A 118,054-nucleotide genomic window follows, 5' to 3' on the forward strand; every position below is an offset into this window, starting at 1 on the left:
GTCTTCCTTGCAGGAAAATGAAAATTTAGATGACCCATTAATAACCAGAAGAATAGTCTGTGTGTCATTTCAGTGCCTACTGTTTTGCTGGTATCTTCCTGGGCACTTTATGGAAGGCTTTTCATTTAAACCTCACAATAACCCTGCAAGAGAGACCACAGTCTCCTCACTTACCAGTTACGGAAACTGAGGCTCAGAGAGGTGAGGTTACACATCTAAAGTCACATCACTTGTAGGTGGCAGACCCCATGGTGGGTCCCGGTTTTCTGGATCAGAAGTTCTTTTCTTTAGACTGTGTATTTGATGAGAGTGCCTCAGAGGAGACCCCCCATGCCGGGGCATCTGCCCATCCACCCTTAGCCCAAGCTCTGCCTCCTAAACCAGTCTTCGGTAGACGTCCGGCCTGAGTCAGCACTACACTCCTAACATTACCTTTTATACCTGTGTGGCAGCTACTGTTTATGAAGCACTTTCACTTCAGTTTCTTATTTGTATCTTTACATTAGCCTGTGATATAAACCAGGCAGTTATCGTCATCCCTATTTCAGAAAACTGATGCTTGGAGAAGAAAAGTATTTGCCTAAGCAGAAGAGCGACAGAGCTTTATTCTTTTTTGTGATAAAATGCTACTTCCATCTTAGTATAGAAGGTGGTGGTCATTGTAGGATAAAGACTAGAAAGGGCTCACAGTTTTCTCTTCGGAACTAGACTGGGAGCGCCCAGGTATCCCCTCCTCACTTCTTCCCCAACCCCTGCAAGGTCAGTGTGGTACAGGAAGAGAATACAAGGGAAATGTTCTCTAGCTGTGTGAGATGTTCCATCATAAAGCTCTGGGAGACATGGGAGGCTCCATTTCCTCAGTCTGGGCACTAGCTCATCCTTTTCGTTCATTGAACATTTAATGAACTCCGACTATGTGCCAGGTACTATGTGCTGCACTGGAGATTCAAGGACCAGTAAGCCACAGAGCCTGTCTGCGCAGAGTGTAATGGAGGGAGACTGGTGTGTAATATAGTAAGTGCGGGTGTGCACGGGAAACAGCAGGAGCATAAAAGAGAGGGTGGTCATTTCCACCCAAGGGAGCCTGAGGCACGAGGCTCTGTGGAGGAGGTGATGCCCGAGCTGAACGTGGGCACGTGCAGGGGCTTTGCAGGAAGACCGGAAGGAGCGTGTCGTAGCAGACGCTGGTACTTGAAGCTGCTCTTAGGCTCGAGTCCAGTTAGGCAGGAGCCGGGCTGCGTGGGGAAGAGCAGCAGGCGGTGAGCCTGGAGCTCAGAAGGGAGTTTGTAGGTTGCGATAGGGCCCTCTCGTGGGCAGTGGGGAACCCACAGGGGTTTAGCAAGATCACTCTGGCAGTGGTATGAGGTCCAGTGGGGGTGCCTGAGACTGCGGGAAGGGCAGTTAGGTAGCTGTGGCTGGAGGCCAGGCGAGAGATCATGAGGGCTGAGCTGAGGCCACGGGAGAGGAAGGAATGGGCAGGGGCCGAGTCAGAGCAGTGGGTGGGGCAGATTTGGTGACTGGCTGCTGGAGGTCAGGGAGAGGAAGGCCCTGCAGACTCTGTGTTTTTAACTTAGGTGGTGACTTTAAGCCTTCAGACAGCGCTTCCCAGGTGGGATCCCAGGGTCCTTGAGGCGAGGCGGTGAGATGGAGCCTAGGCAGGTGCCAGGGCCTGAGCTGACCACCTCCAGACACTATCAGCCTCCTTCAGACAGCCGAGAATGGCAGACAGACTGTCATTTTCTACACCTCTTGTATTGTGAGAAAGGTTGAGAGGCACAGCTGTGTTCCTCCCTTCACTGGACAGTGGGAAAGTACCAGGTCCCAGCTATATAACTGGTGGATAATAAAGAAGGGGCTAATAAGCATATCTTGACCTTCCTGAAATATAAATGTTGCATAAACTTAAAGATTCTGGCTGTATCTTGTGGTGCTTAGAACATGTGTCATAAAATAGAACATGCTTAAATTAATCAATTTAGACTCTTGTTGGTAATTTGCAGTGCACAGAAGCACCCAGAATGTCTGCCTTTGGTTCAGGGGCTGTTTACAGCCGTGATCACTGTGTGCCCGGCTGTGTCCACGCTGTCTGCAGAGACACCAGGCCCTTGGCTCTGTACTGAGTTACTCTCAAAAGTGACCAGCCTCAGCTGTTGCCTTTGTCATGTTTGGTTTTCAGATGAAAACAGCAACCAGAGTTCCGTGTCTGATGTCTATCAGCTCAAGGTGGACAGCAGCACCAACTCGAGCCCCAGCCCCCAGCAGAGCGAGTCCCTGAGCCCAGCGCACACGTCCGACTTCCGCACAGATGACTCCCAGCCCCCCACCCTGGGCCAGGAGATCCTGGAGGGTGAGTCTCTGCTGGCCACGATGCGCGTCTTGGAGGGCCTTGCTCTTGCTCTCGGTGTCTCTCTTCCTCAGAGTCACAGGTTAGGGAGGCTGCCAGCCTCAGGCCGTTTGTCAATTGTTGGGGGCCATTTTGGGGAATGGTTGTGTTTTCCCCTTTCACAGAATGAAGAAAGAAAACAGCAACACAGCTGAGCGCCAGGCTCTCGGTAAGGAAGGCACTTTTCATATTTGATGCCTGGTATGATTCTCTCAAAAACCCCATGAAATGGCAGCTGTTATCTCCATTTTACAGATGAGGAAGTAGTCTTAGAAAAGTTCAGTTGCTTGGCCATGATCACACAGCTCGTAACTTGTGGAACTGTGTGTCTCATTTCATTCCTTCTAAGCTCAGAGCTCGTGCTCTTTGCACTAGATCCTGCGAATTTCTTCCTATAATGTATATTGATTCTGCGGCCTGTGTTGCCTCTTCACCAAGGCGTCTCCACATAGCTCCCAGGAACACTCCCCCAGCTTGGGGCAGAGATTCCACAGGAGTCTCCCGCCTCAGGAGGCCCTGCAGTTACGCTGACCTTGCTTTTTCAGAGCCCTCCCTGCCTGCCTCAGAAGTTGCTGATGAACCTCCCACCCTCACGAAGGAAGAACCGGTTCCATTAGAGACACAGGTAAGGAGGTGCTTTGGGTTTCCCAGTTTCTAAGAAAAAAGTAAGGGCTCTGTTAATGTGCACTGGCTCTATAGCATGGGATGTGCTGTAGTTGGGAAGGCAGCACGGACGCTGGGCTCCAGGTTATAAGGTAGGGGAAGAGGTTTGGTCATCTGTGAGACAGTGGGGGGTGGACTTCTGGGTTGTAATTAGGGTGGAAGGGGAGGTCTGGTTCAGAGGGATGGCCCTATGATTCCATGCTCTGGCTGCTTCTAGATTGCTGAGGAAGAGGAAGACTCAGGTGCGCCTCCCCTGAAACGCTTCTGTGTGGACCAACCTGCAGTGCCGCAGACAGCGTCGGAAAGCTAGCACCACCCTGGCACCCTTCGCCTCCTGGCCCCAGGCCTCTCTTGCATCCTGGTTCTGGCTGTGCTGTGCTGCTGGGCTAAGGGCAAGCACTGGGCTCCAGAGCCTGCACACAGGAGCCTTCTGGGCTGCAAGGCTGGCATAGGACTGGGGGTTGTAACGTCATCTTCCCGTCCCTGGCACCTGTGTCTGCTTGATCCTGAGAAGAGGAGCACTCCTGTCCTTTTTGCACCCCAAGTAGGCTGGAGCGTCGGCCACTCCAGGGTTCATCTGTCACCTCCAGGCAGCAGTCTCTGCTCCGGAACCTCTGGACTGAGCCGCTGGTGCTTCGACAAGAGGAAAGAGATGTGGAAGGCGTCCTCTAGAGAAGAGAGTGCCTAGGGCTTACTTGAATTGAATGGAGACTGTAGATTCGTGGACTCTCCCATAGGGCTAGGGGCCCTGTAGGCTGCTGTTGGAGAATGCCTGAGTAGACTCCGGAGGCAAGGGAAGGGCTTCGCTCCATGAGAGGGCGGAGAAGTCCATATAGATTTCTTGCTGTCCTGGCACTTCTGCCCATTCCTGAGGTTATCCTGCCTCTCATGGGCTCTCTGGCTGCTGACAGTCCTTTGTCCCCCACTGTAACCATCCCCTTCCCCCAACACACGCGCGCGCGTGCACACATGCACACACACACACGCACGTGCAGCTTTTGCTGTTTCCACCTGGACATTTCATTCCAGCATCCCCTGCCTCCCGCCACGGTCCCCAGCACTCCTGCCACAAACTCTGCCCCAGCGAGAATTTGAGGTTCTGACAACAGCACCCATTCCCACAGTACTCCTTCAGCTCAGACTGTCTAGAAAGTTCCCTTTTCTTTGAAATCTGCATGTTTAATTGAACCTCGTGATTTTATTTTTTGTTTCAAAAAAGTTTAAGAAAATGGAAATGGGCAACAGTGAGTGAAGACATATTTTAGCACCGAATAGAATATTTTTAAAATTAAACTATTTGAAATATGTCTTGTTGGTAGCTGAGTGCTTCATTCTTGCAGGTTGTGGAGGGCAGGGGCTGGGGGGCGTGGTGGCTGAGTGCTAGCGACGGCACTGTGGGCTGGGCCCTGCCAGTTGTCTTCACTCCCACAGAGTGACTTTCCGATGAAGATGATTTGGAGACTCCATTTGAAGTTGTCATGTACTTGGAATTCTACTTCTGTCCCTGCCTACACCAAATGAAAACCTGTGTACACAGTACAGCTCCAGGTCCTTAGGAGGCTGACTTTTGTTCTTTAACTTTTTTTTTATTATGGTAAAATACACAACTGTAAAACGTACCATTTTAACCATTTTAAAGTGCACAGTTCAGTGGCACTAAGTACATTCACAGCATTGCGCAGTCATCACCTCTGTCTAGCTCCAAACATTTTCATCACCTCAAACAGAAACCCATACCCTTTTTAAGCCCTCACTCCCCATTTGCCCCTCCCCCAAAGGCCCTGGCTATCATAAATCTGCTTTTTGTCCATGGGTTCCTTTTTGCTCCCGATTCCAAACGAAAACAGTAGAGTCATGGTGGAAAAGAATTCTACATTCTATATCTCCAAGAATTTCATATTCTGGACTTCCCTGGTGACACAGTGGTTAGGACGCCACGCTCCCAATGCAGGGGGCCCGGGTTCGGTCCCTGGTCAGGGAACTAGATCCCACATACCGCAGCTAAGAGTTCACATGCCACAACTAAAGAGCCCACATGCCGCAACTTAGGGAGCTGGCGCAACCAAATAAATATTAAAAAAAAAATTTCATTTCCATATTCCCTAAAGCGATTCCTCTCATTTCTCTTAGGGGCTCCAGGTGTCATGGATGAAACTAGAATCCTAGTTAATTCTGTTGCCTTTTTTTTGTCATCTCTAGTTGGTTTTTTCATCATCTTTAGTTGGTTTTTTCTTAAAAATTTAACAGGTACTAAAAAACTGTTTAATGTCACAGATACTAGAATCATATGTGGTACATGAAGTATGTCTTAATTTGTTTAAACAAAGGAAGCTATTGAAAGTATAATGACCAAGAGACCAAAAAAAATGACCAGGCAGATTTTGGAAAAGAATCAAATAGAGGATCCTTTTAGTGGGGAATAGTATTTAGAAACCTAGATAAACCTAGTTTTGCTAAAGAGGAAGGAGTCTGAGGGAAGAAATAGAAACACAGGACAGATTGTGGAGGGCCTTGAAGGTCACGTCAGAGTTTGGTTTTACTCTGTTGGCTTTAGGGAGCCAACCATTAGAAGCCAAGAACAGGGGAGTGACATAGCAAGATGCCATGGAGAGGAAAGAGAGGGAGGCAGGGGGACAAGTTGGAAGGACCCTGCCAACCTTATCCAGATATATTTGCACTTATCAACAGGAGACTTAGAGTTCTGTGAGTTTGAGGATAGAACAGTGATAGGTACATGGAAAACAGTAAAATTACACGAGGCAAACCAGGGGAAACAAAAGAAGAAAGGAAATGCAATCAGTTCACCATGTGGATCATTTGTGAATAATTCATAATCATAAGTTATACACTGACTATTGATTTGAACTATTGCAACATAATTATATATGCTTGTATACGTGTATGGTGTTTCTGGGGGATATAAGAGGGCTAAGTTCTCATCTTCCACTGACGAAAGTCAACAGCTAATATTAAAACTGGAAAACTAAAAACAACAGCAATATATATGTTATTTAGAAATAGGGAGGTAAATACCAGAGGAAACAGCTTAACGTATTGAAAATGGATGCCTGGGGGAAGGGAAGCAGGAAGTGGATGGGGGAGAGCACTGCAGGGCTGCTTTTTGTAGAACTATTTGTTTTCTTAACTCCGTTTATGTGTTTCCTTTTTGGAACCATGTCCATTTTACCATGAAAAAATACATAATTTTAATGTAGTTTAAAACGTTTTTAAAGAAGAAAGTCATTACAGTAGCAGTTTTGGCCAGAAATAATTGAAGTAGGATGCAGTGGGGATGGCAGGAAGGGGATGGTTCACGATTTTAGGCAGGCAGAATTGCTGTCATCTGATTGACCCTATGGCTGTGGAGCTCAAGAGAGGTCAAGGCTGAGCCTGTGAGGTCGTGAGGAAGGTGGGGCCATTAATAGAAATAAAAAACACCCACACAGAGCAGGTGATGGAGGGAACAGAGATCATAGACTGCAGATTTGGGATGTTTTGAGGTTTAGGAACCAACAGGACAGGCCGAAAAATACCAGCCAGAAACAAACTGTAGGGACTTCCCTGGCTGTCCAGCGGTTAAGACTCCACGCTTCCACTGCAGGGGGCAAGGGTTAGATCCCTGGTCAGGGAACTAAGATCCCCGCTAGCCACATGGTGCAGTCAAAAAAAAAAAAAAAAAAAAATGACAAGCTGAAACTGTCTAATCAAGGGTTTCAGTCTGCATCAGTGAAAGAGGGGTGTTAAAAAATCTTGTGTTGGGGGCTTCCCTGGTGGCGCAGTGGTTGAGAGTCTGCCTGCCAATGCAGGGGACACGGGTTCGAGCCCTGGTCTGGGAAGATCCCACATGCCACGGAGCAGCTGGGCCCGTGAGCCACAACTACTGAGCCTGCGCGTCTGGAGCCTGTGCTCCGAAACAAGAGAGGCCGCGATAGTGAGAGGCCCGCGCACCGCGATGAAGAGTGGCCCCCCGCTTGCCGCAACTAGAGAAAGCCCTCGCACAGAAACGAAGACCCAACACAGCCATAAATAAATAAATAAATAAATTTAAAAAAAAAAAAAAAAAAAAAAAAATCTTGTGTTAATTAGCTCCATTGTTTGTAAATTGGAGGCATAGAAAGAAATGGAGGACAACCATCAAGCAATAGTCACATTAAAGTTTATTACTTTTTTCTATTTTAAAATGAAAATATAATCACTATAGAAAAACAAATGGAAAAATATACAAAAAGATAACGAAGAAAATAAAACCAACCATAACTCCATCTCTCCAAGGTAAACACTATTCTTCGTTTGGAGAGACACTTCTCAGCTCCTTTTCTTGGGACTCCAGCTAATAGGCTGTATTCACAAAGCCCCACCTCTAGCTTCCACTTCGGTCTGCAGGATTTCCAACTGTGTTCTGGATGGCTCTCCAGGGTACCTCCGGTTCTTATGGCTGAAACTGAGCCCATCGATGAGTCTCCCATTTTAAATCTCTGCTTTACCACCACCAGGGCTGGATTCCAGTCCACAGCAGCCCCAAGCACTGAAATGACTACGGTGACCATTCTCATGTGCAATTAGATGCATTTTTTGAAATATCAAAAGTTTCCAAAATTTGTTTTTTGTATGTTTTTGGAGTTCTTATTCTGTGTGTAGTCTGCCGTTAGTTATCTAGTTCTGCAAGTGTCCATCCCATTAGCCACTTAGTCTGTGCCTCAAATCTGGCCACCTGTCTCCACTGATCTTTTTTTTTTTTTTTTTAACTACCCTTTACTGCTTCTGCCTCCATTAGATTTCCTAAGCACTAGTGTTTTTTTAAATTTTTTAAAAAATTTTTATTTATTTATTTTTGGCTGCATTGGGTCTTCGCTGCTGTGTGTGGCCTTTCCCTAGTTGCAGTGAGCAGGGGCCACCCCTCGCTGCGGTGCGCGGGCCTCATTGCGCTGGCCTCTCCTGTTGCGGAGCACCGGCTCTAGGCGTGCAAGCTTCAGTAGTTGTGGCACGCAGGCTCAGCAGTTGTGGCCCACGGGCTCTAGAGCACAGGCTCAGCAGTTGTGGTGCACAGGCTCAGTTGCTCTGCAGCATGTGGGATCCTCCCGGGTCAGGGCTCAAACCCGTGTCCCCTGCATTGGCAGGCGGACTCCCAACCACTGCGCCACCGGGGAAGCCCCTCCACTGATCTTGCTACAAATTTGAGGCCCTTGCCACCAGTGCCACAAACTACTGCAGTTCCCTTCTATAGGGTCGCTCCAATTCAACCCTCACACGCTTTGGCCAGGATGATGACTTCCTCTGCCACTCTCATCTCTTGACACTTTCTGCCTGAAAAATCCCTCTGTTTTAGGCACATTGTCCTGAATTTACCAAGTCTGCTCTGCTGCTCCCTCTGCCTAGAAAGTTCGTCCCTCATTTCCTCTGCTTAGTGGAGTGTGCTACTTACCTCTTCACAATCAACTCAGATGCCACATCCTCTGAGGTTTCTCCTAATCCTCTTAGAAGAAATGGCTACTGAAGGAAGATGAGCTCCCTTCTCTGCTAGGTGATCAGAAGGAGCTTCATAGAGATGGCGTCTGACCTACATCAATGGAAAAAAAAAAATGTTGCCTGCCATATCAGTAAACAAAGGATGTTGCAGGCAACAAGCCATCACCTTACAGCTGAGCCATGAGGGAACTCAGGATAGAAACAGGATGCCCGCCATCTAGCAGTGCCCCCCTCCCCAACCCCCAAACTCAGGAAGAGAAAGCACAGGATACTGGCCCCAGATAGCTGAGGTGTATATCAAAGGAATGATTTCGGTGAGCCCTGACTTTTGCATCTTCCCATACATAGAAAAGCACTAAATTTCTTAACTTGAGATATCCTGTTTTCTTTAACAGTAATCTTTCGATGTTCTGACTACTACCTGGTCTTTGTTGCAAAAACTCCTGTGTATCCTGGCTCCTCCCCTACCTCTTCCAAGCAGTCTCTCAGAGCGATCTGAGATGTTGGGTCCTGGACTTAAATCCTCGGTTTTGTCTGCCAAATAAAACATAATTCTCAACTTCTAAGCTGTGCTTTTTTTTTTTTCCAGTTGACACCTAGAACTTACCTTTTACCGGGGGGTATCCTTCTCACTTCAAGGTGAGAAGAAAAGGAGAAAAAGGTCTGGCATTGGCATGCTGCCATTCAGGGACATCTAGCAGTCTAGCCCTGTCGAAGACCAGGCTGGGAAGGTATGTTCTGGGCACTGAAGATTTCTGAACCAAGGGAGACAATTTAACCAGGGATGAATGATTAATAAGTGTGTTTCTGACTGTACTGGATAGCCAAGCAGATTTTGGACTATGTGGGTGTAGTGTGCTTGGAAAAGTAGCTCAAATGTTCTCACTCTCCAGGCACAATTATTGCTGTTTTCTTACTGCGCACTTTGTACAGCATTCATCACACAGAACTGTGATTATTTGTCTCTCATTTTTTCAAGTCTCATTTTTTCCCCTGTAGCACCCAACGCAGGGCCCTGAACATTGTAGGTGCTAGTAAAGACTATTTGAATGAAGGTATGTATTTTTAATAGACATGTTTAATATATTTTTCCAAAGAAGCTTCTGTATTATCCTTTCCAGCAAACCCCTAGAAGCAAGCATTATACTAAATATCCAGATCTCAACCACACTCTAGTCTAGAAGCAGGTAACTTTGGGGGACCAAGGTTGGGGCTCAAGTTATCCCTCGTAGAACCTTTGCTGAGGTAAGGTCGGGAGGTTACTTCCCGCCAAGCCCTCCTCCCATCCGCCCCACCCGCGCATCTCCGGGCGTGGCCGAGAGCGGCGCCTTTAAGAAGGGGGCGGAGCCCAAGTGAAAAGACAAAGCCCCTGGCCGCGCGCTCCCCCTCCCCCCTCCGGCGCACCACACGGACAGTGGTGCCCGGATGTCGGTGTCGCCTTCGGTGACAGATGGCGCAGTGTCTGTATATGTTAGAGGGCTTCTCTGGCCTGACCTCTTTGAATTCCCGGCCTTTCGGTCCCCCGCTGTCCCCCACTTTCAACTCCGCCGCTGGAGGCCCGCTCCTGTCACTGGCGCTTACATAACGTGACCTTTCACCTCTTCATACTGCCCTCTAGTGCGCTGCAACCCAACTAGGCGGCCCGGGAAGGGGGAGGGACCTAATCACAGAGCGGCAGCTCCTCTGAGCCAATAAACTCTGGGTGCTGACCAGCTCTCCGCCTATTGGAGCATTCGCCACCGGCGCCACAGGGGAGCATGTTAGTGTGTGCGCTGGCCGGACCGGGGGGAGGAGGGGAATCTCCCGCCATTTTTCAATAATTTCCTCCGGTGCAGCTGAGGACGAGTCGTGACTGCCGAACGCGGGGACCCGTAGCAAAGGTTGGCCGGAGGCTTCGGGGCGGCGCGGCAGTGTGCGTGGGAGTTCTGTGCCCTTGCGTCCCTTTCCATGGCCTTAGCGCGGCGGCGCCAGCAGTGAAGGAGCTGAGTTCGCGCCGCCCTCTCACCCCTCCCCTCCCCCACCCCACCCCCGGGAGCCAGGCGCTCGCTCCGGGCCGCGGGGCCTAGTGTTGCGCCGCGGGCTCGCCGAGGAGCAGCCGCCTTCCCCGCCGCTGCCGCCGCCGCGATGGCGCCGCTCCTGGGCCGCAAGCCCTTCCCGCTGGTGAAGCCGCTTCCCGGCGAGGAGCCGCTCTTCACCATCGCGCACACTCAGGAGGCCTTCCGCACCCGGGAGTATCCTTTTCCAGTCGCGCCGGCCAGGCCGCCCGCGGGGTGGGGTAGGGCGGGGTGGGCCGCGCAGCCCCGCGCCGGTGGCAGCTGTCAGCGCGCCCGGCGCTGGCGGGCCAGCACCCCGAGCCCGAGCCCCAGGCCCGCCGTTCCGGGGGGGGTGGGCGGGCGGGCCGGCCCGGCTCAGGCCGCCCCGGAGCCCTGCGCCCTCCATCCTTTCCTCGGCCCCGCACTTTGTCACCGGGCCTCGCTGTCGATGAACGACCCTCTATCCCGCCCCCCCCCCCGCAGGGGGTTGGCTTTAGGCCCTAAGTACCGAGGGGTGAGCGGGGTTTCCTTTGCTGCTGCTTTTTCCTTTTTAAATTAAGCCTTCCACTTAAGTTTTGGAAATTGTACTTGAGCGGCCTCGTGATCTGGGTTGTACAAGTCGCGACTGCGTCTTTCCGGATCTCTGCGGGGACATTTGTGTTTTTCTCCTCCCGAGTGGACTTAAGGCTGGTGATGAACTGACAGGATTGTGAGGCACAAAACCAAGAATAAATGTCCAGACTTAGAGAAGAGGCAGTAAAAAAGTTACCTTGGAGGAGCGGATCCCTTCCTTCCCTGGGCATGCACAGATTTGGAATTTTGACGATGTACAGGAGATCGCTATTTGTCTTTTAACAATGTTTCAAAAAGACACGCTTAAAGTTTTTATGTTGTATTTTAGAAACACGAGGCTGATGTTTTAAATAAGAAGCATCCTTTCTTCTAATCATTGCTTAAGGTTTCTTGCACAAGCTTATTAGTCTTTTAGTTGAAAGTTGTACGACTCTTATTTACTTTTTTTATGGATGCCAGATGCGTCCTTTTTGAAGCTTAAGTGTAAAAAAGTTTTCTGAATCAAGCTTTCTTTAGTGTACAGAAAGCTTCAAGAGTGAAGGGTAATGTATTCTTTAGTTTTATCACCCCTTTCCCTTTGGAAAGACTTGATTTCTTAGTAGTTTCAGTTTGCTTGCTTCAGTATGGAAGGAAGTGCCAGTGTGAGCTATATCATTTGATTTCATTTCTCTTTGATCCTCCCTTTAATGTAATGCTTTATGGGATAACCTCATTCTTGTTTGAGTGCAGTTTGTGGGTGTTAGGTGTTTACATACAAAGGGATTTGGCAAGTGAGTCCATGCTGTAGGAGGGCTCTTGAAGAAGTGCAGCTAGAGCATCTCAGAGCTGAAATGGATCTTGGAGATGGTGGGGTTCTCCTGCCTGGGTATGCCAAGTGGGCCCACACAGTTGAGGTTGACTTGCTAAAGGTCACACACTCTGTAAATGATGAGAATCAGGAGTAGAATTCAGTGCTCTTCATACCTCATCCCTGAAAGAAAATCAAGAGAGGAACATGGAATGCTATTCCTTCACTTTTAATAATGTTAGTCCACTGTTTGTGTCAGTTTGTGGTATGATAAGGTGCATTTAAGGGAGGGGTCGGAGTGGTAATCTGGTTCTTTTTCTTGTCCTGTTAGGACTTTTGGATTGTTTTGGAGAAGTGCTCTAGCTCTACCAAATACTTTATTCTAAAAGTGCCCAATTTTTTTTTTTTTTTATAACATTCCAAAACATCAGTGAAGTAAAAAATTACTTTTGGGAATCTGCCATATCCTTTTCAGATGTCATCTTTTGAGCAGTTGATGGTTATTCACACTAATATTACTGGATGTTGATTTTTCAGGTCTGGTTCTAGTGGAGTATCAGAAACTGCGATAGGGAGGAGACAAATTCTAAGTCTGTACTTGGTACTGAGCTCTGTAAAAAATGGCTGTAGATAGCTAATTTAGAACTGGCAGCCTCGGCTTTTTCATATCATTTACTGAAATCACTGAAATACAGTGATACGTATGAGGAGTTTCTTTTAATGATGACAGTTGAAAACTGATAGGTGGAACTTTTTAACTGTTATGTATTTAATAAAAATTCTTCATCTTTAAAATTTCCCATACCGGTATTTAGAACCCTTTTAACAAAGGAGTTCTTAAATTGTGTTGCATATTGGGGGGAAATTGCTCCCTTGGTAATTTCTGCAAGTGGAAGCACTTTGAGGATGGTTTTTAAACAATTGTACTGTGTGGTTGGCAGGTTGGCATATCTCTTTATTAGGCTATTAGTGATTTCATAGAGGAGAACAAGTATGTGGTTGGGTAACGGCTGCATTTGAAGTATTGTTATTTCCAGTTCTTAATTTTTAGTTACAATTATGTTTTAATAGGACTTCATACTTTAATTTTCTCTGAATACCTACCTTTTGGTTGCATGTATATTCTGTGGCAAATTTGTATGGTGTTTTATTGACTTAAAGCTGTGAGCATTGTGTTCTTGAAGGTATTATTGTACATCTTCATTAAACTTACAGTGGTTGTGGATGATGCACACATTTAATGATTGGGTTATATATTGATGTTTATTGTACTGTAGCTTTAAATCTATGGTACATTGCTTCCTAGGATAGTACTACTGCAGGCAAGACAGTAGATCTTGGTTGGAAAAATTAACTTTATCGGAATCACTTCTTGATGTGATTGATTATTTGACAATAGAATTCTACACTGACTGTGTTTATAAGTCAAGATAGATTTTAAGGAGGAACTGAACCTACAAGTAGCCTGCTGTAGATTAATATTTTTTTTGTATTGCTTTATCCTAGTTTCTAAAGCCTGGAAACTAGTTCATAACCTTAGCATCAATATGAGAACTTGTAGATGGTGTAGTAAGGAGGGGGTATTAGAATATACAGTTATTCTGGCTCTAGGCAAGAATAACTTGATTTGCCTAGAGTGTTTTAAGAGCTGGGGTTAAATTGTAGTTGCAAGACTGGATTTTATTGGGCAGTTGGAATACTGAGCTCTTATGTCGATTTTTATAATTTAATTTCTTTAAAGTAACAAGTTATTATCAGATTAGAGTTATTTTTAACTTAATGACAGACTGGTCCAAAGAGAGAAAATAGGATAAAAAGCAGACCTTGAGTTGGTGCTTTGTCTTCTCACTTAGAACTCTTAGCATTATAGTTATGCTTATTTAACCTCCATACTTTTATGGGCCACTTCCTTTCAGGCTATCAGGTACTTTATTGAAAGAAACAATACTTGCAAGGCTAAAGAGAACAAAGAAGTGCAGCATATGGTGGTAAGGAAGTAGCTCTTGAACTCTTGAAAAAGTAGATGCATAATGAGATAGTCCAGGATTTGAACTTATCATTTATAGCTTACACAACCTTTGGAGAATTGCTTTGACATTTTGTCTGCAATTATAAGTGCAGCAGTCGCTGGAACATAAAAACCACAATTGGCATTTGCTTTGAGCGGTTATTTGAGAGTGAGTGACTTATTTTGGTAACCTAAAATCTGAAATAGGATTTAGAGGCAGCTGACTCAACATCCTTCTTTTTGTAAAAAATTAATTAATTATTATTATTTTTGGGGGGCTGCGTTGGGTCTTAGTTGTGGTGTGTGGGCTTCTCATTGCAGTGGCTTCTGTTGTTGTGGAGCACGGGCTCTAGGTGTGCGTGCTTCAGTAGTTGCAGCCCGCGGGCTCAGGAGTTGTGGCGCATGGGCTTAGTTGCTCCGTGGCCTGTGGGATCTTTCCAGCCCAGGGCTCGAACCCGTGTCCCCTGCATTGGCAGACGGGTTCTTAACCACTGTGCCACCAGGGAAGTCCCTGAATATCCTTCTCATGGGCTTTTTTTTTCCTCCTTTCATTTTCATTTTTTCTTTAACTTTTCTCTTAGCATAAGTCAAAGTAATAACCAGAACAGAGTTACATAAACTTAATACTACCTAATGTTAGGGGTGGTTGTAGAAATTTCAGTTTTAGACTTTTGAAATTAATCTAATTTGAATGACTAGTCAATTAAAAATTGTGTTGTCAGAGGACATTCATTCCTAGACGTAATCATTAGGTTTATAGTGCTGTCCAACAGAAATGTGATGTGAGCCACATGTAATTAAAATTTTTCTAGGGCCACATTTGAAAAAAAGGAAACAGGTGAAAAAAAAGGAAAGGCACATTTTTCTTATTCCAAGTTTCAGGCTGAAGGAGCAGTCCCTGTCTGCAGCGTCCTTTTCTAGTGGCAGAAAGATCAGGAGGAAACCATGACAGCTTTTTAAGCTTCTTCCTGGAAGTGGCGTCTATCACATCTATTGGTCAAAGCAAGTTATGTGGCAGGGCCCAACATCTGTGGGGAGGGGATGTGCTTTCCTCTTCCCAGGAGGCATTGCAAGCCACATGGCAGTGGGTGGAGGTGTAGAATCCTCTTAGGGAAGAGAGGTGGATGTTTGGAAAGAATAGTACAGTCTGCCACATTTTAGGGTTAAGGGAATGTTTTCTGGGGAAGTTTGCTTTTTAAGTTGAGATCCAAAGGATGGTTAGAATTTAGTTTATTTTGCCAGTTATATCTCAGTGAGCTGTTTTTGTTTGTTTTTTTGCTTGTTTTGGCTGCCCTCGGCAGCTTGTGGGATCTTAGTTCCCTGACCAGGGATCTAACCCGGGCCCCTGGCACCCTGGCCGTGAGAGTCCTAATCACTGGACCACCAGGGAATTCCCGATTTTGAAAACCTGAAAGAAGTTTCATATGGCTGGAGTGAAGAAGTGGGAATGGAGATGCAGTGATGAGAGATACAGAAAAGGGCTGCATCACAGGTCCTTGTGAGATAGGCTGAGGAGTTTGGACTTTGCCTTAAATTTAGTGGAGGCTGTTGAAAAATTTGAACAGGAGAGAAGCAGGCTTTTAGGTTAGGAAGATCACTGTGACTGCAGCGTTGAGAATGGATCTGCAGCCTTGAGACTAGTGGCAACTAGATGGTGATTAAATAATTAAATAATCTAGGCAATAGATAATGGTGGTCTGAATAAATTTACTAGGCTTTGAGGTGGAGAGAAGTACAGTTGATGGATTTCTGAAATTAAGTAGATTTGACAGGGTTTGGTGATTGATTGGGGAGGAATCAAGAGTTATGTTTTGGTTATCTCTTGGTTAGTGGTGTTCTCTGATATAGAGGACCCTGTGAGACAGGAGGGAAGGGGGCAGGGCACAACCTTAAAAGAATGACATAGCCCCTGAGGACATAAAGTGGTTAGAACCGATTAGGCCCAAGTTGGCGGAAGAATCTACTTCCAGTAGACCTTGAGCCTCATTATACGCTCTTTGCCATACATTAGAATATGCTAAATAACACCCGCAGGCGCCCTGACTGTTCGAGGCCAACCATAAAAGGGCAGAAAGTGGGCAGTGGCCCAATTCCTGGAAATCCCTGCCCCTTCCCCAAAAAAGTTGGAGTAATCTTCCTATTGCTTAGCCTGTGAAATTACCCAGCCCATAAAAACTAACCATCCCATATTCCAGGGCCTATCACCTTCTGAGAGGGCCCACACTCTGTCTGTGGAGTGTGTATCTCCCTAAATAAACCTGCTTTCCCACTTAGGTCTTGGGGAAAACTCCCTTGCCTGACTGCTTGCATCCTTCACAAGCATCCTATATTAATAAATCTATTTCTTGCCTATGGCTTTGCCTCTCGCTGCATTCCTTCTGCACTGAGGCATAAAGGACCTGAGCTTCATTAAGTCCTGAGACCAGGTGTGTGGTTTCAGCAGGGAGATTGTGGGTTCAAGTCCCATCTGAGATGTGATTGGGTTTGAGTCCCAATCTGAGGTGTGGGGTTTCACCTGGAAGAGGATCAAGTGTTTCTTTTGTTTTGACTGTCAAGGGTGGTGGGGGACGGATAGGAAGTGAAGTGTTTAGTTATGGAGGTTCTTATATTGAATTGCTGAGTATATCCAAATGGAGATGTATATGTTGCTAGTATATATATGGGCCTGGAGTTCAGAGAGAGGAGACTGAGCTGGTGATAGAAGTTATTAGCATATATAGATAGTAGTTGAAGTTACGGGCATGGATGAGGTCACCCAGAATGAGAATGCTATACTGATAATGATTTTCAGAGGGTACGAAAGATCTGTATTAGGGTAGAAGAGACTGTCATTATTTGAAAAACCACACTCAATCAATCAGTATTAGGTATTTAAATACATATTGTTTGAAAAAAGTAGGAAAAAAAAAGGTTCCTCCTTTTTTTTCCTTAAAATAATAAAAATCATAGAAAATAAAACAATAAAATCTTGATGGGTGGAGTGATTTTCAGTACTGTGGGGGCCAGAGGATTTTTCCCTTTGCAACAACATATTTGTATTTTAGGAGGCCTGAGGCCAAGTGAGATTTTTAAATCAGAAGAAATGGGTTTAAAAACAAGACTGAGAAAAAAGGTTGTGAGTGTGAGAAGCACAAAGGACCAGAGAAGAAGAGGATTACCACCAGTAAGGCCAATTAACATGTTTTAAAATGTTATGACTGGATGAGAAATGAGGATCAAAAGCTGGATTTGGATAATGGTTCTTTTATTGGAGAGAAAGGACTTAATTGAGAAACACATAAGTGGTTACAGTTAGGGACTGCAGAGGTTAGGATGATTCCCTGATTTCTGACTTGGACACTAGGGCCATTCGGTGAGATTGGGAGTATCTGTTAAAGAGCAAGTTTGGGAGGGAGTGGAGGAGTAGTGAGAGTTTAGTTTTAGAGGAAGTTGGATTTGAGGGATTACTGAGGCATCCAGGTGACAGCAGTCTTGTGTGTTATTGGCCATATGGGTCTTGATCTAAGGAGAATGGACTGGGCACATTATTCCTACTTTTTTTTTTTTTTTTTTCCCAGGCAGAGCCTCGTGACTCGCAGGATTTTAGTTCCCCGACCCGGGATTGAACCCGTGCTCTCGGCCACTGGACCACCAGGAAATTCCCACATTATTCCTACTTTTTTTTTTTTTAAATGGGATTTATTTATTTATTTATTTATTTATGGCTGTGTTGGGTCTTTGTTTCTGTGCGAGGGCTTTCTCTAGTTGCGGCAAGTGGGGGCCACTCTTCATCGCGCTGCGCGGGCCTCTCACTATCGCGGCCTCTCTTGTTGCGGAGCACAGGCTCCAGATGCGCAGGCTCAGCAATTGTGGCTCACGGGCCTAGTTGCTCTGTGGCATGTGGGATCTTCCCAGACCAGGGCTCGAACCCGTGTCCCCTGCGTTGGCAGGCAGACTCCCAACCACTGCGCCACCAGGGAAGCCCCCTACTTTTTAAAATAACAACTAATAATAAAAACTTAATGTTTTCTCTTTAGGACATATTTGTTAGTCTTACATTCTCTCTGATTACACAGTGAATTTCTTCAGTGTAGCTGAATGATATATTAGAAGGTTACTAAGCTTTTTTTTTTTAAAAGATTCTATACTTTATATTTTATTTATTTATTTTTGGCTTTGTTGGGTCTTCATTGCTGCACGCGAGCTTTCTCTAGTTGTGGCGAGCGGGGGCTACTCTTTGTTGTGGTGCGTGGGCTTCTCATTGCGGTGGCGTCTCTTGTTGCGGAGCATGGACTCTAGGCATGCAGGGTTCAGTAGTTGTGGCACGTGGGCTCAGTAGTTGTGGCTCGCAGGCTCCAGAGCACAGGCTCAGTAGTTGTGGCACACGGGCTTTGTTGCTCCGCGGCATGTGGGATCTTCCCCCACGAGGGCTCGAACCCGTGTCCCCTGCATTAGCAGGTGGATTCTTAACCACTGCGCCATCAGGGAAGCCCTTACTAAGCTTTTTGAATGTTTAAATAAATCCATGTACTGATTCTTTATTTTACCTCCCCTCCCCAGGTGCAAACAGGCAAACAGAAAACAAATCCATTTTGTTGATAAGTTAGTTATGATAATGTCCCTGTGGAAACCATGCTATTTCCTTTTTTCTATGGGATTTTATAAGTTTTTAGTGATTGGATTTGCATAGCTTTCTATGGAAGTCTGACTCCTGATTTTTACTGGTGCTCTATTTTGTTTAATCACTTAAATATTAACAACAGCCCAGTGAGGAAAAGAGACATATTGCTTTGTTTTTGGCAGATCCAGAGAATGATATGGTGAGAGAAGGTGCTTATACTATTGACCAAAACTACAGTTTTGGATTATTTATGGATTTATCCCTGTCATTTGTCTTTTAACTGATCTAACCCTAGAAAACCAAGAATCTCTTTTATATTAAAAATGAATTATTTAGTTGTGAGGTAATATTACAAGGGGAGCTGTTTAAATACTTTTTATTTCAACCATTATATATAAAAACTGTCACTTGCAAAGTACAGAGATCGGCAGCTAATTCTCTAGTTGTGGTGTAAGTTTATTTTCCTGGATAGCATCTTTTGCTGTGCATAAAAGTAAATTAGTTACTTGTCATTTGAATTTGAATATGGCTGGGTGATAATGAATTACAATTAGGATGGTATGGAAAGTTATCATATACATGGCACTAGTTATAGGATCTCTTCCTCCACCTCCCTCACAAAGACGGAATAATGACTGGTGAACAACTTGTGGACGTGGTATTATTGGAGATAACATAAACTCTGGATAAATATTACTATATCAGAATTATTTTTAGTACTTTTTGGAATTTATTTTTTAAACCTTAGAGAATCAACAAGTGTTTCCAAGGTAGACTGGAAGGCTGTTAGTAAATGGATCATTAGCGTATGCACAGGGTTATTCCAAACTGCCTGTGAGACTGCTGGAGCCATCTCATCTTACTGTGCAACTGATTCTTAAACTTGCTGACCATCTGAATTGTGTAACAGTTTCACATACCTTAAATTCTTATTCCTTATGTCTTGTATTTTATTTTGCCTTTATTTTTTCTTACTAATTTTTAGTACTGTGTGAGTCTTGTGAAATGAAACTTGGGTGAATTGAAGAAAGCACAGTTGTAGATGGTCCTAACCATACTTTAGTGTTAATCATCTTGTTTGGATTTGCCAATTGAAAACTCTGATTTCAATTTTATCTTACGCTGTACATTATAGAAAGGATACTATAGTTTTTTCCCATATATGATAAGTATTTTGTGGATTAGTTGTCTCTGTTGCTTGAATATTGTGTTCCTGAGCCAGTGCTAACAGAGAGTATGAAGCCCGCTTGGAAAGATACAGTGAGCGCATTTGGACGTGTAAGAGTACCGGAAGCAGTCAGCTAACACACAAAGAGGCCTGGGAGGAGGAACAGGAAGTTGCTGAACTGTAAGTAGTAGAAGCACTGCCCTTCTAGCGCTATCTTCACATTATTAGGAAAGAGGGAATATTAACCATAAAACAATATTTATATTTAAATTTATGGGGCATAAATTGGAATACATTACGTTAGTATAATGTACTGGTGTCTTGCCTATTGTCGTTTTGCAAGTAACAAAGTATGTGGAATATATAGTTGTGTGTATACTTACTTAGGTATTTACTAGGCTTTTGAGTGTTCTTGCTGTATATTTTTACCTTGTAAATACTCTGGAAATGTGGTTCTAAGCAAAGGAAGCTGATATAATCTAGAAGTAATATGGAGGCAGCAAATTAGCAGAAAGTTTTCTTTATTTTGTGGTCATTTGAAATTTAAGACAGTATTTAAAGCAGCTATCAAAAGTAAGTACACAGTTTGAAGACAGTTTATCTGAGTGGGGTGGTTGAATGAGGTGTCTTAAAATTCCTGTCTGTTTTCAAAGGGCCTATTTGTCTGGGTAGTCTCTCAAAGAAAACACTCAGAATTTAGGCAGTAGAAGCATGCAGAAGATAAGTAGAAACTAGGGATGATAAAACAGTACTCTTTTTTTTTTTTTTTTTTTTAGTGGTTTTTTTTTTTTTAATTGAAGTATATTTGATATACAGTATTATATGTTACAGGAGTACAATATAGTGATTCACAAATTTTAAAGGTTATACTCCATTTCTAGTTACTATTAAAAAAACAGTACTCTTTTAGAAATTTGGAGTAGAAACTTTTTCTGTGGACTTCTCATTGACTTCTCTTGATAGTATATAAGCAGAGAGCATACAGTTTAGTAATTAATACCATTCTGCTCTTTTGCCTGTGTAACAGAGCACAACCTTCAGTTGAGACCTGGGGTCTAGTAATGGCTCCATCACTGATTAATAATTAGTGAAGTCTGTTAACCTGGTGCCTGTTTCTTCTTTGCTTGGGTCACTGACATAGTTCTGTTTTGGATTATTGTTATTTATGTATATGCCCCGTTTAGTATCCTAGACTCGGGGTTGGCCTACCTTTTCTGTAAAGTGCCAGTTAGTAAATATTTTAGGGTTTGTGGGCCACGTGGTCTCTGTCTCAGCTATTCAACTTTAAGGTTGTACAGTGAAAACAGCCAGTGATAATACGTAAATGAATGGGAGTGACTAGGTTCCAGTAAAATTTTATTTACAAAAACTGGGAGCAGGGTGGATTTGGCTCATGGGCTGTTGCTGACCCCCTGCAGTAGCCTGTAAACTTGAGGGCAGGTCTCATGTTTGACTTATTCTTGAATTGGTCACAGTGCCTAGGCACAATCCTCTGTACTGTATAAGCACTTACTGTTTGCTCTTTGCAAAACAAATGAAAATAAGTTGCTTCCCTGTACACGAAGAGAAGAGAAGTACAGTGGGAATTTAGAGGTTAGAGAAACTAACCTAGAGTTGCTAGGGAAAACTCCATGAGACTTAATGAAGACAGTAACAGTTGAAGGATAGTTTGTGCCCAGTTGCAGAGGACAAGATGAGACGTTTGTATTTACTTCAGTGAACAATGTGAGGACAGCAATGCTTTTTGAACAGCAGAGGCACATATGATGGTTTTGATGATTGGGGTTGTGCTTTGAGAAGATTAATCTGGAAGCGGTGTGCGAGATGAGTTAGAGAGGGAAGAGGCAGGTGGGAAGTCTGTGTAGGGTAGCTAAAAGTATTCGGGTCGGGAATCATGGCATTATTGGGAATAGAAAGAATGAGATGGATTTACATTCTGAAAAAGGGGGTTTGGTCATAATTTTGGAAAACCACTACAAACTTTGTTCTTGAAAAGTCATAATATACATTAAAGATTTTCAGAAGACTGTAGTAAAGAAACTCTAGCTTGGTTTAATCTTATGGGTTTTAAACTTATTCGACCTTAGAACCCATTACAACAGAGGGAAGTTCTGAAGAACACACTTGGGGAATGTTTTATGTGATTTGATAGCTAATAGAATATAAGGGGTGATGGGAGAAATTGTTGAAAAAGACGGTGAGGTTTTATAATTTTTATTCAAAGTAGAAATACTTTTTTCTGATTATAAAAGAAATGCATACTTGTTATAAGAATGTAAACAATACAGAGTTAGTAAAGAATCTGAACATCATTGTCCAACTTCACTCCCCAGAAATAACCACAGACAATGAAGCTTTAAGCCTGAGTGACTGGGAGGCTTAATGGAAAGAGACAGTGAATTTATAGGGGCCAGGAAAGGCCTCATGGAATTAAGGAAGTCTGAGGACATCTTGGAAGGATGATTAAGCTGGGAGGGAGGACAGTGGGGAGAGGACAAAGGTAACAGTCTTAACAAAGGCAGGGAGACTTGAAGGTTATTGATCATGAGGGGAATAGCAGATAACTTGGTAGGTTAATTAATTGTGAACGGAGTATGATAAGAGCTTTTAAGTCTAGCAGTTGGAGGAACATTTGTTATGAACAGCACAGAGAGTGATTGAGAATATTGTAGTATGATAATAAACCTACTACTTGGATCTGTATGAATGTTCTCATGCCTGATCCTCCCTTTTGCCCTGTAACACATATGTTAAACTATCTGGTCAGAATTGGATATCTTAACAACTCTCCATTTAGGTTGCTTCCCATTTTCTGCTGTCATCAAGAATCCAGCAGTGAATATCTTTGTGTACCTATGACAGTTCTCCTAACTGTTGTCAAACTGCTTTCCAAAAGAGTTGAAACATGGGCTTTTGGCAGAGTGTGTGTGCTATTTTGCACCATTCACTTGCTCCTATCAGGGTGTGATAATTAAAGTTCTTTTTTGCTAGTTTAATAAATGAAAAGTGGTACATCATTGTTTCACTTTGCAAGGAGTTCAAATCATGGTTCCAACATATTAACCATTCATGATTTATTTTTCTTATCCGTAAAATGAAAATTCTAGACCCCTCACAAGGGATTGTGAGAACTAAATGAAGGAGTGCATTTTTATTGATTGAGACATAATAATTAAGTTATGGTCTCCCAACCAAAAATTGGGCAAAGGATATGTATAAAGAATTCATACCTGAAAAGGGAAGTCAACTGCAAAAACAAACGAATGGGAAAATGTTCAACCTTACTAATGATGTGCTTATTATTTTCATTTTATAGATGAGAAAATTAACATGGATAGGTCAGTCAGACAAAGCTATTTAAAAGTTCTTTCTTTTTCCTGTGTACCACATAGGTTTTAATCTTTGCATTCTCCAGTGCCTTGTATGTATTTGCTAAAGAGCTTTTTGAATTGATCTGAATAACTCTCTGGATAGGCTCTCCTGCATTTTCTTGGTAACTGTTGACATGTTTGTTTAGTTTGAAGGAGGAGTTCCCTGCCTGGTATGAGAAACTTGTTCTGGAAATGGTTCACCATAACACAGCCTCCTTAGAGAAGTTAGTAGATACTGCTTGGTTGGAGATCATGACCAAATATGCTGTGGGAGAAGAGTGTGATTTTGAGGTGAGTGCCTATTTTTATTTATTTTTTTAATGTGATTTGACACCCAAATGTCAGGATTGGAGCTTCCAACATAGATTATATATTTCTATGTGAGTAAAATTGTTTTACATTTGAAGTCCACTTTACTTAATATCAAATATTTTAATCACCAATTTAATTTTTTTTTTTTTTTTTTTTTAAATGTGTTGGGTTTTTGTTGCTGCGGGCGGGGGCTACTCTTCGTTGCGGTGCGAGGGCTTCTCATTGCGGTGGCTTCTCTTGCTGTGGAGCATGGGCTCTAGGTGCACGGGCTTCAGTAGTTGTGGCTCGTGGGCTCTAGAGCACAGGCTCAGTAGTTGTGGCGCACGGGCTCAGCTGCTCCATGGTGTGTGGGATCCTCCCAGACTAGGGCTCGAACCCATGTCCTCTGTGTTGACAGGTGGATTCCCAACCACTGCGCCACCAAGGAAGTCCCTAATCACCAAATTTTAGAACCATGTTTGTTATTGGGAATGTTGACTATTACAGTAATTGTTAGACTGTGTATCATTGCAACCTTGTTTTCCCTGTTTTGTCCCTTTTTGATAACTCGATGCTGTATTGGCTTTTTTTGTTTTGTCATTTTTTTTCATACTTTGTTTAAAAGACCTTTAGATATTTTTAGTCCAAATCTATGGAATCTATAGGCAAAAGATTTCATTTCCCTACAACAGTGATTGAGTTGACTGTTTTCTTTTTCTATTTAAATTTTTAAATTTTCCAGCCCATTACTAAAGGATAACTATTACTGAAGTAAATAGGTAGGATAGCTGTTACTATTACTAAAGGATTTACTAAAGTAGATAGGTAAACTGTTTACGTAACACTAAAGCAATCCCTGTATAATCCTTTGAAAACTTAAAGTAAGATTCAGGCGGAAGTGAACTAACATTTGTTGAATTTCTGTATGTACTGGATACTGGGCTAGTTGCTTTACGTAATGTCTTACAGAACCTGCACAGAAAGGTGAGGTGGTAAACAGGCACAGATGTTTAAGTAGCTTGTTCAGGTTGATATAATGTACTAGTTAGTACTAGTGATTTCATCTGTATGTAATGAAATAGCTGACTGATAGTGGCCTGGACTTCTCAAACTTTAGCTTAAATAAAATCACTTAGAGGATTACTGAATGTACATTCCTGGACCACATCCCCTGAGAACTTGATTCAAAAGGTCTAGGATAGGGCCTGAAAGTTTGCAGTTCTAACAAGCTCCAGGATGTGATGATACGAACACTCTGGGGACAACATTTTGAGTAGCATCAGCTTAACCAATGAAGACATTTGATTATCTCACATAAGTCTTCGAGGCAGGCAATTCCACGTTTGGTATAGAGGCTGAATAATATTGTCAAGGACTTAAACTCTGTCTCTCTGCCTTTCTGCTCTGCTTTACTTGGTGTGTTTGGTTTTGTCCTTAGCTTTGTTGCCTCTTGGTTGTGAAATTGTGACTGTGAGCACAATTGTTTGCTCACTCGCAATTCAGAGTGAGCAAATATCTAAGCACAGTAAGAAAATCTTTACCAGAAGCATATTCCTCCTGTCCCCTTTTATCTTTACATGTTATTGCCTAGACCATGGCTTACATAACCATCCTTAGCTGCAGTGGGGCTGAGAAAGTGAATACTCCCTTTTTTTTAAAGCCTCAAAAGAGACAGGCTGGCAAGAGAAGAGGAGGAGGGGAATGGCTTAGGTAACCCAACAATAGCCAGTAAGTCTGTGTCTATCTGGTTCCAAAGTCCTTGTTCTTTCCTTAATTTACTTTGACTCCTTGTATCTCCTAGCTACTTTTTTAAATTTTGTAATTGTCTGTGGAATCATCATTGGGTTTTAATCACACACACTGTATCATTCAGTGTCCTGGCAGGAAACAGATGGCATATTCATATTGTGTAATCGAATTGAGTTTAATAAAGGAACTACAGACAGCAGACAACAGTCTGATCTAGGTCAAGGAAAACTAACAAGGTTAAAGTACCTCATGGCTGTCAATAGTGGAGAGGCTTTACTACTTCTAAACCCCAAGTAAATGAGGGGAGGGAGTGGATACAGGAACTAGGAGAGAGTAATGTAATTGTAGAAAAGTACTTCGGTAGTGAGAAGTAACCAACCTGCTAGGGAGACAGGGGAATGAATATACCATATGATTTTCTGCTCATGCTTCCCATGGGCAGAACTCACCAAAATCTAGAGGGCAAGGGAGCCCTTTGATGTAGTTCATAAAGGTCAGCCTGTTTAAGCACAGAGCAAGGCAGAGAAGACTGGAGACAGATATGGAGTGGCAAAAGGAAGATACTCTGCACACATCTGCAAGGTGGAAGAGGAGGAGTTCCAGGAAGAGGGAGAGAGAGATTAGGGAGATAGGCCTGTCCATAAACATATGAAAAGATGTTTAAATTCATTAGTAATCTAGGAAATCAAATTGAAACCATAGTGAGATCATTTTATAGTCATCAGATTAGTAAATAAGAAAAAGTCAAAATAATGCCAAGTTTTGACAAGAATCTGGAGCTGCTCATTCACTGCTAACTATTTTGGTAAATGCTTTGGCATTATTGAATACAGTGGACCATGCCCTTTGACTAGGGTTTTTATTCTTGAGTATTTACTCTTTTTAAAAAAAATTTATGTTTGTTTGTTTGTTTATTTATGGCTGCGTTGGGTCTTCGTTTCTGTGCGAGGGCTTTCTCTAGTTGTGGCAAGCAGGGGCCACTCCTCATCGTGGTGCGCGGGCCTCTCATTATTGCGGCCTCTCTTGTTGCGGAGCACAGGCTCCAGATGCGCAGGCTCAGTAGTTGTGGCACATGGGCTTAGTTGCTCCGCGGCATGTGGGATCTTCCCAGACCAGGGCTCGCACCCGTGTCCCCTGCATTGGCAGGCAGATTCTCAACCACTGCGCCACCAGGGAAGCCCTGAGTATTCTCTTTTGGTAACTAATAATGTTGGGCACCTTATGTGCTTGTTGCTATCCTTTTATTTGTATTTTCTTTGGTGAAGTGTCTGTTCAGATCTTTGTCCATTTTAAAATTTAGTTTAAATTTAAATTGTTTATTTTCTTGTTTTTAAGTTGTGAGACTTATTATATATTCTGCATACAAATCCTTTATTAGATATGTGCTTTTGCTTTTTCTCCCAATCTAGTGCTTGTGTTTTTATTCTCTTAACAGTGTTTTTGAAGAGCACAAGTTTTTAGTTTTGATAAGCCAAATAGAAAGTACCTAACCATATCTGTAATTATGTGTAATATAAATGTTCTAAAAACTTCACTTAAAAGGTAGAGATTGTCAGATTGGATAAGAAAGCAACATGTGACTATCTGCTGCCTATAAGAAAGATACAAATAGAATAATATTAAAAGGGTGGAAAAAAGATACCATCCTAACATTAGTCAAAAGAAATCTGGTGTGGCTATATAAGTATCAGACAAAGTAGGTTTCAGGACAAAGAATCTTACCATGAATAAAGAAGCATTTTGTAATGACAGAGGGATCAGTTTATTAAGAGGGCATAGCAGTCCTTAATGTTTATGTATTTACTAATGAGAGCTTCAGAGTACATGAAGCAAAAATAGAACTACCAAAAGAAATAGACAAGTCAAAATTATAGATGGAGATTTCAGGCCCCTCCCCCTTTCTCAATAACTGGTAAAAAGAGTAGACAAAAAATCAGCCAGAATATAGAAAACCTGAATAATATTATCAACCAACTTGACCTAATTGTCATTTATAAAACATTCCACCTAATAACTGCAGAATACACATTCCTTGCAAGTGCATAGTTTATGATGGTAGACCATAGTCTGGGCCATAAAGAAAGTCAGTAAACTTACAAGGGTTCAAATCATACAAAGTATATACTCTGACCAGAATGGAATTAAATTAGAAATCAATAACAGATATCTGGAAACTCTGCAAATGATTGGAAACTAAAGAACACACCTTTAACTTACTCAGAGATTAAAGAAGAAATCAAAAGGGAAATTAGATAATATTTTAAACTGAATGAAAATGAAAATACAGTATATTAGAATTTGTGCAATACTGCTTACAGTAGTGTTTAGGAGAAATGTATAGCACTAAATATCTGTTAGAAAAAAAAAGAAAGGTCTCAAATCATTGACCTTGGCTTTTACCTTGAGAAATAAGAAAAAGAACCCAAAGGAAACAGAAGAAGAAAGGAATTAGTAAAAATCAGAGCAAAATCAATAAAATAGAAAACAGGAAAACCACAGAGGAAATCAGTGAAACCAAAAGTTGGTAATTTGAGAAGATCAATAAAGTTAATAAACCTGTAGGCAAACTCAGGTAAAAAAGAGAGACAACACGAATTAACCAATATGAAGAATTAGGTAATATCCCAACAGAGCCTACAGATATTGACAGAATAATAAGGGAAATTATTAACACCTTTATGCCAATAAATCTTACAACTTAAATGAAAACATTCCTTGAAAGACACAAACTACCAAAACTGACTGAAGAAGAAATAGAAACCTTTAATGGCCCTGTATCTATTAAATAAATTGAATTTGTCATTAAAATCATCCCACAAAGAAAACTTCAGGCCCAGATGTTAGTCACTGGTGAATTCTACCAAACATTTAAGGAAGAAATAATACCAATTCTATATGTTATTTCAGAAAATAGAAGAGGAGGGAATTCTTCACAAATCATTTTATGAGGTCAGCATTACCCTGATACGAAAACCCTATAAGCACAAGAAAAAGCCACAGACTAAGAAAAAAAGTATGTTCACAAAGCTGTCTTGTGAACCTAGATGTAAAAGTGCTAATAAAAATTTTAGCAAGTGAAATCCAGCATTATGTTAAAAGGATAATACATCATGACTAAGTGGGGTTTATCCTAAGAATGCAAGGTTTTAAATTTCTAGTTCTCCTTACTGATAAACCATATGATCATCTCCATTTACACACAAAATGCATTGGACAAAATCCAAATTCCTAATAAAAACTCCCAGAAAACTGCAAATAGAAAGAAACTTCTTCAACCTGATAATATTTACAGAATAACAACCTACAGCTAACATCATACCTAATGATAAAAGACTGAATGTCTGCTTTCCTACTCTATTTAATATTGTACTGGGGGTTCTAGTCAGAAAAAGAAGTAAAAGGCATCCAAATTGGAAAGGAAGAAGTAAAATTGCAGACAACACGATTGTCTATGTAGAAAATCTCATGGAATCTACCATATAAGGTACTAGAACTAATAAGTTGAGTTTAGCAAGGTAGCAGGATACAAGATAAATACAGTCATCCCTTGGTATCTATGGAGGATTGGTTCCAGGACCCTATGGATACCAAAATCTGCAGATGCTCAAGGCCCTTATATAAAGTGGTGTAGTGTTTGCATTTAACCTATGCACATCCTGCAGTATACTTTAAATCACCTGTAGATTACTTATAATACCTAATATACATGTAAATGCTGTGTAAATAGTTGCCAGTGTGCAGCAAATTCATATTTCGCTTTTTGGAATTTCTTTTTCTTTTCTTTCTTTCTTTTTTCTTTTTTTTTTGTTTTTAATGTTTTCGATACATGGTTGGTTAAATCCACAGATGTGGAACCCGTGGAAATGAAGGGCCCACTATACAAAAAACCAATTTGTATTTCTATGTGTTAGCAGCAAACAGTTGGAAATCGAAATTTAAAAATTCAATACCATTTATAGTAACATCAAGAAATATGGAATACTCTGGGAGTAAATCTGACAAAAGATGTGTAAGACCTATACACAAAACTATAAAACATTGCTTAGGGAAGTTAAAGAAGGCCTTAAATGATGGAGAGGTAGACTTTGTTCATTGGTCAGAAAACTAAATATTGTTAAGATGTCAGTTCTTCCCAAATTGACGTATAGATTCAACACAATAGTAAAATCCCAGCAGCTTGTTTGTAGGGATTGCCAAGCTGATTGTAATGCAAAAAACCTAGCCAGAACAACTTTGAAAAAGAACAGCAGAGTTAGAGTCCTAATGCTATCTGATTTTGAGCCTTATTGTAAAGTATTAAGACGGTGTGAAATTGGTATAAAGATAGACCAGTAGATCAGTGGAACAGAATAGCATCCGGAAATAGATGTGAGCGCACACACACACACACACACACACACACACTCTCTCTCTCTGCTGATTTTTGATAGAGGTGGAAAGGTAATTAAGTGAAGAAAAGATAGTCTTTTCAACAGATGGTTCTGGAGAATTGGATATCCATATATATAATTTATTTTTTAGAAAATGGAAATTCTTGAACTTTATTTACACATTTCTCGGGTTTGTGCAGTAGTTGCCCTTTGGCATTAGTACATTGGTACGTGAATTATGAACTAGATTGTGATCATTTTATTTTTTAAGATGTCATATTTCAACCTGGAGATCTGAGAAATAAAGTTGGAAAAAATCACTGTGCTTGACTACTTTAGAGTTTCAGTGACTTTTGTCAGGTGAGGTGGAATGTGTATTGGATAATATATTCTAAATGTTACCTTTAGGTTTCTAGTTCTTAATATCTTTTTTTTTCTTAATATTTATTTATTTATTTGGCTGCGCTGGGTCTTAGTTGTGACGTGCAGGATCTTTAGTTGCGGCGTGTGGGATCTAGTTCCCTGACCAGGGGTTGAACCTAGGCCCCCTGCATTGGGAGCGTGGAGTCTTAGCCACTGGATCACCGGGGAAGTCCCCTTAATTATTATTATTATTATTATTATTTTTAATATTTATTTATTTATGGCTGTGTTGGGTCTTCGTTTCTGTGCAAGGGCTTTCTCTAGTTGTGGCAAGTGGGGTCCACTCTTCATCGCAGTGCGCGGGCCTCTCACTGTCGCGGCCTCTCTTGTTGCGGAGCACAGGCTCCAGACGCGCAGGCTCAGTAATTGTGGCTCACGGGCCCAGCCGCTCCGCGGCATGTGGGATCTTCTCAGACCAGGGCTCGAACCCGTGTCCCCTGCATTGGCAGGCAGACTCTCAACCACTGCGCCACCAGGGAAGCCCAAGTCCCCTTAATTATTATCTTTGATTCTTTCTCCTATCTCCCTTATAGGTTGGGAAGGAAAAAATGCTAAAGGTGAGAATTGTGAAGATTCATCCTTTGGAGAAAGTGGATGAAGAGGCCACTGAGAAGAAATCTGATGGTGCCTGTGATTCTCCCTCAAGTGACAAAGAGAATTCTAGCCAAATCGCTCAGGACCATCAGAAGGAGGCAATTGTGAAAGAGGATGAAGGAAGGAGAGAGAGTATTAGTATGTATGATAGTAGCTTTCCTTAATGAGTTATGCAACTCATATTATGTGCAAATCTTTTTGAGTTCTCTAGCAATTAAATTTGTAATTGGGTTTTGTTGATATATAGACATGATTTTGTCTATTTATGATTCAGAAAACAACTAAAATACCTACAAAGTGAATCAAGATTTAAATCTCCCTACACAATTAAGACAGTTGGGAAGTCATTTCCTCTAGTTGCTTGGAAATCTATGTGCACATGCCTAGCTACTCAAGATGGGAAAGAAAGTTTGCCTTCCTTTTCTCTTTAAGTTGGAATTATGTATATGTGTGGAAGGGGGGTGATCAGAGTAGGAGGGATAAATTCTAATCCCTGTTTCTCTTCACTTTGCAAGCCAGTGTGACGGTTTTGAGATACTTCCTTTTATCTATATTCCATAACTCAAATTCCTCTCAGATGGGAGCTGCCAGAATTCTGAAACACTATGATATCTGAAAGTAATTTTTAGGGACCTGGAGACCTAACGTAATGTTTTGAAAGTTGAAGAACTGAGACATTGCCCATTGGAAAAATAAATTGTCCTCTGAGGTCGTCTTTTTTTTTTTTTAAATCTGTGTCAATAAGGAATTTGACTGGGATAGATATCTTCTGTCTCCAAAAATATGAGTACTCAAAGGGTTCATGTATATTGATCCCCCTCCCCAAGATTGTTAGAGGATCAAATTTTACCTCATTATTTAACTATTACAAAGTTTGAATTAGAACATTTCATTAGAATGTTATGCTGTATGTCTTCCATTCTATTCTTTGTCTCTCCAGATGTTTTGGATATGTGCAGATGGTTTTAAAGGAATGTTCTTATCTAGTCCCGAGGAAACTTCTGAGACTCGTCTGCCCCAGTTGTTGATGCTTCAGTTTTGTTTTCCACTCTGCATTTTGAATGCTAATGTCTATGTTTTTCAGTTTCTCTTTTCCTTCTTTTTGATACTGAAGTTTTCTAACATGTATATTACTTACAATTCCCAAGACTTGAGGTTGATAAGTGTTTTGGTTAGGTGTTGACTGATGATATGTCTTCTAACACTTCTTCTAGAATCAGATCATTGGAATACCAATGATGTGTTACAGTTGTTAGTTTTATGCCTTAAACATTGTGTACTAGGAACCCCTAGTTTTAGGCTTTGGCTTCTTTTTTAGGGTGTTATATGCCTTAGTTTAGGTTTTAATTTTGGGATATGATGTTATTGCTAGTATGTGGAAAGAATGGTAGGCAGGCTAAAGAATGTTATGATGTACTCTGAATGTTTTCAGGGGGAAAACTGATTAGAATTTCCATAGAAATATGAGAGACAAATTCCAGTATACAAAATGTTTTCTCACAAGGTAACCTTCTGCTTTATGGGGGGAAAAATGTATTAGGCAGGAACTTTTCAGTTTTGTGTTTTTAACCTCACTGTTACGAATGTCTGTGTTCTTCCTTCATCTCAGAAGAGAGCTGTCTGTCCTTCCTCTTGGTCAAGATACTTGTGCTTTGAATTCCATTCCTTCCTGCTTTCTCAAGGATTGGGTTAACTGTTATTATTCTACTCTACAGTGCTTTTAACCTTCTCTCTAATGGTTCTTCTCAACTTATAAACGAAGTCCCATTTTCTAAAAACAAAAACATACCCTCCCTTGATCCTGTTGTTCTATTTCTGTCTTACTCATTCAAGCCAAAGTTCTTGAGAATGTTGTCTCCACTTTCTGACCATCAGTTTATTCCTTATGCTATTATAGTCTAACTTCTGCCTCTTTACTCCTAAAAGTGTTCCTAATAAGGTTATGGGTGACCCCTAATTGCCAAATCCACTGATTTCTTCTTAGTCCATTTTACTTTTCTTTTACATTTAACACTGTTGGTCACTCTCAGATCTTTTAGTTTATTTGATAACCACAGTCTCCTATTTCTCTAACTACTTTTCTTTTTTTATTTCCTTTTTCCCCACTGCCATTCCTTAGATTTTTTTCATATGGTTTTGTTCTGCCTTTTTATTTTTCAATACATCATCATCTACTTGATTTCTAAGGCAGAAAACTTGGAAACCTTTAACATTCCCACATCTAGTTGGTTACCAAGTCTGTCTTCTTGACTGTTTCCTTCACCATTCTGATACATTAATCCAGGTGTTTAAGATTATATCTTCTGATTCCCTTTCTTCAGTCTCACCTTCCCATTTTATTCATTTTCTAACTGCTGAAAGTGCTTTTTCTTTTTCTTCATTTTTTCACACTAGTGCTCTTTCCAAAATGTACATCTAGTTAGATCAAAAATCCTTTGTTTCCCTAGTGTCCATAAGACAAATTCCAGCCTATATGAATGGTATACAAGGTTCGTTATAATTTATAAGCCCCTACTTACCTCTGTAGTCTGATTTTTTTAATTGTACTGTAGATCATATTCACCTGTATCTCATTATTTGCAGTCTCTGAATAAGTCATATTCTTTCTTGGTCTTCCCTGCCTATCTTCCAGACTAAATTAGACATTGCTTCTCTCTTTTTGAGTATTTTTCTCTCTAATCTAGTATTTTTCTATACCAACCTCTATTATAGTATTTACCACATTGTACTGTAATTATGTTGACCTCCTCCATAGACTTTAGCTACTTGAGGCAAGGACTTTATGATTTACCTTTGGGCCCCATCACTCAGTGCTTGGTTGCAGAGTAGGTGTTCAGTAAGATTACTGAGTGGATAAAATTAAAAGAATTATTTTTTTCACTAATTTTCTATTGATTTGACTAGATGACAGAGCACGTAGATCTCCACGAAAACTTCCTACTTCATTAAAGAAAGGAGAGAGGAAATGGGCACCTCCAAAATTTCTGCCTCACAAATATGATGTGAAACTACAAAATGAAGATAAGGTTAGTTGGCAGTTTATATTAAACCTCTTACATGTAGTAGATGTTGTTTAAGAAAATATCAAAGGTCTAGTTTTCTCGTAGAAAATGTGCTAAAGAAAAATGTAAATAAATATGTTTCTACAAACAAACTCTGAGTGGTTTCTGGTCTTTGGTAATTATGACTTTAAACTAAATTGTATTGTCTTTCCTAGGAGATAGCATGCTTTTTCCTTTTTAATAGGAATTATTAGGGTGTAAGAATAGTTTACATTTGAGCTTCAAACTTAGTTATTTGAAAAAATAAGACTCTGTTTCCAGTGGTTATGGACTTCCTGAGGAAATAGCTCTTCCCAGTTAAAAGCAGAGCAATTTGTAATATAATTAAACTCAGAAAGTGAGTTAACTCTAACCAGTGCTTTTTCAAGGAATCTGAAGCTAATAATCTAAAATGGTAAATACCCTTTAAATAAACTTAGTACTATGTTTATTGATTCTAAGATGGTCAACTTTCATATTTTTACATTTCCAGAATCAGGATATGTATCTTTTTTTTAAAAATTGAAGTATAGTTGATTTACAATGTTGTGTTAGTTTCTGGTGTACAGCAGAGTGATTCAGTTATACATATATATATGTATATTCTTTTTCATATTCATTTCCATTATAGTTTATTACAAGATATTGAATATAATTCCCTTTTTTATACAGTAGGATCTTGTTGTTTATCTTATTTTATATATAGTAGTTTGTATCTACTGGAATCAGGATATATCTCAATATCAATTGGCAAGAATTCTTTTCTTTGTGGTACATAATGTGTCTTTCATTAATACCATCTTAGATTTCATGAAATATGCCGTGTTGCTTTTGGGTACTCTTATTCCTGTATGTGTAAAATCTCATCATTAGAAAGAAGCGGGAGGGCGGCTAGGTGTGGAAGGCAGCTGCACATTTGTCTTCGTGTCTAACTGTTTTATAGAAGAAACAGCTATGGCCTGAGAAATTAAATAATTCTATCAAAGTTCCTAATTTAGTAAATGAGATTAAGAAGGATTATAACCTGGATCTCTTGCCTCTTTAGAGTGTTGTTTCTTTCCCACGTCAGAATGCTGACAAGTTTTATTTCATTTTGTCTCATTTGTTTTATAGTTAGTGACCTGAAGACATTACTGGATTGTTAGGATTTCTTTATATTTGAAAATTGGGTGTTAAATACAGTTTTTCACTAAGTTTCTTAGCTCCCGTTCAGCAAGGTGACTAGTTAAAACATTATTGCTGAGACCTCCTTGGTGGCGCAGTGGTTAAGAATCCACCTGCCAATGGCAGGGGACACAGGTTTGAGCCCTGGTACGGGAAGATCCCACATGCCGCAGAGCAACTAAGCCCGTGCGTCACAACTGCTGAGCCTGCACTCTAGAGCCTGCAAGCCACAACTACTGAAGCCTCCGCGCCTAGAGCCTGTACTCCGCAAGAGAAGCCACCGCAATGAGAAGCCCGCGCACTGCAATGAAGAGTAGACCCCGCTCGCCGCAACTAGAGAAAGCCCGCGCGCAGCAAAGAAGACCCAGTGCAGCCAAAAATAAACAACAAATAAATAAATAAAAGAAAAATGAATCCCTTATTGATGTACCTTTATGTAGTATTCCCTTCCTTTTCCCCCCTCCTTTTATAAACAATTGATGACTTTCCATTTACTTCTTTTTTTAAAAAAAAATATTTATTTATTTACTTATTTAGCTGCACCGGGTCTTAGTTGCAGCATGCAGGGTCTTCGTTGCCTCGTGTGGGATCTTTAGCTGCGGCATGCAGGCTCTTAGTTACAGCAGGCGGGATCTAGTTCCCTGACCAGGGATCAAACCTGAGCCCCCTGCATTGTCAGCATGGAGTCTTAACTGCTAGACCACCAGGAAAGTCCCTCCATTTACTTCTAAATTCTTAACAAGAGGAACTGTTGGTTCAACAGATATACCCATTTTTAGGACTTTGATACATATTGACACATTGCCTACAGATATCTTTAACGTTCTGTCTCTGAAAATTATTCTCCTTCTATCTAGTATATAAGCTATTTTATAGGTGTAATGATGAGTTTTCTGGAGAGAATATAAATGTTTGTTCTCATTGGTTAATTGCTTTTTACCCCAGTAGTGAGTTATTTTTATTTGTTAACCTAGATCATCAGTAACGTGCCAGCAGACAGCTTGATTCGTACAGAACGCCCACCAAATAAGGAGATACTTCGATACTTTATACGGCATAACGCATTACGGGCTGGTACTGGTGAAAATGCACCTTGGGTGGTAGAAGATGAATTAGTGAAGAAGTATTCCCTGCCTAGCAAGTTCAGTGACTTTCTACTTGATCCATACAAGGTAAGGTCACTTAATTTTTGGACAGCAGGATGGAACACTATTGAATGAATTTATTTTCTCTGATGGTTACAGTAGATTTTGAACTGTAACTTCAGATAATGAATTCAAATTTTTCACGTATATCTATTTCATATAGGTTGTGATTATGGGGTTGGTACGGAAGAGGCCACACTGAATATCTCCTCTTCTAATTTGACTTATATTACTATGGTTGCATAATTAAAACAAAGAAACAAATTACATGCATGTGCTTTTTTGTCTCAGATCTTTCTTGGACTGAGGTATGGTATTAAAAAAAATTATTTTTGCAAATTGATTCCTAAAAATGAAAACTGATTTTGTATGTCAGATAAGAAGATTAAATATACTGCCAGCCTTGAAAAGGACTAGGTATTGCTTTGTATGACAGATTAGTAGAAAATCTAGCACTTCTCTCTATTATTTTTCCTTTAGTTATCTCATTTGATTTTCAGAATATTCTTATAAAGTTGTATGGTATATATACATTAATTTTCATCTCTTTCTTGTAATTATGAAAAACTAAGGCTATCTTACAACTGAGTCATACAACTAAATTACTTCAATTATCTTACGTTGATATTGTTAACAAAAGTATATTGAGAAATAATTTTATTTCTTCAAACATTGGTAAAGACCTCCAATCGTAGTTTAGCATTAGCATGTTTTCTTATTCTAGACCAGCACGATCAAGCATTATCTTCCATTATGCTCTTTAAATTTTTAACATTTGTGTAAAAAGAAAAATTTAGGGATTAGTTGACTTTTTCTAGATCAGGACTAAAATTTCCATGGAACACTATTTAGTAAACCTAAACTTTTTCTTTTTATTATTATTTTTTTCATTGGCGTATAATTGCTTTACAGTGTTTTGTTAGTTTCTGCTGTACAATGAAGTGAATCAGCTATATGTATACCTATATCCCTTCCCTCTTGGACCTTCCTGCCACCCGCCATCCCACCTATCTAGGTTGTCACAGAGTACCAGGCTGAGCTCCCTGTGCTATACAGCAGGTTCCCACTAGCTATTTTACACATGGTAGAGTATTTATGTCAAACCTAATCTCCCAGTTCATCCCACCCTCCTCTTCCCCCCGTGTCCACATGTCCATTCTCTACGTCTATATCTCTATTCCTGCCCTGCAAATAGGTTCATCTGTAGATGAACCTAGAATTTTTCTAGATTCCACATATATACGTTAGTATACAATATTTGTTTTTCTCTTTCTGGCTTACTTCACTCTGTATGACAGACTCTAGGTCCATCCACATCTCTACAAATGACCCAATTTCGTTCCTTTTTATGGCTGAGTAATATTCCATTGTATATATGTACCCACGTCTTCTGTATCCATTCATCTGTTGTTGGACATTTAGGTTGTTCCCATGTCCTGGCTATTGTAAATAGTGCTGTAATGAACATTGGGGTACATGTGTCCTTTTGAATTATGGTTTTCTCAGGGTATATGCCCAGTAGTGGGATTGCTGGGTCATATGGTAGTTCTGTTTTTAGTTTTTTTAAGGAACCTCCATACTGTTTTCCACAGTGGCTGTATCAATTTACATTTCCACCAACAGTGCAAAAGTGTTCCGTTTTCTCCACACCCTCTCCAACGTTTATTGTTCGTAGATTTTTTGGTGATGGCCGTTGTGACTAGTGTGAAGTGATACCTCATTGTAGTTTTGTTTTTTTTTTTTAAACTTTTTTGGTTTTTATTTTATTTTATTTATTTATTTATGGTTGTGTTGGGTCTTCGTTTCTGTGAGAGGGCTTTCTCTAGTAGCGGCAAGTGGGGGCCACTCTTCGTCGCAGTACGCGGGCCTCTCACTATCGCGGCCTCTCTTGTTGCGGAGCACAGGCTCCAGACGCGCAGGCTCAGTAGTTGTGGCTCATGGGCCTAGTTGCTCCGCGGCATGTGGGATCTTCCCAGACCAGGGCTCGCACCCGTGTCCCCTGCATTGGCAGGCAGATTCTCAACCACTGTGCCACCAGGGAAGCCCCGCATTGTAGTTTTGATTTGCATTTCTCTAATAGTCAGTGATGTTGAGCATCTTTTCATGTGCCTCTTTGCCATCTGTATGTCTTCTTTGGTGAAATGTCTATTTAGGTCTTCCACCCATTTTTTAATTGGGTTGTTTGTTTTTTGGATATTGAGCTCCATGAGCTGTTTGTATATTTTGGAGATTAATCCTTTGTCTGTTGCTTCGTTTGCAAATATTTTCTCCCATTCTGAGGGTTGTCTTTTCGTCTTGTTTATGGTTTCCTTTGCTGTGCAAAGCTTTTAAGTTTAATTAGGTCCCATTTGTTTATTTTTGGTTTTGTTTTTATTTTCATTACTCTAGGAGGTGGGTCAAAAAAGATCTTGCTGTGATTTATGTTACAGCGTTATCTTCCATTAGGCTCTTTAAATTTTTATCATTTGTGTAAAAAGAAAAATTTAGGGATTAGTTGACTTTTTCTAGATCAGGACTAAAATTTCCATAGAACACTATTTAGTAAACCTAAACTTTTTCTTAAATATTTTTATATACTGAGCGGAAATTTTAATTTGTTTTCATTTCATTGCTGTAGAGTTTTGGAACTGTGATACAGCTTTCGGTGGTTATAACAGGAACTTACTATCTTTACTGTATGAAAATTGTATATAAAATCATCTCTAAATGGGTTTTAGACTCTTGGATCATTTGAGTCCTAAATATTTTCTTCTTTTTAAATTTTACAGTTGTCTTTTATGTATTTTAGTTCAGTGATTCAAATATGTGAATAACATGAAAGAAAGACTGAGTATAATTTATGGGTAAAAGGTCTTTGGGTTTTATTAGAACAAAAAAGCTGATCCACACTTTTTGTAGGAGCCAGAGACTTAGAATTCCAGGAATTTATATCTTTTTTGTTTGTTTGTTTTGTTTTAGGAATTTATTATATCTTGAAAAGCAATTTCTGAAGAAATTGGCTACTCTGAAATTTTCTAATGAGGGCTTAAAATATTAACTTAATGAATTTTGGCTGTAATTCTGATTGAGACTAGAAGTGCAAGCTTGTTTACACTAAACTGCTGTAAGAAGGCAGCAGTGAGAGAAATTCTGCTTAGTGAGAGAAATTGAGTCATGTAAGATACCAGTCTATAAATTCAGAGCATATACTTATCTTTTAATGTATTTTGCATACCTTAAACAATAATTTCTTATTGCCCAATACTATTTGACATTTCACTGATTTTATCTTTTTGAGTTTATGTATGTTTATTTTTCCTTTTTATAAAATTGGTTTTCTCAAAGAACTTTTGGCATCTCAGCCAGGACAGAATATAGTAAAGGTACGGATAAGTAGGCCATAAAAGAGTGCTTTGGATTCTTTCCTGATCTAAAGGAAATTTAAAATAATGCAGTGGGGACTTCCTGGCGGTCCACTGGGTTAAGACTTCGCCTTCCAGTGCAGGGGGTGCAGGTTCAATCCCTAGTCAGGGGGCTAAGATCCCACATGCCTCAGAGCCAAAAAACCGAAACATATAGCAGAAGCAATATTGTAACAAATTCAATAAAGACTTTAAAAATGGTCCGCATCAAAAAAAAAAATCTTAAAAAAGATAAATAAATAAAATAAAATAATGCATTGAACATCAAAGTTGATCACATGTGATCTGCCTGTCCCAGAGGCAGTGGTTTTGAGCTTACTTTGGCAGCAGGTACATTGAAATGGGAACCAAAAGCAATAGGTTAAAATTTTTTTCTTTGGTTTTTGTAGAATTTAACGTTCTGCTAGGCTGCTGAATACAACTGCTATAGAGAGAGATGAGGTCTGGAGAGAGGAAGCAAGTTGTGAGTAATAGTTTTAGGAAAGGACCAACTGGGAGAGCTTAGGTGGGAAAGAGGAAAATTATCTAGAAATGTAGAATTTTGGAGTGTTATCTGAGTAGGGCCTAGTGTGATGCTGGGGGTGTGCTTATGGTCTTGTAAAGCCTTAGAATATAAATGACTTGAGATTAAAAGCTATCTTACTCATTTTATATCCTGTGATGTTTAGCATAGGTATAATATGTACATGGCTAGTGAATTCATTTCTTTAAGAAGTTCCATTCTGTTCATTGAGGAGAAAAATGCAACTGACAGTTGAGTTTAGGGGTAAATACTTTATAGGCCTAATGACTTGGAGGAATGATTTACAAGGCACTTGGATGATAAAATAACTGTCATCTAAGATGAAATCAGCCATCTTAGCTCGTTTCCGTATTCTAATACATTGCAGCTCTAGTGTTTTGTTAGTCTGTCCATAATGTTTTTCTTTTTTTTTTTTTTTTTGTAGCTGTGCTGCGTGGCATGCAGGATCTTAGTTCCCCAGTCAGGGATCGAACCCATGCCCCCAGCACTGGAAGCTCAGAGTCCTAACCACTGGACTGCTAGGGAATTCCCTGTCCATGTTTTGAACTCTTATTTTGGAGTGGTATATCCTAGTAAGGAAGCATTTGGTTAGAGATGTAACAAGAAAAATAACACTTTTTAAGACATTTGGATTGATTTAATATGATTATGAATACATTTTAAAACATTTTATTTTGAAATAATTTCATATAGAAAAGGTGACAAATACTATGAAGAATTTCTCTGTACTCTTTAAGTAGATTCCTCAAATTTTAACATTTACCACATATGTTTTATTTTTTCTTTTTTTTTTTTTTTTTTTTTTTTTTTAACTTGTTTTGATTTGACTCTTTGGTCATTTCAATTTATTATTTACTGCCCTCCAAGTTCTGGATTAGGAGCTATTGAGCAGATGATTTTTTAAAAAATTAATTAATTAATTAATTTGGCTGCATTGGGTCTTAGTTGGGGGATCTTTGTTGCGGTATGCGGGATCTTTTGTTGAGGCGTGTGGGCTCTTTGTTGTGGTGTGCGGGCTTCTCTCTAGTTGTGGTGTGTGAGCTCCAGAGCGCAGGCCCAGTAGTTACAGTGCACAGGGTTCTCTAGTTGCGGTGTGTGAGCTCAGTAGTTGTGGCATGCAAGCTCTCTAATTGTGGCGCAGGCTTAGTTGCCCTACGGCATGTGGGATCTTAGTTCCCCGACCAGAGATCAATCCCACGTCCCCTGAATTGGAAGGCAGATTCTTAACCACTGGACCACCAGGGGAGTCCCTATTATTTTTTTCTCTTTATACACATTATTTTTTTCTGAGCTGATGGTAGTAGGTTATAAGACAGGATGCCCTTTTACAAAATACTTGAATATGTGTTTCCTAAAAGGCAAGGATATTTTCTATAATAACTATTAGTACAGTGACCAAAATCAAGAAATTAACATGAAAATGATATTGTTATCTGATCTATAGTTTTTTTTAAAGTAAACATAATCTCAAGATTTTATTATCTTCATAATAAAACAAAATGTGAAGCTTAGAACTGGATCACTTGGCTCGTTCTCTTCTTACATCCTCCCAGCTCAAAATGCTTGCTTCTCTTAATAGCCAGCATTCTCTTAGATCTGCAGTTGGCTCAATGCATTCAAGCCTCAGCAAAATCTTCTTTGTGGTTTTATTTAGCCTTTTTCTGGAAAACCAGCTTAGTCTGTCCACCATAGCCACTCTCCTTCCTGTCATAATGTTCCTTTCCTTGGAGAATACAGAGAATCCTTGCGCTTCTTGTACTGTATCACTTTGTGGGCAGGTTTGCGACACTAATTACAGAAAGTCCAGCAGGTTTTAGAAATGGTTACCATGTATGCGAGAGCACTGTCGGTGTGGAAAGAAGTGATTTACAGTTTTTACTCAAATTTTGCCAGTTGTCCCATTAACATCCTTTTAGCCAAACATATTTTGTTTTGGCCCTAATAGGATCCAGGGTAGTATCATGTATTGCATTTACTTGTTATGTCTCTGTAGTCTTCTCTAATCTGGATTAGTCCCTCAGTTTTCCTTTGTCTTTTAAAAACCTTGGTAATTTTAAGAATACAAACCAATTATTTAGTATAATGCTCCTCAATTTAAGTTTATTTCCTCATGCTTAGTAATACCACAGAACTGATGTTGTATTCTTCTCAGTGAATCATATCAGAAGGCACATGGTTTAATTTTGTCTCATTACTAGTGATACTAATTATTATACATTTTAAAAGATGTTTCTTATCTCTCCTAATAACTGATGTTTCAAGTAAGTGTTTATAGTCTTAAGACTTTTCTTTGAATAAATTTTGGTGCTTCAAGTTTGTTTATGAATTAGACACTAGAGCAACAGTACTTTTTCCAAAAAAATTATTTATTTATTTTATTATTAATTTTTTTTTGCTCGTGTCGGGTCTTAGTTGCAGCACGCAGCATCTTCGTTGAGGCATACGGGATCTTTTGTTGCGGCGCGGGTTCTTCATTGTGGTTTGTGGGCTTCTCTCTAGTTGTGGCGTGCAGGTTTTTTCTCTTCTCTAGTTGTGGTGCATGGGTTCCAGAGTGCGTGGGCTCTAGTTGAGGCACGCAAGCTCAGTAGTTGAGGCACACGAGCTTAGTTGCCCCATGACATGTGGGATCTTAGTTCCCTGATCAGGGATCGAACTCGCATTCCCTGCACTGTAAGGTGGATTCTTTACCACTGGACCACCAGGGAAGTCCCGTAGAGCAGTAGTACTTTTAAAAATAAATTACATTAATTTCAAAGCACTTAAAAATATTCCATAGTAATACATTTCACAGATTTGCTGATAAAGGCATCTAGAGATTGAGACAAGCGCACTATTTGAATGTTGCCTTGAAACTCCTAACATCGTTTCTGGGGTGAATGAGAAGAGTGAAATAAGAATCAGAATATAGATCGCCAAAGTTTTCTAATTTAGGGTTCTGACTGCTTACTATTAAGTTAAATTTAGCATCTGAATGAGCTGCTGTAAATATTAAGTTTCTTCATTTTTATCTTATTTATTAGATTTCCTTATTTGTGGTGGTGGTTCGTTCCAGGTGACAGGGAACAAGTATGGAATTGTATACACTATTTTTCTTATAGCCTCTCATGTTGCTGATACATACGTAAATATTTTTCCCTGTTTAGCAGTTAAGAAGGGCCTTTTCCAAAAAACTATAATGCTGCTAATCCAGATGCCCATTCTTTTCTCCTTCTCTGTGCACTACTCTGGTAGATTACTTATGTTGAATGGGGGACAGGGGAGACCCTTAGCACATAAGTGGTTTTATACTTTTTCAGATTCCCCCTGAGTCCAGCCATGCCGGCTCCCATTGGCTGAGACTGCCCAGCATGCCCTATGCTGAGATGATCCAGTTACTGAAGGACTGCTCACGCGGGGAGCCGGCCTTTTGGGAGGGGGTTGGGTGAGTTAATTTCTTTCATTTTTAAGAAAAAAAGATTATGTGGTGTGGCTTGGCAAAAAAACACACCTTATAGATAAAAATGGGCTGCTGGACCATCTCATGGCTAAGCCATCCCAGCTCTTTCTTGCATTATTTCTGCATAATAGAGTGCTTCTAAGTAGAAGAAATTTATGCTAAATTTGAGTGACTTTTTAAATAGAAAGAAATATAATCAGTAAATTAAGAAGTGGCCCAATTATAATAGACCCTATAATAGACCCTATTAGATATTTATTTAAAATGGTAAAAATGAAACATAGTCTCACACTAAGCTCCTTTTTAGTGATAAATTTTATTTTAGAATGACTTTAGAGATAATCTCTTATCCTGCTCACTAGAAAGAGTATCAATCTATTATGTCTGTACTCTGAAGATTTTCCAAGGGTAGCTGAAGTGGATGATTAACTTTTGGAAGGCACATATTTGTCTTTAATTCCTGCCAGGGTAGTTTTGGGTCTTATTCGTGATTTGTAGGGTGGTCTCTGAAATATTGTTCTCTCTGGAGTTTTGGTAATATTACTGCCAACAAGAAGAATGGAATCATACATAAGCTATCTTTGCTTATCTTTTTAACATTTTAAAATACAGTTCTGGGCAACTAGAACTGAGAAATTCTTGCCTCTGGGGAAAGTGTCCCCTGAGTCACAGATAATGTTTATGTTCCATAAACTATGAAACCTCTTTGTCAGCCCATACTGAGGATGATAATTGGGGAACAAAACATCCAGTTTTGGTCAGGGAACAAAAACAGCCAGCTGGAGGAACAGTAACCTGCAATTGCCTATAGTTCTTAAAAGGCAGATTGGCCTTTAAAGTTAGAGAACTTAGCCAGAAGAAGGATTTGTTAAGTATAGCCACTCATTCATTGCAGACCATATTTCTACCTCTTGTGCTGCTTAGGTTCTATGAGTTTGTTTATCTGATGATTATATCCTTAATGTTTAAATCTTATTTGGCATTGTAGTACAACTTATTAAATTTTACTGTACCTGTTTTGTTTACTTCAACAGGAGCATAGGTGTTCTTCTGCAGCATCTCTGAGATTTATTTCACCATAACCGTTTCTCTGTTGCCTTTTTAAAGGGGTCCTAATTTCATATTCGATAGTCTTCAGCTGTTTCCTGGCCTGTAGTCTCATCTCACACTAGCCTGTCTTATCCACTGCCTCCAGACTGCTTCTTTACAAGTTAGTCCTTTCCACTCAGAAACTTAAACTCAGTAGTCTCTGAGTGCCTTTTATGTGCTTAGCTGCTTTTGGTAATGGAAGTCAAGTATTCTAGGGGTTATCTAGTCTTTCTCCTAATCACTTGAAACAAAATTTTTTTTTTTGAATTGGCTATACTTTTTCATTGCTTGGCTATTATTTCATGTAGTATGTGTTTTAACTGCCAGGCTTTTTTTCTTTGTAATTATATTTTAAAGCATCAAAATCAGCAGTGTTTTTGGTTTTGTTTTAATGCACATTTAAACAGAAACAATGGCAGGCTGATGGGTTCTAACCTATTAACTAATTCTGTATAATGGGGATAAGGTGGAGATTTTAGGAGATAGGAAAAGACGTATATCCAGGAGAGTGAGAAGGTAAATGGACTAAGGGAATGTATTGTGATTACTGAGTGGCATTCAGGATCCATTTGAGGCACCTGATTATGAATTTAAAATAAGTCCACACACTGTCATTGTCTTTTATTCTAGTCATGTTTAAGCTGAACAAGTGCAGGCTAGGAGTAACTTGATATAATAGAGCAAGAGAGACAAGGGAACCGTAGGTTTATGCAAGATTGATTGGAATGACTGACTGTGGAACTTAACCTGAGTTAAGAAGGACAAAGAAGTGAGATTGGTGAAAATGTGATAGAATTAACTGATTTAAGGGTCCTGCTGGGATTGAAGGATTGCAGAGTTGGGGTACTAAAGGGAGTGGATTTGAAAGATGTGAGGGGATGATCAAGAGAGAATTGTGTGAGTTTGAGAACTTACAGGGCTTGTAGTTTTTTTTTTTTAAATAAATAAATAAATTTATTTATTTATTTATTTTTGGCTGCGTTGGGTCTTCATTGCTGCACGCGGGCTTTCTCTAGTTGCACCGTACGGGGGCTACTCTTCATTGCAGTGTACGGGCTTCTCATTGCAGTGGCTTCTCTTGGTGTGGAACGCGGGCTCTAGGCGCGCGGGTTTTAGTAGTTGTGGCGCGTGGGCTCAGTAGTTGTGGCTCGCGGGCTCTAGAGCCCAGGCTCAGTAGTTGTGGCGCACGGGCTTAGTTGCTTTGCGGCATGTGGGATCTTCCTGGATCAGGGCTCGCACCCGTGTCCCCTGCATTGGCAGGTGGATTCTTAACCACTGCGCCACCAGGGAAGTCCCATGGGGCCTGTAGTTAGTAATGTATTCGTGGGAAAGAGTTCTTGAGGTGTGGGGCGAGGACAGAGAGGAGGTTAAGGAGCCAGGATCAGCAGGGCTCCTTATTTGTGAGCAGAGTTTTGTTGTCGTTAGTATACTTACTGATACTCTTAATAAGAAAATATGCTTCTGAATTTAAACAAAAATACTTAAGTGGTATGCTTTCTACCATTCTAAACATAGACTACCCCTAGTTGTACCAAAGGTTTAAAGGATAAAAATACAATCCTGTCTCAAAAGCAATAATTTTAAAATTCCTCAGATGTTGATATTGTCTAGATCAAGTATCCTTAGTCTGGGACCCATGGACTCTGAAATTGTATGCATGATTTTTGTATGTTTCTGGGGAAAGAGTTTATAGATTTCATTAAGGTATTTAAGAACTGCTAATCTATATATAAGCAGAAAACTAGTTATATAGCAAAAAATGCCTAATATCAGAGTATAGATGTTTTTTTTCGCCACATCGCACGACATGCGGGATCTTAGTTCCCTGACCAGGGATTGAACCCATGCCCCCTGCAGTGGAAGCATGGAGTCATAACCACTGGACCACCATGGAAGTCCCGGAGTATAGATTTTTAAGTCTGAGTATCAAGAGAATTTTGTGTTGATATGGCTAAAACATTAGCTAACATTCATGGCTTTGTTTTTTTCAGGGACAGAGTGTCTATGAAGAGAAATGAATATGTAGCTTTACCTGAATAGATGGGGAAGAGGGCCTTTAGGATGCTTAAATATTGCTTCTTTAAATTAGTTTTTAAAATTATTTTTGCTCCTGTTCTTAAATTCTAGTACATGACTCTCAACCCCTCTACTAAGAGGAAGAATACTGGATCTCCAGACAGGAAGCCCTCAAAGAAATCCAAGACAGACAACTCTTCTCTCAGTTCACCACTAAATCCTAAGTTATGGTGTCATGTACACTTGAAGAAATCCTTGAATGGCTCACCACTCAAAGTGAAGAACTCAAAGAATTCCAAATCTCCAGAAGAGCATCTGGAAGAAGTGATGAAGATGATGTCGCCCAACAAGCTACATGCTAACTTTCACATTCCTAAGAAAGGCCCACCTGGCAAGAAATCAGGGAAGCATAGTGACAAACCTTTGAAAGCAAAGGGCAGAAGCAAAGGCATCCTGAATGGACAGAAATCCACAGGGAATTCCAAATCTCCCAAAAAGGGCTTGAAGACTCCTAAAACCAAAATGAAGCAGATGACTTTGTTGGACATGGCCAAAGGCACTCAGAAGGTGACACGAGCCCCGAGGAATTCTGGGGGCACACCTAGGTCCTCTAGTAAACCTCATAAACATCTGCCTCCTGCTGCCCTCCACCTTATCGCCTACTACAAAGAAAACAAAGACAGGGAGGACAAGAAGAGCGCCCTGTCCTGTGTTATCTCCAAAACAGCTCGTCTCCTCTCTAGTGAGGATAGAGCTCGTCTCCCAGAAGAATTGCGAAGTATTGTTCAAAAACGCTTTGAGCTTCTAGAGCACAAAAAGAGATGGGCTTCTATGTCTGAAGAGCAGCGCAAAGAATATTTGAAAAAGAAACGAGAGGAACTGAAAGAAAAGTTGAAGGAGAAAGCCAAGGAACGGAGAGAGAAAGAAATGCTCGAGAAACTAGAGAAACAGAAGCGGTACGAGGACCAAGAGTTAACTGGCAAAAACCTTCCAACATTTAAATTGGTGGATACCCCTGAAGGGCTGCCCAATACACTCTTTGGGGATGTGGCCATGGTGGTGGAGTTCTTGAGCTGTTATTCTGGGTTACTCTTACCAGATGCTCAGTATCCTATTACTGCTGTGTCCCTTATGGAAGCCTTGAGTGCAGAAAAGGGTGGCTTTTTATACCTGAATAGAGTGTTGGTCATCCTCTTACAGACCTTGTTACAAGATGAAATAGCAGAAGACTATGGTGAATTGGGAATGAAGCTGTCAGAAATCCCTCTGACTCTGCATTCTGTTTCAGAGCTGGTTCGGCTCTGCTTGCGCAAATCTGACATTCAGGAAGAAAGTGAGGGCTCAGACACGGATGACAACAAAGATTCAGCACCATTTGAGGACAATGAGGTACAAGATGAGTTCCTAGAAAAGCTGGAGACCTCTGAATTTTTTGAGCTAACATCGGAAGAGAAACTGCAGATCTTGACAGCACTCTGCCACCGGATTCTCATGACATACTCAGTGCAGGACCACATGGAAACCAGGCAGCAGATGTCTGCAGAGTTATGGAAGGAACGGCTTGCTGTATTGAAGGAAGAAAATGATAAGAAGAGAGCAGAGAAACAGAAACGGAAAGAAATGGAAGCCAGAAATAAAGAAAATGGAAAAGAGGAGAATGGGTTAGGCAAAGCTGATAGGAAAAAAGAAGTCGTGAAGTTTGAGCCCCAGGTAGATATGGAAGCTGAAGACATGATCAGTGCCGTGAAGAGCAGACGGCTGCTTGCCATTCAGGCTAAGAAGGAGCGGGAAATTCAGGAGAGAGAAATGAAAGGTAAAATCTTGTGTTGAGAGAAAAGAGGAAGCCCTTTAGAAGATAGTAGAAGGAAGGAAATTACTGAGGTAATGGTAGCATCTTCGTTTGTCACAACTATTTAGTTATTTCTGTGTGTAATAACCTGACCCTTTTAGGTATGTAAGATTCTAGCAGGAGTGTTCAGCCTGGCATTCTGCAGTTAATGATAGTTTGACTTGGATTAGTGTGATGTTGGCATCTTTTCTGGCTTAGTAAAGGACCAAATCCACAAACAGACATAGTGGAGATAACATATGACCTGGGAATGGGCTGACCTGGGTACCTGCGACTTAGCTATAGTTCTTTGAGCAAGTTGCTTATCCATGCCTCAGTTTCCTCATATGCTTAAGATTGTCGTAACAAATGAATGACAAGGTATTTGAAGCCCTCAGCACAGTTGCCAACTCAGATATTAATCTTTTCCTTATTAAGATGTAAGGAAATAAAAATTTGGGGCTTTCATAGCACCATTAAGTCTGAACTTTTTAAAAAACAGCTTTAAGAAATAATTCACATACTATACTATTCATCCACGTTTATTGTACAGTTCATTGTTTTTTAATATATTCACAGATATGTGCAGCCTTTATCATAGTCAATTTTAGAACATTTTCATCACCTCAAAAAGAAACCCCATGCCCTTTAGCTATACCCATTCTCCCCAGACCTAAGCAATCACCGTCCACTGCTGTATCTCTATATTTGCCTATTCTGATACATCATATCAGTGGAGCTGTATAATAAGTATGTAGTCTTTTGTGACTGGCTTCTTTCACTTACCATGTTTTCAAGGTTCAGGCTGTAGCATGTCTCAGTACTTAATTCCTTTTTATGGCTGAATATTATTCCATTGTTTGGGTATGTCACATTTTGTTTATCCATTTATCAGTTGATGAACGTTTGGTTTGTTTTAATCATTTTTGGCTATTACGAATAATGCTGCTACAAGCACTGGTGTACAAGTTTTTGTGTGGACATATGTTTTCATTTCTCATGGGTGTATATACCTAGGGATGGATCTGCTGGATCATATGGTAGCTCTGTTTAACTGAGGAAGTCCTAGACTGTTTTTCAAAGTGGCTGCACAATTTTACATTCCTACCAGTAGTAAATGAGGGTTGTAATTTCTCCACTTGTCTGCATCTTTGCCAAAGCTTGTTATTCTATGATTCTTATTATAGCTATTCTAGTGATTGTGAATTGGTATCTCATTGTGGGTTTTTTTTTTTTAATTAATTATTTATTTATTTTTGGCTGCATTGGGTCTTCATCGCTGCGCGCGGGTTTTCTCTAGTTGGGGCGAGCGGGGGCCAGTCTTTGCTGTGGTGTGCAGGCTTCTCATTGCGGTGGCTTCTCTTGTTGTGGAGCACGGGCTCTAGGCGCGTGGGCTTCAGTAGTTGTGGCTCATGGGCTCTAGAGCGCGGGCTCAGTAGTTGTGGCGCACAGGCCTAGTTGCTCCATGGAATGTGGGATCTTCCCGGACCAGGGCTCGAACCCGTGTCCCCTGCATTGGCAGGCGGACTTCCAACCACTGAGCCACCAGGGAAGCCCTCATTGTGATTTTGATATGCATTTCCTTGATGACTAATGATGTCATCTTCTCTTGTGCCTATTTGTCTTTTGTATATCTTCTTTGGACAATATTAATTCAGATCTTTTGCCCATTTTCAAATTGGGTTATTTGTCTTTTTATTATTGAATTACAAGGGGTCTTTATATAGTCTAGATACAAATCCCTTAAGATACATGATCCACAAACATTTTCGCCCATTTTGTGTGTTTGTTCTCTTTTTACTTTCTTGATAGTGTCCATTGAAGCACAAATTTTTAAAATTTTGATGACATCCAATTTATTTATTTTTTTCTTTGGTTGGTTGTGGTTTTGGTGTCAAATCCAAGAATCTGCTGCCAAATCCAAGGTCATGAAGATTTACTCCTATGTATTCTTCTAAAAGTCTTAAGAGTTTTAGCTCTTACATTTAGGTCTTTGATTCATTTTGAGTTAATTTGACTATAGACACATCAACTTATTTCTGGCTATGTGTGTCTTTATACCAATACCACCGTGTCTTGAGTAGAATTGAGAAGCCAGAAATAAGTTGATTATTGATATAGAGAAACAAACAGAACATTTTAAATATATAATATAATTATATATATATATATATTTAAATTTTATTTATTTATTTGGCTGCGTCGGGTCTTAGTTGTGGTACGTGGGATCTTCGTTGTGTCGCGCTGGCTTCTCTAGTCGTGGCACTTGGGCTTTTCTCTAATTGTGGCACGTGGGCTCTAGAACGCATGGGCTCAGTAGTTGTGGCGCGCAGGTTTAGTTGCCCTGTGGCATGTGGGATCTTAGTTCCCCAACCAGCGATTGAACCTGCGTCCCCTGCATTGGAAGGTGGATTCTTAACCACTGGACCACCAGGGAGTCCCTGTAATGTAATTATAAAATATGTAATAAATATCAGTACTTTGCCAAGGACAGTATTTGAATTAGAGTTCAGGTCTTTTGATGTCTAGCTCAGTGCTGTAACCTCTGGAACTAAATTTGGTCTTTTTTTTTGACGACTTTCCCTAGATTGTTTTTTGTTTGTTTGTACCTGCAAGAGAAGGAGCTTTTCCTTTATTGTGATTTGGCCATTACTCTTTTTGTCATTTACCTTTGTACTGATTTCTACTGTAATCATTGTTGCAAATGTACAGCTCTATTCAGGCTAGAAAGCCATTTATTAAAAGTAACAAATACCATACCGTTCTGTTTTGGTTTTTGTCCGCACTGTGCAGCTTGCGGGATCATAGTTCCCTGACCAGGGATTGAACCTGGGCCCACGGCAGTGAAAGCACTGAGTCCTAACCACTGAACTGTCAGGGAATTCCCCCATATTGGTTTTAAATAGATGAAATTTGTCTTAAAATTTTAAGTAACATCTTTAGACTGATGCATTTTCCAGATTCTCGCTACATTGTGGATGTTGTCATCAGTAGAGTACCAGCAGTAAAATTGCTGACATTGTGAATAGCAGTGCCCTTTACTTACAGTATCAAAATTTGTGACAGTTGTGGAAAAACTTGAAAGATTCCTGGGTGTCTTTTGTTATTGAGGGAAATTTCTATCTGGATAGAATAAACTTATAAAATGAATGATCAGAAATAAATTGATTAAAACTTTTTTTTCATCATTAACAGAAGCAACTTGCTGAATAACTCAAAAAATAGTATTAAAGAGGCAATAATTACTATTATCTGCTGATGCTTCCGTGCCCTTGCTTTCTCAATTCTTTTTCTGAATTCCTCAGGACTGAAATATGTTTTATTTTGAAATAGCTATTTTGGTTTTATTCATCCTGATCATTTTGAGGATCCTGTGGCTGGTCCTGTCAGAAAATGTTTCAGTTAATTCTGTTTAAGGACTATTTTAACTTTACATTGAAAATTATCAATAAAATAAAATTAATTTATTATAAAACTAATAAGTTATTATTAATAGTTAAACTAATAATAATAATAATAATATAATAATTATTATTATTAGTTAAACTAATAATAAATTTTGGAGAGAAAAGATTTTGCACTGAGTTGATGGCTGAGACATCACCAAAATTCAAAGAACATAGAAGGAACAGATAGAAATTGCTGCCTTACACATTATTTCTTATAACAGATTAGAATTAGGAGAAGGAAACTAAGATTTCTACTTAATACCAGGCACGTCTCACTCCATATCTTATTTAAATTTGTAAGAGTAGAATTTACTAGGAAAAAACTTAATCGATTCATTTTATCTTTAACAGTGAAACTAGAACGTGAAGCTGAAGAAGAACGAATACGAAAGCACAAAGCAGCTGCTGAGAAGGCTTTCCAGGAGGGAATTGCCAAGGCAAAACTAGTCATGCGTAGGACTCCAATTGGTACAGATCGAAACCATAATAGGTGAGTTGTTAAACTTAATTTTTATCATCTTTTAGGGCTGCTATATTGTTGCTAGTTAGTACTAAGACTAGACAGGCTTCCCTGTGTGTGGATATTGGAAACAGAGTTGCTCATCACACATTTATTTGAATATTTACTGAGCCAAATGCTAGGGTTATGAAGTTAGATAAGACATGACCCTGTCCTCAAAGATACCACAGATATGAAGCTTAAATTATGGTGATAGGAGAAATGTAATCCTAATAGAAGTCTTTAAAAATGGTAAGATATTTTAAATGCATACATTGTGTGGAACCTAAAGTAGTGAAATATTAGAAGTTATAAAAATTACAGATATTAAGTGAATCTCAAATTCCCAAAATTTTAGTATTCTGTGCTTTACTTTAGGATTTGTATCTGCTGAATGTTCAGTGATATTCTGTAATCATCTTCCTCAACAATGAAGTCATCCTGTGCTCATGATCTTTCACTAACACATTAATATGTGGTTGTGATTTGTAGATACTGGCTCTTCTCAGATGAAGTTCCAGGTTTGTTCATTGAGAAAGGCTGGGTACATGACAGCATTGACTACCGATTCATCCATCACCGAAAAGACCGTGCAGACTCTGCTGATGAGGATTACTGTCCCCGTAGTATGTATATCTATTAGTTAGTTTACCCTGCTCAAGTAGGGTCAGTATTAAGACTGTCTTTCCTCTGTCACTTTTTTTCACTTGCTAAATTTCTTTATTGCCTTCTTAGGTAGATTTATTTGAGTGAGGTGGGAAGATGTGAAATGCATAGCAGAAGGAAGGAAACTTAACATTTGATTATCGACTTTGTTCCAGGCATAGCGTGAAAAGATAAAGAACTTGAATATTAGGATATTTGGGTATTAGATTTATACAAGTAGTTTTCAAACTTTGTTCCTTGGAAGTCTCTTTGTAGGTACTTCAAGGGCTGGAATTGAGGTAAGGGGCCAAGAAGGCAGTTATGTGTCTTTTTCCTCCACTTTAAAAATTCATTTATTTAATATTTATGGAGCATCTCTTTATTTGCCAACCAATTTTTCATGTGCTGTGATACAAGATAGCAAACAAGACATAAAAGGTCCTGAATGTCAATTAACTAAAATTCTAGTGAGGAGAAACACAGCAAATATGTAACTAGAAATAAGTGACTGAGAAGGGTCATGAGGGGCACTGATAATGTTTTTTTTCTTGACTTGGGTTCTGGTTACATGAGTATGTTCAGTTTGTGAAATAGAAAAGTGTACTTTTCTAAATATATATATATATGTGTGTATATATTCTTTCTTGACCTATACATAGATATGTGTGTGTGTGTATGTGTGTGTATATGTGTATATATATATATATATATATATATATATATATATATATATATATTTCTCTTTTTTTCCCCCAAGAAAGAAATTAAAAGAAAAATTTTAAATTTAAAAATACCAGATGGTTAGGTTAGATCAAGTTTTCTCAGCCTCACTGTTGTTGACATTTTGGGCCAGATAATTCTTTGTAGTGGGGGGTTGTCCTATGTGTTGTAAGTTACTTAGCAGCATCCCTGACCTCTGCCCACTGGATGCCATTAGTGACAACCAAATGTCACCAGATATTGCCAAATGTTCCCTAGGAGGCAGCATGGCTTTCTGTTGAGAACCATTGCGTTAGATGGTACATAAGCTTCCTTCCAGCTGTACTTTATATAACCTAATGAATATTGCTTCTCAGAAAGTAGTTTTCTTTCATTTTAGAGAAACTCATAACCCAAACTTTTAAACTCACAAAATCGTTAAATAAGGAAATTAGTATATAGCCCAAAACTTCAAATTTAAGGCATTTTCTTGTTGAATTACGTTATTTATTAGATTGTAGTACTTAGTAGAAAAGTCTAGTTTTGGTAGACTTTGTAAATACCCAGGTGAGGGCAGTAAATACGAAGTTAGGATCTTCAGACTTGAGAGAGATTCCAGTGGGATGAAGGACTGTGATTTTATAATGTGTCTCAAAAGCTTAATGGCTGTTTTCAGAAATCAGGTCCACACAGTTACAGCTCCCGGGAGAAGACTGGCATCTACATCCCTTCACTTCTAGAGCATCCTGGTGGATGTTGTTCCTTCATGTTTTCTAGTTCCAGCATGGCAGAGTTTCTTCAGAATTACCTGACTGAAAAGACTAAACAAGGTTATGTGTTAGTATTGTAGGGAAGATGCTGCAGGTTAAAGGGGAGAGAAGGGGAGCAGGGGAGAGAACCAATTGTAGAATTAGGTAAGGCCTCAAATACTGGTTTAAGATCTATCTATAGTAATGTCATATATTAGTATACAGGAGCTGGTTTACAAAAAAGTTAATCGTATTTGACATTTGAAGCCTCCAGGGGTAAGTTTGTAGTAGTTTATATATTTCAGTTGTGTCTACTTCACTACAGATGCCTTTATGCTAAACATCACGTACAAGGAGCAGATTATTTATTTGCTCTGAGACATTTAGTCATCTCTCTGCATTCTATTGCAATAACTTGTGATACTCTTAAACTTTGCCTGTTCAGCTGTATAGAGAGCAACTGTCTCAGATAATGTGCTGTATGTAAGATGTTTAAGAGAAATTAGCATCTGTTGTACATGTGAATATATTTAATAGGCAGCATTTGTGTTATTGGTTGTTGAATTTGCACTGTGTACTGCTTAGGTTTGAAACTAGGAATTGAGTATGTATTATATTCAGCCTAATGTATAAATTTTTCTTAGGTAAGAAAGCAAACCTAGGCAAAAATGTGAGCACGAACACACAGCATGGACCAGCTACAGAAATTGCTGTAGAGACCACTATACCCAAACAGGGGCAGAATCTATGGTAATGTGAGCATTCATCTGGCTGCTCTTTCTTTTTCTTTTTCAGTGTTAAGAAAATAATTTATATAGTGAAACCAGTGAGTTAGTGATTATCTATTAAGAGCATTTTGTGTGATTTTGATTTCTTGGATATGTAAACTCATTGCTTTAAAAGCAGACTTGATTTTTTGATAAGAATATATCTGTTTGCTTTAAGGTTTAGAATTTTATTTTTTCCTTGTAATGTAACTTTGTATATTATATGATAGATCTTACATAGCATTGGAAATGCCTTTCAGTCTGCTTGGGAATAGAAGTATTTAGGATTTTCATCTTTATTAAAGAATAAGGAATTGTAAATATAGCCATTAATCTTCCTTTGTGTCTATCCTGCTTTTAGGCAGGGAGCTAGGTTTTGAGAGGGTCCCTTCTACTTTTGTGATCGCATTAACTGCTTTAGCTGTGATCACCTTTAGTTTAATGACCTTTTGTCTTTTATTTTTTGATATAACTTTACTCTGTGAAAGGGATATGGACAAGTGTGCCTATTTACTTTATAAAATTTGTCTCATATTACATTTTATTTTTATTTATTTGTTTGTTTGTTTGCTTATTTATTTATTTGGGCCTGCTCTGAGCGGTATGTGGGATCTTATCTTAGTTCCCCGACCAGGGATCGAACCCATGCCCCCTGAAGTGGAAGCCTGGAGCCTTAACCATTGGACCGCCAGGGAAGTCCCCTCATATTACATTTTAGTAGGAAACATTGGCTCCAGTGTCGTAAGATAAAGTTAACATTAGGTCTCATGGAAACAGTAAATTGTTCTACTTCTGAGCAAGGTTGGAATTCTGCTTTCCCAACTCCCACCACCAACCCTAGATCCCTTTCTTAATGTTTGATTCTTCTTTTTTTTTTCAGAGTTAACAGGGGTTTTTTTTGGTTTTTTGTTTTTTGCCCCTACAGGTTTTTATGTGATAGTCAAAAGGAACTGGATGAGTTGCTAAACTGCCTTCACCCTCAGGGAATAAGAGAAAGTCAGCTTAAAGAGAGACTAGAGAAGAGGTAAGGGTTTTCATCTCGCTCCTCATATCTCCTCTTCAGCATTAGATATTATACATATCTTAGGGTTTTTTGTTGTTGTTGTTTATCCATAAAAGCTTAAGTAAAAATTTTAAAAGTCTATAACTCTTTTGTGTTCTTGTTGTTTGGTATTTTCTTTTAAAATATTTATTTATTTATTTATTTTGGCTGCGCGGGGTCTTAGTTGCAGCACGTGGGATCTTTGCTGTGGCTTGTTTAGTTGTGGTATGCAAGATCTTTAGTTGTGGCATGCAGGCTTCTTAGAACTAAGTGGCATGCATGTGGGATCTAGTTCCCCGACCAGGGATCGAACCCGGACCCCCTGCATTGGGAGCATGGAGTCTTACCCACTGGATCACCAGGGAAGTCCCGTTGTTTGGTATTTTCTTTTTTTTTTAATTTTTTTATTTTTTGGGTTTTTTTTTTTTTTTTTTTTTTGGTATTTTCTTGACACCTCATGCTTGTTTGGAAAAGTATGCTTTTAAACCATGTATATACAGGGTAGCAGGATTATTCATTGACTAACACGCCATACACCAGACTGAGAGCCTGATTGTAGTTAGGCAGCCTTGTAAATGCAGTTCCACATTGGTTGGTATTCAGAAGTATTCTGTTGGTATCCAGAGTAGCCCCAAAAATGCAAACAACCTAAATATTCATCAGCTGATGAATGGATAAACAAAATGTGGTATATCCGTAAATTCAGCCATGAAAAGGAACAAAGTGATGAAATATCCTAGAATGTGGGCAAACATTTTGCTGAGTCAAAGAAGCCAGACATAGAAAGGCCACATATTGTGTGATTTCATTTATATGAGACATCCACAATAGGCAAATTTATAGTCAGAAAATAGATTAGTGGTTGCCAGGGGATGAGGGATGGGGAGAACTGAGAGTGACTGCTAACCTGTATGGGATTTCTTTATGGAGTGATGAACATGTTTTGGAATTAGGTAGTTTTGATGCTTCTAAAATGTGAAAACCACTGAAAGTATAGGCTTTAAAATGGTGAGTTTAATGTTATGTGAATTATATCTCCAAGAGAAACCACGCAAACCTGCCTACAAAATTAGCATCAATATCAGTGCCATCTAGGTTTGCTAGTGTCCCTTCTGTTCTAGCAGTTGTTTCTATCAAAGCTGGGATAGGTTTTGCCTTAAGGCCACCTTTAATATCTGCATGCTTTCATGCTGGAATTTAGGTTTAATTGAAGAGAGAAGGAAAATACTGTTCAGTACATACTCTGCAATTTTGAGACACTTTCGAGAGTGATAATGGGTACATCATTGGTTTTGGTCCACTGCTTAATGTATAAATGAGTTAAAATTGTATTCAGAATCGTCCTGTCTTGATAACACTTATTAGATCAAAGAAGAAAATAAAGGGGAAATTATGTGGTAGAAGGCAATGAAAGCAGAATCCTTTATAAGAACACCAGTGAGACACAGTGAAGTTATAGTCAGAGGAAAATAATATTAAAACTCCTTATTATTAAGAATGAAAAGGGAACTTAGTACTTAACTTCGATGACCTTGAACATTAGTTTTTGGTGTAAGAAGCTAACAGTGAAGCTTATGGCCAATCCAGGGTAGAGAGTCTTATTAGAGTCTTTATTACTGTGACCTCAAAAGGTTAATCTTTAGTGTGAAAGTGAACTCTGAAGGTCCTTGTGTAGGTTTTCAGCTCAAATTCATGTTTCTTCTGTGAAGAATTCCAGGCAGACGATTTAAAGTTTGTCTCCAGTTGGTAGCAGTTTCTGGCAACTAACATAAGCAAATGCACACTCTCCCTGGAGGAGCATAACTTCAAACCAGGTGTCAAAGAATTTCCACAGATAAAATATCAAGAAACTCATGGTAAAAAAACAAAAACAAAAAACAATAAAACCCCAAAAAAACCACACAAACCAGTTACCATGAATGAGAGCTAGGTAAAGAAACACACTTCAGATACTGGAATTACCATATACAGAACAAAATGTGTGTTTTTTAAATGAATCAAGAATAAGAGAAATTTGAAATTTTGTGCGAGAAACATGAGACTATTAAACGAGAGATGAAAAGGATCTAAGTAAGTCTTCTAGAAATAAAACATGTCATTCAAGTAATTGAAATTAATAGACCGTTTTTTAAATGGTCTTTATTCCTCCTCCCCTTTGCCTCAACTTTTCTAGGTACCAGGACATTATTCATTCTATTCATCTGGCCCGGAAGCCAAATTTGGGTCTAAAATCCTGTGATGGCAACCAGGAGCTTTTAAACTTCCTTCGTAGTGATCTCATTGAAGTTGCAACAAGGTTACAAAAGGGAGGACTTGGTTATGTGGAAGAAACCTCAGAATTTGAAGCTCGGGTAAGAATATAAGGAAAACACCCTTTGAAATGTTACTCATGGAAACTCAATTTGGAATTGTTCCCTGATATTGTTCTTGACTTCCCTAGATGACCCTGGGAATCATATTTGCATTTGTCTTGAAAGACACATGTGGAACCCTAAATTCTCTATGTACATTATGATACTTTTCCTTTGTTATATTCTGCTGGTATCCAGGAAAATCTAATAGTTGGCTCAGAACCTTTGTTCAAAAAGAGCTTTACTATTAAGTTGAATGAAAACTAGTCCTAGAGTCTTAGTCATTATAACATTATTTAACCTATCCATTCCCATGTGATGCCTGTGCTATAAGGTATGAAACATTTGTGTATCCTGCTTTTGTTCATTCTCTATACTTGATCAGCTCAGTAGAGTTGTACTTGTGTTGGGCAGCACTCGTGCTGTTAAACAGGTACATTTCAGTGAAGGCACTTTTGTAGTCTTATCACTTACTGTTCAGAAGGACCCTTAAGTGTTATAGGTGAAACAGTTCAAGAGACCCCGTGTCCCACATTAGATTTTAGGTATCAAAGCTGGAGAAAAGATTGGAGAACACTGTCCGTGAGTTATCACTGTAAAAATTTTTTTGTTAACTTTAAATAATAAAGTCCACATAACTCCACACATTAATATTTGTGAGTCTTTTCAAATTGATCATTTGCATTATAACAGTGTGTTAATAGTTGTGTGATTTTTATGAGCAGTTGAACCTCCCACCGCCCTCCAATTTTCCCTCATTTATAAATACTTTCCATTTCTTTTAGTCTTTTTTTTTTTTTTCAGAATCTAAATTTGGGCCTCGGGTCACCTACATGATCTTTTTTTTTTTAAATTTTTTATTTATTTATTTTTGGCTGCGTTGGGTCTTTGTTTCTGTGCGAGGGCTTTCTCTAGTTGTGGCAAGTGGGGGCCACTCTTCATCGCGGTGCGCGGGCCTCTCACTATCGCGGCCTCCCTTGGGAGCACAGGCTCCAGACGCGCAGGCTCAGTAGTTGTGGCTCACGGGCCTAGTTGCTCCACGGCATGTGGGATCTTCCCAGACCAGGGCTCGAACCCGTGTCCCCTGCATTAGCAGGCAGATTCTCAACCACTGCGCCACCAGGGAAGCCCTCTTTTAGTCTTTAATGTCACTTTGGGGTACATAATAACGCATGGAGTTGATATGGTAAATCTTTTACTGCCAGACTTTTGTATTTCTATTTCTTTGCTATTAGAATTAACAAATTATATATGCATCTTATATATGTAACTTTTTTTCATTTGTCTGGTTATGAATTCTTGGTACATTCCCTGGGGAAAAGGTTTAAACATCTTTATTGTTCTTAAAGATTTTTTTTAGGAATTACTCAACTGAAAGAATTTTGCCTATTTGAAATATTACGGTTACTTTTTTGTTTATTTAGCAAATATCTATCAATTGCCTACTTTGTGCCAAACCCAGGCCCACACCTTGCTAACGTTGGATTATCATCATTCTCTGTTTCTCTTTGTAGTTATAAAATGGTATTTTTTTAATTGGCATGTGTTGTGTGACTGAGAAGGTAGTTTCAGTCCTTAAGAGTATGGTTTGGATCAAAGTGATTTAGCTTATGCTTCCTCATCCGTAAAATAAATGTGAGGCTTAGATGAGATCAAGTATGTAAAATGTATTATCTGGCTTATAGGTTGTAAGCTGTTAGGTTGGTAAAGTTTTACTTTCCTTCTCAGTTTTTCTTTGCCTTGAGACCGTCATTTGCACGTAGTAGGCACTCAGTCACTGAGTGTATGAATGAGTTCAGTAACTTCCTTTAAGTAGAGCAAGTTTCAGCCTCCCATGGATCCCTTCATCAGGGAAATCCAAGTAGTCGGCTACTTTCAAATGCATAAGCCATCCATTGAACTGAGGAACCCAGTTAAATTAATGTTATGTGACCAATTTGGGTCTAGGTTGATTTGAATTTAATCGAGGATTGTCTGCTTTCATCTTTCTCTTGGCCTTTTTACTCAGTCTGGTTTTTAAATCATTTTCTGTAGGTGATCTCACTAGAGAAACTGAAGGATTTTGGCGAGTGTGTGATTGCCCTTCAAGCCAGTGTCATAAAGAAATTTCTCCAAGGCTTCATGGCTCCCAAGCAAAAGAGAAGAAAACTCCAAAGCGAAGATTCAGCAAAGACTGAAGAGGTGGATGAAGAGAAAAAAATGGCAGAGGAAGCAAAGGTATTTAGCTAATGAAGATGTAGTTTTCTGACTGCGTAGAAGTATGTGATCTGGTTTTGAAATTATCTAACCCTATGCTTTTTAGTTACATAAGCACTGTTCCCTAGCCAGTGTTTGATCTTTATCACTTTCTCCAAATATTGTAGTTTTCAAACTGGTCTGTGGAGCACAGCCCTGCCTGTAGAGCTGGATAGTGTGTCAGAGTCCCCCATCCCCCTTTACCAGAGCTAATTCCTCTTTTTAAAAGGTGGTGGTTTTTAAATTTTTAAGAATTGTAAAATATACATAATGAACAACTTAGCCACTTTTACATGTATGTTTCTATGTCATTAAGTACATTCACGTTGTTCTGCAACTATTACTACCATCTGTCTCCAGAATTTTTTTATCTTCCCAAAGCAAAACTATGCCCTTTAAACACTAAACTACCCATTTCACCCTCCTGCCCAATCCCTGGCAACCATCATTTTCTTTCTGTGTCTATGAATTTGACTACTCTAGGTACCTCATATAAAGTGGAATCATACTGTATTTGTCCTTTTGTGACTGGTTTATTTAACTTCTTCAAAGTTATCTACATTGTAGCATATGCCAGAATTTCCTTCCTTTTTAAGACTGAGTAATATTCCATTGTGTGTATAGGCCACATTTTGTTTATTGGTCCATCAGTGGACACTTGGGTCACTTCCACCTTTTTTTTTTTTTTTTAATAAATTAATTTATTTTTGGCTGCGTTGGGTCTTCGTTGCTGCGCGTGGGCTTTCTCTAGTTGCGGCGAGCAGGGGCTACTCTTCGTTGCAGTGCTCTGGCTCTTCATTGTGGTGGCTTCTCTTGTTGCAGAGCACGGGCTCTAGGCACGCAGGCTTCAGTAGTTGTGGCGCGCAGGCTCGGTAGTTGTGGCTCTCGGGCTCTAGAGCGCAGACTCAGTAGTTGTGGCGCACAGGCTTAGTTGCTCCACGGCACATGGGATCTTCCTGGACCAGGGATTGAACCCATGTCCCCTGCATTGGCAGGCGGATTCTTAACCACTGCACCACCAGGGAAGTCCCGAAGGTTGTCCTTTTTGACCAAGCTTGAAGGTTCGGGAGGGATGGGGTGCACATGGAATAGTGAGGGAGGACGGGCACATCCACTTAGCCAGCCATGTCAGCTGAATCACCTCTGGTGATCAGTAGGATGACAGACATCACAGTCAGATTACCCTCACATCCAGCCAGTAATGCTGCTGTGAACATGGCTGTACAAATATCTGTTCTAGTTCCTACTTTAAATTCTTTTTGGTATATACCCAGGAGTAGAATTGCTGCATCACATAGTAATTCTATTTAATTTTTTTGTGGAACTGCCATAATGTTTTCCATAGCAGCTGCACCATTTTACATTCCCACCCGCAATGTACAGGGGTCTTAATTTCTCCACATCCTTGCCAATACTTGTAATTATCTGTCTCTTTTATAGTAGCCGTTCTAATGAGTGTGAAGTGATACCTTGTGGTTTTGATTTACATTTCCCTAATAATTGGTGATGTTGAGCGTCTTTTCATGTGCTTATTGGCTACTTATCTTTTGGGGGAAATGTCTTTCTGAGTCATTTGGCTATTTTTTAATTTTTTTGTAGGGGTGGGGTGGGGAGATGTGTGGATTCCTTATATTGTTCTGAATATTAATCCTTTATCAGATACACGATTTGCAAATATATTCTCCTATTTCGTGAGCTGCTTTTTCAGGTTTTTTTTTTTTTTTTTAGCCGTGCCGAGCAGCACGTGGGATTTTAGTTCCCTGACCAGGGATTAAACCCGTGCCCACTGCAGTGGAAATGCGGAGTCCTAACCACTGGACCACCGGGGAATTCCATGCTTTTTCATTCTGTTGATGGTGTCTTTTGATGCAAAAAGTTTTAAACTTCGATGAAGTTCAACTTACCTATTTTTTCTTTTGTTGCCTCTGCTGTTGGTGTCAAATCCAATGTCATGAAGCTTTCCCCCTGTATTTTCTTCTACAAGTTTTATAGTCTGAGCTTTTACATTTAGATCTTTGATCCATTTTGAGTTAATTTTTGTATATAGTATAAGGTAAGGGTCCAACTTCATTTTTTTGTATGTGTAAAATTCAGTTTTCTGGTTTTTTTAATTTTAGAAGTAGCTCATTGTAAGTAAATCAAATGTGAGAGGTAGATATAATATGAGACAATTCCCATTTTAGTTTCACCACACCCCCCCCCCCCAAGGATATCACTCTTTAATAGTTTGACGTGTTTCTGTGTATATACAAAGATAGTTTTGTTGGATTTTTACAGAATGGAACCCTCTGCATAATATTCTGCAGTTTTTCACTCATCAACATATCCTAGGCATCTGTCCTCTCTCTCTGTCGGTCCGTATAGATCATCCTGGTATTATTTGGGTTTTTTTGGTTGTTGTTGTTTTGTTTTTTTAACATCCTAATTCCTTATTGATGAACATTATGCTGTCTCTGGTTTTTCTTTTTTAGGATAATTAGCAGCTCCATTTTTTTCTGTTTTGTGTATTCGATTTCTGCTTAAGATTACTTGTGAAGAAAAGAATTTGAAAACACTACATTAAGGGAGCTGTCTCAGCCATTTTCCAGTGGAATACTTTCCCTTGTTTTTGACTTCCCTCCCTCCCTCCCTCCTTTCCTTTCTTTCACAAACATCTGGTAAAGGCTTGCCTGTGCCAGTCATTGTGCAAAAGTCTGGGGGTTTTGGTCATAAGTAGAAGCCAGAAGTCCTTGCTCTCAAGGAACTCTGAGTGTGAGAGATGGTTGGAGTAGAGTGACAAGTATGGTGAGAAAGAGCAGTGCTTGGCTCTCCTGTGAGGGATACCAGGGCAACTTAGAACTTCCCAGAGAGGAGAATCTATCAGCTGGATTTTTGAAGAACAGGTAGAAATTAATTAGGTTGTGGAAGGGGGGGTGGGCATAATGTTTGTTAGATTGAGCTGAAATTGCCTTCTCATCATTGACAGCTGGTACTTGTTTTGCCCTCTGAGTTTGCACAGAATGCGTTTACTCTCTAAAGCTCCTCCGGTAGTTGTACACAGTTGTCATGTTCCCCCTGGGTTTCTTCCTGAGGCCAAGAGTGATACGTGATACAAGAAAGAACATTTTGGGTGAGAGGTGAGTAGAGAGCTAAGATTCAGTTAGATAAACGTTTAACTATTAATTCATGGCATAGACTGAGATTTCACACACGTAAAGTCTTTATTGAATTTGTTACAATATTGCGACTGTTTTATGTTTTGGATTTTTGGCCAGGGAGATATGTGGGATCTTAGCTCCCCAACCAGGGATGGAACCCAGGCCCCCTGCATTGGAAGGCGAACTCTTAACCACTGAATCGCCAGGGAAGTCCTAGTATTCTTCTTGATGTGATCTTTCCTTGCCATTTCTTGACTCATAACATTTTTCTTCTCATTGGGAACTAGTAGCTGTAGAGTTCTCATTTAAGTTCTTTTTTAGTATTCAACCCCATAGCGAAGTAACCTCTTTTTAGCTTGTCATATGAGATGATTCTTTGATTGGGGAGGAAAATATGAGCACTTTGCAGATTTAACCTTGAGGCCCAGACACATAGTACACAAATGGAAAACATGGAAGAGTTTCTTGGAAAATCAATTAGGCTGCCTACTAAGTAGTTCAACAATGTTCTCCATTAAAATGGCATTATGCCCTGCAGTTCCCCACCGAAGGTCAGCCTTGCCACAGCTCTGAAATTTTCCACTGTCCTTTGCTTTGAAGGTTTCCACTTAGCATGGGCCAGGGTTTTTTCAACTGGCACTAGGTTGTTGCATGAGCTAATATCAGTCCCTAATCTGTGCTTCAGTTTCCTTATTTGTAAAAGTAGATTATCTCTCAAATCCCTTTTTGTAATAGTCAATTATTTCAAATATTTAATGTTTATTTCATTTTCTTGCATTAAATGGGAAAGATGTTGTATAATTTGGCCAAATCCTGGGTTCTGTTAGGCTCTCTGTTTGCTTTGGATGCATTTGTCCCTGATTATCTGTTTTTCCATTTTAAACGTTCTTTTATGGAAGAATATGGTCTGAAGCCTCATTATATTCTTGCCAAGATATGTTGTCTTTTTACTGTTAGGTAAAGGGATTAATGGTGACTTGCACATAAGGTGGCTTCCCCTTGATTTTGTTATACGCACTTCTACCACTTCTAACTAGGTCCCAACTTTATTTAAATATGCTAAAGAATTTGACTTTTTCATCAAAGTAGTGTGTCCAGCTTCCCAGCAGTACTGCAAAACAGAGTATTTACTTGATGCTACCGTGTTGTATGTCAAAACTTTATCTTGCTGCTGTTCCTGTGTTTTTAAAAAGTCTTCGATATGGTGGGGTTTTTTTTTTTTTTTTTTTAATGTTCTGGACTGGAATTTTGTGCAGTGGGAGGAGACTTAAGATGTTCTTTAAAATCTGAGTGCCTGTTGTTTTCACCCTCGAAATTAGAGGCTAGCTGGAGACGAGGCTGGTCTAGATGGATAACTCAGTGGATAAAACAGGATCTAATGTATAATGCCAGGAGCGTTGGATTGGGGATCGGGAGACCTGGCCCTAAATTGCTGTGAGACCTTGGGCAAACTTTCTTTTCATGAAAAATAATAAATGAACATTACACACATGTGCACAGACATTCATAGCAGTGTTTGTTATTCAGCATAGTCAAAAAGCAGAAACAATCCAAATGTCTGCCAGCTGATGAATGGATAAACAAAATGGATGTATTACTCAGCAGTTAAATGGAGTGAAGTGCTGTTATGTGCTGGGATGTGGATGAAGCTAGAGAGCATTATGCTCAGTAAAAGAAGCCAGTCACAAAAGGCCACATGTTATAGGAAATGTCAGAATCGGTAAATCTATAAAACAAAAGAAGATTGTGGTTGCCTAGGGCCGGGGAAGTGGTGGGTTAGGGGAGGGAATGGGGAATGACAAGGTTTCTTTTTTGGGTGATGAAAATGTTCTAAAATTAAGATTATGTTGATAGTTGTACAACTCTGCAAGTATATGAAAAGGCATTGACTGTACACTTTACAGGGGGAACTTGTTATCGATAGTATATAAATCATATCTCAGTAAATCTGTTTTTAAAATGAGGCTAAATAAGCTTATTCTCAAGATCTTTTCCAGTTTTTTTTTAATATATATAAATTTATTTTATTTATTTATTTTTGGCTGTGTTGGGTCTTCGTTGCTGCGTGCGGGCTTTCTCTAGTTGCAGCGAGTGGGGGCTACTCTTCATTGTGGTGCGCGGGCTTCTCACTGCGGTGGCTTCTCTTGCTGCGGAGCACGGGCTCTAGGCGCGCAGGCTCAGTAGTTGTGGCGCACGGGCTTAGTTGCTCTGAGGCAGGCTTAGTTGCTCTGAGGCGTGTGGGATCTTCCTGGGCCAGGGCTCGAACCCGTGTCCCCTGCATTGGCAGGCGGATTCTTAACCCCTGCGTCACCAGGGAAGCCCCTCTTTCAGATTTTTGTTTGTTTCTTTTAATGAGGCCACATGTGCTGGGTGCTCAGATTTTATAATTTATAGGAAATAAGTAAAAAGCAGTACTGTATACTGATGATTTTTTTAATGCTTTTGTGCATCTGACTGTCCACTAGAGGACAGCAAAGCCCATTTTAACCATTCCCTGGCTAATTGAGTGTTATTAATAACACTCTTTTAGGAACCGAACCTAAAATTCTTAACTATATATTCCACTGAATGAAGAGATTTGCGTTATTACAGTAAGAGAATCTGTGGTACCATGTGTCAGCTCTCCATTACATTAGGGGAGAAGACCCGCAAGGCACCTGTTGTGATTGTAGATCTTACATCCTACTGAGGAGCTCTGAAAAGGGAAGGAAGGAAATTGTGTTTCAAAGGCAGATGTTGAAATATCTGCACTGCAGGTTGGAGTAAGGAATGAGTCAGTTTCCATTAGAACTTTAGCAGCCTCTTAAATAGATTTTTTCGATGTGTTTGTTACTTATCCTTGTTATTCATAAATTTATACACACAAGGCTCTCAGTGGTTCTCTGTTTCTGTAGGAAAGAGAAAGGACAGCCTTTGGTCCCCTCCCTGAACTCTCACACCACAGCTTCAGAAGTAGCTCAACTGTCTTTGTCCCTTGGCAGCTCTATTTCAAAGCCTGTGGCCTTCCAGGGATAACGGGCCTTTCTTATAGAAGGAAGACTGTTACTTAAAATAGGCTTTTTGCCTAGTACAGGGCAGTGAAACCCAGCAGTGCTGTTGTCAGTTAGCTAGAGCTAGCCAGGTTGTATAATAAAAGTAGCCAGCATGGCTAACTTTAGTTCAGTCATGACTGAGTTAAGCAGTATGACCTCCACAAGGTAGATGAGAGTGAGATAACCTAGTCTCTCAGCTTCTGGTGTACTGCTGAAGCTTTACCTTGTCCAGCTCTGTTGTACTTTCTGACTGTCTGAGAATGATGGTCCCCTATAATGGCATTTGTTTACGTGGATGCTCACCTCATTGTTCAGGCTTTTTTAGTGCTTTGAAAACATCCCAAAAAATCACCTCTTAATTAATAAAACAGCAATACAAATAAATGAATTATCCTAAAATGGCATTTTTGTTCCTCCTCAGAATGTATATTTTATAGAGGGAGGGTTGAAAATTCCTAATTACATTTTTCTCCATCCTCTTTTACTTTGCTAATTCTAAATTAATTTGCATTTTCTGATGATGAGCGGAGGCAGTGTGGATTATGCTGAGAGTAACTGCCCTGAATGAAATCAGGCCAACCCCTGGGACTTTACAAATTTCACTTAAGTTAGAAGTTGGTGATAAAGTCAAGAGAATATTTCATATCAGTACTTAATACTTTTAAGGATTGTAGAATGCTTTATAGATACTATTTACTATTTCTAGGCCCTGTAATCTGGGATTATGGTACATATTAGTGCAGAAACTGATAATCTTACTGACCAAGCTACATGACATTGTTGCATACTAGCATTATTTACACAGTACAAGTGTTCCTGCTTTTAAATGACACTGAATCTTTAAGTGGATTTCACTAGAAGAGACCTGTTTCTAGTCATTTCCCCCTCCTTGAATTCTTTGTGTGACCTCTGGCAACTTTTTTCCACCCTTCCAAGCCTTGGTTTCTTCTGTAAGATAAGTGGGTTAGCCTGGAGGAGCTCTAGGAGGTGAACGTATCGGGATGCTCTCGTATCTTTAGCTAGTTGCAGTCCTCTCTCAGTGTATACTGTCAGTATTACGTGAAGAATCCACATTTCATGTCTTTGAAGTCATTGTAGTAATGCTGGCCTGGTTTGGTCTCTGTTTAGGTCGCATCTGCTCTGGAAAAATGGAAGACAGCAATTCGTGAAGCTCAGACTTTTTCCAGAATGCATGTTCTACTTGGGATGCTTGATGCCTGTATCAAATGGGATATGTCAGCAGAAAATGCTAGATGCAAAGTTTGTCGAAAGAAAGGTATATTTAAATCAGAGTTGCTTATCTGAGTGTATTAGGCACTAGGACTTCCATTTCCAAGATCTTTTATCCCTCAAGAATTCTGTGTACACAACTTTTAAATGTGGTGGTGGTGGTCCAGATTTTACCTTCTCCTGAAAGTCCATAAAATGCTAGTCTTTAAAGTCACACTCTCGCAAATCACAGCAGGCCCTTTGTGCCTCAGTTTTGAGTATAAAATAAGAGCAGTTGATATCGCCAATCCTTAGATTTTCTATAGGGAACAAATTAGTTTTAACTAAAATTTTAAATCTCTCGTATTATCTCTGAATTTTAGTCATCCATGAAGTAAGGTGGGTGCTACCAGTAGAGGGCAGTATTTGAACATCGTGAAGAATAGTCGGATTTGGACCTTCTGGCATGGAATCCTACAGAGCGAAGCATTTGGACTGTTTAATGCTGAGAACTTTTAGAGCCCCATTATGTGTAAAAGGAACTAGATGGCTAAAAGCCCCCCCAGTGGTTGACTTCTCAGTGGCTAAAGCTGTTTTGTGATTTACTTTACAGGGATGAAAAGACCTATGTAAAATCATTTCAGTTGCTCTAAAAACTGATGTAGAATGAAGGTTGGAGAGGGGAAATGATCATTTAAATTGGTTTGGTGTATTTTCAAATGTAGGGAAACCGAATGGTTTAGGGGAACCATATGAGTTGGGAAGCATTTGTGTGGTCGGGGAGGAGGAGGAAGGGCAGAAAATGTAATACTTCATGGGAGATTCGTCTCTTAGGGGGACAGGGGCAGCAAAAATCTCCTGCTACTGCTTGATTTTTTGCTATCTCCTAGTAGATGTTAACTGTCGTCTTCCAGCCCGGAGTAGATGTTGGGATATAAGTTAGAAGACCTGAACCCTAGATTACCTGTAGTCTAGTTAATGCTACATTTCTTTTCAGAAGATGACTGCGTTTTTTAAAATGGGGTAGCAGTGTACTAGAATGTTCGCTCTTCCATCGGGTTAATCGAGGCTGAGCAGCTCTTCCTTGCAGCTCACTGACCACTGCCACACTCCCTGCAGTGCTGTACAAGTTCATCTCCTTGCAGGTGAGGATGACAAGCTGATCTTGTGTGACGAGTGTAATAAAGCCTTCCACCTGTTTTGTCTGAGGCCGGCCCTCTATGAAGTACCAGATGGTGAATGGCAGTGCCCAGCCTGCCAGCCTGCCACTGCCAGGCGCAACTCCCGTGGCAGGTGAGAATTTCTTCTTTTAAAAACAAATAAATTAATAAATAGCTGTTATACTTGAGCTTCAGTTATTCAAACTGAATGATGCTGAGGAGCTTTAAGTTCGTCTTTTGTGTGCAGAGCCCCATCATTTAAGGTATTACAGTGGGGGCTCAAAGGGCTCTGATTTAATTTTAGCTTAATTGTCGACATTTCTAGTTTTCATTACCAGCCGTGTTTTATGTCTTCTTGGTCATACGTTCTTCTCAAATAACATATCCTTTGTCTTTTGCTTCCACTTTGCCCACTTCTTAATTTGTGATGACTTCTGCAGCCAGTCACTGCTAAAAATCCTGAAACGCATTGCCTTCCTTACCTGTACCTACTCTTTTCCTTCCTTAGCATGATTAGAATTTTGATGTCAACTTGGTGTCTTCCTCTCCCCCGTCTCCCTATTCATTCACTTGCCAGATGTTATCAATTCAGTGTCTAGATGTCTTAATGAGTCAGCGTCCTGCTGTCCATTCCCCATGGTCCCTGCTGTCATTTGGCCCTCTTCCATCTCTCATCTGGGCTCCTTCAGTGGCTTCTCAACTCTGCCTCATATCTTCCTCCCTCTTATCCATCCAGCTTTTGTGGTGATACCAGAATGGTTTACATAAGACAAAGATTTGCTTATGTCACTGTCCTGTTCAAAAACTTCGATCTTCCCCTTGTCTCTAGAATCAAGTCCAAACTCCCTAGCCTAACTTTTGAGACTCTTATTATATAATACTAGCTGATGTTTTTATGAGCCCTTGTTCCCATATTTGTGTGCTTGTTACAGGCTGTTCATTGTGCATCCTTGCCTCTTGTGCTTTCCTCCCAGCTGGGAATATTCCCTGTCCCCAGAACTCCCACCTGGCTAAACTGACCATGGCCTACCTAAAATTTCACTGCTTTTTGGAAACATCCTTAGGATTAATTGTTCCTCCTCTGTGTTCCAATTCAGCTTTCCATGTCCAAAGTTGTTTTTTGATGCATCTTGCCTTTTTGGTCAGTTTTATCCACGGCTGTCTTCCTATGAGATTGTTTCTGCCCTGAGAGTAGAGGTGGTGCTTTGTTCTTCATCCTCATCCCAGTAAGGCCAAACATAGGGCCTTGTAAAGAGGAGACGCCTAATGTTTGCCAAAGTTAATAACGTTTTCCACGTTGAAATTTGAGGTTGTAGAAGAGCAGCTTGTAAGCAGTCTGGCTTGGTGTCTCTTTGAAAGGTCAGAGCTGTTTGATCCTGACCCTGCCTAACAGCATTACTCGGTTATTTCTCACTCCATTCCAGCTACACTTAGAGAGATGAGGCTGCTGCTCTGAAATGGTGAGGCTTTGGACCAGCTGTTCTGAGCTGGGATTACCAGTGCTTTGATGTTATGGTCATCTGCAAGCTGTTTCAGCTCCTGGAAGGGGGCCATCAAGGTGGGGTAACACCTGTCTGGGCTGTTTATCCTTTCAGTCCACCCTGGCACTGGGGACAACTTTTAATACCTGAAATGTTACATTATCTGGCTGTTTTTGTGAGACAGAAGGAACAGAGTTTTGTTTTGTGTGTTGAGGGGTGGGGTTGCATTTTGGTCTTGGTTTTTGCTGCCATTAGTATCGTAGCCAGAGGGTTTGGGGCCCGATAGAGGAGACACTCTGTTAATTAAGCTTAGGTTTTCATTCTGCTTCCTGTGTCCTGGCCTAGATTCAGGTTCCCTCCCCTTAGCATGAAATCTGTCTAGTCTGTGAAGAGGGAAAAGTTGCCGCAATTTATGTGGGACTTTACCTTTCTTAGGACCCCTTTGGCCTAGATCCGTGTTCTCTACAAGTGTCTTTCCCCCCACAGGAATTATACGGAGGAGTCTGCCTCTGAGGACAGCGAAGATGATGAGAGCAATGAAGAGGAAGAAGAGGAGGAGGAGGAGGGGGAGGAAGATTATGAGGTGGCTGGTTTGCGACGTAAGTATTCAGTTTGCTTTCATAGTTAACCTCACAGTCTTCTAAGCTGACTTGGAAAGACTGGGTTGGCGGTAGATAACCCAACAAGGCCATCGTGCCATCTTTTTTTCACAAGTTGTGGTGGAGGGGCGACTGCTGCCATGTTTTAAATGGGTTTTCAAGATGCCAGTTAACTACCTTCCTAGTAGGAGGTTGGGTGGCTTGGTCTCAGAACATCAAACTATGGCAGATCCACTTGGTCCAAGATTTCATGGAATTCAAGGCCCCAGGTCTGTTTATGACGGGTCTGCTGGTTCTGAGCCCCTCAGTGTGAGGATGGGGTAACGAGGGTCTAGGCCCATGCTGTCTCTTGCAGTTCTTTTGGCCTCTGGTGCAGTGTTGCTTTTAAAGAAGTTGTTTTTTTCTGTGGTTACAGTGGTTCTTCTCTTCCCTGTAGTGTGCAGGGCTGTAGATTTGCTAGTTGAAAAGAGAAGACTTTTTTCCATGGTTTAGGCGTAGTTGTTAGGAAGGTTCAGATCTGTTTCTCTCTAGATGTCAGTAGGGGGAAAAGGCCTCATCACTTAAGCTCACCTTGTTGACTCAGTCTCTCATGTTCGTTTTTCATGAGGCTTTGAGAGTCGTGTCATTTTTGTTAAACCTTAAGTCCTGCAGTCGAGCCTTTTAACAGGCTCCCTTTTTGCAAAATATACCCTTCTTTGTAGGTTAATACAAATATAAGATTTTGATGAGCTTTTCAAGAGAGGTACGGTTCCCAAGATCATAACTCCCTGGACAGTCGTACTTGGTGGAAGGAGAGAGAGGATGTTTGGCACACCTGGTCCTTACTGTACTGGCGCTGTCAAAACCTGAGGGCTTTGGGCTTGCACCCCTGCTACTGTCTTCCCCGATCCTGCAGGGTTTTAATTTGGGACACCTACACTTCTCTCATTCCTCTAGGGCTCCTTTTGTTTTTCCCAAGGCATGATTTTTCAAGTCTCTGGGTAAGGAGACAAGTAGTCCATTAACCCTGCGTTACAGAGAGACCACGGAGTACTGCCAGAGTCGTGATTTGGATGCATGGTTGTCTGGGAACAGATTCTAAATATAGCAATGGACTGATTTTGTTTATTTTCCAAGTAATGGTTGCTTTCCACTTTCAAGTTATTCCTCTCTTTCCAGGGAATTGTTCCCTCTCCAGGTTTCTAGGGCCTTGTCTACCAAAAGGATCCAGGAAGTGTTTGGTACTTCAGAGCCTCTTGTCTACTCTGCCTTGTAGGCCACCAACCATGTGGTTCCCTAGTGCAACTCGAGGCCCTGGGCCGATGGCTGTTCCCTGCATCCAGCATTTCATCCTTGGCATCAGCTCCTTACCCTCTCTTCCTCGCCTAGTCTTTCAACTTAGTGAACCTAAAATAGTCAGTGAGGGGTCATCATGGTCTGGAAGTAGAATATAAAACATTGTTTACTGATTCTCTGTATCATTGCCTCCGTATACCCCTATCTGTGTCCAAATTGCCCCTCCCCATTTTCCAGGGGAAAATTTGCTTAGTGGAGCAGCCTTGAGCTAATCCTGATGGAGCATTGTTTCCTGAAGATTATTGAGAAATGTTGGTTTGTCTGACATTGAGCGCCTGTTGTAAACCTGAGAAACAGGCAGCCTCGGGTGCCTTTGTAGTTTTTATTCTCTCTTGGGGGATCCCGGGCAGGGCTCTTGTGGAAGTGGCCGGGCCTACTGTCTATGGTTTTTAGAAATTGCAGAAAGCAGGACTGGGCTAGCCTTAAACTGGATTCAATGAGGCAGACTTCACATAAGTACTTTACATAAGTATCAGCTTTTCTCTGAAAAGATTGTGGTGGTGAGTATAGGATAACTCTGGGAATTATGAAACAGGATCCGTTCCACACTCAGATTCCATCTTACATGTAAATACATGCATTCTCAGGCTGAGCTTGGGCTGAAGGAATTCCCAGGCAGACCCATCAGCAAGTGGCTTTTTCTCCTAAGTGAGTCAGTTTACAATTGATTCCTTCCAGGCCCTCATTCCTGAGAGTAACTGAACAGGGTGGGGACAGAGAGTGGACGTACTAAAGGAACTGGCCTTCTGAAGAGACTCTTAAAAGGTCTTTGGCAGTTGATGAAAAGTATCCATTCTTCCATCTGCTACTGCTGCCCTTGAAGTGTCCTGTGAGGTCGGCAGGAGACGGATAGCAAGAGCACCTCCTAACCAAAGGAAGCCATTGCTTTGCTTGTCCAGAGTATCACCCCTTCCATGGGCATGCTCCCTTCATCCTCAGGTCTGCTGTGAATGCATATTTTTTATTTCAGTGAGACCTCGAAAGACTGTCCGGGGCAAGCAGGGTGTCATCCCCCCTGCAGCAAGGCCAGGCCGACGACCAGGTAAGAAGCCGCATCCTACCAGGAGGTCTCGGCCGAAGGCACCACCTGTAGACGAGGCTGAGGTTGATGAGCTGGTAAGAATTATTTATCATCTGCTCTCTAGCGTTTCTGGTTCGTATCCCCCACTCCAGCATTAGGAATTCAGCAGGCAACAGGTGGGAGCCTCCCCTCCGCTCCCTCCTCCCTAACTTTGGAGACTGATGAGGCAGATGGATGGGCCTGTAGGCAAACGAGGCAGCAGGCCCTCCGGGAACAGCTATGTCCGGCATTCCCCTGCTGCAGCCTGCAAACATCTCCTCTAGTTAACAGGCAGCCTGTGACTTGTTAAGGATTTTAAAATAGTATCCATGTGTCTCCCATGGCTCAGAGGGGCTGGGTCTCCGTTGTGGGAATGTCAGCAATGTTGGAGCCTCACTTACTCTTGGGTCTTCTGCCGACAATTGTCATGGGAGGGACATTACCCTCCCCTCTGCTCCTCAACCAATGTAACTTTAGTGGTTTTACTTTAGGTTTCACTTGAAGTTTAAAGAACAGAAAGAGGCTCTTGAAAACTTGCTTCTTTTGACAGATTAAATTGGAGTTGGAGGTGGGCTGGAGGCATAAAGCAAGCCGTTAGGGTGCTCAAAGGGCATTGCAGGCACCTCCTGTGTGCCTGGCCCTAACCCCTTCAACGCTGTGCCCCTACTGCTGTGAGTCACGGCCTGTTCCTGCCACCTGGAAGGGAGGCGCGCCCCTTTCTCTTTCGCCACTTAGCTGCTGCAGGCCTGCAGGGGAGAGCCCAGGAAAGGAATTGTACCTCTTGCTTTTCTTCCCTCTGACACCCCACCCCCACAAAATTGGCTGTGGGTGGTCCCCATAACCCACCTGGCTTTCTGCAGTTGCTTGTTTAAACTCATCCACAGTGTGACCGTAATCCCAGGTCCATCTGCTCTCAGAGGGCTAGCGTCCTGGCGACAGTGGCCCTCTAGCTGGCCCCTGGCAGGACTGCTGTAATACAGCAACTGCTGCGTGTCCTCCACGGCTTCGCTCACCGTCCGCCGGGGCGGAGGCAGGTGGGCTCGTGCCCCCTGCTGAGAGCGCTGCCCGCCTGCAAGTCAGATGATTTTGACCGTCTCTGCTCCGAGAAGATGATTGACCTTTTTCTTTTCTGTGTTAAGCAGATATATGCGTTTCCTGCCCTGTCCACTCTTCTTTTCTCAGACCTGTAATAACATGTCGTCTTTCTTTGGCGCCAGGTACTTCAGACCAAGCGGAGCTCCCGGAGGCAAAGCCTGGAATTGCAGAAGTGTGAAGAGATCCTCCACAAGATCGTGAAGTACCGCTTCAGTTGGCCCTTCAGGTGAGCTCCGTGGCCTCAGGCGCAGGGGAGTAGGGCCAACCTTGCAGCTGAACCCCGAGGACACATCTCAGTGGCAGGGAAATGAGCTTCCAGACTAGCAGAGCCCGCTCTGAGTGCAAGCGAACACACTTGCTCTGCCTGCCAGTGGGCTGGTCTCAGCAGGGGGGGCGTTCTGGGGCTGGTGGTTTGATAACAAGGTTTCTGTCCATTGGATTCAGTGCTGCGCTGATCTCCCCATTCGGTTCTTCTCCACAGGGAGCCCGTGACCAGAGACGAGGCTGAGGACTACTATGACGTGATCACCCACCCTATGGACTTCCAGACAGTGCAGAACAAATGTTCCTGTGGGAGCTACCGCTCTGTGCAGGAGTTTCTTACTGACATGAAGCAAGTGTTTACCAACGCTGAGCTTTACAACTGCCGAGGCAGCCATGTCCTAGGCTGCATGGTGAAGACAGAACAGTGTCTGACGGCTCTGTTGCATAAACATCTTCCTGGCCACCCGTACGTCCGTAGGAAACGTAAGAAGTTTCCCGACCGGCTTGCTGAAGATGAAGGGGACAGTGAGCCAGAGCCCGTTGGACAGTCCAGGGGACGAAGACAGAAGAAGTAGAGAGGCAGGGGCCCTGGTAAGGGAGCTGAGGTTGGGGGAATCGAGGGAGAGAGCGAGGGAGGGGGGAGGGAGGCGAGAGAGGAAGCTGGAGAAGAACGTGGAAGGGAGGAGGTCACGGGGAGCCCAGGAATGCCTGTCATCCGAGCTTGTGCCGTGTCTCCCAAACTCTCCATGGGCCTTAATCAAGCAGAGCACTTTGGAGAGCCTAATACTGGGTTGGTGGTCTTTGCCCAGAAATACTGTGGGGGATAGATGGCCTTAACCCCCCTTTCCGAGAGTTTCCAGGACGAGTCCCAGGGTATGGCTTTTCTTGTGAACCCAATTCCTTTTCTTTCTTCTTGCCTAAGGTCCCTCCCACTTTGGCCACCACAACAGTGCCAAGCCCTCTGGTCTCCAGGGGAGGGATTACTGTATTACGTAGAAGGATGAAGGGTAATCAGGCCAACTGGGTTTTTTAATCTATATTTATACACAGTCTTGTTTCTTTAAGCCTGTGCTCTGTCTCTCCCTCCCTCCCTCTCAGGTGACGGTATCAGTGAGTGCCATACAGAATTCTGTGTTCACCAGCATCATGAAACAGTTGTGGTCTGTTGAGTTGATCTTGGCAGAGTAAAGGGATATGTCCTGTAGCCATTCCTGAGTACCCCTCCCCTTCCTTGTGACAGCTCTCTCCCCGCTCCCACCCCACCTCGCCCCCTGAAAAAAACCCTAAGGCACTTCACTCAGACTGGAGCCCTGCTTGTAACCATGCATATAACCTTTACTTTGATGGGTCTGGCCAGAGGGGTGTTGGAGCCCAGCCCACCCACATACCAGACAAGCTCTTAGGGGAGCAGAAGAAAAGCAGGAAGAATTTAAATGTTTAATTTTTTTTAAATTGACTTTTCTAGTTATTAAAAGTTGCTTGTTTCAGCAGTGATATTGTATAAAGAACATCTTGTAAAAATATTTCTGTCATCTTGCTTTAGCACATGTACAGTACAGTTTATATGATAACGTGTTTGCTTTACTTTGCCCAGTCTCCTCCCTTGGCCCATCGTCTCTCCTTTAGAGAAGTTGGGTTGGGGCTTATCAGGGCCAGCAGTGGGGACCTGGTCATGGACGCGGTCCCTCTGCCTGCCCTGGTGGCTGCTTCCGCCGCCTCTGTGTGCAGTGCCCCTGCTGTGCTGTTCTGGCCTCAGACTCAGGCTCCCCAAGAACCTGAATCTCTCAGTGCTCAGTGCCGGGGTGGGGGGCGGAGGGCAGGAGGAGGGGCTCAGCGGCCCCTTCCTACAGTGAGTCTAGCACTAGTAGTTATGTTTAGGCAGAACTTTGTAGTCTTCTTTCCCTTTTATGGCAGATTTTGATAAAAACGCAAAACAGGGTTTAATTTTCTTTTCTGTCTGCTTTGAATTTGGAAAAATGGGAGCACCTAAGCTCTTCTGTACCTATTTAAAGTAAGGGAAAAGAAGTCCACCAAGGGGATTGCAGCTCACAGAACCTGAGAATAAAGCCTCTTAAAGTGAAACTTCAAGGTGTGGTCCTATCCCCTGGCCTCCTTGCCTCCTTGGGGTTTGCTCCAGGGGCTGCTGGATAGGTTTACCATCTTGGCTCCCCCAGGCTTGGAGTTAGCACTGAAGTTACAATTTCACAATCCCAGCCGCCGACACCTGCCCTGCCTCTTACCCTAGAGCCAGTCTGTTCTTGTTAACAGTGAGAATTCCGTGTTCCCACTTCAGTGACCCCTGAGTTTTGTTGTTTTTTAAGTTGTCTTTAAGGAGGAAGGGCCCCCATTAAAGGGTAAACTTGTAATAAATTGGAATTTCAAATAAACATTATGTACTTGTGTTTATAAAGAAGAAACAATTCTGGTGAATTTTTCTTTGTGCTCTTGGAGGGTGGTGCAGTCCCGAGAGAGCGCTGGTTTCTCATGGACTCTTGGAGCCTGTTCTTCTGCAGAGGACCTCCTCTGACTTAGTCTTTTTAACCACAGGTCAGATCCATCTACTGCATTTCTTAGCTTCCAGGAGACAGTTCTGGTGCCCTGGGTAATCGAAGCCGTGACCTTCAAGCCTCTCCTGGCCTTGTCTTTGTCTCAACACCCACCCCCCTCCCCCCCATTCCATTTGAAACTTCTAAGAACTAGAAGAAAGTATTTTTTAAGGCTTCGTTATGGGAACTTGTGTAGTCCTTCACGACTTAATCTTGGGGGAAACTCTTGACATTTTAAAACACTTTTCAAGGAAAATATAAAACATACACAAAAAGAGTGGAAATAGAACAAATTCCCACCTACTCAGCTTCAACAGTTCTACTACATAGCCAATCTTGTTTTATTCATGCCTTCATTTATATTTTATGCTGGGAGTTTTTATAAAGTCAGAGTGGCTAATTTGAGTAGATCACTGCTGGCTGGCAACCTGCCTGTGGAGTTCCAGGATTTTGTAGGGCCACTGCACAATCCCATTCACTGAGAAGCGAAACTGCCAGTTCCTGACCAGCTGCACCAGGGATGGCATAAGGTAAAATAGGAAGAAATCTGAGGAGAAACCTAAGTCCTGGGTGCGGGTTCTGCCACCGACTCCCTTCGTGGCCTTGGTGAACATGGGCTTTGAGCCAGGCCTGCGCCAAGCACTCAGGGATTTTCAGTCCTGCAGGGGAGGAAGTGGTTTGCCCCAAGGTCGAACTGAATTTGACCAGCCCTCAAGCTCTGGAGGAGGGAGCTGTGTAACCTCCAGGCATTTTCCACACAGGCACGGTTGGACTTGGGGCTCCCAGCCCACCCACACCTGTGAAGTCCTATTCCTGGGGTGGGTTTCTTAGGCTACACCAGGCCAGCGCCTGTGGGGCCTTGTCACCTCATCTAGGCTCTGTATCCTGGTCCTATTCAGCCATCCCAGCCCATTCCTCCCTATCAGGAGAAACCTAACTTGGGTTGACTACTGCAAATGGAGACAAGAAAAATTTTTCCTGAGGACGGGTCTGGGTTACGCTGGCAATCAACAGAGACCAACCCCTCTTCCTGCCTACTCTTCTTTCTCCTCACACCCTGTCCCTGGGGAGGGGGCACAATCAAGGGTGGCAGTGAGCTGGTGACTGGATTCCAAAGCGGCTACTCAGGGGCGGTGGTGCTTCCACTAGGGAACCAGGTCTCCCACTTGCCTGAGAGCCAGGGTCCCCTCCGCAGGGTACCGAGCGAGACACTTAGACCAGGTAAGGGGAGAAGGCTGCTCCTCTGTTACCCCCGCCCAGGACCCCCAGGCCTTTCCACACGGGGACTGTCCTGGAGCTTCCTCCTTCAGGGTGGGACTGAGCAGAGAGTGAGGGCAGCTACTGACCCCCACCCCGGGGGCGCGGCCTCTCCTCACTCTGACCTCAGTCAAGATCACCCCTGCTGACTCCAGTGAACTTTGAATTGTTTCCCTGGAACTGATACTGACTGAGGTCAGGGCTCAGAAGTTCCTTTAAGAACAAGCACAGGCTCGGCCCCCCAGACAGGCTCAGCTGGCGTGGACACATGCACAGACGTGCTGCTCTAAGGGGCCCTGTGCTGGGCTACTAGGCCCCTGAGGGAAGGGGCGGGGGCCGGGGGCACACAGCGCACAGGCCGGCAGGTGTTGGCTTCTGAGGTGTTTCCATTGGGTTCTGGAATCTCCTTTTTGGGGGTGGGGGGAGGTCCCACTGTGGGACCGGTTTCTCTGGACAAAACCGCCCTAGGTTTTGTAACGCCCACCCTGTTCCTCTCACCCCATGCCCCGATGGACTCCATGGTGTGAAGTCACAGGCTCTGGAGGCCACAGTCTCCCTGGCTGTGTGAACTTGAGCCAACCGAGCCCTTCAAACACTTCCCTTGTCTGCAAAACGGGGAGAGGAGGATCAGATGGAGGACTTCTGTAAAAGGTCTTTAATAACGTTTCCTTCTTCCTTTTCCTCTAGGGTCTGGGACTTTTCCATAATGTCGTCCAGCGCTGAGAAGCCTTAGCTGGCAAGGCCCGCCCACCCGCCCTCCCTCCCAGGTCCTGGCCTATGTGAACCATCTCAGCCTCAAAGCAGAGCCCCCCTGGGGCCTGTCCTGATTGCACGCCCCCCACCCCCCACCATCCCAGTTGTCCTGGAAGCCAGTCTTGTTTCCGCTGAGTGGGACACAGCCAAGTGCCCACTGACTGGCAAGGACTTGGGTGAACTGGTGCCACTCCTGATGCTCGCCCTCCCCTCCACCCTTGGCCCATACACATCACTTGCCTTTCTCCTCCCGTTTCCAGAATCCTCTCCTTTGCCTCCGGCTGCCCCTGCCCTGGTGCAGGCCCTCAGCAGTTTCAGGTCGGCTCCCCGCAAACCTGGCCTGTTAAGCCCGGCTCGGTGCAGCCACTCCCCCTCCCACTCCCACCTTGGGCCCCTGTCACCTTCATTAAGCTCATTCTGTTTCTCAGTCAGGGACCCTCCCCCGGCGAGTTGCCACGTGTTAGGGTCACTTGGTTTCACTGGTCAGAGAAGGCACGAGGACTTAACCTGTGTCTATGAGAAGGGAAGGATTTAGATTGGGGGGGGGGCGGGGGCGCATTCCACCTGCCAGCAGCAAAGGTGTGAGGGCTGCGAAATTCCCTTAGGGGTCAGTACTGTCCCTTGTGAGGGACAGCCCTCTCCCCCCTCACCTCCTGAGGGAGCTGATGCCACCTGTTTGATCTCCATTTGGTTTCTTTCTTGTTGCTGTGAGATTGGTGGTTGGTGCAGGGTAAAGGGCTCTGGCTGGAGAGGTGCTGGGTTTGGGGGCTCAGCCCTACTGTGATATGAAGCAGTTGACCTTGGGCCTCCCCTTGGCTGGCAGTGGGGCTGGACCCTGGGGCCTCCTGACAGTGACACTGAACGTGTCATGCACCCAGGGACAGGAACCAAGACCCTCACCTGGCTGGAGTCACAGTGGCCAAAGCAGAGGCTAAGATAGGACGCTGAGGTCTGACTCCACGCTGACAGGGTCTCCGGGACGGCCACACACGGAGGTGGCGCAGGTCCTGGCAGCCCCAGGGCCTCCCCGGCACACAGATAGGCGCAGTACCTTTTCCTATCCCGGCACACGAATGTGGGAGCTGCCTCAGGGGAGCCATGTGCATGCCCCAGCACCTGCCCCGTTTCTCACTGCTGTGCTCACACCTCAAACCTTTCCGCAGCCCTTTAGGAGCTAGGGACCCAATCTCCACTATCTTCAAGGGCTGTCTCTATGCCTGTGTTTGCTACCAAGATGCCCATATAACAGTCCAGCCCCATCTCCACCCAGAGGGACGAGAGGGTGGTGTGCCCTGACTAGGGCCCCAAGGAGTGAAGTGGCCACATCACATCAGCAATCTTCAGAGGCAATGAGGACAGTCAGCTGGGCCTTGGCCCTCAGGCCCCAGAGAGGGGACAGCAGGATGGGCCAGAAAGACAGTGGGAACAGATCCTGAGCCTCCAAGGAAAACTTTGAGATAGGCTGATGCCCTCATTTTTTATACAAAATGAGGAAAGCAGAGTCTTACCCACAGCCCCCAAACAGGCTAGACTCCCCCCGGCCAGAGGGCGGGGACAGTGTCATCCCAGGGGATTCCCTGAGTATCCCAGCAGGCATCCCAGTCTCACTTTGGGAAACAGGAACCCAGGGCTCAGAGAGGCAAGCAGGTTGCCAAAAGGAGCAAAGAGGAGAAGAATCTGGGACTCCTGCAAAACACAGCTGTTTCACAGCAGGATGTCCTCCCCATTGATGGAGAGCCAGAAAACGGGGTCAGGGGATGAGCCCAGAACTCACCACCAGCTCTGCTCACAAGGGAGACTCCTGCAGGGCCCTCACCCTCCTACCTTCCCCCTTCCCAGTCCAGAGAAGACTCAGCGGTGCCACACGGGGGTTTATTCTAGTCACAGCTTCCAGAGAAACTCAACAATAAATTACATCATTAAATAAACTCTGCTGGACCACACCCCCTTCTACCCCTCCCCATCTCCACATGCCCCCACCCCCAGGGCCCTGCGGGGGACTCAGCCAGGCCCACCCCCTTGCACTAGGTGACAGGGGAGTGAGCCTCACTGGGTCCTGACACGTGAGGGTTGAAGGAGAGTCTCCCCGCCCTGGTCCTCGGCCCCTCGCACTCACTTGCCTGACCTTGACAGCTGGGCAGCTGCTAGTCAGCTGTCTCCTCCGGAGGGGGGCTAGGAGGGGGCAACAGCCGCCCCACGCAGGCCTGTGTCCCTAGAGGTGTGTGGGGTTCTCCAGAGAAGGATCCGTCTTAGTCATGTGCAAGACCACGGTAGGGGCCTTGTAGTGGCAGTGGGTGCCACGGCCATAGCCCCCGGGGGCCCGGCAGGTCTTTGCCCGCGCCCGGCCAGCTGCCATCTTGCGGTGGCACAGGCTCTGCCAGGTCTGGAAAGTCTTGGAGCTCCATACCCAGACGCCGCTGGTGATGCCCACCACCAGCGACATGAAGATTTTGAGCATAAAGACAGCCACGGTGGGCACTGAGCCCCCTTGCAGCGAGCAGTCCCTCCAGCCACCGGGTGTGGTGGCTGCCGAGCAGGGCTGCTCTGTGGCCCGCAAGCGCCAGAAGTCCATGTTGAGGCGTTCATAGACGTAGCACACAATGACGCAGGTGGCGGGCACAGTGTAGAGGATGGAGAAGACTCCAATCTTGACCATGAGCTTCTCCAGCTTCTCTGTGTTGGTGCCCCCTGTCTTCATGATCTTGCGGATGTGGAAGAGGGCCACAAAGCCGGTCAGGAGGAAGCTCGTGCCCAGCACCAGGTAGCAGGAGAGGGGTACCAGCACGAAGCCCGTGAGCGCCCCGGCATCCATGCTGGCCACGTAACAGAGCCCAGTCAGCTCATCCCCTGCCACCTTGCGCAGAGTCAGGATAACGATGGTCTTGAGAGCCGGCAGCCCCCAGGCCGCCATGTGGAAGTAGCTGCCGTGGGCCTCGATGGCCTCGTGGCCCCACTTCTTGCCAGCCGCCAGGAACCAGGTGAGGGTCAGCACCACCCACCACAGCGAGCTGGCCATGCCGAAGTAGTAGAGCAGCAGGAAGACGAGGGTGCAGCCCGTGTTCTCCAGGCCCTCCTGGATCACGTAGAGCGCACCCGCCTCCTGGTCGCAAGCCACGCTCTGGGCCCCAGCCACAGCCCGGATGAGGAAGGCTAGCGAGTAGACGTTGTAGCACATGGAAAGGAAGATGATGGGGCGCTCCGGGTACTGGAAGCGGTGAGGTTCCAGCAAGAAGGTGAGCACGGTAAAGGCGGTGGAGAAGAAGCACAGCGCCGACCACACGGCCATCCAGACGAGCGCGAAGTCCTTGTCGCGCCGCGACCAGAACACCTCGACGCCCGGCCCGCAGCGCGGCGCGCACGAGCGGCTCTTCTCCACGTACTGGAACTTCTCGGGGTTCTCGCAGGTGCCGCCGGCGGCGCCTAGGGCGGCGTCGCCGGGGGGCCGCGCGGGCCGCGGCGCCACGGGCAGCATGCCCAGCCCCTTGTGGGGCTCGGCGGGGCCGGCCGTGGCGTTCTCGGGCGCCTCCATGCAGAGCGCGTGCGGGTCGTTGCGCGTGGGCAGCCGCGCGCAGTCCAGCGAGTCCGGCCAGCCGAAGTTGAACTGCTCCATGATGGGCGCGCAGCGCAGGCGCGCCTGCTCGCACATGGGCCGGCAGGCGGGGATGGGCGTCGAGACCTGGTCGGTGCACATGGGCGCGTAGAGCGAGCACAGGAAGAAGCGCAGGTGGCTGTGGCAGCCGTACTGCACGAGAGGCGCGAACTCGGCCAGCTCGGCGGCCGCCTCGCCCTGCGACGTGTGGCCCAGCAGGTTGGGCATGCGGGTCAGGTTGTAGCCGATGCCGCGGCACATGGGGATCTCCACCGCCTGGCACGGCGCCGGCCCGCGCCCGCGCTCCGGGTCGAAGCGGCCGATCTCCAGAGCCGCGCCGCCCGCCGCCAGCAGCTGCCACAGCAGCAGCGCCCGGCGGAGCGGCGGCACGGCCATCCCGGGCGGCCCCAGCCGAGGGCGGGAGGGCGGCCTCGCCTCACTCTGGCCGCGCCGTCCGGCGCCCCCGTGCCCGCCCGCCACGTCGCGGGGCGCGGGCCATAGCCGAGCTGGCCGCGTGTGTCAGGGCGCGGCCGGGCGCCCTGGGCAGCGAGCGGGGAAGCCGCCGGAGGGAAAGGAGGCGCCGAGCTGCCGAACCGCCGCCACTCGAACGGCCGCCGAGCCAGAGCGTGCCCCGCCTCCCGGGGCCGCGGCTACAAGCCTCGGGGCGGGGCGCCGGGCGGACACGCCCAGGGGCGTGCCATCAGCGCGCAGGGCACGCCCCCAGCCGGGCTTTAAAGGCGCCGCATCTCGCAGCTGCGCGGGGAGGCACCAACCCGAGCGCAGTCTGGCGGGGCGGGGTGTACAAGCGACCTCGTCTGCCCGCTCACACTCGGTTCTTCCCCTTCTGAGTGGGTTGCTGCCCAACCTCTCCCCGCGACAAGACAGTCAGCCGGAGGATTTCCCTGCCACCGTACCGCATCACCTCTTTTTACCCCAGGCAGGACGATTTCTAAGGCTTTTACGCGTGGGACGCCTCGACCGTGTACTCTGGGACAGTTCAAGTGCAGCCTCTGCTTCTTCACTAGTTGTATGTGGCTTTGGGCTCTTCGCTCTGTTTCCTTTTCTGTAAAACCGGCAGATAATCCTGTAGAAATGAACAATTCATTTGTTGCTCACGTGCTACTTACCCGTCACACTGCGCACTTGACCTCATTGTCTCTCTCCGCAGTCCAGGAATGGTACCTTCTCCCCTTCCCAGGTGGGCCTCGGGGGAGGTGTCACCCTATCCGCGGGAGGTTCTGCTGTCTAGGGTGCCCCTTGACGCCTCGGGACCGCTTGAAAACTGCTTCACACAGAGCTGGAGGACCCCGTCTCCCTCTGCCCCCTCCCCTCCTGTCCTCTGCGCTCCCTTGGTACAGGTTTTCCCCTGTGAATTCCTCTCGGCCCAGAGAGCCTGCCGCTCTCTGCCTGAACCACGTCCACCACCCCCTTCCCGCCCCCGCCAGGCCCCCCAGACAGCAGAGCAGGGGACCGCGTACAGTGACACCTGTGGAATATTTTAATTCACTTCATACCCTCCTCACCTAAGCCAGATAGCTGTCAGGAAGATAACCAGCTTACTCACTCTGCTTCCACCGGCAGCAGCGAAACCGCGGGGAGCGGGGAGGACTGCCTTTCCCCTTGTACAGATGGAACGAATCAAGACAGTCCTAGGAATATGACTTGGCCTCGTTGTGACCGGTGACAATAAGTGAGTGAGGTCTGAGACTGCGACCCCTGAGCTGCCAACACCACCCCACTCATCCACCCTCAGGTTGGGAAGGTGTTTCTGAGAGGCTGAGGTTGCCCGGGGCCGCCTGGAGTCCCAAAGGCCCTCCGCCCTCCCGCCTCTGCCCAGCCAGGTTCCCACCATGGTTCCCGGGTAGCTTTGTGGGTGAAACCCGAGTGCCATCCAGCACGCCACCCAAAGGGCCTTGCTCTGGTCTGAAGCTCCCTGAGACACTGCCTCCCTCCTCCATGGCCCACCCCCGTCTGCCCTCACCCCCTTGGCCTAGAGGTACCTGGAAGACTCAGACTCAGCTTCCGCGTGAGCGCTCGGCATAGGTCCAGCCCTAGCAGCTGCTCAGGGGTGCCAAGCAGATGAAGGACTGAGGGAGTGACCTGCACTGCAGGGGGCCTCGGAAACTGGTCAAGGACCCACGGTGAGCCAAGTGGGCCCTGGGCCAGGCATTTTACACAGTGACTTTTTATTATTTTTTTTTTATTTTTGGCTGAGTTGGGTCTTTGTTGCTGCACACGGGCTTTCTCTAGCTGTGGTGAGCGGGGGCTACTCTTCGTTGCGGTGCACAGGCTTCTCATTGCGGTGGCTTCTCTTGTTGCAGAGCACGGGCTCTAGGCACGCGGGCTTCAGGAGTTGTGGCTCGTGGGCTCTGGAGCGCAGGCTCAGTAGTTGTGGCGCATGGGCTTAGTTGCTCCGCAGCATGTGGGATCTTCCCGGACCAGGGCTCGAACCCTTGTCCCCTGCACTGGCAGGCAGATTCTTAACCATGGCGCCACCAGAGAAGCCCTACACAGTGACTTTTTAAACTCTCATAACAGCCCTGCAAGGAATTCTGTGCCCATTTTACAGATGAGAAATTGAGGCTCAGAAAACTCAAGAGGGGCTTCCTTGGTGGCACAGTGGTTAAGAATCCGCCTGCCAATGCAGGGGACACGAGTTCGAGCCCTGGTCTGGGAAGATCCCACATGCTGCAGAGCAACTAAGCCTGTGCGCCACAACTTCTGAGCCCACGTGCCATAACTACTGAAGCCCGCATGCCTAGAGCCCGTGCTCTGCAACAAGAGAAGCCACCGCAATGAGAAGCCTGTGCACCGCAACGAAGAGTAGCCCCCGCTCACCACAGCTAGAGAAAGCCCGTGTGCAGCAACAAAGACCCAACTCAGCCAAAAATAAATAAATAAAATAAATAAAATTAAAAAAAAAAAAAAGAAAACTCAAGATATTTGCCTGGGATTACACACCTCACAAGGGTCAGGGATGGCATTCAGGCTCTTCTACTGCATGAGGCTGCCTGTCACCACCAGAGCAAGGGCACCTGCCCAGCTGGCCCTGCTCGGCCAACACTGCTCTGCTGTAGAGCGTGGCATGTGGTGGAGGCACAGCAAGGAGTCGGGGCAGCAGCTGTAATTAGTGCTCACCTCCTCTTAGAGCTGTGCTGGATCAGGGAAGGGAGAGGACCCAGCCTCTCGCTCTCCAAGACGACCCAAGAGACTGGGACTCCATGGAGATGCAGCCAGCCCTGTGCCCTGCAAGAAATACAAACTCGGCCCACCTGAGCCGGGAGAGCCGCAGCGGCAAGCTCCTGAACTTCCCAAAGAGGAAGCACAGAAATAGGGTAACTTTGAAAAAAGGACCTGGCTTCGACCACCTAGTCAAGGAGGTTCCTGAAATGCCAGTGGCAGCTTCCCGTTGCCCAGGGTGAAGGTCATGCTCCTGGGGACGGCAGCAGAAGCCCTTCCAGGCGTAGCCCCCATCCGCCTCTTCCTTTCCTGCCACGACCAACTCCTTGGAAACCCATGCCATGCCATGCCTCCAATCTCCCCAGCCCAGAAGGCCCTTCTCTTCTGCTCTGTTGGGCACACCAGCCTCCTAGGGGTAGCCCCCCAGCTCTCCTGGATGGGGCTGGAGGCTCTGCTCTGTGGGCCCAGAGTCCTTGCCCACCCACTGTCCCCCACTTGTACACTCATGTACTGTTAGCCTTCCATCCATCTCCTCCCTCTGCCCCAATGCCAGCAGCTGCTCAAGGACCCAGGGGACATTTTATTTCTCTCTGTATCTTGCCCCAAGGAGGCAGAGACGCATGGATGACAGAGGTGCATGGCCTGAGCCCACCACATCACAGTGTCTGTAGGAGGCGGGGGCTCTGGAGCTGCCCCTGTGCAGGCAGCCGGATTGGGAGGCACAGAAGGCTGGAGGCTTCCCCCTGCTAGGACCGTCCAGGGAGCCAGGTTTTTTTGTGCCCCCGCCCCCAACCAGGGTGGAGAGGAGTCCGGGGGCCCTTCCTCCGGCAGCCACAGTGGGGAGGATGCCCCAGGAGCCATGGGATGCCAGGCTTGTCACCATGACAACAGCTGCTCCTGGAAGCCAGAGGTGGGGGGTGAAGAACAGCCCCTCCCCCATGCAGATGCTGCCTGGGAGAGAAGAGGCCTCTTGGGCTGCCTGCCCACCCACCCTGCTTTGTCACTCGATCTGCCTCTTTACAAAGGCGGAACAATACGCCAGGCACTCACTGAAAAGGAGACTAGGAGGAGGACCGGAGGGGACCGGGAGGAGGGAGATTGCCATCAATGCCCACCCCCACTCCTGCTCACTGGGTAGAAGGGCCAGAGTTGGGCGAGGTGGGAATGGAACCCCTCCCAACTCCTCCTCCCGGGGCAGGGGGTGGGAGAAGACTCCCTTCCTGGGGGCCCTTGGCTGTGGGCCAATGAGCTGCCCTACACAAGTGGGAAGGAACACCCTCCTGACCCGTGTCCCCCAACCCCAGCGCTCCGGTCTTCCCTTCTTACCACGTCCTCCCTGACCGCAGCCACCACTCACCCCACAGGACACATGCTGACCTTTCTGCAGCTTGACCCTAGTATTGCCTCCTCCAGGATGACACCCTGCCCGATGGCCCTGGTGCCTGCCTCTGTGCCCTGCAGCCACCACGACTGCGCCTGTCTCCCCATAAGCCTGGGAGTTTCTGGAGGTCAGGGGCCGGGCTGTGCTCCTGGGTGTCTTGGTGCCTAGCCTGGAGTAGGCTCCCATAAATGTTTGTTGAATGAAAGAACGTCATAATGAGGAGGTGGCCGTAGATCCTTCTGGAAGAGGCTGCATGCAAGTGGGGCCTGAGGTTGGGGGAGGGGTACTGATTAGACCCTGGGGGACAGAGGTGTCCGCGTGAGTAAGCAGGAACCAGGAGGAGGGTCGTGCTGCACCTCCTCCAGGCGCCTGGGACAGCCCTCAGGAGGGGCTGCCGGGGGTGATGAAGGACTCAAGGGGTATCACACTGACACGCCTGCTCCTGGGCGGGGGTGGCTGTGGAGTGACACAGCAGCCTGGGCAGACAGCAGTGGGCGCCAGCACATATGCATGCTGTGTATGTGGGTCTGGGGGCGTGTTAAGTGTGTATACACACACAAGGACACGCAGGGGCCTGGTTATTCCCGAGTGTGCACACACTTGCCCACGCACTGGGCAGGCTCAGGGAATGGGCCCACCTCCCCGCAGCTCGAGCCCTGGTTCTGACTCAGGGTCTCTCTTTTTTTTTTTTTTAATAAATTTATTCATTTATTTTTGGCTGCGCTGGGTCTTCGTTGCTGCACGTGGGCTTTCTCTGGTTGCGGCGAGCGGGGGCTACTCTTCGTTGCAGTACACGGGTTTCTCATTGCAGTGGCTTCTCTTGTTGCGGAGCACGAGCTCTAGGAGCACGGACCTTGGTAGTTGTGGCATGCGGTGGCTCACGGGCTCAGTAGTTGTGGCTCATGTGTTCTAGAGCGCAGGCTCAGTAGTTGTGGCGCACGGGCTTAGGTGCTCCGCAGCTTGTGGGATCTTCCCAGCCCAGGGGTCCAACCCGTGTCCCCTGCATTGGCAGGCAGATTCTTACCACCTGGCGCCCCCGGGGAAGCCCTCAGGGTCTCTTTATTGGGATGTCAAGGGCTGGACTAGACTGTTCATTCTTACTAAAGAAGCGTTTTTAAAATTTCTTATTAGGGCTTTCAAATTTTCAAAACTAATTCCCTTGCAACCCTTGCCCTCAGGTAATCAGCATCAGGAGTTCAGGCGTCTCCTGCAACCAACAAGGGTTTAATTTCCAAAATAAACAAACAGCTCATACAGTTCAATATCAAAAAAAAAACCAAAGGACCCAACCAAAAAATGGGTGGAGGACCTAAACAGACATTTCTCCAAAGAAGACATACAGATGGCCAACAGGCACGTGAAAAGACGCTCAACATCCTGAATTATTAGAGAAACGCAAATCAAAACTACAATGAGGTATTGCCTCACACTGGTCAGAATGGCCATCATCAAAAAGTCTACAAATAGTAAATGCTGGAGAGGGTGTGGAGAAAAGAAAACCCTACTACTCTGTTGGTGGGAATGTAAACTGGGGCAGCCACTATGGGAAACAGTATGGAGGTTCCTTAAAAAACTAAACAATAGGGGCTTCCCTGGTGGCACAGTGGTTGAGAATCTGCCTGCCAATGCAGGGGACACGGGTTCGAGCCCTGGTCTGGGAAGATCCCACATGCCGCGGAGCAACTAGGCCCGTGAGCCACAGTTACTGAGCCTGCGCGTCTGGAGCCTGTGCTCCGCAACAAGAGAGGCCACGATAATGAGAGGCCCGCGCACCGCGATGAAGGGTGGCCCCCACTTGCCACAACTAGAGAAAGCCCTCGCACAGAAACGAAGATCCAACACAGCCATAAATAAATGAATAAATAAATTAAATAAACCCAAAAGTTTAAAAAAAAAACCAAAAAAACAAAAAAAACTAAACAATGGAATTACCATATGATCCAGCAATCCCACTTCTGGGCATATATCTGGAAAAGATGAAAACTCTGAGTTGAAAAGACACATGCACCCCAGTTGTTCACAGTGGCACTATTTACAACAGCCAAGACATGGAGGCAACCTAAGCGTCCACCCACAGAGGAATGGATAAAAAAGATGTATACACAATGGAATACTACTCAGCCATTAAAAAGAATGAAATAATGCCATTTGCAGCAACATGGATGGACCTAGAGATTATCATACTAAGTGAAGTAAGTCAGAGAGAGACAAATACATGATATCACTTACATGTGGAATCTAAAAAAAAATGATACAAATAAACTTATTTACAAAACAGAAACAGACTCACAGAGAAAACAAATTTATGGTTACCCAAGAGGAAAGGGTGGCTGGGGGAGGGGGGCGCGGTGGGATAAATTAGGAGTTTGGAATAAACATATACATACTACTATGTATGAAACAGATAAACAATAAAGACCTACTGTATAGCACAGGGAACTATATTCAATATCTTGTAAAAACCTATGATATTGTAGAAAAGAATCTGAAAAAGAATATCTATATCTATATAACTAAATCACTATGTTGTACACCTGAAACTAACACTACGTTGTAAATCAACTACAATTAAAAAAAAAAGAGTTCAGGCATCTCTTCTGATACTTTTTTCTAGACTTTACAAACACAAATACACATAGTGCAGTCTTTTCTGATCTTTTCTTTCTTTTACTAAAATGGAAGTCATATTGTACATTTTACACCTCATTTTGTCACCTAAGAATCTATCATGCACAGATGGATGGACATATGATAAAAAATAAGTGTAGTAAAATATTAATGGTAGAATCTCATGGTGGGCATTCAGGTGTTCGCTATAAACTTTAAATAGTCTGTGTATTTTTACATTTTCGCAATAAAATATTTGAAAAATAATCTACCATGAATGGTCTTTACAGGTCAACACACAGGATCCAACCCATCCTTTTTAATAGTCATTCTAATTTCCACAGTGTGGGTTTATTATAAACGATTCAACCAGTCCCCTATGGATAGACATTTAGGTTGTTTCTGTTATCATCCTGACATAGGTAGATGTACCTAGATTCAGGATCTGCAAACTGTGGCCCGTAGTCCAAATCTGGCCCTCTGCCTGTTCTTATAAATAAAGTTTTACTGGAACACAGCTATGCTCATTGGTTTATGTAGAATCTATGGTTGCTTTCCAGCTATAACACATTGGCAGAGTTGAGTAGTTATGATAGAGACCAAATGGCCCACAAAGCCGAAAACATTTACTATCCGGCCCTTTGCAGGAAACGTTTGCTGACCCCTGAGTGTACTTGTGCTTTTATTTCCATAGCACAGAATCTGAGAACTTGCTGGGTCAATTGGTCTTTGAATTTTTTTACAGCATTACTGAGGTACACTATTGATGTGCAATTAGCTTGCACATATTTAAAGTGTACAATTCGATGCATTTTGACATAAGGATATACTTGGGAAATCATCACCACAATTGATCCAGATAATGAATATCCTCTAGTTAAAATGCAACTCTCTTACTGAAAAGTAGTACATTAAAATGTTAATAAATGGTATATGTATTAATATATGGTCAATACAGTGTGAAATGAGCTTAATAAAACTACCATTTATTAAGTATTAATTCACATCTCATTTAATCCTCATAACACCCTCATGAGGTGGTTATTACCCTAAATGCTAGATGAGGAAACAGGCTTAGAAAGAATGGAAGAAACTCGCTTCAGGCAAGTGATAGCATCGAGATTTAAAAAACCCATCATATTCTTTATCACTTGTATGTGGAATCTAAAATATGGCACAAATGAACCTATCTACGAAACAGAAACAGACTCACAGACATAGAGAACAGACTTGTGGTTGCCAAGGGGGAGGGGGGTGGGGGAGGGGAGGACTGGGAGTGCGGGCGGGGCGGAGGGGGGATTAGCAGATCTGAAGTATTATACGTAGGATGGATAAACAACAAGGCCCCACTCTATAGCACAGGGAACTGTATTCAGTATCCTGTGATGAACCATAATGGAAAAGAATATTATAAACAAGAATGTCTTTATGTGTATAACTGAGTCACTTTGCTGTACAGCAGAGATTGGCAAAACGCTGTATAAATCAACTCTACTTCAGTAAAAAAATTAAATTAAAATATAATTTAAAACATCATATTCTTCACCACCCGAAGCTTTTTTGTTCCCTCCGTCCCTTCCCCAGGCCGCCCCTGAACTGCTGTCGCTACAGGTTAGTATGCATCTAGTTCAGGTACGTGCAAGGTGAGTGTGGCGTTACGGGGATGTGGAGCTGCAAACGCTAACCGGGCGCCTCCTCTGTGTCCCCAGAGCACACAGCGCGCGGCCGGGCAGGCGCTGTGCACACGAGACGAACCTGCCCTCTGTTTGCTCATGGTCAGGTGATGAATCGGGACCACTCTGGGGGCAGCTGATGTCTGTGACGAGAGAGAAGCTGGGGCGGGCATCAGAGGGAGTGATACTTGAACAGGGTTGCTTAGCCCAGTGGGAGCCAGGCAGGAGACAGGGGATGTTCTAGACAGAGGGAACAGCCTTCGCAGAAGCTTTGGAGAGAAAACAGAAGCAGCCTCCTGGAGCCCACAGCAGCGGATGCTGGAAAGCCGGGCTGGACCCTCCGGCCATGGGGAGCCTGCGTCGGAAGGTTTTAAGGGAGGGAGGGTTTTACACGGTCTGTGCGGAGTGCTGTCAGGGTCGAAGGACAAGCGCGGGCTCTGCTGGGGGTGGGCGGGGACCGGAAGAGGTGACAAGCGTGTGAGTCCTGGAGAGGGAGGAGGGCATTTGAGGCGGAGGCTGCGGGGTGGGGCGGGGGGAGCTGCTGGGAAGGGGTGTGGCGTCTGCGTGCCCCCCCACAGCCCTGCCGGGGCGCTGTGGCCACCCTGCGGCCAGGATGGGCCAGAGGTGCCTGACGCTGCTGAAAGCTGCTTTTGTGCGGCCGCTTGGGCTCCTGTTCCGTTGACGTTGGAACCTGCTGCTTATTTATCCAACTCGAAGGGAAATTCAGCAGCAAACGAGGGGAAAAAAATAACCTCAGCGGCCGAGCTAGGAGGAAAGAGGCCCTAGCCTGGCCCTCACCACCCTGCCCGGCCCAGCCAAGGGCCTCGGATGGAGCCCAGGCTCTCCCAGCAGCTGTGGGCCTCATTCTGCCCCTGGAGAGGGGGGCCTGGTAGGTCTGGGACCCCCACCCTGTCTGAGGCTGCTGGCTGGCTGGGGGTCCCCCTGTGGCTCCTCCCAAGGAAAGTCACCTGCCTCCAGGACAAGCGGGCCACAGTTCATCACTGTGCCCCGCCTCCGCAGGGGGAGGCTCCGGGATGGCTGTCCCTAGCGTGTTCTGGAACGCTTCTTCTGCCCCCACAAACCCTCTCTGCAGCCAGCGCAGGCCCTGGCTTCAGGCCACATTGCCTTTCAAGGTGCGAGGGCGGAGCCCAGCGAGGCCAGTGACCTTTAACCACTCCAGACCCTGTGGTCCCTCAGGCAGGGGTGGAGGTGTGGAGGAAAAGGTGTGGACATTGCCCCCAGCCCAGGGAGGACCTTCCAGCTCTCCACCACACAGCCTGCCTCCCCTTTCTTTCGTCCAACAGTCCCTGTGCCTGGCGAGGCCCTTTCACACCCATGACCTTGCTTGCCCCCATTTTACAGATGAAGAAACTGAACCTTGGGAGGCTGCAAGGTAGAGCTGGACCCCAGGCCTCCGGACACTAGGCCTGCGGCCTGCCTCCTCACTTCCCTCTGAGGTCATCCCACCGGATGGGTCCACTTGCTCCCCTGGCCTGGCCAGCGGGTCTGAGAGACCCGCTGGTCTCTCTGCAGGGGACTGCTCCAGAAACTCCCATGGGCAGGGAGCGTGTCCCTATCCATCTTGGCTTCTCCTGGTCCTTGCCCCGCTCCTGGCTTTTCCTAGGTGTGAGGTGGGGAGAGGCCAGAGGGAGTTATTCCACGTGAAGGACAGAAGCACCCCCCCTTCCCCAGCCCCCTGCCCGCAGGTCTTTTTCTGCTTCTTGTGTTAACATTTCTGCAGGCGCCCACACAGGGAATATCTCAAGTATATTTTTGAGGTATTCAGGCCGTGGGAGGCCATGACGTGGTTTCTGGATCCAGCGGCCTGGATTCAAATCGTACCCCGTAGCTGTCATCTTAGCTAATCTGCCCAACCTCTCTGGGCTGCGCTTTTCCCGGCAGTTAAGGGAACACTCCAGCGGTGCCCGCGTCCCAGGGCTGCTGGGAGGGTTGGGTGATCTGCACAGCGTGGGCTGGGGCTCTGCACTCAAATGGGTGTCACAGTCACTGCCGGTCCCCACCCCGGCCTGCTCTCACTCCCTCCCTCAGACACACATCCTCCACTCAATTCTCGGGGACTCTGGGGTGAACTGTTGTCTCAAGCTGTTGCTTGAAGCCTGGGGCCACATTTTGATTTTCATGGTCTTTAGGCACTTTTGCTTTCCTGGGTCCCTTCCACCATTAAAATAAAATTTTAAAAACTGTATTTTATGGCTACACTAGTATAAAGATGAATATATTATCTATGAAAACACTTTTTGACCTAAAATTGATTTATTTTTTCCTGCTTTTAAGAGAAAGCCTTTCGGTGGGCCCCTAGAAGTGCTGTGGGCCTGGCGTGGTGCCCTCTGAGCCTGATGCATAAGGCCTATTAGGTGGATGTTGGACCTCCTGGATTGATCTCTGATACTCTTTGCTGTCTATCTACTGTTTTATCTTTTCAGTGGCTTCCTGGGAAATTTCCTCATTTTTATCTTCCAACCTTGTATTATTATTTCTCCTTTTCCTGCTCCTTTTTACTTTTAACCATCATGTTTTTAGTTTGCAAGAGCCCTTTCTTGTTCTCTATTTTCTCCTTTTTTACATCATCCTGTTCTTGTTTTATTATAAAAAATTTTTTAAATTAACTTTCGGCTGCGTTGGGTCTTCGTTGCTGCGCGCGGGCTTTCTCCAGTTGTGGCGAGCGGGGGCTACTCTTCGCTGCGGTGTGCGGGTTTCTCGTTGCAGTGGCTTCTCTTTGCTGTGGAGCACGGGCTCTAGGTGCGCGGGCTTCAGTAGTTGTGGCTCGCGGGCTCTAGAGCGCAGGCTCAGCAGTTGTGGCGCATGGGCCTAGTTGCTCCGCGGCATGTGGGATCTTCCCAGACCAGGGCTCGAACCCATGTCCCCTGCATTGGCAGGCGGACTCTCAACCACTGTGCCACCAGGGAAGCCCTGTATTTTACTATTTAGGAAGGAAAAGGCCCATGAAATACATGAGGCAAAGAGGGAATGTCCCCACCCTTCTCCCCTCTGCAGAGGTAATGACGTGTGTTTCATTTCATTTCCTTCCAGACACTTTTCTATGCACTTACATCCCTATACACAAGTGTATACAGGTTAGGAGTTTTCTTGTGTTTCCCTTAAATGATACATGTGTCATTCTTTAACTTTTTTTCACCTGATGGGTCTTGGGCCCATCTGAAGCTCAATGGGCCATCTTCTCTATAGCATTAATATATCATAGCTGGAGGTATGATACCTACCTCAGGGGGTGCTGTGAGAATTGAATGACATCCTGGATGCAAAGTGCTTAGAACAGGGCCTAGGGCAGAGCAGGCTGGCCTAGAGCTAGTTTCCTTAGCTGCACCACGGGATCAATGCGAGGATCACAGGGGTCAATACAGGGAAAGCTGTTGCTGACAGCGCCTGACACAGGTAAGGAGAGCACGACAGCGTTGGCTGTAACAGCAGTAAATGTGCAGGAAACACTCTTTCTCATTATTGTAAACGTGCAGTTTACTTTTCTACGGGGAAGGGCAGGCTCCCTGCCTTTGTTCTTTATTTTGATGATTGTCTTGGCTCTTTCTCCTCATTTTCTCTTCTAGATGAACTCTGTCATCTAGTCCCAGAAATAATCTTCCTGGATTTAGAGATTGATTTATGGAAGTTTATAGATTACTTTGGGGGGAACTGGCATCTTTACAACATCGAGCCTGCCCATCTGGAGATGAACACATACATGGAGTGATGTCGGCTGTGAGGACAGCAGGGCTGGGGGCAGAGAGTGATGCCTTGAGTGGGGGTGGGAGGTGGCAATTCAGCTGGGAGGGGCTGTCCTAGAAGGACGCGGAGGCATTGGCCTGGTGACAGCCGTGCACATTTCTTGTCCCAGGTCTTCATCCCCATTCTGAGGTCCCTCGGACTCCCTTCCAACTGGAAGGACATGCCCACCCAGAGCCCCTCCCCGCACGCCCAATGCTGGGTGGGAGAAATCCATCTCACCTCTGACCCCCTCAAGTCCCGTCCCTTCCGCCCCCCCCCCCCGCGGCCTGAGGGGCAGGTGGGGCTGAGCTCAAAGGGCCTATGTGAACCTCTTTGCCCAGAAACAAGTAGGAAGTCCTGAAGACCTTGAGAGACAGGAGTGACGTAATCAGATCTACATTTCTCAAACAGCTCGCTGGGAACCGGGGAAGGGGGCTTGGAGGACGCTGTCACTGCAAGTTAGGGTGATAGGAAGAGAGAGGAAGGGAGCCCTGTGTTGAATGAATGAACGGATGGATGGATGGATGGAAGATCACCCCGTACGGACACCAGCCGGTCAGTGCGGAAGAGTGCAGGGTTGGGGAGGGGTCAGCCCTCCCAAGTGCCCCCATGACAACATCAAGCTGCATGCCAGCCTGGGCCTCGTCAGCCAGGGCCAGGCTCTGACCGCAGGACTCTCCCGCCTCCAGCTTCTGCCGGGCAGGGAGGCCTGAGGTCGGACCAGCTGCCTGGCAGGAGTTGGGACAGGGGAGGGGAGGCTGAGGGCAGGACGTCCCTCCACTGAGGGGTGGCGTCTGCCCAAGAGAAGCCAGGGGCACCAGGGCCAGCCGGCTCCGGGTCTCTTCCTTCTGCCCTGGGCTGGCAGGTCGGTGGCCGGCAGGTCGGTGCCGGGTGGGCCCTAGGCCGTGATGAGGGGCCGCCGCCCAGCATCCCTGCCTCATCCGCTCACTGGCGGGGTGGGGACTCGGCAGCCCCCCGTCCCACCCCTGCACAGAAGCCCTTTCACGGGCGGGCGGGCTTGGCGCGCTGGCAGCCCTCAGCCCCCACGCCTCCTTCCTGCCAGGCCCCCAGCTGGTCCCCCTCTCTGGGCTCTTCGCAGGCGCAGGGTGGGGAGTGGCCAGGCACGGAGCACAATGTGGCTCCTTGTTCCCCAGCGCGGCCGAGCCTCCTGGAATTGGCCCGTTTCCTGCCTGGGCCACAGGGCCTTTTCCAAGGTAAATAAACAGATACGGAGAAGCTGGGGCCGGGGGCAGAAAGCAGGGTACCGGGGTACTGCTCCCTGCACCCCAGCCCCATGGCCACAGGTGGCGTGGAGCCGCGAGCGTGGGACGGGGAGGCCGAGGCCTCACCCGCTGAGCTTTGCTGACCCCCGGGGGTGCAGGACCCTGGAGGGTTTGGGCTGCTCCATGCCTCCAGTGCCCGCCCTCAGCCAGGGGCTGCCCCCAGAGAAGAAGCCCAGGAGCCAGGGACCCCCGGTAGGGATTCCCGGGCAGGGGAGACAGCAGCTGACGGCGGAAAGGGCTCTGGGGTGGATGGCACTTCCCTGGGCTCCTGTCCCAGCTGTGCCACCTCGAAGGGCTGACCTGGGGAAGGAAGTATGCCACCAACTGCAGCAAGGGCTCAGGAGGGTCTGCCAGCCTGGAGGGCTGCCCGGAGTGGGTCTCAGCCCTGTGGGCAAGGGGATGGGCACACGTGTTAAGCAAGAGAGTGAAGGCTGCTCAGACTCATGTCGGGGGAGGCTGATGCCAGCAGGATTACTCTGTGGGGCTGCATTACGGTGATGGGCAGGGGGCTGGAGGCTGGGCAGGAATCCTGTATGTCTGCTCTGTGAAGCCCATTTAAGTGGCTCTTAGTCTCTCATAGATTAGAACAAACCCTGTCTCTCTGAGAGCCACACTTTCCACACGCCTCTTCTCTGTAACAAAGAGGGTGGCCTGGATACGGGGAAAGGGCAAAGGGTCCAGCTTCCTGCTTGCCCACGACCTGGGCTGGCGCCTGCTGGTGCCTATGAGCTGCCCCTGCGGCTGACCCGCTGGCTTTTAACCCAGGGGCTTCTCCTGTAGGACCCACGTGAAGGCCTCGGAGAGCTCTGCGTCCCGGGCTTCCCCGGCCCGACCACGCCGGCCACCGTGTCTGCTTTGACGTGGCTGAGTCCCCACGGGTGGCAGCGCAAGACAACCCTGCCCGTGGCGCCCCTCTCCGTTATCCCTCGCAACTGCCCCTCCAGGCAGAAGCCCAGGTGGGGACCCCCAAACCGGGACGCCTAATCCCGTCACTTCCTCTCCCATGACTCCCAGGGTCCAGGAAGTGGAAGACCCCTCCCCTTCTTCTCGATGGGACCATTTTCCTCATGATAATCTCCACGGAAAACGAATGGTTCACCAAGCCTGGACCTTGGTAAGTTACAGTGGGAGACACTGGCGTTAAGTTCACTCATTTTCAAGACGGCAAGATTGTATGTTTGAACGTCAGAGGGGCCCCTGTGTTCCCTCTTTCTCTTTGTCTCCGTAACAAATCCTGGCCTCCCCAAGGCTGACCAAAGGACGTGACTCAGAAATGCACAAGAGTGAATGAAGGACATGAGTAACTAAGCGTCTCCCCCAACTCCCCACCTGCAAGGCTCTTCACGGCTCCGGATGGAGCCGGGTGGGAGATGTTGCACCCAAGCTGCTCCTTCTCCCTCTCCCTGCCCCAAAGTACGTCCAGAAACCCCTGATCGTCATGCAGTGCAGAGCTGGAAAGTCAGCTCATTAGAGTATCAGTCAGCAGTAGGCACTCCCTCCCCTCTGACGCCCCTCCAGGGGAGCAGTGTGTCCCCACCCCATTTAGGTTGGGCTTGGCCACGTGACTTGATTTGGCCAATGCGAGGTAGGCAGACACGAGGTGAACAGGAGGTTTGAGAAGTGCTTGCCCCCCTGGGCTTCCTGTCTTAGCCCTAGGAAGCACATGCCCTGGGCAGCCCACCAGTCCTAGGAGGTTGAAAGATCCATGGAGAATGCGGGACCCAACCGGGCTTACAGCCAAGCCCAGCTGCCCGGCAGAAGCATAAGCAAGTAAACACTTGAGTGGTTTGTTCCGCAGCATTATTGGGGCAATATCTGACATCTGACTGGTACTGTTAGATGAACTCCGAGGCCCCTTATAGCTCTTAGCCTCTACAAGAGGACCAATCCTGGCCAGGTTTGAACATCCACTTGTCTGGACTGGATGTTGCACTGAATGATCCCTGCCTCCCAAGAGTGAAGGAACTGAGCCCCAGGGGCTCATGGAGAAGCAGCCCTACCTCTTCCCCCTCCTCCAGGCAGGACAGAGGAGGGGGGTTCTCTGATCAGTGTTGCCCTTGTGCCCCTGCAGATGAGGGACCAGGATTCCTCAGAGGAAGGGGATGATGTTGGACACGGGCTGGGCTGCCTGCCTGAATATCTCCCTTGTCAGCCCAGCCTGGCCTGCATTTCACACACATCAATCCAGAAGGCAGGCATCTTTGCATCCATTTCCAGAAGAAAAACTTGAGGGTCAGAGAAGTTAAAGGACTTGCGGAAGACCACACAGCTGGTAAGTAGACAAGCCCAGCCCCCGTTTCCCACGCCAGGGCTGTCTGCCCTTCTGCAGCTGAAGGAAGGGGGTGGGCAGGGACCAGTCCTGGGCCCAGAGGGGCCCCTCTCCAGCTGGCCTGCCACCTTCCAGGAGGGGACTCTGGGCAGATGGGTACATCTTGGGAGAGAGGCAGAGTTTTTCTTAAGCCTCCTACCTGTGCCCCTTTCCCCTTCCTATTACCTATTTCCGGCCCTTGAAGGAAGTGTGAACCCCAGATTTGAAGCCTCTCTCCTCTTCCCTTCATCAAAGGCAGTTCACAGATAACCATCACTCCTAAAAGCATCTGAAAAACTCACTCACGCTGAGGCCCTGGTGACTGAGGAGAGCTGGGCCACCACAGGGGGACAGCTGCGTAGGGGAAGGACGCCCCCAAGAAGGCCACGTATGGACACGGCCCAGTGAGGCAGGGAGGGAGGCAGGAGAGAGGACGGGGCCTGAGTTTCCCCTCCAAGTGAACGAGAGCATGGGGCCAGGTGTATTTATAACACAGCCCTGAAGGGGACCAGGCTTCCCATAAATCACACTGTCTCCTTGACAGGAGTAAAAATAGCCCCACGGCATCCTGCACATGCTTGTGCATGGAACAGAGCTGGCCCGGCCAAGCCCTCCGCCCTCTGGTCATTGGGACAAAGTTTCCACCTCCTCCTCCCCACCGGTCACCAGACTTGCTGCTGGCCCCTCATCTCCACAGAGGGGATGCCCCAGATGGAGGGTTTGCTCGGTAGGCCCCCCGAAGCTCTGTCCACCAGGCCAAGACTGCTGACTCAGGCTAGCCACAGAGGGGACAGCACACGTCCTCGGCCAGGTCAAGGTGGGGAAAGGGTCACAGCCCAGCAGTGGGTGAGGAATAAGGCTCGGGGCCAGGGGGCGGGGGACTTAGGCTGAAGACCCCAAATAAGCATCCGAGATCACCATGAGGCCTTCCACTACCTGACACCAGATGAAACAGGCAGAAGGGGAAGGAGGGACTCAGGGCAACCCTGAAGCAGGGCTGGACGTCGGGGGAGACCCCTCAGCCAGTGCACCGCAAAGGGCAGCCTGAGGTCTGCATCAGAGCAATTGGTGGAGCTCCTTACGGTGGAGACTCCCAGGCATGGACTCCGTGTGTGTGTTGGGGGGGGGCGGGGACACTGCATTTTTAAACAAGACCCCGCAGTTCTGAGGCCCACTGCCCCTGCCTTAAGCCCAGGCCGCCCCGCTCTGACGCGCCCCCCACCACTAGACTGGAGCCCTGGGGGTTGGGAGGCACGACACGGGGTGGGGCCCTCTCCCCGCTGCCCCCCACCACCGCTCCTGCGTCGTCGGCAAGCCAGTTTTCCCGCAAAAGTGACCTATCTGAGGCATGATCACACCCTCCCAGCCTCCCAGCCTCTCTCTGGGAAATCCACTCCCGCTGGGCTGGGGGTCGGGAAAGGCTGCCTTCTCAGGGCTGAGGCCTGGGCTCAGGTCTGGGAGGAGCCAGATGGGGGAAGGACCTGCCGAGTGCTGTTTGTGATCATGTCCATCAATTTGCACAAAGAACCTTCCCCGCAGGTTATTACCACTGTTTACACACAGGAGGAAGCAGAAGCTGAGATTTGAACTGGGGTCTCTCTCACCACAGCCCATGGTCTAGGTCACAGGGGAAAACCCCAAATTCTTTCCTGTGTCCAAGCTGAGTATTGCCACAGAGCTACCTTCAGCGTCTCTCTTCTGTGTTGTCCAAGATGTGGGCGACTGGCCTCGACCAGACCAGGGTGGTGGCCGGGTACCCTCCCCCCACCCTCACTGGGCCGTGCCTCCCTGGAGCCCCGCCCTTCTTCCTGGGCAGCAGCCTCTGCCCAGCAGGACCTGGCCATGCCCTGGGGGCTGAGGGGAAAGGCTCTCACTCTGGCAGAGACTGCAGGCACTTAATTCGTCTAATTAGACCAGGGCAGTGGTTCCGGCCACACGGCGCCCCAGGAGACCTCGGAGGAGTTCCTCTTCTCTGAGCCTCGCCGTGCAACAAATGCTTGATGAGCCCATATCCATCAGACAGTCTCCACTGACCAGCTCCAAATCGGGAATTCTCTCATTCACTCTACCAGTGTTGATGGAGCACCTCTTACGGGGAAGGCACACTTCCAGGGCTGGGGTACAGCAGGGGGCACGACAGGCCAAGATCCTGTCCACATGGCACTTACATCCCAGGGAATATCACAGTGCCGCAGCAACAGGGTTAAGAGCGGAAACTCTAGAAGCACCCGGGTTCAAATTCTGGCTCTGACTCTCAACTAGCTGTATGACCCTGGACAAAATACTTAGCCGCTCTGTGCTGTAGCTTCCCCATCTGTAAAGTGAGGGTAATAATGATACCTGCTTTGCTCTTGGGAGGATTAAATGAGCTAATGGCACATGGCACAGGCTGTTGGCTGCTGTCACTGTCAGCGCCTGGCCCGAGGTCCTCACAGGGAACATTGGGAGGATTATGACAAGACATTATGCATCAAAGTATGAAGTATCATAATTTGTCCTATGGCAGCCCCAGCATTCTTTCCCTCTTATGAGTTCAAAGGTACCTGCCCTTGCCTTTTCCTCTTGGGCCACAGCCTCCTAGACAACAGATAACCTCCTGATTCCTTATGCAACTGGAAAAGGGCGTGGAAGAAGCAGCAGAAACACTGACCTCCCCTCCTTCCTGACTTGGTTTAGTTTGGGGTCTTGTAGTGGGTGCTACTGGCCCACCCCTAGTCTAGCCCTGATGGGAACAGAGGGTAACTGCAGCCACAAAGCCCAGCACCTTTGTGCCGGGAGAGGAACAGAGCTGCCTTCAGATCTGCAGGGGCCGGCACACCGATTTAGAAAAGCAGGCAAGATTATGGGGCCTGGTTAACAATCCAGCCTGGATGACTATCTTTCCTCAGCAATTGGTCTGAGCTACAAGCGGATCAAGAGGTAATAAAAGGAGACAGCTGAAAATGCTGGAAAGTCTAGTCATCTGGGTTATTCCAGTAAAAGGCCAAATAGTATTAAAATTTTTAACACCTGAGAATATCCTTATATCGAAAAAAAACCTTGGGACATAATAATAATGCTAAGGCTGTTTGGATGCCAGACACTATTCTAAATGCTTTACGGATGTTAATGCAATGATCCTTGCCAACTCTGTAGCGAGGTAAACACTACTGTGCTATTATTTATCCCCAGAGATCAGAAAGGATGGCTGGAGCAGTAGTTCTCAAAGTATGGTCCCCGTATCAGCAGCTTCACCTTTACCTGGGAACTTATTAGACGTGTGAATTCTCTGGCACCAACCCAGATTTGCTGAACCAGAAACTCAGGGCGTGAGGCCCAGCACTTGGTATTTTAACAAGCCCTCTGGGGGATTCTAGCGCATGCCCAAACTTGAGAACCACTAAGCTAGATCTGCTGTGGTAACAAAAACTCCCTGCGCTCAGTGGCTTAAAACAGTAAAGGAATACGTCTCCCTCGTGCTACCAGACCACTGTGGGTGGGAGGAGGCCTTTGCTCGTCACAGCCCTCAGGCACCCTTTGGAAATGGTCCTGAAGGCTTAGAACAAATGAAGAAACATACAAGAAACTCTACTAAAACTTGCTAAGAACAGAGTCCGTGGTATTTGAACAAGATCCTGCCCCATCCCCACCCCCAGCTCAGCAGGATGGAAATTCCCCTCTAGGCTGCTGCAGCCCAGCACACAGAGGTCCCTTCCCTTCAGCTCCAAGGCAGGGGTCATCTTCCCAGAACAGGCAGGAAATCAGCATTTGTCAGCCTGCCCCGAGCTGCTTGCTGCTGAGGCATTGTTCTGGGCAAGTGTTGCCGAGAAATGGGGGCTCCCTCTTCTGCCCAGCACCCACTCTACCAGGGGCGTGGCACCACTCAGAACATTGGGCTCCAATCCCTTTGCCCTGGCTTTCTAGGAAGAGGTTCCATCCTGCGAGAGGCAAGCCAAGAAGGCCTGAGGCTATAGCCTTTCTCCTCCACTGAGCACTCAGCTCCTAAAGCAGGGGTGCCATTCAGAGAGAAGCACACCCTTGTCCCTAGTCCCAGCTCCAGAGTCATGGCACAGGGATTCTGCCCAGAGGGAGAGGCAGGTTGTAGAACAGAGAGCTCCCAATCTCTTCTCAAAGGAATCGACTTCATTTGCAACAAAGTGTGGAGAAGTTCAAGCCCAGAGGTGCCCTCAGAAACACTGGAGGCTGTGGTGGAAGGCAGTTGGGAGGAGATTGCTAGATTCATTGGAGATGTAGGCTAGTTAGTCAGAGAGAACCAGGGAAAGAGACAACTGTAACGAGCCCTTCTGGGGTCAAAACAAATCTCAAACACTGACCTCAGGAACTATCCCTTCAAAGGAGTCCAGATTTGATTGGATTAGTCTGGGAACAATATATGCCACAGGGCGGTGATGAGAACAGTGGTGCAACTAACTAGCAATTAGTGGCGCTTAACAGATGTGTTTGGTCAGGGAAAGAGAGAGTCAAAGAGAGCCCTGCCAAAACCACTGTCATTCCAGGGTGACTGTGGCCACAACCACCAAGCCTGCGCTCTCCGAGAGGCGACGTCAAGAGGCTACACATTAAGGGGGGAGGGTAGAATAGACTTTACTCAATAATCCACCAAGTCACTAAACCAATAAATAAGCAGATAACAACAATGCCCCAGGGGAGGGGCACCATACTGAGTTGCTACAATATATTATCTAAAATGTCCTGTTTCCAACAAAAAATATGAGACATCCACGAAATGGGAAAGTATAACTCATACACAGGAAAAAGGCAAGTAATGGAAACTGCCTATGAGAATGACCAGATGTTGGATTTAAGAGGCAAAACTTCAAAGTAGCCATTATAAATATGTTCAGAGAACTAAAAAGGAAACCATGATAAAAGAAGTAAAGGAAGCTATGATGGGAAAGCTGCATCAAATAGAGAATATCAATAAAGAGACAGAAATTATAAAAAGAACTAAATGGAAATTCCGAAGTTGAAAAGTACCGTACCTAAAACGAAAAATTCAGTAGAGAAGCACAACAGTAGATTTGCTCTGTAAGGAGAATTAGTGAACTTGAAGATAGATTAGAGATTATGCAGTCTGAAGAACAGAGATAAAAAAAGAATGAAGAAAAATGAACAGAGAAAGGCTTTCACTTGAGTTCAATACTATAACAGCCTTATAAAAAGAGTCAGTAAGCATCCCATCTTTTTCTCTTCTCCAGAATATTTTGTTCATGATTTGTATTTTATGTTCCTTGAATACCTGTAAGAACTCACCTAAAGAGTCACCTAAACCTAGTGTTCTATTTTTGAAGCTGTGAAACTACCAGTTCAATTTATTTCATTATTATAGGTCTATTGAGCCTTTCTATTTCTTCAGGCATCAGTTTTGCCTCTAATTTTTGGCTATTATGAATAATGTTGCTATAAATATTTATGTACACATTTTTGTGTGAACATGTTTTCAATTCTCTTGGTAATACACCTAAGAGTGGAATTTCCAGATCACAGGGTAACTCTATGTTTAACTGTTACCACAGAAGCTGCCCCATTTTACTTTCCCATACAGCCATGTATGAGGGTCCAGTTTCTCCACAGCCTTTTATTATTATTTTCTTTCTTTCTTTAAAAAAAAAAATCATAGCCATCCTAACTGGTATGAAGCGGTTTTGTGGTTTTGGTTTGCATTTCCCTCGTGACTAATGATGTTGAGCATATTGTCACGTGCTTATTGGCCATTTGTATGTCTTCTTTGGAGAAATATCCATTTAGATCCTTTGCCTATTTTTTTTGAATTTTTAAAAAATATTTATTTATTTATTTATGTAATTATTTTGGCTGTGCCGGGTCTTAGTTGCAGCACGTGGGATCTTTGTTGTGGCATGCGGGATCTTTAGTTGCGGGATCAAGGCATGAGGGATCTTTTTAGTTGCAGCATGCGGGCTTCTTAGTTGCAGCATGTGGGCTTGTTGCAGCATGCGAACTCTTAGTTGCGTCATGTGGGATCTAGCTCCCCGACCAGGGATCAAACCCGGTACCCCTGCATTGGGAGCATGGAGTCTTACCTACTGGACCACCAGGGAAGTCCCCATCCTTTGCCTATTTTTAATTGGGTTGTTGGTTTAGTTATTGCTGAGTTTTTAGAGTTCTTTTTTTTTTTGGCCGTGCTGCGTGGCTTGCGGGATGTTAGTTCCCTGACCAGGGACTGAACCCAGGCCACGGCCATGAAAGCGCTGAGTCCTAACCACTGGACCACCAGAGAATTCCCTAGAGTTCTTTATATATTCCTGATACTAGTCCTTTATCAGAGATATGACTTGTAAATATTTTCTCCCATTCTATTGGTTATCTTTTCACTTTCTTGATGGTACCCTTTGAAGCACAAAAGTCTTTAATTTTGATAAAGTCCAGTTTATCTATTTTTTTTCTTTTGTTGCTCATGCTTTTGGTGTCATTCTTAGAAACCATTGCCAAATCCAAGGTCGTGAAGATTTATCCATTTTTTAAAAAAAAAAAATTTTATTTATTTATTTATTTGGCTGCGTCAGGTCTTAGTTGTGGCACACGGGATCTTCAATGCAGCACACGGGCTTCTCTCTAGTTGTGGCGTGCAGGCTCCACAGTGCGCGAGCTCAGTAGTTGTGGCGCGCAGGCTTAGTTGCCCCGCAGCATGTGGGATCTTAGTTCCCCAATCAGGGATCGAACCTGCGTCCCCAGCATTGGAAGGTGGATTCTTAACCACTGGACCACCAGGGACGTCTTATCCCTGTTTTCTTATCATTTTAGTTCTTACATTTTTATACATTTTGAGTTATTTTGACTGATTTTTGTTTGCTGAACCCCTCTTGCATTTCTAGGATAAACCCCACTTGGTCATGGTGTATAATCTTTTTCATATGCTGCTAGATTCAGTTTGCTTGTATTTTATTGAGAATTTTTTTATTTATATTCATAAAAGATATTAGTTTGCAGTTTTCTTTTCTTGTATGACGTTGTTTGACTTTGATATCAGAGTAATAGAACAAATTGGGGATTTCAAACCCATGGATTATTCAGAAGTATGCTGTTTTATTTCCAAGTGTTTGAATAATTTCCTGTTATCGTTTTGTAATTGACATCTAGTTTAAGTCCACTATGATCATATTTTGTATGGTTTCATTTCTTTTACATTTGTAAAGGTTAGTTTTACCACCCTGGGTATAGTCTATCCTGGTGAATGCTCCATAGGCACCTGAAAAGAATGTGTATTCTGCCATTGTTGGGTAGAGTGTTTTATAAATGTCAGTTAGATCCAGTTGGTTGATGGTATTGTTCACTTCTTCAATAGCCTTTCTGATTTTCTGTCTACCAGTACTATTACTTTCTGAGAGAAAAGTGCTATAGTCTCTAACGATAATTGTGAATTTGTTTATTTCTCCTTTCATTTCTGACAGCCTTTGCTCCATGTATTTTGAAGCTCTATTTTTGGGTACATACACTTTTTGGATTGCTATGTCTTCTTGGTAAATTGACCCTTGTAATCCTTTGCTCTGAATACTTTGTCTGGCTATATAATAATAATTAATATAGCCACTCCAGCTTTCTTTTGAATGTTTTCTTCATGGTAAATCTTTTTCCATTCTTCTACTTTTCGCCTATTTATATCATTATATTTGAAGTAAGTTTCTTGTAGACGGCATATAGTTAGGTCTTTTTTTTTTAACTTATAAACTATTTCTTTTATATTTTTATTATTATTTTAAAAAATATTTACTTACTTATTTGGCTGCGCTGGGTCTTAGTTGCAGCACGCGGGGTCTTCGTTGCCACGTGCGGGATCTTTCAGTTGCGGCATGCGGGGTCTTTAGTTGCGGTATGCGGGATCCTTAGCTGTGGCATGCAAACTCTTAGTTGCGGCACGTGGGGCCTAGTTCCCTGACCAGGGATCAAACCCGGGTCCCCTGCATTGGGAGCATGGAGTCTTAGCCACTGGACCGCCAGGGAAGTCCCAGTCTTGTTTTGTTTTTAATGTCATTACTGATCTGTTTGGATTTAGATCTACTATTTTATTAATTTTGTTTTTTTCTTGTTTCTCTATTTCCCCTTTCCTGTCTTCTTTTAGGTTATTTTAATGTTTTTTAGTATTTCATTTTAATTTATCTATTGTGTTTTTGACTATATCTTTTTGTATCATTTTCAAGTGTGCTCTAGGGAGCACAATATACATACTTAACTTTTCAAGTCTACTTAGCATCAATATTTTACCACTTCAAGTGGAATGTAGAAAAATTTCCACAATGTATGTCCTTTTAACCTCCCCATTTATGTAATGGTTGTCATATATCACATTGACATACATTGAAAATCCCACCAAATAATGTCATAATTTTTGCTTTCAACCATCATAGTTTTAAAAACTTAAGAATAGTTGATTGCATTTGCCCAGATGTTTACCATTTCTGTTGCTTTTCCCAATCTTGATATTCCAAATTTCCTTCTGGCACTATTTCCCTTTTGTCTGAAAAACTTCCTTTAGTATTTCTTTTTGAGTAGGTATGCTGGGAATGAATTCTTTTAGTTTTCCTTCATCTGAAAATGTCTTCATTTCACCCTAATTCCTGAAGGATAGTCTCACTGGATACAGAATATGGGTTGACAGTTCTTTTCTTTCCACACTTTAAAAATGTTGTTCTACATCCTTCTGGCCCCCATGGTTTCTAATGAGAAATCCACAGTCATATGAATTGTTATTCTTTAAAAATGAGTGTTTTTTTCTGGCTTCTTTCATAATTTCTTCCCTGTCTTTTGTTTTCAGCAGTTTAATCAGAATGTGTCTGGTTGTGAATTTCTTTGGGTTTATCCTATTTGTAGTTCACTGAGCTTATTGAATTTGTAGGCTTATATCTTTTGCCAAATTTGGAAAGTGTCCAGCCATTATTTCTTCAAATACGATCTGTTCATATTTTACTGCTTTATTTTATGGGAGAAGTGGGGTGGAGTATGCTACTCCATATTATAGGCCATCTTATCTGGAAACAGAAATTTTTTTTATTAATATTAATATGGATATACCACTTTTTGGATTAAAATTTGCCTAATAAATATTTCCCATTCCATTACTTCCAGTATTCCTGTATTCTAATATGTATGTTTTTTGCTTTTGTTTAATTATTTAATTTGACACTCTCCTTTAATCTATAAATTTTGTCCATTTACATTTATTATTTATTATTTATTGTGATCAATTATATATTTTGGACTGTGCTATTTATCTTCCTTTTCCTTTATTTCCTTTTCTCCTTTATTGTTTTCCATTAGCTTGGTTACATTTTCTATATTCTTTTCTTCCCAGTCCCTGCTCCACATATTACTTTGGGAGTCATACATCCTATTTCATTCCCTTTGTAGGTTACCCTTAAATTTTTAACTTGTATACTTGAACTAACAATGTCTGCAGCATATGTCTACCCTTTTAACTAATACAAGGAACTTACTCACCATTGGTGCCCAATACTTTAATTGCATCTTTTTTTTTTTTTTTTAACTTTTGGGTTTATTTATTTATTTATTTATTTATGGCTGTGTTGGGTCTTCGTTTCTGTGCGAGGGCTTTCTCTAGTTGCGGCAAGTGGGGGCCACTCTTCATCGCAGTGCGCGGGCCTCTCACTGTCGTGGCCTCTCTTGTTGCAGAGCACAGGCTCCAGACACGCAGGCTCAGTAAATTGTGGCTCACAGGCCTAGTTGCTCCGCGGCATGTGGGATCTTCCCAGACCAGGGCTCAAACCCGTGTCCCCTGCATTGGCAGGCAGATTCTCAACCACTGCACCACCAGGGAAGCCCTAATTACATCTTTTTATACCCCCAAATTGGTTACTGTTGTTATCATTAGATTTACTCACATTTGCTCACTTTTATTTGTATTTTTGTTTATCATTGCTGCTTTCTTAACACCACTTCTTCCTGGGTTATAATATATACCACATATAGGAGATATGTGTACAATACAAAGGATATATAGGACACATACTTTTATATAGATATATAGTCAGTCCATAAAAAGTCTGTTAGTAGTAAAATCTCTCAATCTTTATAAAAAATAACCTTATTTTTATCCTTGCTCTTCAATAATAATTTAGCTAAAGAATTTCTAGATACACTCTTATTTTTTCTTAGCAACTTGAAGATACTCTTTTTTTAAATTAATTATTCATTTTTGGCTGCGATGGGTGTTTGTTGCTGCGCGCGGGCTTTCTCTAGTTGCGGTGAGGGGGGGCTACTCCTCGTTGCAGCGTGCAGGCTTCTCATTGTGGTGGCTTCTCTTGTTGCAGAGCACGGGCTCTAGGAGCGTGGGCTTCAGTAGTTGTGGCACGCAGGCTCTAGAGCACAGGCTCGGTAGTTGTGGCACACGGCTTAGTTGCTCCATGGCATGTGGGATCTTCCTGGACCAGGGCTCAAACCTGTCTCCCCTTTGTCAGCAGGCGGATTCTTAACCACTGCACCACCAGGGAAGTCTCTGAAGATGCTCTTTAACACAGTCTTCAGGCTTCTAATGTTGCCATTAGCAAATCTCCTGGCAGTGTCATTGTCATTCCTTTGAAGGTAATCTGTCTTTTCTCTCTGGTTGCCTTTAAGATCTTCTTTATGGTGTTTGGCAGTTTCACAGTGATGTATATAGTTCTGAATTTATTTGTCTTACTGGAACCAGTGCTTTCTGAAACTGAGGATTTTATTTATTTATTTATTTATTTATTTATTTATTTATTTATTTATTTATGGCTGTGTTGGGTCTTCGTTTCTGTGCGAGGGCTTTCTCTAGTTGTGGCAAGCGGGGGCCACTCTTCATCGCGGTGCGGGGGCCACTCTTCATCGCGGTGCGCGGGCCTCTCACCATCGCGGCCTCTCGTTGCCGAGCACAGGCTCCAGACGCGCAGGCTCAGTAGTTGTGGCTCACGGGCCGAGTTGCTCCGCGGCATGTGGGATCTTCCCAGACCAGGGCTCGAACCCATATCCCCTGCATTGGCAGGCGGACTCTCAACCACTGCGCCACCAGGGAAGCCCTGAAACTGAGGATTTATATTTTTCACAAAAACTGGAAATTTGTAGACACTATCTCTTTGAATATGTCGTCTCCACCATCTGCCTATTCTCTTCCCCATGGAACTCCTGTTAGATGTGTGTCCGACCTTCTCATTCTATTCATGTCTCTTATGCTCTCTGGATCAGTAAGCTTTTGTTGTATAACAGATCATCCCCAAATGCGCCAGCTTAAAATAAAAACCATTTATTCAGCTCGTGATTCTGTGCATCACCAGTTTAGGCTAGGCTCAGTTGGGTCGTTCTTATGGTCTTGGCTGAGCTCACTCATGCATATGTGGTTGGTTAAGGACTGGCTGGTCTGGGATGGCCTCAGTTGGGATGGCACTTCTTTGCTCCACATTGTCCCTCATCTTCCAGCAGACTACTCTGGGTTTATTCATTAAGGGTTTTAAGAGAATGAACGGAAGTGCCCAAGGCCTCTTGAGGCCAAAGCTCAGAACCAACATCACTTCCACCACATGTTATTGATCAAATGAAGCTGCAAACGCAGCCTAGATTAACAGGGTGGAGGAAAAGACTCCGCTTCTTGATGATAGGAGCTGCAGCTGCAAAATCACATGGAGGAAAATGGAATTTTATAAAATTAAGAAAGTGATACTATACCTCTCTATTTGTGTCATTTTTCTCTCACATTTTTTTTACTCCTTTCTTTATCATTTTAAACATACTTATTTTGGACTTCCCTGGCGGTCCAGTGGTTAAGACTCCATGCTTCCACTGCAGGGGGCACGGGTTCGATCCCTGGTGGGGGAACTAAGATCCCACATGCGCTGTGGCACGGCCAAAAAAAAAAAAAAATTAAAAAAAAAACATACTTATAGTCTGTCAGATTGGTTTTGGGTGTTTAATCTTGCTGTTTTTGTATCTCCAGACTTTTGACTGGGGTTGAGTTTTCTTCTGCACACTATCAACTCATCTTCATCAGGGTTTTATCTGTGGGAGTCCTGTGTGACGTCAGTTGAGGACTTGTTCTTTTAGAGCAAGTTTTGTATTTGTTTCTGTTAAGTAACCCACAGATATTACTAAGCCTGGGACCAATATTTATGTTAATCTCTCAGTTATAGGTTAACAGGTGGAGTCTCGTTGAATCCAAAACCTGTGTGAGCACTGGCTCATGGTTCACAAACTCTCAGGAGGCATTTAAAAAATTTTACCAGCCACGCTGAGACAGACAAATTTCCTTCTTGTCCTTTTGTGCCTAAAGGTCTTGTTTCTTTTTTCCTTTCTTTTTTGCACATTATTTCACTGAAGGTATAGCCCCAGACAGTCCCAGCTTTAGTTGGGGTCTCTGTTTCAAACCCCACTTTGGGTAGATCCAAGGCATCACCTTCTCTGGATGACAACCTGCCCCCATTTTCTGCCTGTGCCCTCAAGGCTCCCTCATCCCCCTAGTAGGGCAGCTGTGGTCAATTTACCTTTGTTACCCTCTTCATTTCTAGCTCTTGGAGATTTCCTTTTGGTTCTTAATTTCTTGGATTTAAAAGGAAACTGTTGGTGGTTGTTTTTTGTTTTAGTTTTAGCTGAGCTTTCCTAGGTGTTGACAGCAGGATAGTTTTCAGGTTATATAATCTACTCTATTGCTCAAAACACAAGTCCAAATACAAACACAAATTAATTTTTTTTTAAGAACTGGAATCAAAATTTCCTGGCTGTCAAAGCAGGTAGAAGATCTGCAGAACACAGTTTGAAAACCACTGAAACAGAAGGGCGAACCCAGGCTTCTTGCCACCTACTTCCACAATTCTGGCCCTCACACCCTTCATGTTCTGGGACTTGGGGTAAGTTACTTAGCTTCTCTGAGCCTTTGTTTCTCTTCTGTATGGATGACCATACCTAACTCCCAGAACCTGGGAACATGCATGGAAAGCCCTGGCCCTGCGATGCTTGAGGTGGGAGTCTCTCCAAATGGCAGTCTTTGGTATAATCTAGAACGTTGCCTCAGGCGTAACACCCCTCTGCCCAGCCAGGTGAATGGAGGGCTGGCTGGAGGCAGGTTTCCAGGCATTGTTGCAGGCTGTTTTGAGCTTCCTCACAGACAGGAGTACAGAGTAAAGTCTCCCCAGGCAGAACCCCGGACCCAGCGGTCCTGTCTCTCCTTTGCATCCACTTCTGGGAGGACAGCCCGTGCTGGCCACACCTGAGCACAGTGCTTTCCAACCAGCCCTGGGCAGGGACCCCTTGAGAAGGCACCCCACCCCCTCCCCACTGACCTCGGCTTCCAAACAGCCCATTCATCCTAGGGGTCGGGGGTGGGCTGTGGGCGGTGGTGGAGAAGGATCCCCGTCCTCTTGCCCCAGACCCCGGGGCCGGGATGGGGGACACCCCAGCGGAAGCGGCGACCCCCAGGGAGGCCCCTGCACAGGAAGAAAGGCATTTCTGTCTCGCTCTGAATCCGCCTCGGGTTTCGCACTTCCCTTCCCCGGGACAATCCCGACCTTCACCGTGAAGGAACTTTTGCAAACACACACACGCACATGTATTTTTGGAAGAAGGGGAAGAATTCCAAGAGAACCTCTGCTCGGTTAAAAATGAAGTGAAGATTATATTAAGAATGAAAGGCGAGCGGGGCCGCTCAGGCGCAGACAGAGGGCCCTTTCATCGGCCGGGACGCGCGCCGCGGGCAGCTGCCAACACAAACGGGGGCGGAACAGAACCTGCGGAGCCGCCGGCCGCTGCCAGGCCGCGTCCCCGCCGCTCGCGGGCTGGCGCCGCTCCCCGTTTCCGCTCTGCTGACGCACCGAAATCGCCGGGCGGCGGGGACCCCGGGGCCGCGGGGGGAGCGCCGGAGGCTGGGCCGGGCCGGGCTGGGGGGCGCGGTTCCTGGCCAAGCTTCACCTGAGCGCCCGGAGCGCCCAGGTGGGGCCCGGAGTTTCCCATCCGCGCGCTTCGGTCCACACCACTGCCTGCCTCCCCTCGCTGGGGCCGCCCCTCTGCCCCGGGCTGCTGCGCGTCCTCAGCCCAGCCCCCAGCGCATCGTGGGTGCTCACTGGGCTCCAGGCAGCCTCCTCCGTGAAGCCCGCCTGGATCATCCCTGCGCTGGACTCCGACGGGCCGTACCTGGTCCTTCCTCGAGACCCCTGTTAGGCCCAAGCAGAGTCTGCAAGCCTCCTGCAGCCCCTCACCCAGTGCGAACCTCTCCCATCCCCAAACGTGTCCGTGGGGCGAAGAGAGGGTCCATGCCTGACGCCGGACCCAGACGTGGCTGCTGAGGGTTCCCCATACAAATCTCTCCCTGGAGGATGGGCAGCCTAATGGTTTGCTAACCCAGGACCATTACTCCCATTAATGGTTATTAATTAATGGTTGTGAAAGCCATTCAACCTGACCTGTTAAATGGGCACAGCCAAGTCATCCTTCCCTACTTCTCAGGACTCGTGTGAGGCTGAGGAAAAAGTCTGAGGAGAGGTAAGGACAGCTTGGGAACTGCAGGGTGCCCGGGCCTTTCTCTATGAGACAGGCACTCCTGGCCACTGCCCAGATCTGCCCTACTCATCCCTCCCCCAAGGCACTGCTTCCCACCCCCTCACAGGAGGATTAATCACTCTGTTCAGAAGCTCCAGGACTCCCCGTAGTGGGAGAGGTTATGTCAGCCCACAGCCTGGCCCCTGGGAATCTTCCTTCCCAATCCCACCTCATCACTTGGCTCCCACCCCAATGCCAGAGGAGGGCACTGGTCCTGTTGGCCAATCAAAGAACACCACCCACCTGCCTGATTGGTTCTGGGATGGGCAGTGACCCACCCTACGGAAATCAAAGCTTCCCTGTGAAAGCGGGCAGTGAGGCTCTGGGTCTCGGTGCCTGAAAGGAGTGAGGTTGAGGCTGCCAGGGGTTCCCCAATGCCTAGAGGAAAGCAGAGGTGAGAGATGCGGTGGGTGAGGGGGCGAGAAAGACGAAAACCCAGAGAGACACAGACGGAGACACAGACGTCATCCTGGGTCGGCAGGACCCAGCTGTGCTGCAGACAGAGCCACCCCGGATCACCCATGACAATGACCAATCCATTCTCTTTTGGTTTGGGCCCGAGTAAGTTGGGTTTCTGTCAGCTGGAGTTGAGAGTCCCACCTAATACCCTCACCACACCTGAACAGTAAAACCTGAGCCCTTGCACTTGGTACTTGTGACCTTCACAATGTGCAACCTGCTTCCCTTTCTGGCCTTGGGCTGCCTTTGCCCGTCCAGCACCTTACCATTTACGAAGGATTTTCACAAGCGTGATCGGAGGCGATCCTGACCGCAACCCAGGTGTTGGATAAGGAAGCTGAAGCTTCAGGGTTAAGCGCTGTATCCAGAGTCACAGAGGCATAATGTGGACGAATTCCAGCCTAGTTGTCTCTGACCACAGCCAGTCTCCCAGCCACAGCAGCCAGCCTCCCTCTCCCCTCCTAAGCCCTCCCTCCCACCTCGTCTAGGACAGACCGCTCCTAAACCCCACACTCGGGTGTCTCCACAGTGCAGTGGCTGTGGTCCCCCCGCCTCCTCTGCTGACCTCTGTCCTTCACAGCTCAGTGTGTGCCCGCCTCCCCTCCCCCTCCTCTGGGCCTGCAGTCTGCACCAGTCATTTGGCGTTTGTGCTTCCGATGCTGTGGGCGGGGTTGCTGTATTCCCACCTTGGTCCCCAACGCACAGAGTCAGGGCTAAAGGCAGGAGCCTGACCCATGCGGCTCTAGGTGTGCCTTTTGAATATTGAGGGGGCAGAAACCACAGGATGTGACAATGGATGAGATTTCGGAAGTGAGGACGGGAGAGGAGAGTCAAATACGGCGACCCCCTTGGTTTGTTTCTTGCTTGGGTGTGATCACTAACTAAACTCAGAAACGTGAGAGGACGCCCGGGTTACCCAGAAGAGACCAGGGAGGGGAGGTCTCAAGGCGCCTGGGGATACAGCACCGAAGGTGCAGAGAGGACAGGGCTGGAGGAAGAGGTTCAGGAGGCTCTGAGGTAAAGGTGGAGGCTGAGCCCCTTGGGAGTCGATGCGTTCACCCGAGAGGAACTCATTCATCTGCGAGAGAAGATGATCAAGGACAGAACCCCAACATTTGCGGGACTGGCAGAGGAGGGGGGCTAGGTGGGGGGAGAGCAGTGGGGAGAGAAGAGGAGGAGGGTCAGTGAAGAAGACAGAACAAGGAGAGTGATTTGTGAAAGCTACATGAGAAGGTGCTTTAATAAAGGACTGCTCCAGGGCTTCCCTGGTGGCGCAGTGGTTGAGAATCTGCCTGCCAATGCAGGGGACACGGGTTCGAGCCCTGGTCTGGGAAGATCCCATGTGCCGCGGAGCGGCTGGGCCCGTGAGCCACAATTACTGAGCCTGTGCGTCTGGAGCCTGTGCTCCGCAACAAGAGAGGCCGCAATAGTGAGAGGCCCGCACACCGCGATGAAGAGTGGCCCCCACTTGCCACAACTATGCTCCAAAGTGGCAAGTGATTTCAGAGGTCCATGGGAAGAAGACTTCTTTCCAGAAGGAAGGTGCCCCCCTGGACAGTCAGCTCAGGGGTCACTGAGTAGTGTCCACGGATTGGTGGTGCTGACGTGTGACAGCAGTGGGCCAAGGGGCAAGCGATGGCGGGGATGCCGAGAAAGCAAGTGCAGACAGCTCAGCCAAAAGCCCAGCGAGTGTGGGCTTAACAGAGAGGAGGAGGAGGATACGCTGAAAACCACGTGACATCACTGAAAGACATTAAAGACCTAAATAAACGGAACGACGTTCATGTTCGTGGATTAGAAGACTTCGTGTTGTGAAAATAGCAATACTCCTCAAATTCCTCAATGCAGGCCCTACTGAAATCCCACCCAAAAGCTGCCTTTTTTGCAGAAATTGACAAGCGGGTCCAAAAACTCACATGGAAAAATGCAAGGAATCCAAGTAGCTAAAACAAAATTGAAAAAGAACAAGGTTGGAGGATTCACAATTCCTAATTGCAAAACTTACTACAAGGCTACAGTCATCAAGACTGTTTGGTAGTAGCATAAGGATAGACATATAGATCACTGAAATAGATTCGACAGTCTAGAAATAAACCCATAGATTTATGATCAGTCGCTTTTTGACAAAGGTACCAAGACCATTCAGTGGGTTTGGTCTTGAATATTCTCTTCTACAAATGGTGCTAGGAAACTGGATACCCACATGCAAAAGAATGAAGTTGGTCCCTTACTACATACCATAGACAAATATTAACTCAAATGGATCAACGACCTAAATATAAGAGCTAAAGCTATGAAACTCTTAAAAGAAAACATAGGGGTAAATCTTCACAACCTTGGATTTGGCCATGGTTTCTTTGATATGACACCAGTAGCATAAGCAACAAAAGAAAAGATAGGCAAATATGGACTTCATCAAAAATTTTGTGCTTCAAATGACACCATCAAGAAAGTGAAAAACCAATCTACAGAATGGGAGAAAATTTTGGTAAACCATAAATCTGATATGGGACTAGTTCCAGAATATATAAAGAACTCTTTCAATTCAACAATGAAAGGACGAATGATCTAATTAAAAAATGGTCAAAGGATCTAAATAGACATTTCTCCAAAGAAGATATACAAGTGGCTAGTAAGCACATGAAAAGATGCTTGACTTCAGCTGTCCTCAGGGAAAGACAAATCAAAACCACAATGAGATACCAGTTCACACCCACTAGAATAGCTATAAAACCACTACTAGTATGACTACTACTACTACTACTACTACTGCTACAACCTCAAAATAACAAGTGTTGGCGAAGACGTGGAGAAATCAGAACCCTCATACATGGCTGGTGGCATGTAAAATGGTGCAGTTGCTGTGGAAAACAGTATGACTGTTCCTCAAGAAATGACATGTGGAATTACCACATGACCCAGCAATTCCATTCCTAGGTATATACCCAAAAGAACTGAAAACAGGTGTTCAAACAAAAATATACACAAATGTTCATAGTAGCATTATCCATAATAACCAAGAAGTGGAAACAAAGCAAATGTCTACCACCTAATGAATGGATAAACAAAAGGTGGTGTATACATACAATTGTATATTATTCAGCCATAAAAAGGAATAAAGTATTGATACACGGTACAACATGGATGAACCTTGAAAACATTATGCTAAAGTGAAAAAAGCCAGAGACAAAAGGCCACATATTGTATGATTCCATTTATGTGAAACGTCCAGCACAGATAAATCCATAGAGGTGGAAAGGAGATTGGCGGCTGTCAGGGCCTGAGAGAAGAGAGTGGAGTGTGATTGCTGATGCGTATGGCCTTTCTTTCTGGGGTAATCAAAATATTCTTGAGTTAGATACGGTGATGGTTGTACGACCTGCGAACATGCTTTTGTTTAAAAAAAAACCCATTTAATTATGTAACTTAAAAGAGTGATATTCACAGTATGTGAATTATGTCTCGTTTTTTTAAAGGAGGAGGAATATATGAAGACATCCTCTTGTACAAGTTGTTAACTCTCCTGGAAGGATAACGAGGAAATTGACAACAGTGAAGGGACCAGGAATGGGGCAGAGGGCGGGGATGGGAGGGAGGGCACTTGTACATCAATTCTGAGTCATGGGAATGGATTACATTTTTCAAGAAGTAAATAAATAGAACAAAATAAATGGCTGTGGGTGAAACGAGGAGGCAGGATCGAAGGAGTCTTTTTTTTTTAGGAGGGAGAGACTGGGCCATGTTTGGAGGCAGAAGGGGAGAAGAAGCCTGTGTGTCACAAACAGAGGATGCTGATGAACCGCTGAGGCCCGGATCGACAGCACAGAAAGGGG

The 118,054-nt window shown here is 44.7% G+C and overlaps 3 protein-coding genes and 1 pseudogene across 3 annotated transcripts in view; 2 read left to right on the forward strand and 2 right to left on the reverse strand.

Moving 5' to 3' along the window:
- The window catches only part of BCL7B (BAF chromatin remodeling complex subunit BCL7B), an 18,745-nt gene extending 14,392 nt beyond the window's left edge, over positions 1-4,353 (forward strand). The window contains exons 4-6 of the mRNA XM_036826388.1: positions 2,177-2,347; positions 2,929-3,008; positions 3,264-4,353. Of these exons, the coding sequence (XP_036682283.1) occupies positions 2,177-2,347; positions 2,929-3,008; positions 3,264-3,356 (344 nt within the window). The 3' untranslated portion in view covers positions 3,357-4,353. The remainder of the gene's footprint in view (positions 1-2,176; positions 2,348-2,928; positions 3,009-3,263) is intronic.
- Positions 4,354-10,289: 5,936 nt separating this feature from the next.
- BAZ1B (bromodomain adjacent to zinc finger domain 1B) lies at positions 10,290-77,337 on the forward strand. Its single transcript, XM_036824930.1, has 20 exons — positions 10,290-10,743; positions 19,745-19,861; positions 23,199-23,343; positions 30,419-30,617; positions 33,384-33,505; positions 35,659-35,856; positions 46,406-48,107; positions 51,923-52,061; positions 52,563-52,696; positions 54,808-54,913; positions 55,856-55,954; positions 58,146-58,323; positions 60,358-60,540; positions 67,856-68,003; positions 69,082-69,229; positions 71,064-71,176; positions 73,482-73,627; positions 74,789-74,892; positions 75,148-75,521; positions 76,029-77,337. The coding sequence occupies exons 1-19, from the start codon at positions 10,637-10,639 to the stop codon at positions 75,503-75,505; spliced, it is 4,446 nt and encodes a 1,481-aa protein (XP_036680825.1). The 5' UTR covers positions 10,290-10,636; the 3' UTR covers positions 75,506-75,521; positions 76,029-77,337.
- Positions 41,262-41,583, reverse strand: LOC118880847 (annotated as a pseudogene).
- Positions 77,338-81,487: 4,150 nt separating the features above from the next.
- On the reverse strand, positions 81,488-83,688 carry FZD9 (frizzled class receptor 9). The gene has a single exon (XM_036826125.1). The coding sequence runs from the start codon at positions 83,469-83,471 to the stop codon at positions 81,699-81,701; it is 1,773 nt and encodes a 590-aa protein (XP_036682020.1). The 5' UTR covers positions 83,472-83,688; the 3' UTR covers positions 81,488-81,698.
- Between the last annotated feature and the right edge of the window lie 34,366 nt (positions 83,689-118,054).

This window comes from Balaenoptera musculus, chromosome 15, assembly GCF_009873245.2.
Source record: "Balaenoptera musculus isolate JJ_BM4_2016_0621 chromosome 15, mBalMus1.pri.v3, whole genome shotgun sequence".
Classification (NCBI taxonomy): domain Eukaryota; kingdom Metazoa; phylum Chordata; class Mammalia; order Artiodactyla; family Balaenopteridae; genus Balaenoptera; species Balaenoptera musculus.

What these genes read in the sequence shown, in the direction of transcription:
- FZD9 (XM_036826125.1), bottom strand. Translation starts at nt 83,471, where the DNA reads ATGGCCGTGCCGCCGCTCCGCCGGGCGCTGCTGCTGTGGCAGCTGCTG.
- BAZ1B (XM_036824930.1), top strand. Translation starts at nt 10,637, where the DNA reads ATGGCGCCGCTCCTGGGCCGCAAGCCCTTCCCGCTGGTGAAGCCGCTT. An exon ending in GAACAGGAAGTTGCTGAACT is followed by an intron (nt 19,862 to 23,198) that starts GTAAGTAGTAGA and finishes ATGTTTGTTTAG; the next exon opens with TTTGAAGGAGGAGTTCCCTG. An exon ending in TCAGGAGAGAGAAATGAAAG is followed by an intron (nt 48,108 to 51,922) that starts GTAAAATCTTGT and finishes TATCTTTAACAG; the next exon opens with TGAAACTAGAACGTGAAGCT.